Raw genomic sequence first — 144,179 nt, forward strand, 5'->3', positions numbered from 1 at the left:
TCCGGACCAAGGACCGATGCCGGGCGGGTGCCTGAGGAAAGTTTATGTGTTTGTTATTCCGGATCAAGATCCGATGTCGGGGTAAGCCCGAGGAAAGTTGCATGTTAGATTATACTCGTTGTCTGTGTGATACTTGTATGTGTCTGGTAGGGAGGTGAGTGTGGGCGAGGTCCCGTATCTTACCATCAGCAGAGTCTGGACGGGGTTTCGTATCTCATTATCAGTAGGAGTGTGGACGGGGTTCCATGACTCATCAGTAGTAGACAGGGGCGAGGCCCAAGACAGGCGAGGCCTTAGATCAGTCATGCAATAGAGTACTATAGCTTATGTGTTATGCGATATGTTATATGTTTGTATATGCTTAGCGGGCGAGGCCCAGAGACAGGCGAGGCCTAAGTGGGACAGATCTGTATACCGAGCGGGGCTCGATGCCAGGCGAGGCCTGATGTCGGGCGGAACCCGATGCCGGAGCGAGTCCGATGCCGGGCTAGTCCCGACGCAGCAGGGGCGAGGCCCAATATGTGATTATGAGTATGGTATGTGGTAGGTTGGGGAACTAACTAAGCTTCGTGCTTACGGTTTTCAGTTTTGGTTTCAGGTACTTCTGGTAGCGGAGGGAAGAGCTCGGGGTGATCGCATGACACACACCATTGTTAAGTGAGCCTGGGATGTTTTACTCTAATATTAAGAATATGTTTTGAATTACACTCTGATCTTATGTGATGATTTATATTATGGATTGACAAACATGGTTCAAGTAATGTTTTAAAAATGAAACTTTTGGTCATGATTTTTGGGTCGTTACAAGTTGGTATCAGAGCCTTGGTTTGAGGGATTCGGGCACGCTCTCGGGTGTGTCTGGACTCAAACTGAGGAATTGGTATGAAAATTTTCAAAAGGAAAAATCATTTTTGGAAAAAGATCTTTGAGAAAAGAAAGGAATTTCTAGAAAAAGAAAGGAGTTTTGAAAAAGAAGAAAAGAGGTGTGGTACATGCAATCAGTCGAGCTCAAGTAAGTACCCCAAAATACCCATACAAGTTATGTTATGATACGCTTATTAGAACTGCATGCTAGATTAGGACTAAGGATCTAGGAGGATGCCTTATGTGCCTGTTATATGTGTATGAGCCTTATGAATTGCATGCTAGTACAGATTCCTGATTAGAGGATAGAACAGCTTGATTGTATTATGTGGTTATCTTTCCCAATGCTCGAATGCTGCTTGCTTTGTGCTATTAGGAGTTTTAGTTATCTCCAATTAACTAGTAAACGAATATGTTAAGTTACATATCGCAAGGACTAAATAATTTCAGAAGGTTAGGTCTAGCCCTATTTCGCAGCTCTCGTTTGAGTCTAACCGTTGTAGGGTAGGACCTCTCATTCGAAGAATTATCTAGTCTAAGCAATATGTAATGGTATTCGCGAGTTAGTTAAGGGGAGATAACAGGGACTTCTTATGCAGCTGATGGCAGATAGTGAGTTGGAGGTTACCCTAGGGCAAGCCTAGGATGAGAGTAGTGTTGGGAGCAGTGTTAGTAGCAGTGAAAGGGACTTGGTGTAGTCGAGGCAATTCTTGAGGAAAGTACGGATAGATATGGAAGGTAGTAGGGGCCCATACTACTGAAAGCAGAGGATCTGTACTCGATTCAAGAAGGGCAGAGATGAAACCGAAAAACTTGTAGTGGGAGTGTGATCCCTCAGTAGAAGAGTGTATTCTGATGATAGTTATGATTTGTCGCATAATGGTGACACTACGGGGTAGACCAGTTGGCGGATCAGGCGCCGGAGAGGGGTCAGGTTCGGGTTCAGGGACCGAGCAGCTCGAGGAGCGGATGAGGGAGTTTGTATCAGCCGAGGTTACGCGTAGTATTCTAGATCAGACTCCTGTGATCTTTGGCACGGTCAAGGAGGGCATACTAGAGATATTGGATGAGATGCTGGGAGCCTTCCGCACCGAAGTGGTAGTCATGCTGGGAGCGCGCACCCTGACATTTCGAGAGTTTAGAGCTTATGGCGCACCAAATTATCACGGGGCTAGGGACCCCATTGCTAGCGGCAGATGGTTGGCTGATGTCGCCAACGCTTTCCGTACGAGCCGGTGTCCCGAGTAGGACAAGGTCCGACTTGCCTCCTGTCTTCTAAAGGACAGAGCACGAGAATGGTGGGAGGAGGTTGGACATGCCATTGGTGATGATGTCGCGTTTGACGCGATGACATGGAGTGATTTCTCGACCCGGTTCAGGGCCGAGTTTGCACCAATGATTGAGGTGCAACAGTTAGCTCGAGAGTTTCAGGATCTAAGGCAGACCAGTGAGACAGTGGCGGAGATCACCGCCAAGTTCAGAGAAAGGGCTCTTCTTGTTCCGTATTATGTCGCGGATGAGGAAATGAAGAAGGCCCGATATCACGAGATGTTGAGAGCTGACATCAGGGAGTTTGTGAGCAGGTCCAGTTGCAAGACGCTGGAGGACATGATTGCTCGGGCCAGGGAGAGGGAGATTGATCTGGAGCAGATCAGGAAGAGGAAGTCGGATGAGATTCAGGTAGCCACAGGTTCGGGCAAAATGCCCAAGGGGTCATATCCGAGATCGAGGGATTATCAGAGCCGCAGCCGATGCGGGAAGTGTGGCAGGACGCACGAGGGTGCATGTAGGAGTGGTAGTGGTGGGGATTCTGGTTGCTTTAGTTGCGGCCGGACTGGTCATTTTGGCAGAGATTGTACTGCTACCACCGCACATGGATCAGACCTAATATGTTTTCATTGCAGTCAGCGGGGCCACAAGAAGGCCCAGTGTCCGAGTTTACTTTCAGCAGGACAGGTGATAGCACCTGCCCCTGCGACTTTGAGGATCACCGACGGTCGTCAGGGCCGAGCAGAGGCGCCTACGGCAAGGAGCAGGGCTTTTCAGTTAGCTACAGTGGAGCCGCGAGCAGCACCGGATGTTGGAGGTGCGTATCTTTTTACTTCCTTGTCAACTGTGATTCATGATTTTATTGTTATGGTACTGCATCGATGTTAGTAAGTGTATATTTTGGAGTATTATATTGCTTGACTATGAATGAGTTATATGCCATCTGCATGCCATGGATGATAGAGTAGAAGTCCGAAGATGTTTCCCTTTAGGGTAGGTTCTCAGGATGCAGTCACTGTAGCAAGTGTAATTGGGACTTGGAAGGTACTCTGTTAGTTGGCAAGATTGGTTTGGATCTGGCAAAGGGTTAGATGGAGCGCCAGCAGAAGTAAGCGTGGTTGACAGCAGACCGACACTTCAGATGATAGGAAAGAGTTGGAATCCGTTCAAGCAGGGAGCGGTAAGGGATTAGTCGGATCAAAGTGGGGGAGAACCCTCCGAGTATTCAGAGACAATAGCATGCTTAACTTGGAAGAGTTAGTGATCTCCGAGAAGGGGAGGAAAGCAGTCCGAGGGGCTGCATGGATAGAGGGGTGCAGGAGTTGGGAGTCTGGGAAACTTCCCAACATTGAGTTCATGTAATTATGATTAGTAGATGATTGGTTTGGGAAACCAAGCCGGAGATCTTCTCGGCAGGACGCGACTATAGCAAGGATATAAGACTACGAGACAGCCGTAGCATTCACCAGTAGGTAGACAGTGCAGGAAGTATGGTAAGGTTGAGGGAGGGCCGTAGCATTTGTAGTTAAGAAATGGTTTGGAAAAATCAGGTCAGAGGATCGCCAGCAGGACCCGAGTGAGTCAGGATGAAGATTATGTAAACATCCGGCATTAGATGCTTTCGGATTAGTAGTCAGTATAGAGACAGCATGGGAAGTGTGGTAAAACTGCAAGATAGCCGCAACATATGTTAGTAGCCAGTTAGAGGAGAGTGGGCGAGGGCCCGTCTCTCCTAGTTAGCGGAGTGTGGGCAAGGCCAGTATCTCCTACTTAGTATGGTCAAGATCTGGTAGACATAGTTCGTTGAGATTTAGTGTGGAGTCAGGCCTGCATAGCCCTCGATAGGTGAGACCTTAGGGAGAGGCCACTCCAAGATACAGTTGGGTGAGACCCGTGGGCGAGGCCCGTATATTAGTAGCAGTACAGGTGAAACTAGAGGGATGACCGCTCTAGGATATAGTCGGGTGAGACCCGTGGGCGAGGCCCGTGAGATTATAGCAACACAGGTGGGACCTGGTAGGGACCTTAGAGTCAAGATAGGGGATCGAGGATCCCAGGACTTGTAGAGTCAGATTGGCAGTGTAGTTAGAGCAGTTTTAGATAACCGAAGTTCTTCGGAAGTCGCTGAGAGTGACTGATGTGTTTGAGCTAGGGTTTAGTAACCGGTGGGAGTCCGGTGACCCAGTAATGGCAGATTAGTTGGGACAGGGTGGTCTCAATTCATCCGGAAGTTGGATGAGAGACGACAGAACCTCCAGTCAGGACAGTAATGAGAAGAGAAGTTGTTGTGGGACAGCCAGAGACCAAGAAGTGTTACGCTCCTTGCAGCAGGGTTAGATAATCTCAGAGGGAAAGGTATGATCCCGCTGCGCAGCTCTCGTCTGAGTCTAACCGTTGCAGAGATGAATCTTTTACTCGAAGGATTATATGGTCCATTCGTTGGGAAGGGTTCAACACTGAGATATAGTAGAAGGAAGCAGTTAGCAACTAGCAGCGAAGCGGCCAGCACTGGGAGTGGCTGGGAATGTAGACAGCGAAAGGTGTATCCTTCACAGAGGAAGGAAGGGTTTTAGTGGTGTGGGAAGATGCATTGGGAAGGCCAGTGAGCGTGCAAGGAAAGTGGGGATGGAATCCCTAGGATGTTCAGCATGAGTACTCAGGGAGTACCAAGGGGGTTGTCGGTTGGATTAGAGCAGCATTTTCAGGGTTGTTGGTGAGTAGAGTGCACTTGAGGACTATTATTTGCAAGGACTAGTGTTAGTCTGAACGACCGGGCGGAAGGTCAATGAAAGTGGTCAGCAGGAATTAGATTCATCAGGTAGGAAGGTTGAAAGCAGATTGAAGGACAGTTGGCTGTAGCGGACTTCGAGGACGAAGTTTAGTTTAAGTGGGGGAGATTTGTAACACCCGGTATCAGAAAGGCCAAGAAAGGAAGGAAAAACCCTAAGTCAAAAGGGGGTCAACTCGTCGAGTCGAAGGAAGAACTCGACGAGTCGGAGCGGGATCCGTGTGCAAGATTAAGTGACCGACTCGACGAGTCGGCGAGTCAGGTCTGGGTTAGGAAGCCCTAATTCTGGGACTTGGTACCCTATTTAAGCATCTTATTCTCTTCCCTAGGGTTCATTTACAGCCTCTCTCGTCCAGAACCCAAAACCCTAGCCACCCAACTCCATTTCTTGAGCATTGTGAAGATAAAGGTTGTTTTGTGGTACATTTCTTGGAAGATTGGAGGCAAGGAACGAGGAGGAGAGTTTAGATCCAGCATCTACTTCAATTTGACAGTTAATAGAAGGTAACAAGTTGTTACCTTGAGCATTCATTTGATAGATCTCTTCATCTTGAGTTTCATGGCCTTTTCTACCACATTTGTGGCTAGTGCTTGCATGAGGCACGATCCGAAGTTTGCAACTTCGGATCTGGACTCCCCAAGGTCCGTAATGCATTAAAGTCTCAAGCTTTTAAGACTTGAAGCCCTCCTCCATAGTAAAGCACTAAAACCTTTCCTTGTAGCTTAGTTTTGGCCTTTCGGAACTATTCACACGTAAAGGTTGCAACTTTACGTGGAAAGCATGCTCTAGGAGGTTAGATCTACCTTTGGGAGAAGCAGTTTGGCTTAGAAATCGTCTGAATAGAATGGGACATAGAGGGACTCGTCGAGTCACTTATGGGACTCGACGAGTCACTTATGGGACTCGGCGAGTCAGTCTACCTTCTTGCCCTAAAACCCTTTTGTTAAAGGGTATGAGTTGAGTTGGTATGGGACTCAATCAGTCTGGGTCCATGGCGGGCATGAAGATCATAGTACTCGACGAGTTCGAGGAGGAACTCAGCGAGTCCAAGACAATCTCCTTAGTTATGAAGATGAACTCGAAGAGTTGTTCATACAACTCGGCGAGTCATGATCTAGACATTCATACGATGATGATGAACTCGACGAGTTCAAGGATGAACTCGGCGAGTTGGTTGAAGATAGTCCCGAAGTGTTAGATGAAGGAGAACTCGTCGAGTTCTCGCTAGACTCGACGAGTGGAGTCAACTGGAAGGTTGACTTTGACCACGACTTTGACCTTGAGAAGGACCTTGACCAGAGTTGACTTAGTTGACTTCTTGAGGACAGTTAGGCTAAGTGTTACTATTATTGGTGTTGGTAGCTCGGGGAGCTAAAGGAGCAGCAGTTTGGAGAGTTGTTGGATAGCAGCCAAAGGGTTATCAGCAGTTTCAGCAGTACAAGGTGAGTTTCCCTTTGTGTGTATGGGTCTACGGCCACAATGTCGGCCCATGTAGTTATGAGTAGGAAGACCCGGGGGTTAGCCCTAGGCACTGTATGCTAGTATGTTATTCCGGACCAAGGTCTGATGTCGGGCGGGTGCCTGAGGAAGGTTTATATGTTTGTTATTCCGGATCAAGATCCGATGTCGGGGTAAGCCCGAGGAAAGTTGCATGTTAGATTATACTCGTTGTCTGTGTGATACTTGTATGTGCCTGGTAGGGAGGTGAGTGTGGGCGAGGTCCCGTATCTTACCATCAGCAGAGTATGGACGGGGTTCCGTATCTCATTATCAGTAGGAGTGTGGACGGGGTTCCGTGACTCATCAGTAGTAGACAGGGGCGAGGCCCAAGACAGGCGAGGCCTTAGATCAGTCATGCAATAGAGTACTATAGCTTATGTGTTATGCGATATGTTATATGTTTGTATATGCTTAGCGGGTGAGGCCCAGAGACAGGAGAGGCCTAAGTGGGACAGATCTGTATACCGAGCGGGGCTCGATGCCAGGCGAGGCCTGATGTCGGGCGGGGCCCGATGCCGGAGTGAGTCCGATGGCGGGCTAGTCCCGACGCAGCAGGGGCGAGGCCCAGTATGTTATTATGAGTATGGTATGTGGTAGGTTGGGGAACTCACTAAGCTTCGTGCTTACGGTTTTCAGTTTTGGTTTCAGGTACTTCTGGTAGTTGAGGGAAGAGCTCGGGTTGATCGCATGACACACACCATTGTTAAGTCAGCCTGGGATGTTTTACTCTGATATTAAGAATATGTTTTGAATTACACTCTGATCTTATGTGATGATTTATGTTATGGATTGACAAACATGGTTCAAGTAATGTTTTAAAAATGAAATTTTTGGTCATGATTTTTGGGTCGTTACATAAAACCTAATTTTATTTCGTTTTTCATGGTGGAAATTGGTGAATTGTCATTCACCTACCTTCTAATATTCTATAGCTTGGATTGTGGCATCCCTCTTCCAAGTTATAAAATATTGTGTTGGGTCCTAGCCTTAATATTTCATATTGGGTGTTATATTAAGGATTTTAAATCAACTAACTTGAATCTCTCCCATTGTAGATGTCTGGTTCAGACAAGTATGATCTTCCCAAATCTCTTGGAACAAGCGTTCCTCTTGAAGATGATGTCCTACAACATCATGCTTCACTTCCTCCACCTCCTCCAATTATTCTCCCCGACCCACAAGCTCGAAGACTTGAAAAGTTCAAACTCACTCAAGTCCTATTGGATAGTAAACACAAGGATGGAAAGCCAGTGTGTGCACATGTCTTGGAGATGAAGGCACACATTGACAAGCTAAGGATGATGGGTGTCAGGTTCCCAAGGAAGTTGGAAATTGACTGGGTTCTTCAGTCACTTCCTGAGTCATATAGTGAGTTTGTTAAAGACTACTATGTGACAGATCTCGACATGACCCTAATAGATCTTACCTATTTGCTAATTGCTGCTGAATCAGCAATGATTTGGCGCAATGGTCAAGCAACTTTGATTGGAAGGTCTGCCTCCCAAGCTGACATGGACATCCCAGAAATGATTCCTTCTCATAAAGGGAAGGAATTGGCCATGGTCAAAAGTGATGATCATAAGAGAAAGGCCATTTCTGAGACTGCTCTATGTGCTGGCTCAGATGAGCCTATGTGTTTCTATTGTCAAGGAAAGGGACATTGGAATCGAAGTTTCCCTGACTACCTGAGATCTTTAGTCAGAATGTATGGTTCTGCTTCAGGTAATTCCGCTATCTAACTCTCTTAAGCTCCTATTTGAAGATTCTTAATACATTTTGATGTATGGCAGGATCAAGCAAAGGGAAGGAAGCTTAAAAAAAGAGTATGCTGAATCTGATCGCGAAGATGGATTTCAATCGCATGGTTCGAAGATCGGATTCTTGAGCTACTACTTAGGAGTTATGATAGATTGCTAGGAAATATGTAATAGCATAGTTTCCATTTAAAGTTGCATTGTAAGGAAAAAGTTTTTTCCGCATTTTATAAATAAATAAAAATTTTGTTTTATTTTATTTTATATCTCCTTGCAATGGCATTTATGGAAAGTTAATGTTTGTATGTTTCTAGTAATAATGAATTTGATTCTTTCATCTGTGGTAGTGTCTAAATTTACCAAATAAGGAAAGATTCTCTTCACCCAAGTTTCAAGTGGACCGAAACTTGGAATCATGCAGGCTGTATTGCATGATGAATGAGAATTTTCATTTTTGGAAAGTTAAGACTAATTCCTTGACCACATGTATAAGTGAGTCAGGTGAAAGACTAAAGGATCGGGTATACTGGGTGTGTACAGGTCAAAGTCCACCACAAAAAGATCGATAAGACTATTCGTCATGATTTACTAAAGTTTAGTAAATATGGTTATACTTAATAGTTTAAGTATAATTCTGAAACATTGGAAAAGTTTCGATGTATGGCAGAACGAATGGGAAGAATCAAATTTGGCAGAAAGATAAAAGTTTCTCAAATCTGAAAAGATGGGAGAGTACTTTAGTATCATGTTTTATGATCATCTTAATGATTGTGAGACCATATCACACTTCATCCTCTAGGGACATCTTAGTGCATTCTTATGGCTAAGAAGAGGAGTCATGAATTGTTGAAGTGGTTAAAATCGAGAAGATGAGTCATACTTCGTTCCAAAACAAGTCTTAGAGTCATATTCGAAGATTGTAACTTGAGTGACATATCTTATAGAAGGTTTATAACACTTGTCAAATGTAAGAGTAAAATGTTTTCTACTCTTGTACATTTGAAATTGGTAAGTTGTGATGTTTTGGATAAAACAAAGACTAACTAAAGCCAATTGTGTGAAGTGTTTATCTTGATAAGAATCCGCACTGACTCTTGAATATTTGTTTGGTTGTCAAGGAATGGTTCTTGAATTATATGTCAAGAGGACAGTGGGAGTCTTAAAGGTCTTGAAAGTTTCAAGAACTAATCAAGGATAAAACCTATTGTTTATCGCTAGCACACGACTTGAGGTTTGTAACCTATCGTGTTGACATAATTCTTGTTTCTGTGCCTATTCCGGTAAAGTTGACTATGTATGTGAGTTCTGTGAGTTCTCAATTGTGTGCATAACAGCTTGGAAGCAATGGTGGGCCCTTGTGCTACCAAGAGGCAAGAAATCAAGAATGAACAAGTTCAATTCATATGAGTTTGAGTTTGTCACTAACCTTGTCTTGTGATTATGGTTTTGACAAATTCACATGGATAGAAACACATACACCATAAAATCTAAGTGTCATAAGGTTTCTTTCCGATTTATGAAAATGATGGTGAGGAAACGCTTTCACTAAGAATATTTTAAGTAGATAACAATTGTGATATTTGCATTCTCAAAGTCGTTAGTGGAGCGTGTGTGGTTAACCGGCACACTAACATGGACTTGTGAGGCATGGCAAAGATCTAAACGATTGAGACTATGATTACGGCATCCCTTTTCATAGTTCTGAAATTGTTTAGACACACATGTGAGCTATCTAAGGAAAGGTGTATGAGTCTGAGAAACTTAGATAAAGTTTTGTCGAAGCATCTCGTATCAGAAGTCTGAACTTTGGTGATGAAAGTTAATAAAGTATTGATTTCTAGAAGTCGATTTCTGAGTATATGTCAAAGCTAGTGGGAGCATAATTGTTATGCTAAATAATTATTATGTTAGTGGGAGCATAATCAATTATGATAAGTATTGTTAATTATAGAAAACAAAAGTTTCGCTTGGGAAAGGTTGTTTTGCTATAATTAAGGGAGGGGAGATTATACTTCATTTCAATCTTAAAAGTTTAGATTGAGATTTTAATCATCTTTAGTCAAGAATATATATATGAATTTTATGTTGGAATGGTTCAACATGAGGGAATTCTATATATATTGCGTTCTCAAATTTCGATTATGATTACAGCATCCCTCTTCATAGTCGATTTTTGAAAACATGGCAAATAAAATATTGTAGCAAAAAACTGATCTAGTATCATGTCTTTATGTGAGACATCATGAATCGTGTCCCATATGCTTCGGGTATAGGATCGATCACATGTGCTACAATATCTATCCGTTCTAAATTTTCAAAAAATGCCTAGAGCGTTAAGAGGGAAAAAGGAATAGAACCGGATATGACTGAAATGATTAAGCAATTGTCGAGAACAATCTGAGGTTTACCTAAGATTGGTTTCTCATGGACAGTTGGAAGTATGATGCTAAATTTTGGAAATGGTCATATTGACATATTCTGAAAAGAGGTAGCTCTTGTTCAGAAGTGATAGTCAAAATGGGAATATGGAAATGTTTTCCATATTGGGAGTTGGATTTTAAGAATCTATGAGAAAGTTAGAAACTTTTATGCAAGAAGGACATTCAAAGGAATGTACTTTGAATGTGAGACTTCGTTTCCATGGAATTGATCTCCACTAGAATACTTTGTAATGTCTGTTGCCAGGTCTTTGTGACTTTTGTGCATAGTCATTGCAAGAGGATCAATGCATATGAGTTTAAAATCTAACATATTACAGTAAATGACAAGAATTTGATATTCTTACATTTACGGTAAGGATTTGGGATTGTGAAATGAGCATCATTGGAATCATGTTCAATTGATATATTTCACAAAGTAAAGATCATAGACAAACATAGTTTGCATACTTGGAGTATGGCATAACTGTTGTTTAGAAAACATAGTGTACATGCTTGGAGCATGGGACGACTATTGTTTTAATTCAAGTGTTAAGTTGATAAATCGAAACAGAATAATGTGTAATCAATATGGTGATAAATAAAAGGTGTTTTATTTATATTCATAAGTGTTGAGACCATATTGGATTCAATTATTCTTGTGTTTCACTTTGCATGTTTTGACTTCCATAATAACTAGGTTATTCTTTCGAATGACTAAAGTTATTCAAGCTTCCACAGTCGGTCATACGTCGGAAGTAGGTAAGAATTAAGACTGTCATGAATTGGGCTTGTAGATGACTAAAGGTGTTTAGCCATAGCAATGGTTGGTACAACATTCATGAGTGCTCATAAGTTCTGAGTATTGGAATAAACTCACGCTCACTTGCATCACTTCATGGAATTTATCTCGAGTGATCGTGAGACGGTAATATCATATAAGTCTTCAAACCTAGAGATATGAGTTGTTGCCTATGAGTTGGTTATGCATTGATTGCACGAAAACGCATCAGTAACTTGATGTTATAAAACGTGCCTTTGTGTATAATTCAACAAGTAGTAGAAACAAGTATATGAGTCGAATTTTATCTGTTCCTTCTAGTCCTTGGAGGATTAGAAGCGATATCTGGGCCCCTCGATGATTTTGTTTTGACCTATGTACCGGGCCCGTCAGAACCTAATTGATGTGTTCAATTTAGTTCTATGTCAAACAAATCGGAAATCGGGAAACAAACTGCTGGACAATAAGTAAGACATTGTTCCATGTATTTGTCCGGCTGATATCTAGAACAGAGGATTATATGATCACTTATCTAAAATAGCGCTTCATAGTTCAACAGAGTTTTGAGAGCTACGATTGCCGGTTGGTTCCTGAAGTCATATCTGCAAATATAGTTATTAGACTTATCCAAGTGGGAGACTGTTGGATAAGGTGTCTAAGTCCATAACAATATTTGAGATGCACTTGACCCGACCCGGCATGGTCCATTTGGGTTGCACTTCACCCGAACGATTTGGATAACCTTTTGAGAATAATATGTTTATGATTTGTTAATATATTATAAGTTATAATATATTAATATGAAATCATATTATTTAATTAGTATTGATCATAAATTAATTTAGAATTAACTTAGTGATAAAAAAGGTGACTAATTAAATATGGGCTCTTGTATTTTATATAGTGTGGGCTAATACTGATTTGGAATGGGCTAGGCTTGCATGGGAGTCCATGGATGGTCCATGGAGCTTTTAACCCATGGATCCTTGGAAAGGAAGAGTCATGGGTATTAGGGTTTACATGGATGTAAACCTAATCCTCCACACTATATAAAGGAGTCATTGGCACTAGTTGTGTGTGTACAAGAGTGGTGGCCATTTCAAGAGAGTGCATTATTCTCATAAGAGTTTTCCAAAGTTTGTGGTGATTTGTGATTTCCATTTGAGGCATCCACATTATTGGTGCTAGGCTCTCAAACTCCAAGGAATCAACCACTACTAAAAGGTATATCATTCTAATAGTACTTTTATGATACAAGTTCCCCATGCCATGCTAGTTAGGATGTAAACCTTGGAAATTCTTATTTGCATGTATTTTAGAGAAAACATAGATCCAAGGTTTATAGGGTTGCATGTACACCATAGGAGTGTTGGAATGCTCAAAACCCAACTTAAGTACTTCCTAGTTCATGCATGAGACAAATCTACCTATTGGGACACCATTTTTATCACTTATAACCTCTTCTAAGGTCTGAAAGGACAACTTATTTCGTCCAAATCATAGCATGCACCATTTGGGACTTTTGGGACAAGAATGCTTCCATAAAGCTAAAATTACTAGATCTAACTCATACAAGCATAAAGTTCCAAGCTTTTTACCTTCTGGAGCTTCTAGGGCATAAAGCAACTTCAGATCTTCAAGCTTGAACTTCTTCTCGAACTCCTTAATGCAACACCCTTTTCTTAAAACACTCAAGAACACTCAAAAAGCTCAAACACTCAAGGAAAGGGCTAGGGTTTGGGAAAAAAGTCTCTAAGCAGTGGAGGCTGGGGTAAGGGAGGGTCTTGTGCTTATAATGTTGCTTATATAGTCCCCAAACCCTAAATATTAGGGTTTCCTTCTGCCATGAGTACGCCCTACATACACAAGTGTACGCCCAGCGTACTAGGGCGCGCCTAGTACTCTCAACGTACCCTTATGTACGCGCAACGTACTCCTCCTAATCCCAATAATTGAAATTTAGCCCTTAAACTTTCATGGCTTCACCCTTCTATCCCCAGGGACTATAAATAACAAATCTTGGGATGTTACCTATTGTGTTTGATGATTCTATGAGGACCTAAATGTTTAGTTGAGCCAACATATGTTATAATGCATTTGTGGCCCCCTTTATTCTAGTGAAATCATGGAACAAAACACAACCTTGCTTAGTTTGACGGATGCAACATGTTTAACACCGTGTGCCATAAATGTATCTAGGAAAACTTAAGTAGTCATTGCACATATAGACTAATGCCTTTAACTAATAAAGGATGAAGTTAAATCCCCTTGCATAAGCATATGTTTTTCTAGGATTTTTAGTTTGAGTGAAAAAAGTGTGGTAGAAAAAAATAGAAGTTAAAAAAAAAAAAGAGAAAAAAAAAGAGTGATCAAATGTTCGAATAAAGAATCTACAAATCTATGAAGACAAAGAAGAAATTATTGAAGATTCAAGGCAAAAAGTTATCAAGTTATCAAGTCTTTTATTTTTATTTGTAATTTTCTTTTCTAGGTTATTTATCGTATGTGTGCTTAGGGATTTAACCAAAAATGACTTGAGGTTAAGAAATTTTTCTGGGGATGGATTCGGAGGGATGCATAAAATGAGTGATGTTCAAAAGAAGTGGGCAAGTGTTTATGAGGATTGTGAGTATTTAGGGTTAGGAGGGGTCCTTAGGAAAAAAATTAGACACAAATGCATGCGTTGCGGTCTTGGCATAATGGCTGGATTCAATTGGGATTGTCTTATGTGGTACTAGTGTGTTAAAATTCAGTTTTGCTTGGGGGCAAGCAAAAGTCAAGTGTGGGGTATTTTGATATGGGCATATTTAGTTATAAAATTCATGCATTATCTTAATACTTTATGCTGATTTTATCTCATTTAATGAACAAAAGATTCTTAATTAGTTTTAAATTTTCATTTTTAACAATAAAGACAAAAGGAAGTGGAATTGGCGATTAGAAGCTTGGATCTTAGATTTTGAAGAAAGAAGGATGTTGTTGGACAACTTGACCCCTTGTCAATGTTTTGGCCATATCTCATGAACCGTAACTCCGATTGAAGAGATTCAAAATGTCCTGAAAACTATACACAATTTCAGACGAATTTCGTGTTTTGAGAAAATGCTGATTCCAAACAGACTCGATGAGTTGATCAGAAAGTTCACGATTATTGACGCTGACTTGCCGTACACGCGATTTTAACGACCAACTCGATGATTTGGGTCAAAAAACTCATCGAGTTGGCTCTATTTTTAGAATTTATATATAGAAACGCTTTCATTCGAAACCCTAACTAATTCTGGAAGCTTTGGACGATTTTTGGAGGCCAGAAGGGTTCTTAGAGCTGTGGTTTTCGAGAATTCAACCTAGAATTCAATTTTTTAAGAGATCAAAGGCAAACATACATTACTTTTATCTTAATCTTTTGTGTGAACCATGTTTGAATCATTAGATTTTGATTTTAGGATGCTATTTACTGTAGTTATGAGCTAAAAGCTTCATACTTCTGTTTAGACTAGATGATCTTATGAACATGGTGTGATTTTATGGCTTGGATTAATTTGATTTGGTGAATTGTCTTGTTAAGCTTGTTAAAGACCCTTATGTGTTGACAATAATTATTTTCTTTTAATAATCAAGTTTATTAAGTTGCATGAACATCTTCTTAATTGTTTGTACCATATTGTGACAACCGTCAAATTTCGGTCAAGTCAAAGTCAAACAAAGTCAACAAGTCAAACCGGTCAACTCCAATAACCCTTGTATGTTAGGGTTTACGTTATGTAATCACTGTACAATTCGCTATTTTAATGAGAAAACATCATTTCGAAAATTCATGTGTTTGATTTTCCTTAGCCTTAACAGTGCTAAACAACAAACCAAAGCGATAAAACACTATTGCACAATCATCGGGATTGTGTAGGACACTAAATCATGGCTTAACGGGGTTTACGGACCTTGCGTTTCAAAGCCAAACACTCAAAAAGGTCTCAAAAGAACTCTCTCTCAATCTCTTTCACTCAATCTCTCTCTATTAGAAATCTCTCCCAAATCTCTCTCAAAAGTTCCTTTAACTTTTTGTAATCATTCGGGTCATCACGACCCTTAACCGGGTCAAAAACCACTTGAAACGGGGTAAAAACGGGTAAAATAGCCTTAAGGACCCAAAACCGAAGCTTCAGGACCGAAGCCTCGCATCCGAAGTGCTCAGGACCGAAGCCTCGGACCGAAGCCTCAGGTCCGAAGCCTCAGGTCCGAACCTCGGCCCAGGACCGAGCAACTTCGCAGATTCAGCTTTTTCTCCCGGTTTTCGACTACGACTTCGTTTTAACTCCGTTTTTCATTATTTTAACGTGGGGTTTTCACCCAAAACTTTATTTTATAAACTAAGGCCCCAAAATATATAAATCTCCAGGGTTTTTATAAAATATATTAAAAGAATTAGTGGTTGAACTAATTATTGAGGGAATATTTGCTTTTCCTTAATTTATGGCAAAAGCAAACCACCACCACCTCACTCTATGATTAGCCACTCTTTCCCACTACCCCTTGTCTCCTTAGTGGACCTTTACACCCAATTTCCAGCTCTTCCCACGTTCTAAGAGCTGGAGGATTGATCCTCTCTCCTCATTCTCCATAAAATTCTTTCATTCTACATTTAGCAACCAAGAACACTCTCCAAAATTCTCTCATCTTCTCTCTCAACTTCAAGAACTTCAACGCTTTCTCCAGGGATTTCTTTCTTCAATTAGTAAGTATCTTCATCATTCACATAATTATTAAACTCCATTCTACTCAAATCATTGATATCTTACACAAGTTCCATCTTATTCGGTGTTAGATTCTCGAATCATCAAGACATCTTCTTAGTGTTCTTGGGTTGAACACTTCCTCTCTCTCACTTTCATCTACTGAAACCACATAAGGTGAGTTCATACCCCTACATTTACATGTTTTTCTTAAGTTTTAAGGGGGGAATATAAGTAAAATCATCAAGAACACAATTAAACTTTTTCTAACAGATTACATCAGAAAAGATGGACTTTAATCACGGACTGTTTTGGTCAACTTAAATATTTTAGTTTTCAAAACTGTTCCAGGTGCAAGTAGTTCAAACTCTTAGCTTTGAATTGGATACTTGCACATCTCCATATGATTTTTCTACAATTTATGGTGATTTTTACAAAACTGCCTGTCATTTCAGAGGCAAACCCGGACCAGTCTGTGATTATGGACATTTTCACCTCTGTTAGAGATCACTAAAAATCTTGATAAAATTTACAAACAAACTAGACTCATATTCCAAACTCTCAAAATTTGCAGATTTGGATTTGGATCTTTGATGATTTTTCTATAAATTTTCTAAAAACAGTAACAGAAACTGTTTTCAACAAAAAGTTGCTGTCAATTTCATTTCACCTTGTAACATGTTGAGCAAGGTGTATATCTTTATATGATTATATGTTATTGCAATATATGTCATTTTATCTTAATATATGGACACACATCAGTTTACACATACATTTAAAAATGGTACATTTATACAAATGATATTTTCATTAAGCAAGGTACGGCCATACGGTACCAAGTTTTCATAACACGTATTTCCGTTAACGATACATTCAAACATTTAATAAACTATTTTAAATATAGTTTGCATACATTACTACGTACTACCCTTGGTTGATAAACTATAATAGGTATAGTTTATGATACATTACATAACACATACATTTAAAAATGGTACATTTATACAAAGGATATTTTCATTAAGCAAGGTACGGCCATACGGTACCAAGTTTTAATAACACGTATTTCCGTTAACGATACATTCAAACATTTAATAAACTATTTTAAATATAGTTTGCATACATTACTACGTACTACCCTTGGTTGATAAACTATAATAGGTATAGTTTATGATACATTACATAGCACATACATTGAAAAAGGGTACATTTATACAAAGGATATTTTCATTAAGCAAGGTACGGCCATACGGTACCAAGTTTTCATAACACGTAATTCCGTTAATTACTTTGTGAGACATTTACTTCAAATTACCATTAAGTCCTGTATTGTAACCAGAGTCTCCTTGAGGGAGAGCGTGATACTTGTGTATAGATCTATATTGGGTTTGACAAACCCACACCTAAGCTGCATGCAACAGCTAGACCGGCAGGTCTGGGGTGACAAATGTCATAACATTTCCGACGCCTGAAGAACGTCGTTTCAGGCCAACTAGGTCATAGCATGGTTATAATAACTCACATAAAGTATTAATAAACATTGGAATTTACGGGAACTTCATTAAAATTTAACGAGTTTATGTCGATTTAAACTTGCATTGTTTTACTATAAATATGACAAATTACTTGTACATTTCGGTCTTTGGGTTTTAAGACTACATTTACACATTAAGGAAAATATTGGATTTTCTAACACAAATACTACTTTCACAAACGAAAGGCTTTTAATAATACCAAACAAAAGCTTATGAACTCACCAACCTTTGTGTTGACACTTTTTCAAACAACTTGTATTCTCAGGAAATCATTAAACAGGTAATCAAGTGCTTTTGAGGATGGGACGCTAAGGCGTCTACTATTTCATATTTTGTCAACATATTGTAATTGATTCGTAAACATGTAATTCATACAATGATGTAACTTTTTCAATTATATATATGTTGGTTGTGTTTGCTTGAATTACTATTACAATTGTTGTTATGATACTATACATGAAGTCCTCCACCCCCGGACGTTTCCGCCATCCTTGGTTTGGGGGTGTGACAGATTGGTATCAGAGCACAGTTTATAGTGAATTAAGTATATCAAACCACATAAGATATACAAACTATAAACACAATTGGGACTAATAGTCTCTGATTTGTGCATTTTTCAAATAAATATACTTTTAGAAAATAAATGATTTTTTATTAAAAGTATAAATACATGCATACATGCTCATATAGTGTCATAACTAGAAGAACATAAAATAAAAGAAGAGGAGTTGTACATTATGGGTATGCCTTGGTATATGTAAATCAAGTCTGGGAAGGATATAGCCTGATCAACTATATCTGTCCGAGGAGTGGCTTGCATATACTGGGGGATAGTCATAATGGGCAACAAATCTATCAACCTAACTACACCCTACAGAGAATACTTTAAGAATCGAATCTAAACAGCTAAAAATACTATAGGAGTATTTGGTGATACTATAACCAACTTATGTGAAAACTAAAGACCTCTATTAGTAGGCCTATGATAACTGAGTGCATACGCCAAGGTTATACATAATTAAAGATATTATAGACTCAGAATCTATGACTATTGCTCTACTTCCTGTTCCTTGTTTGGTTGTGGACTTAGAGTAGAGTCATTTATTCGAAAGTCTATTCTATCTCAAATTATGTATAACTGATATGCACTACGTGATTATAGACGTAACTAATAAGGATCACCCCTATAAGTAATTATAGGATTAGGCGTCTATTAATTATCTCTTCTACCCCTATTCTCGCAGGAGCAACATGATGTGTAAATTTTAACGCCCGTACAAAACCTACTTCTACCCACTACCATAACTCCATCTCCAAGACGTTAACAGAAACACCAAGAATAGTTCACTAAAGTGCGAAAATATACATGTGTATATAAATGGTAAGGATATTTACTAAAAGGTTTATCAATGAAATAGGCATGCATTTTATTTCATTGAATCTCACTACTTGGTATTACAAACAATTTACAACTGGTAACTCTAAGATTCTTTAGGTGTACCTCGAAGTTATGTGTAATTAAGGAATGATTGACCTAGAAATGGTGAGTCCGCCTTAGGACCTGTTCCTTGTTTGGTTGTGGACTTAGGGTATACTCATTAGGATCAACAGTCTAATAAAATTTTAATTACACATAACTGGGGGCATGTCAAGAGAATCTTAGGAGTGGATCAGACATGGAACAAATCACAAGATTATAATCAAGTTATTCCTACTAAATTCATAAGTCTATTTATATAGACCTCTGGTATAGAGTCGTCGGCGTAGTCGTGTCGGCAATCTAAAATATGGCTAAATACATAATACAAACTATAATACCCAAATTATACAAAATTTTCTGCATTAAAAATCAATAGACAAATACATAAAATGAAACTAAAAAAAAAAGAGTATCAAACTATCAAGAGAAAAACACATACAATGTAGATTAAAATCCATTAATGATAACAAAATGGCTAAGGATTGTTAAGTCCTCTCTTCTTATAAATAGCTTTGAAGCAAGCTTGCCTAAGCTTCTTTGTTCTTTCTGTCAATTCCATACCTGGCAATTTCTCCATCATCTTCTTGTGCCCTTCTAACGTCTCTATCTCCTCGTTTAATCCCAACTCCTAATTTTTTTAAAGGTAGATACAATATATTTTTCATGTGAGTTCACAAAATTTACAATGAGTTAAGTTTATATAAATATAAATCAGGAGATCGTAGTAAATCAATTGATTTGATGTGGCATATGCCTAGGACCTATGTTTAGTTATAAAGAAGCTAACGATTAAAATTTTAGAAAATACCAAAACTACTTTGGTTACCAAGTGCATGAGTAATGTATAGAAGGTTATTATCATAATTTACCTTGGCATTTTCAATGAGGGATTGAAGGCTCTTAAGTTTTCTATGAGGCCATCTGTTTATGTTTAACTCTCTGCATCTTTTCTTCAACACTGTTAAACTTATCCCTAGTTCCTTTGCTGCCATGATTATCGGTATCTCAAAGTACTTCTCTATCTCTTCAAACTCCAATGGTCTCAATCTCTTTGTTACCTTCCGGCCACCGTGATCAGTGGTGACAGCACTAGCACTACATGTAGCCTCACCACCGGATTTATAGTCTTCACTGAAACTAACCAATGATAAATTACCATCCTCCCAACAATCCCATAAGCTTATATCTTCAAGGGGATCAAGATCGTGAAACTCATTTCTAGAAATGATGTTTTGATCCTTGTTAAGTACTGTGGAAACGTTCTGATCGAGCCCTTCATGCAATTTTTCCGACAACTCGTAATCATGATGGTTGAGCATGTCACCACCGCAAAAATCCAAAAAAAAAAAAAAAAAAAAAAAAAAAAAAAAACTCAAGATAATCAAATCCAACACGATGAAATACTCTTTTTGATAACTACAAATCCAAACCATGTTTTGATCAATGTCGACAAAATCACTTTTCTGTGCGTAAGATGGTGTAATGAGTGACGTTTATATATACCTGAAAAGATCTTGATGATCAAAGTACTGAAACCAATCGAGGTCATCTATGGGGTTTTGATGATCTGCAGGTGGATCCATTTGTGAGGGAGAAGTTAAAAGTCGCGGTAAGAATGTGATGATTTATATAAGTAAAGTGGGAGAAGTAATTAATAAGCAAATTGTTGGGAATGCAACAAAACAAGTTAAGCACTTCTGAAAAATTGATAAATGATTTCGGTAACACTCGCGGAATATAAACTAGTGAAAATTACAAATGAAATGGAATATATATATAGTCTATGATGTTATGGTTATTGTGTATCTAACAAATGAAGAGAAAATGAATATATATATATTCTTTGAGCCGTAACCTTCTTCTTCAATTCACACACATATACGGATATGTTGCTGCAAATTATGACTTGTGTGCCTCATGCATTTAATGCATCACATGCCTACTGCATATTCTTGACTTTGAAGCTACGTTCCAGTTTCCAATTTCCCCAGTAGCACAGTTTTCATTAGAAAGTACTCCAAGTCTTCACACATGAACCAGTTAGAAAGTACTCCAAGTCTTCACACATGCAAATTATGACTTGTGTGTCGCTATAGGTATGTCGTTGGCTCTTGTTAAAAACCTATAGCGACAACAAGTCATCGTAATAGATTAAACCTGTGGTGACGACAAGTCGTCGCTATAGGTAACTAATAAAACTTTATTTTTTTTTACCCAAAAAAAAATATGATTAACAAAATCTATCCGACGAGACCCTCGTAATACCACTCGACGAAATCGAAGTTAACAAAAATCTCCACTTCGTGGAGGAACCAGTCAAAATCATGGATCGGGAAATCAAACGAACGAAACAAAGTCGTATTCCCATCGTGAAGGTCCGTTGGAACGCTAAACGAGGGCCTGAGTTCACCTGGGAACGCGAAGATCAAATGAAACAAAAATACCCACATCTTTTCCCAAACTCTTGATGTCCCAGTCAAATGCAAATTTCGGGACGAAATTCCTTCTAACGGGGGGATGATGTGACAACCGTCAAATTTCGGTCAAGTCAAAGTCAAACAAAGTCAACAAGTCAAACCGGTCAACTCCAATAACCCTTGTATGTTAGGGTTTACGTTATGTAATCACTGTACAATTCGCTATTTTAATGAGAAAACATCATTTCGAAAATTCATGTGTTTGATTTTCCTTAGCCTTAACAGTGCTAAACAACAAACCAAAGCGATAAAACACTATTGCACAATCATCGGGATTGTGTAGGACACTAAATCATGGCTTAACGGGGTTTACGGACCTTGCGTTTCAAAGCCAAACACTCAAAAAGGTCTCAAAAGAACTCTCTCTCAATCTCTTTCACTCAATCTCTCTCTATTAGAAATCTCTCCCAAATCTCTCTCAAAAGTTCCTTTAACTTTTTGTAATCATTCGGGTCATCACGACCCTTAACCGGGTCAAAAACCACTTGAAACGGGGTAAAAACGGGTAAAATAGCCTTAAGGACCCAAAACCGAAGCTTCAGGACCGAAGCCTCGCATCCGAAGTGCTCAGGACCGAAGCCTCGGACCGAAGCCTCAGGACCGAAGCCTCGGACCGAAGCCTCAGGTCCGAAGCCTCAGGTCCGAACCTCGGCCCAGGACCGAGCAACTTCGCAGATTCAGCTTTTTCTCCCGGTTTTCGACTACGACTTCGTTTTAACTCCGTTTTTCATTATTTTAACGTGGGGTTTTCACCCAAAACTTTATTTTATAAACTAAGGCCCCAAAATATATAAATCTCCAGGGTTTTTATAAAATATATTAAAAGAATTAGTGGTTGAACTAATTATTGAGGGAATATTTGCTTTTCCTTAATTTATGGCAAAAGCAAACCACCACCACCTCACTCTATGATTAGCCACTCTTTCCCACTACCCCTTGTCTCCTTAGTGGACCTTTACACCCAATTTCCAGCTCTTCCCACGTTCTAAGAGCTGGAGGATTGATCCTCTCTCCTCATTCTCCATAAAATTCTTTCATTCTACATTTAGCAACCAAGAACACTCTCCAAAATTCTCTCATCTTCTCTCTCAACTTCAAGAACTTCAACGCTTTCTCCAGGGATTTCTTTCTTCAATTAGTAAGTATCTTCATCATTCACATAATTATTAAACTCCATTCTACTCAAATCATTGATATCTTACACAAGTTCCATCTTATTCGGTGTTAGATTCTCGAATCATCAAGACATCTTCTTAGTGTTCTTGGGTTGAACACTTCCTCTCTCTCACTTTCATCTACTGAAACCACATAAGGTGAGTTCATACCCCTACATTTACATGTTTTTCTTAAGTTTTAAGGGGGGAATACAAGTAAAATCATCAAGAACACAATTAAACTTTTTCTAACAGATTACATCAGAAAAGATGGACTTTAATCACGGACTGTTTTGGTCAACTTAAATATTTTAGTTTTCAAAACTGTTCCAGGTGCAAGTAGTTCAAACTCTTAGCTTTAAAATGGATACTTGCACATCTCCATATGATTTTTCTACAATTTATGGTGATTTTTACAAAACTGCCTGTCATTTCAGAGGCAAACCCGGACCAGTCTGTGATTATGGACATTTTCACCTCTGTTAGAGATCACTAAAAATCTTGATAAAATTTACAAACAAACTAGACTCATATTCCAAACTCTCAAAATTTGCGGATTTGGATTTGGAGCTTTGATGATTTTTCTATAAATTTTCTAAAAACAGTAACAGAAACTGTTTTCAACAAAAAGTTGCTGTCAATTTCATTTCACCTTGTAACATGTTGAGCAAGGTGTATATCTTTATATGATTATATGTTATTGCAATATATGTCATTTTATCTTAATATATGGACACACATCAGTTTACACATACATTTAAAAATGGTACATTTATACAAATGATATTTTCATTAAGCAAGGTACGGCCATACGGTACCAAGTTTTCATAACACGTATTTCCGTTAACGATACATTCAAACATTTAATAAACTATTTTAAATATAGTTTGCATACATTACTACGTACTACCCTTGGTTGATAAACTATAATAGGTATAGTTTATGATACATTACATAACACATACATTTAAAAATGGTACATTTATACAAAGGATATTTTCATTAAGCAAGGTACGGCCATACGGTACCAAGTTTTAATAACACGTATTTCCGTTAACGATACATTCAAACATTTAATAAACTATTTTAAATATAGTTTGCATACATTACTACGTACTACCCTTGGTTGATAAACTATAATAGGTATAGTTTATGATACATTACATAGCACATACATTGAAAAAGGGTACATTTATACAAAGGATATTTTCATTAAGCAAGGTACGGCCATACGGTACCAAGTTTTCATAACACGTAATTCCGTTAATTACTTTGTGAGACATTTACTTCAAATTACCATTAAGTCCTGTATTGTAACCAGAGTCTCCTTGAGGGAGAGCGTGATACTTGTGTATAGATCTATATTGGGTTTGACAAACCCACACCTAAGCTGCATGCAACAGCTAGACCGGCAGGTCTGGGGTGACAAATGTCATAACATTTCCGACGCCTGAAGAACGTCGTTTCAGGCCAACTAGGTCATAGCATGGTTATAATAACTCACATAAAGTATTAATAAACATTGGAATTTACGGGAACTTCATTAAAATTTAACGAGTTTATGTCGATTTAAACTTGCATTGTTTTACTATAAATATGACAAATTACTTGTACATTTCGGTCTTTGGGTTTTAAGACTACATTTACACATTAAGGAAAATATTGGATTTTCTAACACAAATACTACTTTCACAAACGAAAGGCTTTTAATAATACCAAACAAAAGCTTATGAACTCACCAACCTTTGTGTTGACACTTTTTCAAACAACTTGTATTCTCAGGAAATCATTAAACAGGTAATCAAGTGCTTTTGAGGATGGGACGCTAAGGCGTCTACTATTTCATATTTTGTCAACATATTGTAATTGATTCGTAAACATGTAATTCATATAATGATGTAACTTTTTCAATTATATATATGTTGGTTGTGTTTGCTTGAATTACTATTACAATTGTTGTTATGATACTATACATGAAGTCCTCCACCCCCGGACGTTTCCGCCATCCTTGGTTTGGGGGTGTGACACATATGGTTTTTTTGAAAACAATATTGTATGCCTAGTATTAGTGAACATGAACCTAAGGTTAACTAGAAAATAAGTAAGTTTATGTGTAAGAATGTGTGATGAATAACCACATATGAGTTGATTGAATTGACAAATTTAGTTAACTAATATTACAAGTCTTACTTGATCCGAACTGAATACTAGGAAACTTGTTAGCTTAATCAATTCATCATTGTTTGAATTAATTTGTTTGCTAAGGATTAGTAATAGTGAACATGAACTTAATCACATTAGAAATCGGTAACCATTGATATATTAATCCATTGTACTTGCCATGAAATTAACCATAGGAATAAGTGAATCAAATCTGAACAGAAGTCTCTTTATCTTATTGAATCTAGTTGTCTTTTGTTCCCTTAGTTGTTAATTGTCTTTTGTTTGAGTATTATTTTATTACTAAGTTTCTAGTCTTGCAAAACTAGAGAAAACCCCTTTTCTATTACTTGTTTTATTTATATAATATTAGTATTTATTTTAATTGTGACTGTTCCCTGTGTTCGATACCCTATTTACCTGAACTAAACTGCTAATCGATAGATACACTGCCTTTCGTGTGCTTGTCTTTGTGTTTAAGTTAATAGGATTAAACCTGGTATATTTCACACATATCAGAAGGGTTAATGCTATATAAGGAGGAGATTGTGTGTATATATTGTCGTTAAAAAATGAATAGTAACCGGTCGTTCATTGATTTTCATTATAATGTTTAATTAAATTCCATAGTTAAATAAACTTTCCTAATTGTTTTCCGTAAACACCTAAATCTCTTTAATTGATTTGCCTTTATAAATTCTTTTAACTGTTTAATTGATTGGTTTGTTTATTAATTGGTTTTTAAATAATAGATTTGTACATTGTGTTTTGTATTTTGTATCTCTTAAATTTGAAGAAATGACAAATATGTTATATATATATATATATATATATATATATATATATATATATATATATATATATATATATATATAGAGGAGGGTTCAATTGAAAAAAAAAAAAAAGGTTGAGAATGGGGGAATCATTCTCAGCCACTCATTTATTTTTGCCGCAAAAACCTCCGTCGTACCAGCGGAAATGGGAAAGAAATAGACATGTGTTTTCCAACAAAACATGTTTCCTTAAACTATGCTAAGCATTACCTTAATATATACAAAAACATAGTTTTTTCATTTTTTTTAATTTTTAAGAATCTATTTTTATCGAAAAATGATTTTAAATATACCAAAATTCATGATTTTTTATTCTCTACAAATAGACATCCATATTGATATAGTTTTAAGATAAAATAAAAAATTTATTTTTTTTATATTTTCAGCTATTGTTATTCATAAGTGAATAAAAATGAATCACGTTTTTACTACAGTACATTCGTTATTCACTTATTAATAAAAACTATGATTAATTTTTTTTACAATTTAAGTATCATTCATATATGAATATAGCATATAATAAACATAGTATATTCATATTTAAATATTAGACGATGCATTCACTTGTGAATATTACATAGTATATTCACTTGTGAATATTAGATGATATATTCACTTATGAATATTAGATAATATTTTCATATCTGAATAGTACATAGTATTACATGGTATATCACATGTGAATATTACATAGTATATTCACTTGTGAATATTAGATGATATATTCACTTATGAATATTACACAGTATATTCACATATGAATATTACAAGGTATTTTCACAAATATATATAATTTTTATATGTTATTCACATATGAATAACATACAGACTTGCATATTTGTTTTTTTTTTGTTTTAATAATCATATACTGATTCAGGTGAGAAAACATATTCATATATGAATATAACGTGGTAATTTAGTTTATGCATTTCATCAAACAGTTGGAGTGCATACAATTTAACTTTTTTAAAAATGTTAAAAACATGATACTTTGACTATTTAAATCTTACAAAATAGTAGATTGATAGAGAATTATATGAAATTTTTCAAAAAAAAACGATTTGATCTTTTTCTAACCTCAATTTTGAAGTTTTATTTGATAATCGATGTTGAATGAATGATATAAAGTGTATTTTTTGTTGATTATCGATGATGTTGATCTAATGACGCTGGGAGTATAATTAATCGTAGATGTTGAAGATCTGATCGTATTCAAGCAGAATTGAAGGTTGGATTAAAAGAACCAAAAACGAATTTTTGTTGTTAACTGTTGAATCGTGTTGATAAACATGTTATTGACGAAGATCGATGATTGATTAACACTGGATGATGTTGATGATGGTTTAATTGAAGAAATTTGGATGATTGTTGAAGGTTGGAAGAGAAATTTAGATGATGAACGATCGATTAGAAATTGGTTTGAACTTTTATCTATTTCTATACAGTTACGTATTTGAGATTGAAGGTTATTATCATATTTACAAGTTTGTCATCGTGTCTTTTTATGCTTAGATTAAATGAATGGATGAGAATGATTCCCCAATTCTCAACCTTTTTTATTTTCTCAATTGAACCAACCTCTCTCTCTCTCTCTCTCTCTCTCTCTCTCTCTCTATATATATATATATATATATATATATATATATATATATATATATATATATATATATATATATATATATATATATATATATATATATATCGTAGCCATTTACCCGTGCTAAGCGACGGATGCAAGTAATTTCTTTCAGAAATTAGTTTCTAGAGCCGATTAGTTCTTTTTTGCGCAAATAGTTTATTACATCTAAACAATTATAAATACGAGTTATGCTAATAGAAATGAAATCAATAAGAATTAAAAATGAAAAGTTGGGATTCTTTACAAATGTATATGAACGCATAATTAATTGTGTATTATAATCGTGTAACACTTCTATATACACCACATTTGATGTATAAATTTCACTGTCATTGAAATGTTCGCCAAAATTTCATAATACTTTTGTATTAACATGTAATATCTTTATGGAAAATGTCGCATAAAGTTGGTCATGTAAGAAAACTAATTTTTATAGATAAATACTTACATTTGTTGTTTTTTTTTGATATTTTGTGAACAGTTAAAGTATCATACTATAATAGGAAAAAAAAAACTAAAGATTTGTATATATTTATGCAATTTATTTTTATTCGTTAGTCTTAAATTCTATTCCAAAGATAACAAAAGATATGATATATGATATGTTTTAGATCTCAAGTTTCGTTAAATATATGCAAAATGTTGGATTTCTATATATTTTTAGTTGTAATCTCTATTTGATTTATATCATCATGTTATATTCATGAGATTGCTAATATTTCTTGATTATATTTGTTAATTTAACATCATATTATTTATATGACCTTAATAAAATAAATGTAGTATTTACAAACATTTTTCTTTGGTAAGAAGGTGAAATGTGTTCAAAATTTTTAAGTGTTTTTTTTATTTAATGGAAGACAAAAAATATAACAAACCACACATTGTTTATTCATTTTTTTGAAACTACATGTGAATAAATAATTATCGTTTATATTTATTTATTCATACAATTAAACTCAAAATAAAATTAACGTCCAACAATCTTAAGGACTCTTGAAGGTCGCTTTTCATTTGATTAACTTCTTCTTTTCTTTCTGTAATATAGTTTTCTGCAACTTTAAATCTCATTCAACTTCAAGGACAGTTTTGTATTTTTCGTCACATCATTCAGCTTTTCTGAAAGTTCCATTTCCTTGTCACTAATGACTCTTGCTTTAATCTCCAATTCGTACTCTTTATTCGAATTAAATCATCCCTTTGACTAAGCTCTGTCGAGATCGAGGTTTTGGTCCCTATTCCCATGGCCCTCCTTTTACTTTCACTCCATACGCTCTCCAATCGCAACAGGTAACCGTGGATTGTGTACTACTCATAACTAATGAAAATACCCTAATCAGGATTTTCTAATTCATGATCTCAAACCCCCATTTGATTTGAAAATTCAGGGTTTAGCATTTCGTTTCTTTTTCAAATTTTGAAACTTTAGGTTAACGTGCTGCTGACTTATTTGAAGTTACTGTTAGATTCTTATTGTTTGCTCGTGTTAGTAACAATACCAATTGATATAAACTAGATTGCTCTTAAAGATCGATCTAAAATGCAATTTTTAAATGAGGATTAAGAGTTTTTGCTTGGATGTTTATTTTTTTTTGTAACTTGTGGTAACTATTTTTACATTTGTTGTGATGATGTTTGTGATGGGTTTTGAACATTCTAACACTTCCTAAGTGTACATGCAACCCTAATAACCTTGGATCTATGTTTGTCTAATAATCATGCAAAGTTGAATTCCAAGGTTATATTCCTATCTAGCATACATGGGGAACATTTTTAACTTGAATGAAAGATAGAATAACTTACCTTGTTGTTGATTATGATCCTTGAAACCTTGTGAGCCTAGCACCCCAAGTGTGATGCCTCAAATGCTTCACACAACACCAAATGCAAAGGAGTAAACTTTGAGAGAATCTTACACTTGCAAAATCGGCTCTAGCCCTCTTATTTCTTAGTGTCGCCGATTTTGGTGGAGAACATGTTGCTTATATAGTGTGTCACATCTAGGGTTACACCATGTAAACCCTAATGTGGCATGACTCTTCATTTCCATGACCCATGGGTTTGTAACTCCCATGGAGCCTCCATGGAGCATCCTATGGGTGGAACCCAACTTGATAATCCATGGAGCCTCTTAGCCCACTATATAAGATATGGAAGATTTACATAATCTACCAATATATTTAATTAGTTATCTTTTGATCACTTAAACCCTAATGTGGCATGACTCTTCATTTAGGGTTACACCATGTAAACCCTAATGTGGCATGACTCTTCATTTCCATGACCCATGGGTTTGTAACTCCCATGGAGCCTCCATGGAGCATCCTATGGGTGGAACCCAACTTGATAATCCATGGAGCCTCTTAGCCCACTATATAAGATATGGAAGATTTACATAATCTACCAATATATTTAATTAGTTATCTTTTGATCACTTAATTAATTCTAAATTAATTCTTGATCAAACTAATTAAATAATATTATTAATATATTAGAACTTATAATATATTAATAAACCATAAGTGTTATTTCTCTCATTTTAGTTTATCCAATTGCATGGTGCCATGCAACCCAAATGGACCATGTCGGGTCGGGTCAAGTACATACCAGAAATAGTTATGGACTTATACACCTTATCCAACAGTCTCCCACTTGGATAAGTCTAATAACTATAACTGCAATACTTCAGGAACCGATCGGCAATCGTATCTCTTTCAAGGTCTCTCGGAACTGAGAAGATGATGATACGCCATTTAAGATAAGTGATCATATAATCCTCTGTTCTAGATATCAGCCGGACAAATACTTGGAACAATGTCTTACTTATTGTCCAGCAGTTTGTTTCCCGATTTCCGATTTGTTTGACAAAGAACTTAATTGAACACATCAACTTAGTTCTGACCGGGCCCGGTACATAGGTCAAAACAAAATCATCAAGGGGCCCAGATATCAGCTTCTAATCCAAGAAGGAACAGATAAACTTCGACTCATATGTTTGTTCTACCACTCATTGAATTATACACAAAAGCACGTTTTATAACATCGAGTTACCAATGCGTTAACGTACAATCAATGCATAACCAACTCATAAGTAACAAATCATATCTCTAGGTTTGAAGACTTATATGATATTACCGTCTCACGATCACTCGAGATAAATTCCATGAAGTGATTCCAGTGAGCGTGGGTTGAGTCCAATGCTCAGAACTTATGAGCACTCATGAGTGTTGTAGCCATGTCCAACAACTTAGACCTCTGCAACCAATCATGACAGTCTTGATTCATACCTACTTCCGACATATGACCGACTGTGGAGGTTCGAATAATATGATATACCAAACATAATTATTCTGGAAGTCAAAACATGCAAAAGAAATATAGTAAACGATCGACAAGAGATAGCAACACTTTACTCATAAATAAAACACCTTTTATTCATCATCTAATGTCAATTACACTTTACAAATTTCAAGGTTATCTAACGACTAAATCTAATATCATCCTTCAGCCCTATGCTCCGAGCATGCTGGAGATGCTTAACCCGAGTCAGTCCTTTCGTGAGGGGATCTGCTGGATTCTCATCCGATGATACCCTCTTTGCCACGAGGAGTCCTTCTTCTATTCGATGTCTGATGAAATGGTATTTTCTGTCGATGTGTCTGGATCTCCCATGATCCCTTGGTTCCTTGGCTAAGGCAACTGCACTTTCACTATCACAGAAAATTTCCATTGGCTCTTTAATAGCTGGTACAACTCCAAGGTCTCCAATGAAGTTCTTCAGCCATATCGCCTCCTTTGTTGCCTCGCTAGCTGCTATATACTCTGATTCGCAAGTTGAATCAGCTACTGTCTCTTGCTTGGAACTCTTCCAAGAAATTGCTCCTCCATTTAAGGTAAAGACCCAGCCTGACTGAGAGCGGAAATTATCCCTATCAGTCTGAAAGCTAGCATCACTATACCCTACAACTCTCAAGTCTTCACTCCCACCGAGGGTAAGGACCCAATCCTTAGTCCTCCGTAGGTACTTGAGGATATTCTTTACCGCAGTCCAGTGTGCCTTGCCAGGGTTCCCCTGATACCTGCTAACCATGCTCAAAGCAAAGGCTACATCAGGTCGAGTACACGTCATAGCATACATGATCGATCCTACAGCCGAAGCATAAGGTATTCGACTCATTTCTGCTATCTCAGCCTCAGTACTAGGGCTTTGTGTCTTACTCAATCTGGCATTACTCTGGATGGGTAACTCTCCTTTCTTGGAGTCCTGCATGCCGAATCTCTTCAACACCTTATCCAAGTAAGTACTCTGACTAAGTCCAATTAGTCTTTTACTCCGGTCTCTCAAGATCCTTATCCCTAGAATATAGGCAGCTTCTCCTAGGTCCTTCATAGAGAAACACTTCCCAAGCCAGGACTTAACTTCCTGCAGAGTTGGGATGTCATTTCCTATGAGTAGTATGTCATCCACATACAATACCAAAAAGCTAACTATACTCCCACTAGCCTTGACATATACACAAGATTCATCTTCACTCCTAGAAAAGCCAAATTCCTAGACTTTCTCATCAAAGCAAAGATTCCATCTGCGAGGTGCTTGCTTTAACCCATAAATGGATTTCTCAAGCTTACACACTCTATTAGGGTACTCTGTGTTGACAAAACCCTCTGGCTGACTCATGTAAACATCCTCAGCCAACTTTCCATTAAGGAAAGCGGTTTTGACATCCATTTGCCATATTTCATAGTCATGAAATGCGGCTATGGCTAACAGAACCCTAATAGACTTAATCTTGGCCACTGGAGAAAAGGTCTCATCATAATCAACTCCCGGAGTTTGTGAGAAACCCTTTGCAACCAGTCGTGCCTTATAAGTGTGTACATTACCATCCATGTCGGTCTTCTTCTTGAAGATCCATTTGCACCCTACAGTCTTACGACCTGGTACATTCTCAACCAAGTTCCAAACTTGATTGTCATACATGGACTGTATCTCGCTGTCCATTGCCTCTTTCCACTTGGCTGACTCAGGGCCTGCCATGGCTTCCGCGTAACTGTTAGGTTCATCCAGACCTATCAGTGTCTCATCACTGATAAGTGTATCACCTTCCGCAGTAATATGGAATCCATAGTAATGCTCAGGTGCATTCCTAACCCTTGTGGAACGCCTCAGAGGTACAAACTTGTCAATTGGCTCAACAGAAGTTTCCTCCTCAAGTTGAGTGCTAGGGTTTGAAGTTCCTTCACCACTTGACTCTTGAATTTCTTCAAGGTCAACTTGCCTCCCACTGTCTCCTTGGCTTATGAACTCTCTCTCTCGAAAGAAATCCCTCCTAGCTACAAAGACCACATTCTCACTAGGTCTGTAGAAGAGGTAACCAAAGGATTTATGTGGGTAGCCGATGAAAATACACCTCTCACTTCGAGGTTCGAGCTTATCATGAGTCTCGAGTCTCACGAAAGCCTCGCAACCCCAAATCTTAATGTGGTCTAGTTTGGGTACTTTACCGGTCCACATCTCATGAGGAGTTTTTGCAACTTTCTTTGTGGGAACTAGATTAAGGATATGGGCGGCAGTCTCTAAGGCATACCCCCAAAATGAGATTGGTAGCGAAGCTCGACTCATCATGGAATGAACCATATCCAACAAGGTTCGATTACGCCTCTCAGCTACACCATTCAACTGCGGTGTCCTGGGAGATGTCAATTGTGAGACAATCCCACATTCCCTAAGATAGTCGAGGAACTCTGAACTAAGATACTCACCACCTCGATCGGATCGAAGCATCTTAATGTTCCTGCCTAATTGATTCTCGACTTCCTGTTTAAACTCTTTAAACCTCTCAAAAGTCTCTGACTTATGCTCGATTAAGTAGACATATCCATATCTACTGTAATCATCAGTAAAAGTCAAATAATAACGATTAGCATCCCTTGTGGCATGTTTGAAGGGCCCACACACATCCGTGTGTATAAGATCCAACAAACCTTCACCCCTCTCACAAGAACCTGTGAAGGGTGACTTTGTCATTTTTCCAAGTAAGCATGATTCGCAACTATCATCTGACTTTAGGTCAAATGACTCCAATACTCCATCCTTTTGGAGTTGGCCTATGCGTTTCTTGCTTATATGTCCAAGACGACAATGCCATAATGATGCTTTATCCAAGTTATTATCATTAACATAATCAATACACAATACATTATTTCCTAAGTTATCAACCACAGATACAGTTTCATACACACCATCACAAGGTAATGCTTTAAAATAAAGAACATTATTAAAGAAAGCATTAATCGAACCAACTTCATTATCAAATGAAAAGGTGAAACCTTGTTTATACAATGCATGAAAGGAAATAATATTTCTTGCCATTTCTGGCGAATAACAACATTTATTCAAATCTAAACTAAACCCACTACTTAGCGATAAAGTATAAACTCCAATCTTGGTGACAGGTAAAGCTTTCCTATTCCCCATGATTAAGTTTATTCTTCCATGCTCCACATTATCACTTCTTCTTAGTCCCTACAAATCAGAACAGATATGAATACCACAACCGGTATCAAGGACCCAAGAGTTAGAATGGGGTGAGTTATTAGATAAGATAGTGTAAATACTTGCATGGTTGGGTTTAACTTTCCCATCCTTCACATCTTGCTGGTACTTTGGGCAGTTCCGCTTCCAATGTGACTTTTTATGGCAATAGAAGCATTCAGCCTCTTTAGGGTCAGAAGAAGGAGTGACAAAACCTTTCTTGGTTCCACTTGAAGAAGAACCATCAAGGGTTCTAGCCTTGGTACCCTTCGAAGAGCTCTTCCTCTTCTTCCCTCTACCTTTCCCGATTTCCAAAACCGGGGCGGAGTTTGGAGTAGGAGTGTTAACAACCGACTTACCCTTAAGACCTGTTTCTGCGGTCTTAAGGAGTCCTTGAAGTTTGCTGAGTGTGACCTCTTCCTTATTCATGTGATATGTCATGCAGAATTGATCATAGCACGATGGTAAGGAGTGCAAAATGATATCTATTGCAAGCTCCTCAGGGAAGTTCACATTAAGCTTCAGCAACCGATCCACATACCTTTGCATTTTCTGCATGTGGCTAGTGACGGATTCCCCGTCCTTCATCATGGTTGTTATGATAGAGCATATGATTTCATACCTCTCTTGTCGTGCACTTTGATGGTATCTTTCCATCAGATCTTGGTGCATTTCAAAAGGGTAGAAGTCCTCATAGGACTTTTGGAGTTCCGCTGTCATGGTGGCCAACATGATGCATGCCACTTTTGTAGCATCCCTTTCATGTGCCCGGAAGTCAGCGATCTCCTGGGGAGTTGCAGTGGTCTCATCAATCTCCTTAAGCTCCTTGTCAAGGACATATTCTTTGTCCTCGTAGCGGGTAATCATCCTGATGTTTCTGATCCATTCATTGAAGTTGGATCCATCAAAAGTGACTTTCCCACACAAGTTCATAAGGGTAAAGGAGCCATTAGGATTAGAGCCAGAAGCAGCATTGTTTGAAGACATCTGAAAGAAGAGAACAAGATTAGTTTAGATATTAAGAGAGTCCTTAATAAAACACCAAAATGTAATATTAAGGCTAGGATCCAATCACAATATATTATAACTTAGAAGAGGTATGCCGTAATCCAAACTATAACATATTTGAAAGGTAGGTGAATGACGATTCACCAATTTCCACCATGAAAAACGAAATATAAATATTAGGTTTTTAATTGGTTCTTAGAAATTCCTAGATTCTTTTGAGATTCAATGAACTTTTCAAAGGCATGTTTCAATCTCGAGTGTGCCCTCCAAGTTTTGTGACTGGGATACCGAGGATCACAAAACGAGGTGTGAAGTAACCATGCAAATCACTTGGTACCCTCAAGGTTTATCACTCAATCGATATGCCGGTAAACCACACACGCTCCACCGATGCTATGGTAAACCTTAAGTCACCCTTTACCTACCTTGTTAAGTCCAAGTTAGTGTGTCGGTTAACCACACACGCTCCACCAACAACTTAAACAAAGTGTAAAGTGTAATTTCATGGATTAGCACCTTATTCACATTTTCCTAAAGTAACTAAGATTGGGAATTTAATAAAAGCATTTAGTTACTTTATAATATTCATCATACTTTTAATGAGAATTTATAAGTCCTTGTCTTACCCGTTCGGCTAACGACCCTCCACCGATCAAGGAAGCGGTGGGTGAGAGTGGACACCCATTAAGTTGCCATTTTATAGGCAACAACCTTATACCCCCCTTATAGACCGGCTTCGTGAATGAGGCGTACTAGCGGTAAGACGACTTGACGTTATACATATATATATTAGTAACTTATAATATTATAAAGTATAAGGGTTGAATTTTAACTTTTAAAATTCTAAGGGTTGGAACTGAAGTTTTAATCAAGACTTTACTTGTTCCAAAACTTGAGGGCAAGTTTTGTAAACTTCCAAAACTTTTCATTTCTTATAACTTATGAATTAATTGAGTAATAAAAATGAAGACTCTTCATTTTTATAACTCTTGTGTTCTTTTAATGGCTTTAATAAAAGTGAGACTTTTGGTTTTCCATAACTTGAGGACAAGTTATGGACTCCATTAAAACACATTATGATCATGAATTAAACTACCATGAAGGTTACAAACAATTCCTATGATCATCTAATCTTCATAAGTTCAAGAACATGAATATGAACACTTTCAAGAATCAAAAATTACACTTAAAAAAAACTTGTAATTTTAATAATTGCCATTGTAAATGGATTAGCATAAACATTACACCATCTAAAACAAGCTTTAAAACATCAAAACAGTTTAGGGTAATGTTTCTAGTCCATTTCCAGCAACAAATGTGCAAACTTTCATACGAGCAGAAAACAGAAAAATGATTTTTTTTCAAGCTGTTTGCACACAAAAAAAAAAAAACAAACGAACCAGGCTCTGATACCACTGATGGGTTTTGAGCATTCTAACACTTCCTAAGTGTACATGCAACCCTAATAACCTTGGATCTATGTTTGTCTAATAATCATGCAAAGTTGAATTCCAAGGTTATATTCCTATCTAGCATACATGGGGAACATTTTTAACTTGAATGAAAGATAGAATAACTTACCTTGTTGTTGATTATGATCCTTGAAACCTTGTGAGCCTAGCACCCCAAGTGTGATGCCTCAAATGCTTCACACAACACCAAATGCAAAGGAGTAAACTTTGAGAGAATCTTACACTTGCAAAATCGGCTCTAGCCCTCTTGTTTCTTAGTGTCGCCGATTTTGGTGGAGAACATGTTGCTTATATAGTGTGTCACATCTAGGGTTACACCATGTAAACCCTAATGTGGCATGACTCTTCATTTCCATGACCCATGGGTTTGTAACTCCCATGGAGCCTCCATGGAGCATCCTATGGGTGGAACCCAACTTGATAATCCATGGAGCCTCTTAGCCCACTATATAAGATATGGAAGATTTACATAATCTACCCATATATTTAATTAGTTATCTTTTGATCACTTAATTAATTCTAAATTAATTCTTGATCAAACTAATTAAATAATATTATTAATATATTAGAACTTATAATATATTAATAAACCATAAGTGTTATTTCTCTCATTTTAGTTTATCCAATTGCATGGTGCCATGCAACCCAAATGGACCATGTCGGGTCGGGTCAAGTACATACCAGAAATAGTTATGGACTTATACACCTTATCCAACAGTTTGCTCCGACAATTTTTTCATCACGGATTCTTACTGTTTGGCCACTTAAAGTTCATATCGCTTTCAAATTAATCATTTGTGCATTTCAGTTTACTAACCATTAAAAAATGAAGAAGTTAAAAAGAAAACAAAACTCAAGATTAGATACTTTATGTTCAATTTTTCTTGTCAACCCATTGTTTACTTGTGACCAAATGTCGTTATCCCACAACAATCCCAATCTTTAAAATTCAACATGTAGGTTTCTAGAATTTGTTTTCTTGATTCACCTTGTAAAGAGTATGTTGCATCACTTTACTTATCATTATAATTGATATTGAAGTCTTATACATTGTGTCCTCATAAGGTTTGAGAGCCAAGGAGGTAGATGAGTTGTTTCCAATTATAAATCTAAAAGCAAAACCGTCTTTAAAACCAAAGATCTTTGTAAACCAAAGTTTGTTTATAATTTTATCTTACTCTTTTTGAGACAATTTTTGAGTCGCGTAGTTGATAGGATCTGGTACCCTATTATATTTATCTTCAAAGGTACAACATGAATTATTAAACTTTAAGTGATATACGTGGTATCATCTATCTCAAATGACTAAGGTTATACATTGTCTAGGAAATCAATTCTCAATATCATGCGATAATTATCCATATACAATATTGTCAAGTCTATGGTGCCTTCCGATTATGTTACCTTAAGGGGTACTTTGTATGAAATGCTAAGGATATGCTTGAATAAATAGTTGATGACTTTAACCAAGCTTGGATTTGTGGTATATTGGATGCCTAACTTCCTAACTTCACATTCATTAAGGAAATTATGAGACGCATCTATATCTACCAATGCCTTGATGTATCCTCCATTCACATTGGCATCTACGAACATTAGTCTTCCTTTAGTCTCATTCTTTTCTATGAAATATAGTGCATCAATATCCCATTCACACTTTATTTCATTTTTGGAAGTTACAGCATTGCTTTCGGTAGACTTGTTCTGTTTCCATAGAAATGGGCTTAACAATCTCATTGGAAATCAGAACAACACCTTTTCTATTCCAATACTCAGTAAGGACATTATAAATCTTCATCTAAACAGAAATAACACTAACATTAGGCTTGCACAAGACCAACCTAGACCTCTATCTCTAAATGGAAATATGGACATTATTAATCAACCAAGGACCACCTTCACTCACATTCATCATCCCTTTTTTTGATTCGAACTTAAGAAGATGAATCCATCATCATTCACCAAAATAACATTTAATCCATAATTTCTACATTTTTCTTGCAAAATGATTTACTGGAAAAAAACGCAATAGAAACTAAGAGAAAGTATAGAGAAGGCGGGTTGGCTTTTCACATAGGAGAAATTACACACGCTAATTCATACAACACTTTTTATAACACTGCTTAAGAAGAAAATACACTTTGAGAGACTACAAACTTGGTTTTTGTTTGATTTTTCCTTATATGGGTTGGAGAAAATGAGCTCTAAACCTATTTATTAGGGTTTCCTAACATGTTACCTCCTCTTTGGAAGGTTTTAGAGCATGTACCAAGTTCTAGAACATTCTACTTGGTTCTAGAGAAGTCTAGAACATATTTGGGTCTTCCACGATCTTCTAGAATTTCTAATAACCTTCCATGGTCTTCAATGATGTTTTGGAATATTCTAGGATCTTTGGGTATGTTCCAGAATCTTTCATCATGTTCCAGAATGTTCCAAAGCATTCTAGAACATTCAAACATATTTTAGCTAAAGGACTCAAATATATTAAGCTAGTGATGACCCTTCAACGTATACATTTAACATTTAACATTTAACCTAGCAACCTGACTAAAAACCAACATAAAATTGGAAAAACAGAAAAAAAAAATTATTTACTAAATCTAAGGTTGTAAAAAGCATTCGATGTTAGCTAATCGGTAGACCGAGGTTAATGGATTAATAGGTTAGACGATAATTAAACAAGGATCCTAAATTGCTAATTCGTTGAATTTTAAAAATTAAATATAATTAATATCATAACAAAATAGGTTAATATGATTAATACAACACTAATTATTCCTCAAATAGTTTGTATTGAGATATAATTTCTTCAAAGTGTTAAAATTCCATCTTTTTCTATTGCTTTGCTTATTGTGTAGGCAATGATTAATCGTTAGACGTTTTCTAGTCAGTTGGGTAGCGCCTAAGGACTAATCAGGAACTAGTCAGAATTTTTACAACAATAAGAAAATCATGCAAAAGCTCATAGCACATCATACCACTTGAGCTTATAGTATTTCGTTTCCAATAGAAACACATAAGTAAATGAGCGGATCATCATTTAATATATGCCTTTAAACAAATAGGAAAATAAAAGAAAAACAAATATTTCTTTTCCAAAGCGTAGACTACGAAAGAAATTAGAGGGAAAAGAATAAGAGAATTGCAAACTATCTAGAATCCTAGATGATGAAGTCTTTGCAAAAATCTATATCAATTACCTTAAATGAGCAAAAATAATGAAAATGTTTTCAACTTAAAAGTTGATTTGCATTGTTGTCATCACTTTATAACATCTTATTTAGACATTTAGACAATTAGGTGTGGACAACATGTTATTATATGTTATCACACCTAAAAGGTGTCACGTCATCCTTCTATTCATACATTGGTGTTATAACACCAAATATGGAAATAAACAACACCAAATAACATGTGATAACACCCCTTATTTTCTTTTTTTATTTTTGAGTTTTTTAATTTCTATTTTTCCAATTTGTTATATTTTCTTTGTTTTTTTATTTGTGCCATAATAATTATAAAAACATATAAATTAATAACGCATATAATTTAGTTAAATCCTAAATTAGAAATAACATTTAAAAACTAATAATGACATTACAAAGGGAAAAAAACATTGAACAAAAACATACGATAGTCCTAAATTAAAAAAAAACATAAAACCGATACACTATTCGTTGCCCAAATATTTCCGTTCGATATTTGCCTTCATTTTTCGGAGCACTTGCACTTGTCTCTATGGCATATTATCCTCGCTGGGGCGAAGAATTGTCAAATCCTTCGTCATACGATCTTCCTCGGCTTCTTTACGTAGGAACTCCAAAATGCTCACGTTGCAAGTCATATCTTTTAATTGTGATGTCGTTGGTGGACGACCAATTTTTGTTTCAGTTCTGCGTGCTCTCGAAGTCTACTTTCGCTTTCATCTGCATGTCGTTGTGCCCGCTTCGTCTTGTCACGCCATATCGGTCGTTAAGGTGGGGAGATCTCTTCGATGTCGTTGAGGTCGTCCGGGAGCTCATCGGTGTCGGTATTGAGGTCGATGTTTATGCATGCATCGGAAATGTCGATCGAACCCGAGCCGTGATACCTCTTTGATTGTTGTTCCGATGATGTTGGTGTTTTAAACCATTTTGGGTCGTCCTTAACAATCTCCCAAAAAATTTCGTGCTCGAAAACGTGATCCGTCTCGACGTGATATTGCTCCCTCGCCGCTCTAAAAACATCGAAATCGGTCGCACCACTTTGCTTGTGCGATGAAAGTTTGTTGTAGATGGAATTGAACTTGCTGTACTTCTTAGTGATTTGAGTCCACTTGCCACTCAACATATCATGATTGCAATATGTGTCATCCTTCTTCAAGATTGCACGAAATTTGTCGATCACAACTTCCCAAAAAGCGGTTTTTCTCATATTGTTTCCTTTAGTTGGGTTTTATTATGTCTCACACTACGGCACCGCCAACGCATATATTCTTCCTCCGTTGTCCACCATGTTGGAGGTTCTTCTTCTGATTGCTTCACCGTGACTGCGACCTCTTTCCCTTTCCTTATTGCTCTCCCTTTCTTGGCCGTTGGTTTCCGACTACCCCTCGCTTGCGTCTCGGGAACTGTTTGTTTCATGGATGGTGGTTGTATGGTTGTTTGTGGTATGGAAGAAAAGGGGTTGAAAAGGTTTTGTGTATGAAATTGTAGTGAGAGTGAGGTGAGATTGAAAAAGTTGTTGGAAAATGGTAGTTGTGGTGAGCTTTGCGAGTTGAGGATGTTTGCGTACGCCTCATATTGTGCAAAACTGAGAGGAGGGGATGTGTTTGTGTTTGGAGGAGTGTTTGGATTTTGATCCATAGTCGGTTGAATGTGAATTGAAATTGAGAGAAATAAATGTATTGTGTAGGTAACCCTTCTCAGTTACATGTGTATTTATAGTAGAGTTAAAATGTAAAAAAGTTTTTATTTATTTATTTATTTATTTTACTTTGTGACTGTTTACCAACGGTCTAAAATGTGACCGTTTCTCCCAAAAATCAAGCCACAAAACGACACTACCTCTTGTTGCGAACTTGCCATGATAATGACGACCACCATAACACCTAATAATACGCCCTGGGACGGTGTTTAAGCCATCATGGCAACGTTTTTTAGGTGCCGATCACGATAACGCATTCGGGCGTTGTGCATACCAAGCAGTCTTGATAAAAATTAATATAAAAAACTTTTAAGCCGATTAACTATTGAAAATGTAATAGTATAATTACTCAGATATTTTCAAACAACATATATTGTCAATACTTTTACCATACACTTTTATTTGCATTATTCTCAACATACATTGTCATGATTTTCACCATACAACTTCATTCGTGTGCAACATACACCTAATAGAAAACAATTCCGAGATTTAATTGCCATATAGTGACATTTTCCACAAAAATAAAATTAGTTAGTTTTTGGAAACATAAAATTCCCAAAAATTTAAGAGTTGAGTGAAGAAGAAAAAAAAATTACAATGTAAGTTTAAAACCCAACCCATTCCTTCAAAAAGCCTTTGCTCATGACATGAAAATCAAGAAAATAAAAACAATAAAAAATTCTCTTTAAATAATAATGCACTCTAATTATATTCCCTATCTCTTAAACACATTTAGTCACTATATTCCATGAGAAGAAACAAACCAAGCTAACACAAGCTACAAGAATGACAATATAAAGAATAAATTATAGTTATTCTTGTAATGTTTTCTTGGATAAAGCATAAGTTAATAATTTAGCACGCCGCTCATTATAAGATGCTGTACAATGAATATCAAATTATTAATAACATAACATAACATAACATATGATTATTATAAGTTAAAGGAGCCAAATAAGAAACTAATTAATTGATTACAGAAGGGACTTACGCTCAGTAGGACGTGACATAAGAGGAACATGAGAAGAAACTTTCTTTTTCGTCTTACTTGTTATACTCACATCTGCACACATGAAAAAATATCACCATCTATATATTCTATTATAGGAAGGAAGGAAGGACCAACAGATGATGAGATGAGGCAGACAAGGAAGGGCATTTATGTCTTTTGCATATAATATAATATAACTCAAAATGTTATGTTAAGAGCACCAATACCATCTTGAATGGTTGAAAGATTAAGCAGAGCCTGATGGAAAATTGCAGCTTGGAGTTTGTATGTCTGGCATTCCTTCTCTAAATGCAACTGCAATGCTCGCCTGGAATCTGCTCTCAAAAGTCAAAATATAATTCAACAAATTTCAATGAAGGGATTTTATTTTATAAACTAAAAAAGTAAGTACCTGAGGAGCACATAAAATTGAGACCTTCAAATTCACAAGATCGAAGAACTAATGGAATCTCTGGAGCCATTTTGTATTGAGGTTTCCTAGGCGTCTTTTCAACATCAAGCAAAGCATCCACAACCTAAACAAGTTTACATATACAAAAAATTAAATTAAATTAATGTCATTCTAAATTAAACAAAATTCAAATCAATAAAAGTTACGCACATCGGGTGATTCAAGACCTTGGCCAATCAAGAACAACACAGCAACCATGCAACGAACCTGGTGCCACAAGAAAGCACTGCCTTTGATTCTCATAAACCACAGCTCATCACTGTAACCCAAAAAGAATAAATAACAATAAACATTTTTTATTTTTTTTTAATAATCTTTTTGGATGTGTTTGAATTCAAACCTTCCATTGCAAGGACATATATCGAATGATGTTATACGGCGCTTGTAATTATGCACATTCGCAGCATCCATCTTACAAAAATTCCTAAAATCATGTTCCCCAATCAGCCTTTTACATGAACTCTCCATTTCCTGATTTTTTTTTTTTTTTTTAGAAAAAATTGTTTCATTATTCCAGCAGCAAGACCAAGACATAAATTACATTTATAAGTTAGCATACCAATATGTTTAAATTTTCCCTCCAAAAGAAGTATCTGTATTCCCTACTCAGACAACTAAACCTGCAAACAACCAAGCCACAATGAATCAATCAGCCTTTTACTTTTACAAATAAACTCATAAAAATTAAAAATCTACTACTAAATAGTAAATACATATATATATAGTTGATTAAAACTCAAAGATACAAATTTGGAAAACAAACCTTGCACTAAAATTATCAGGAGCAGGACACCAGCCCATCACTCGAATATCATTTGGGAGAGCTCCATTCAATATTCTTACATAATCCAGCTCTTCCTCTGAATACACAAAAAAAAAAAAAAAAAAAAAAAAAAAAAAAAAAAAAACAGACTATAAGGTCTAAACTATTTAAATAATTTAGGGTTAAATAGCAACATACTTCTGATTATATGTTAATTTCTTCCCATTAAAACATTATACTTTGAAAAACCTACCTAAATACAAAAAAAAAAAAAAAATAACAATTTTCACTGATATATATTTTCAAAGTACAATGTACTAATAAGAAAAATGCTGTGTAGAAATTTATCACAAAGAAATGTAACTGACCCTCTGCTCTTTTGTCTACAAATTCCTCAGAGGTATTGCCTCCATGTTCCTTAAGCTTTGACCTCAATAGTAAAGCAACAACCTATGCCAAAGCCAAAACAATTATCATAATTGAAAAATTAAAACATGTGAATTTATTTTCTTTCAGCTATAATAATAAATTAAAAAATTGTTATCTACAATACCAAACACTAAAACCTAATTATGATAGCAGTCACATAATGCATCCAAAATCCAAATATAATTAGGTTTTAGTGTTTGGATAAAGTGATTTTGATTTTTTTTATAAAAGAATAATTGAAGCATATGAAACTTACTTCTTTTTTCAACTTACTTGCCCTACAGAAGAAACACCCTTGTCTGTTCTACCACATCTTGAATATTGCAAATCCTTCTTGTCACCAAGTACAAGTCTCGTCTTTTCAAGTGCTTTGAACAATTCAGACTGAAACAAATAATACAAAATCATGTCAAATTAGTTGCACATACTATTTTATCAAAATTCAAGTTAGGTTGATCATTTAGACTTCCAATTTAGGTTGGATCAACACAGGGGTATAATGGTCTTTCTGTATTAAAGTGTGGTGGTTATCATTTACGTTTTTACTTGTACTTTCTCTCTACAGAGAACCTTACCCTAAACAGGGGAGATTGAATATAATTTCTCCTTTTCTCTACCCTAATCCTGTAATTTCTTGATCCAAACTGTATCAAAATCCACATTTAAATACTAACTAAAATACTAACAAGTACATTAAGTCAAAGATCCACAAACCTACCTCCACAGTTGGCTCCATCTGAGCTTCTGATGCAAAACCATAGAACCTGACATGTTAGACATGGCAAGTGTCAACACTCAATAACAACATACATAAAGCCACATATGGCAATTTTAGGCTTTGATATATGAGTACAATAACAAAGTCACTAACTAAATGTCTGTATAGTGTATATAACTGATTGTTTTTAACTTTTTAATACCCTTTGTCATATATATACATACAATTAACCAAAAAACGAATGATGTTACAATTTTAGGGTTAAATGCAGGAAATAAAATGTGTTCTGTTTATCATAGCAATGTCATTTTCTTCCTGTTACATTTTGTAAAAATCTACCCAATTATAGCAATGTCATCCAAATAAGAAAAAGAATAGAAGAAGTATTATGCGATAATTGGGTAGATTTTTCAAAGCATAATGCTTTAAGAAAAAGATTGAAACTACAATGTTGTCTTAGAAAGTAATGGAAGTAGGATGCTATATCACATTAATAAATTGCAGCACATTGTGATTTCTTGCATTTAAAAACATGTTATTTACAACCTTCTATGCAAGTCCTTATTACACATTGTAGAATCATAGCTAGTAAACTACTAAAGAGAACGAGTTACATAAAAGCAACATTTTCATACCTTTGACCAAAATACATAATTTTCAGAGCCACAAGTCTCTGTGAGTGATGATTCATGGGGTTGAAGCTATAACCTGTAGAAAAGAGTGCATTTCATTAACAAAACAGTAGTAGGTTATAGTACATAAATGCTAGTAACAAAATGTCTTCTCAAAAGTCAACAAAAGTCAAAGCAAAGATACACCTGACAGTCTCTTCTTTGGTTTCCTTTTTCCATTTTCAACAGAGTTTCCTTGCTTCAACTTTTCCATTTTTTCAGCCAACATATTTTTGTCTGACAGATGAGAATCAAAATTCTCCTCCACCTGCACAAGGGTGAAAAAGGAACTTTCAATCTGCTGTTCTTACAAATACTTAGTAAGATGGATGGCAATGGCACACGTGTGTAAATATTATATATAAGAAAGGGTGCAAAACGACAATGACACTTTATAAAGTCAAATGGTTATTAAAGGTCAAATTAAGTCGATTGGGTTATTAATTAACCACTTGATCTCACCTATAAATAGAATTCATGATGTACCCCTTGTTTGGTTGTATAAAGCAATAAACTGGAAATGAATTTTCTTACCATGTTTATCTTTCTCAAACATCAATCTTTTACAATAATACCATTATGATTTACATATTTATTTATCATATAATGTATTTTTGGTATTTCTAATATTTCGTTTTCTCAATTATTTTTTTATAATAGTCAATTAACATATATATCTTATTTATATTTTACGAAATAGATCTTGCATTTGGAAACACAATTCTGATATAAAGAAGTAACTTACAAATAGATCCAAATATAAAGAAATCCCAACAGCATATTACTCCAAAACCATGTTCAAGAAACGAGGTGCAAAATATTAAACAAAAGTAAATAAAACATAACCAACAACCAATTAAGCTATTAAGCCATCCCCAATCATTTCTATGTAACACTCCTTTCCCTCTTCATTCAACTGAAAAAACAAATGGGCACGTAATTGATCTCTGCTAATGATGTCAATCGCCTTAAGACAATGTTTAATATTGACATTTTGCAAATAACGCATCTCTTCCAAAACTTTGTCACTCATATCACATGCCTCCTTATTTTCTCTGCTTCCTATATTGTTAATGGTCTCATTAAGTTTATCACCAAACTTTTCCAATTTCTCATTTATGTCTTTTGATGCCTTCAAATAAAAGCTACCAACTTCAACACTTTTGTTTCTTTTACGTTTACTGGTGACACTAGCAGTTGGTCCTTGAGACATAGGAACATTCCCAAACCCTTCAACATCAATAGGTGAAGTTTTTTTTGTCTCTTCAGCAACATCTTCTTCTCCAAGATCAATAGCCTGATTACCACTAGCTTTATCCTTACTGAAGATTGTACAATGTTTGTTGCAATGCATAAATGGTTTGTCGCGAACACAAGCAGCACCTTTATGAGTCTACATGAAAATTACAAAAATAAGTTGGATTTGTTTTCTTAAGGCTATACACTTTGAATGTACTTTTTCGCTCTACCAACATGGAGAATGGAAATGCTGGAAATTGAAATCATTTTTTTTTTGTATTTCTTCATTCTTGGTGTTAAACAAACAAGTGAAATGGAATGAATTACATTTCTCTCACTCCATTTCTCTGTACCAAACGCACCCTAACATTAGAAATCACTTGGAGGTCGTTTGGGAGATCAATCACAAGTGAAATTCATGAAGAATTTAAGAACTAATGGAGGGTTTTGGGTAGTTTTTTTTCCATACTTAGGATTCTTGGTAAAAATGGGATTAATAGGATGATTAATGGATGGTTATAATGTTAAAACATTGTAATACTCGTTTATGAACAAGTATTGGTTCCCTAATCAAGAAAATGGGTAATTAGGATCATACTTATTGATGTTATGGAGGATATCACGAACTGGGGAAGAAGGTGATATGCTGGTGTTGCATAGCTTTACATTTGTAACATGGAAAGTCGTGTAGATTAAACTTGGTCATGGGGTGATGAACAGTAGAAGTAGGAAGGAGATATACTTGAATTCATTGTACAAGAACGAGGTGAGTACATGTTATTTCTAAAACGGATCACACATCAAATGAATCATTTAACAAATGAGCACACATGTCATAGATTGCATCCATATGTTTGCATGAGTTCCATTTTCTTGAGTCTTATATGAGCATTGTTGTATTTACAAGTTGTATCTTGATGGGCATTGAAGATATATGTATTGCATGTTGCATATGTAGAGAGCAACTGTGAGATAAAAACAAGTCCCTGAAGCTCAACTAAATAAGAAATTCCCAGAAACTCGTTCCTAGTCCTACGCCTACCATCACCAAGATTCTTATTCTTACTGCCTCAACTTAGATTAGAGATAAACTTGTTTTGAGTAACTTGAAAGATCCCAGAATTCCAAACTATCTTGTGCTTGTTTTATATTGTGCATACCCAAAATTATGCAAAAGCACTAGTTGTAAAAGAGTTACCATTCTTTAATATAAAACTAATACATTCATATCAATTTATGAACTCAAGGTTTTTGCAAAGTAGCTTCACACTTTATACTGATGGAATACTTGCAATTTATATGCTAGGAATCCTAAGATGTGTCTACACATCTTTTACTTTGAGAAAAACTAATTATGACAGCCACAACTTGTTACTTGTTTGCCATTGCAAAGAGCAAGCAAAACCTGATCATATTGTTTAAAATGCCTATACCAAATTAAATCCTTCAAACACCTTTAAATTGAACTACTTTGCAATTAAAAAAAAAAAAAAAAAAATGAAAACTTGTTTCGCCTCCAGTGGCAAGGATTTTTCCCTTTTCGGTTGTCCTAAAAGAACTACGACTTGCAGATAGAACAAACAAACAAAAAGGAAAGAGAAAACGGTCGTAACGAAACCGAGGGCTAACCTTGTGGCAGATACAACTAGAAACAAGTGATGCTAATTTCGCATGCGCTGCTTCCAGTTCCTGGCGATGAATCAAAAAAATTAAAAACGAATACAGGTAAAAAAAACTAAAATAATACATCGAAATACTAAATCAATGTACCTTTACTCTGTTTTCACTAGAAGACAACTTAGACCTTAACTCTATGATGAGCTCACTTTGGTTCTCCATGGGAAGGATGCTCGGAGGCTCGTTTTCTCCCTATTTTCCTTCCCTCTCTTTTTGCAGCTCAAGTGTTTGACAAAATGCGAGAGCGAGGCTTAAATGAATAAATGGGTACTTGTAAAAGTTTCGCAATTCCAAATTCGATTAAATTACATATTTGATCCTTTCACTTTGAAAAAAGTATATATTAGCTTAAATTACATCTTTTATCCTTTCACTTTTGAATTACAAAAGTTTTATTTCTTCCCACAAATTTATTTTCCTTTTCATTTAATTCTTTGTTTTTTTTTTCAGGATAGAAGTCGTATTTTTTAAAACTGTAAAAAATATAGTCATTTTGTTAATTACATGGTTTAAAATGGTTAGTTTTGTTAATATCTCTTTAATAAATTAATAATACATGTGGTCACATGCATCATATAAAAAACAAACATATCCATATCCGTAATTATATTGATAAATATTGATAGATACTCACACATCGTAAAAGTCTCAACTCCTTAAAGATGATTTTTCGAGTATTATCGAATTATTGTTTAAAAAAATCAAATTGGAAGTAGAAGATCTAATATTAGCACATAAAGTCTGGTTTGATCTAAATCATTCTCATTCAATACCAAACTTATTCATTATGAATAAGATAATTAAGTGTTCTTGATTATCATAAATTAATCATAAAAAATATATTGTTCCATGTTTGAGTTGATCTTTGCTTGTGAATCGGTTTTAAAATTATCTAATATAAAATTTTATCCGAATTCGAGATTTGGTGTATTACAATCACGACTTAGAGTATGTGTGTCAAAATTAGTTGTCAGCTAGAAATTGTAGTTTTTATTTATTTAAAATTACTCAACAAAAATAATTGTAAGTTTTTGTAACAGGTCAAATGAAAAATTATAAAAAACTAAAAACTTTAAAAAAATTCTTAAAAGCTACCGGAAGTAGTTTTATAATTATGAATTTATTATTTAAAATAAAACTTTAAAATAATCCTAAAGGAAGTTTTTCCTTTGAATTCGAGTTTTTTCTACAAGAAATTAAAAGATCCTAAAAAATCTCTACAGCTCATTGCCGAACATATCCTTAATTCCACCAATTTTCTATGTTACCGATCATTTTTTATTTTAGCAATTTAATTAAAAAACATAAATCAAATCAACTAAGGAACAGTTAAATTTGTTAAAGAAATGTGTTTGTTTCATATCAAATTCACCTTGCTCATACAGTTACCTACATAACATTTGGAATCCTTTATTCCCGGTTTTTCCAAAACTTTCTGTTCTCAACTAATACTACAAACGATTCAATCATCATCGCTCGGATTCAAGAACGATGCCCATTCTCCAAAACTTTGTTGTTGAAACTAAACGATGAATCCAACCAGCCTTCCACTTTAGCCCTTTCAACAAGCGACCCAAATTGCTTCTTAGCATCGGGCACATCCAAACTCAAATCATCAAGCGATTCCGCCACTCTCCCAAATCCTTTGGTCATCTGAATCGGAGTTATCAATCCGCTGTTAAAACACTCCTCGAGCAACTTCCAAAGCCGATCATTCTTCTTCTCAATAATCGTCACCAACGACTTCTTCACAACCTCATGATGATAGAATGGCATCCCCAATTCCGATATACACCGACATGCTTCCCGTTTATCCCCACCCGATTCAAACTCCTCCAAAAGCTTCCCGATCTGATCCTTCACATCCTCAATCGCCCACCCGTTCGTGTAACTCCCGCCACCTCCCCAACACCGCAAGATCCGCTCCCCGGAAAGCCGCGCGTTCAGAAGAGACCGCGCCATTTTCAACACCTTGTTTCCGACGGAATCCGGCCGTAACGAATCGCCGCCGATCTCCTCCAAATGTAGCGGCGCTAAAACATCATCCACCACCGCGCGGGCCAAAAACATGGCGAGATCCTCCACCACCACCGGAATGTCAAGGGCGATATCGTCTGCGGAGTCAATCAACATCGTGAATCCGTTCACCACGTCATCCGCCGGAAAATATAAAGAAGACAACAAAACCGACGCCATTTCCTTTTCCCGTTTCTTCCGGTCCATCGCCAACATAATCAACCGCTTCACGAAAACCGCTTTCAACTCCGGAATCGAAGAAAGGTTTTCCGATTCCAAACAACTATTTACCTCCAACACATCCCCCGTCAAAAAATACTCTTTAATTATCGATTGTGCTTTCGCTTTAAACGCTTTCACAATACTGTCTTCCACCAATTTCTTTTCGGGGTGAAACGAGACCGCTTTTAATGACGACGCGCACAACCACCCTTCAGAAGCCGCCTTCGAGATCAACGACTGTAAAAGTTCCTTCGCGTTCGGTATATCAAGCGACAAATCATCAACCGTGTCAATAATTCGTGTGAAACCTTTTGAAATTTGGCTCGAATTTATCAAACATTCTTCCGAAGCGGTTTTCAACAAATCTAGAAGCTTCCCCTCAGCTTTTTTCCGTTCCATCGCCATAATAATCACGCGTTTCACAATCTCATGATGAAAAAAGGGGACTTTCAAATCGTTAATACATCGGATTGCTTCTTTTTTGTCCCCACTCACCGCGTACTCAACCAACAAATTATCGATTTTCGCTTTCACATCCTCCACGGTTTTATTCCGACTGCCACCCCACCGCCGCTCGATAATTTCCGCGTGAAGTGGGGCCGACAAATACCCTTTGTCGGCTCGTTTAATTATGTCTATGCCCTTGGACCCGCCCGGCAAAGCCTCCATTTCCTTTTTCAAGAATGCGGGCGGGAGTATGTCGTCTACGACTGCCCGAGCTACAAACAACGCGAGAACATCGACCGTGTCTGGAATATCAACGATCAGATCGTCTGCAGATTCTACAAGCTTCCGGAAACCTTTGTAGACTTGACGCGGATCGATGACGTCAGCATAGAGAGAGGATAAAAGAACAGCCGCCATTTCTTTTTCTTTATCGTGTCGATCCATAGCCATGGAAATGAGTTTCTTTACAAAATAGTAGCTGTAACTTGGCATTTCAAGGTCTTTTAATTCGTTTGCAGTTGAGATCACATCGTCAGTGGCAAAATATTCTTCCACTATGATTGCAGCCTTTTTCTTGTACCCCTCAAATCTCGGACACACTTTTTTAATACCTGTTTTATCCTTCTCCTGAAAAGATTATTGAAACTATGTTGCTATTATGGGTAAAGAAATGTAAGTATGTTGCTATTATGGGTGAAAGAAGACGATAGACGTACCTCACTACTACTATAGTTTGGGTCGTTACTATCAACAAAGTGATTATCATCCATATCGAGTATTCCTCCCCATGTTCCCTTCCCGCCACAACCACCTGTCGTTTTTGGAAGAAAAGAATACATCAAAATTTATTTATAAAAAGGAAGAATGGAATTTCCACCCTCGCATGGAATTCAAAGGATTCCAAGCGTCCGTTTGGCAATCAAATATGAGATGGAATGGAATTGTGAATTCCAATTCCGCCGGGTTCCGTTAAACGTGGTACCTTTCTTGGGACGGCCATCAGTTCCGGAATGCGAATGGCGGTCGTTTTTCCTCGGGCTAATTCCTTTGACCGCGCTCCCTTTGGTTGGGCTATCTTTTCCATGACGAATCTTTGGGGATCTTGGTGATTTTGGAGATGTGGAAATCCTCAATGAAGGATCCCCACTTTCTGAAGCAGTGTGAAGTTGTTCCTTATGCTCACTCGACTTGTACCCTTCGCTCATATCCATTTCTATTTCTTAAATCATAATAAGGGAATAAATTTTTTTGGAAATGGCTGAAAATTGGAACCTCCCCTCAAGAATCTTCAGCCACACCTACACCGAGTTCCTGCAGAATAAAAACGTTTAGACAGAGGGTTCACATATCCCTCTAAATTGTTCAAAAATTAAACCACATATTGTTAAGCCAGTTAACTAAATGCAGGTTTTGCACAAAAATAAATAAATAATAAAAGAATGTTGTAAATCACGATTTCCTATCAAAAATCAAGAATGAAACAAGACACGATTCCGATTTTGATTTTTTGATCATTCATAGTAAAATATTTAGAGAACCAATAGAGGTGGTGATAGAGAACTGATTATAGACATAAATGTAAATTTATCTAACTATTTCTAACTTTTAATCAACTATTAATCTGGTTATCAGATTATGATTCATCAATTTGAAAACGCATACCCAAACACTACTCTAATCGTTCAAAATCAAACGACAGATTGTTACGCCATTGAAAAAAAAATACAGGTTTGTACATAAATATAAGAAAAGAATGTTATAAATCAAGATTCCCTATAAGAAAAATAGAGAGGTATTTAAGCAAGCATCGAGATTACGATCGAAACAATAACTCCACTGAAATTCTTTCGAGTTATACAACGGTGAACATCTTATCAATAACTACAGGTTTGTGTGAACTCTCGATTCGCCCAAAATAACTTTGCATCAGCACTAGATGATTCAAGTCAAGAATCCGATTTTGAAACCATATACTACGATTAATCAAACCGCAGATAGAAAATCACATAAAAATCCAAGGTGTTGAGACCTGAATTACCTGCTTATCGACGATAATCGATCAGAAATTTCTTGAAATAGAACACGGGTGTGGCAGATTATTTGTTGATACGATCGATTAACCCCTTAGAATCAGATAACTGATGTCAAAAACAGATCTCAACTAAATTTGTCCGCATAAAAGAGAAAAGAAATTGAGAGGGGAAGTTGGAGCGTAGGAAGAGATAAAGAAAAAGGTGAATTACATTTTCAAACAAGTAAGAGAAAATACCGGGCATTGGAAAGGGGAGAGAATTTGAGACACGAATTTTCCCCAAAGATTAAGGAAGGTAAAATTTGTGGCAAAATTTAGCTACTTTCCCCGACTAACAAGAAAATTATATTAATTGGATACTTTATATATCCGGTCATGAACAACAACATTGTAATTGCAATGAGTTTAAAAGTTGAAACGAATCAATCTTTTAACAAATTTAAAAAAATGATTCGTTTTGGTTTTGAATAATCAAATTCTTACATATGATTCGTTTTGTTTTTTTACCATGGGAACATGATGATATTGAGGGTCTTGTAAAGACTTTAGTTGCTGAACTACTCAGGCTTTATGAGGCGACTAAAGAGTGTATGGCTTCGACCTATAATTTGCCATATTCGAAGTATATGTGAATTAGATTATGATCCCGATGAACCAATCGTCATATATGAAGATAACATTGTTGTTATTGATCAAATAAAACATGATTACATCAAAGAGGATACTAGTAAACACATCTCACCAAAATTGTTCTTTACTAATGAACAACAAACATTTCAAAAGATTAAAGTGCAACATAATGGATTAGAGAATAATCATGTAGATTTGTTCACCAAGTCACTATCAAAGTATTCATTCAAAAAACATGTCATAGCAATTGGACATAAGAAGCTTTATAAGCTACCTAAACGACATGTCATGCACAAAGTTGTGTGGAAGTAAGGATTATATCATCATGTATACTTAGCACCCTGTCGAGTGCATGTAAGGGGGGCATTCCGACGAATGTTTGTGTACTATTTTTATCTTTAGTTCAAGGATTTTGTCTCATGGGGTTTACCTTGAAAAGGTTATTTTTAATGAGACAGAAAGTGTATCTCATTTTTACTAAGGATTGATGAAATAAGAGGGAATATTCGGTTGAATATCTTTAACCATTGTAACCATTGTGTACTCATTTGTCCTTTGTTTAGAGTTTTTGTTTCACTAGGTTTTATTTAATAAGGTTTTAAGGAGTCATAGGTTATTTTTCTTCGCTCAACACATCCATATCGTATTCTTTTATCAGTCAACGATAGTTTTTGTCTCAAAGGGTTTTCTCCGGCAAGATTTTTAACGAGGCAAATGTTTGATGTATTGTTTGAAGATACGAGAGGGAGAAGTACAGATGTGATTTAGTGTATATCTAAGCACCCAATAGGGAAGTGTTGTAGCTCATAGTATACCAATGGTTACTTATATTTAAGTCTTTCATAAGTTAGAGTTATGTATAAAAATCATACAACCTTTGGTTCATCTAACCTATGTCATATATATAGCGGGGGATTCTTATATATTTTTGTAAACACTTATATGATGAATGAAAATATTAGAATCAATCATTGAGTTGAGCTTGTATACACACACAAATATATATATATATATATATATATATATATATATATATATATATATATATATATATATAAAAGTTGAAAAAATGAAAAGAATCATTGAAAATGACACAGATGTAATTTAATAATAAAAATAATTGTTATATTATGTTAATTTAATATAATATATATACAAGGACTGCTTTTGTTCACCATTTTCTTTTTTAAACTAGCCTAATGCGTCAATTTTTTGTTAAATCAGTTTCTTTCAAACCGGTGTGGGAGGAACCGAACCGGTTTGCAAAGGTTCACATAATTTTATTGAAGAATCGGTTTGAAACCGAACCGATTTAACCTTGAACCGGTGTTGACCATTTTGACTAGAAGCGAACCGGATCGAGAAGAAAACCGGTTTGTGTGCGTCTAGGTAATCGCCACTTACCTTTCGGATACATACTAAAAAAGTAACATTTGCATTTTTAGAAGTCGACTTAAAAGGTAGTTAGGTTTGTTTTCAAAGTAAATATGTCTATTATTATATTCAGTTATTCTAAAGTTATAAATATAAGTTGCTATAACAAAATAATCAATATTAAAATAGTTTGATCTTTTATTTAAAGAACGCAACATTTCTTGTTGCAACTCGTTATTTGCCTTTAAATCCAATAGATAAAATTTCACCAATGGTAATAATGTTTTTTAATTTTTCTATAAGATAGTTCTTATGAAACATTTTTATATGGATAGTCCATTTGAAACAAACCTGACACACTAGTGGTCTCTTTCGACAAAACTTAGCACATCAACGGTTCTTATGTTGGATGTTCGTTTGACATTGTTAAAAAAAATAAGGGTTGGGGCCATATAAAATTACCAATATATCATTAATTATTATTTTTTTCAAAAATGATATATAATTAAAGAGAAAAAGATAATTGGGGACAAGTTTTCCCCACCCGCCATCAACACATTCTCCCTATCTACCAGGATACCGGTCTAACAGATCACAACAGTAATAAAGCAGGATAACAATCCAAAGGGCCGACCTTGGTGCATTCGAACCTTGAGTATAGTGAGGAAAACCCACCTCACAATGTCGAACTGAACTGAAAACCTCCGATTGTTGACTCACCGAAAATCCCGAACTATCACAATAAATGAACACTAATCAACCGTTGGAATATTAATCTTGTCTAAGGGCCCAAACATAGGGTAATAGTCCATTTTACCCTTTCCCTAATTTGGCCCAAGGCCCAACTCTAAATCCTTGATCCAAAGGTCCAAATATACAATGCTCATAATTGGCCCAATTTTCCAAATTGGGCCTAACTCTTTAATTGGGCCTCGTCCTAAGGTCCATTTCCATAATTGGCCCAAGACACTTCTATTCAGAAAGTCCAGCAAGGGCCCAAGTCAAACTGTCCCAAAGGTGGCCTAAATTCGAAGCCCAACTCGCAAAAACCCATCATAGGGCGTACGTTGGGCGTACCCCGAAGCTACGTGGGGCGTACGCGAGCCTTGCGTTGATTGGAAAATGGGGACGTTAACTACGTACGCGGGGCATACTGCTCTCTACGTAGGGCTTACCCTCGTTGTATTCAAAACTCCAATAAAGTGCTTAATGGCTTAAGCACTTAAGCCCAAATTCCAGATCCATTGACCAAATGTGTCTCAGAACCATAAAGTCTCAAACTTTAAGACTTTGGACATCCAAAAAGTCCTTAATACATGGTCTCAATCCATTAAGACCTTCCTACCAATTGCATGGGACATTTCTAGCCATTGGGACTTCATTTTTATCACTTAGAATGGGACTTTATGGGACAAAAGAATGCAAATAAGCTACCAAGGATAGATCTAGAAGAGTGATGCAAAAATTAATAAGCAGTAGTTAATCCTACTAACGTGACTAATTATTTCCTAAGGTAGTGTACCTTGTTGAAGATAGTATAGCACACTAGACAGGTATCGAACACAGGGAACGGTGTTTTAGCTAATTTTTATCTACTACTAATTAATTACTAATAAAATGGAAAAGTGTTTTTCTCTAGTTTTGCAAGACTATAAATTTGATTTACCAAATTAACTAAATATTAACTAATTAAGCTAACACTAAAACTAAGCAAGGAACACGAAGATTAATTAACCAAGGTAATTAAGATACTTTCGTTTAGCTTCAGATTTATTTGTTATTATGGTTGATTCGTGGAAGTGCAATGTATTATAGTTTAATTGGTTACCGATTCCTATAATGACCAAATTCGCGTTCACTCCTTTAATCCTTTAGCAAACAAGCTCATTTATACGGTGATCAAGAGGACAAATTAATTAGTTTACTAGTGTTCGGTTCGAGTTGATTAGACTTATAATTAATTGATCAGATTGGTCGTTTGAATCAATTATATATATGATTTATCGCCATATATTAGCTCATACACTTTTTACCCACTTTCCTACTTAACCCTAGGTTTCGTTCAAAACTCTAGTCCTACAATTTTGTTGGTCACAAGATTATAAGATTCAAATTTAACTAAGAAAGATGGTCATTCAAACTTAATTTAATTCAGCCATAAGTAAAGAGAAGTAGTTATCAAAAGTATGTGACTTTCTTTAATAAGCTAGATCAACAAATAACCAATATAAACTAAATCCGATCCATAAATCAACTCATAATTTAGCAAATAATCCTAGGCTAAACGAAAGTCATGAGATTTAGCTCATGATTTCAGCAAGTAAAGAAATAAAAACGAAATTCAATAGCATAGTCATGATTAAACTAAAGAGAAAATCGTAATGAGAAGTATTATTGCCTTGATGTCTTCAATTCCCAAGCTTCGATTAGTATCTTCACTTCCAAGCCTTAGTTCTGCACCTTAGTCTTCGAAATTTGTCAGAAACTTCAGCCAAAAAGTCTTTCATTCGTAAAAGAATGAGTTGTATTTATACTTTTCCCGAAATCAAAGCACCACGACGTGGTGAGGCCACCACGACGTGGCCGTCGTGTTTATCCCATGTTCCACAGGTCTTCAAAATCAATCGGGAATCTTCGAGTCACCACGCCTTGTTAGGACCACCACGACGTGTTGAGTGTATTTTTTTTCTTCATTTTAAACATTGGTTCAAACTCCTAGCTTCCGGCATCCAGCTTCCAGCTTCCTTTTTGCTCCAAGCTTATCTTTTATCCCTACAACACAATTCATAACAAATTAAGTACCTTTTGTTCTATTAAGGGTATAAAAGTAATTAAAAGTATTAAGATATGATGTATAATTATGTGTATAGATATGCACAATCAAAGAGATAGACACAAAGGTAGAAACTTTGTACCTTCTGGAGCTCCCAAAACAAATGATGAACCAAGATCTACAAGCCAATCTTGCCTCCTTGACTCCTTGATGTACAAGCTTCTCCTTTAAGGCACACAAAACACACTTTATGTAACGTCCGTGTTTTTAGGCTAGGCATTAATATTGACATAATGGTCTAGGTTAACCTTTGTAACTCATTTAGAAGAAATGAAAAGGAATTATGTGAATATTATGTGAATTATGTGTTTTATGCTTAATTATTAGGGTTTAATTAATTAAGAATAAAAATGAGCGTCAAAAATTAAATTTTAGATAAAGCCGATATCTATTAAGAAACTTGTAGTGGGCGTGACAAGGATTAGGATATATAAAGAATGCCGAAATCCGAGTTATAACGAAGAAGTTATGACCTGTCGAAGTTTCACGATAAACCGGCACGGTGTCGAATGTCGTAAAAGTGAGTTTTTGATAAACTACTTTTTAGCCTTAGTGATCTAAACGAAACTCGTAGTGCTCATTAAACCGAGAGTAAGTATAAAAAGAACGCCCAAATCTGACTTCGTATGAGGAAGTTATGATTTTTCGAAGTTTCAGCTTAGCAGTAGACAACTAAAAACTCGAATTTTAGATCGAGTGATTTTTAGCTGACACGACCTAAATGAGAATCGAAGGTCTCGTCATTAGTAGCACAACGGTAAAAAGTCTGACGAAAACGGACGTCGGATGAAGAAGTTATGAATTTTTAACGGATTTCCTGTCCCGGTCTGTTAAAAATAATAATATAAAAATTAAAATCAAAATTAGCCGACGAAGTCTAAACGAAAGTTGTAGGGCGTAATTTTACCTACGCGTGCATATAAAGAACGTCAAAAACGGAGCTCATATGCGAAAGTTATGGATTTTAGAAGTTTTGGCGCGAAAATCGAGAAAAATCCCCAAAACCGAGGATTTTCGCATACGTGGACTTCGGCCACGTCACCTTCTCTTAGAATGTGCCACGTGTCCGAAATTCTGCTGAGTCATCGAAGTCGTGGAAGCATCCGAGGAGTGATGCGTGTGCAGCCGAGAGTCCGACGCGTGCCAGGTGACTCCTCCATCCGAAGCTGCCTTACCTCGCACCGACGCGTGTCGCACCAGCTGTCCGAGCCTCGCAGGTGCCACGAACCCTCCCTACTTCAGACTAGACCACGGTCCAATCAGGAGCTGCCAACGAAGCCTCGCATGCGCAACCCACGTGAGCTCCTCTTCGGATCTGCTGACGCGTGGCTTATTCTCAACCGTTGGATCAGGAGGCTCGCACCTATAAATAGGAGGGTGCGAGACCTCCCGGGTATATTTTGGAAAAGTGTCAATTTTAGCCCTTTTTTCAATATTTCTTTCATTTCAACTTCCCTCGAAGCCCCGGTATCAATTATAACCCTCGGAATACGCCACGAAGTGCCCGAGAAGCCCGGAAAATTTATCTTTTCGGTTTTGAAGCCCGACCCTTCGCAGAGCCCGATTTCTCAATAAAACTCCCGGTTTTATTAGAAACGATCGTTTTTAGGAAACGAATTGCTGCCCGATTTTCATTAATCAAGTGAGTGTGTAGTTACTTTCACCTTACACATATATATGAAGTATTTTCTTTAAAATACGTGCTATGTGTAATTATATTGATTGTTTAATTAAGGTGACTATTGAATAGATGTTTTATATAAGTTTTAAACTGTATATATATTTTTATCTACAAATATGTTGGGTAAAACATGGGTAGATGAATTAGATGATGTGTGATGAAATAAAAGTGATGAGAGGTATCGATGTTTAAGATGATCTAGTCATCTAGCAGAGTATAGACAACGGCCACAGACTATTTTAGATAGTCCAGTGGAACGTTAGTAGACTTGTAATCGGTACGTATGTTTGAACTATATGTTCATAAAGTGTTCTTGAACTATATGTTCATTAGGTGTTTTTGAACTATGTGTTCATCCATTAGTTCTTCCTTTTGACACTATTACGTGTCGGGGTACGGGAGCGTACGAGAGTACTTTATCAGTATTTTCCCTATACTTTTATTTGGAAGAGCTTTGGAGTCTTTGTTCTTTTATGAAGTGATCGGACTAGCTTCATGAGTTAGTGATATAGATCATGAGTTAAATAGTGGGTGTGTGATGAAAGGTGAGTTGGATAGATGAGATGATCAGTGATATAGATCATGAGTTGAGAGTGAGTGGTGAAATATGGGAAAAGCTTTTACCCAAACGTTGGCGTGAGTGGTGCAATATGAGAAAAGCCCTTACCCAAACGTTGACCCCCGTCATTTAGCAGAGTATGGATGACAACCATGGACTGTTCTAGACGGTCTGTGGAACACTAGCAGGCTCGCAACCTGTAGGTGTTAATGGACTAGAGTGCTCATTCGTTGTACTCTATTCCCCTTCGTGAGTGGTGCAATATGAGAAAAGCCCTTACCCAAACGTTGACCCCCGTCATTCAGCAGAGTATGGATGACAACCATGGACTGTTTTAGATGGTCTGTGGAACACTAGCATGCTCGTAACATGTAGGTGTTAATGGACTAGAGTGTTCTTTCGCTGTACTCTATTCCCCTCATGAGTGCATTTAGGGCATGTATGGCTGGGGAAACCCCTTAGTATGTTCATCAGCTATATGGAAAACCCATTGACATGTATTGCGGGGGGAACACCCGTGGGAAATACTGTCGATGAATAAGAGCTATGGACTTAGCATATGGAAAACCCACTGACATGTATTGCGGGGGGGGGGGGGGGGAGACTCCCGTGGGAAATACTGTCGATAAATAAGAGCTATGGGCTTAGCACATGGCAACGATGTGACTTCATGTCTTATTTGACATAAATTGCAGAGGTAATCAATGTCGTCACTTTATAGGTTGTTTTATGTTAGGATGTCTTGTTTGACATAACTTGCTGAGGGAAAAGCAATGTTGTCACCCCGATGTTTGTTTTATTTGACATAACTTGCTGAGGAACCCCCAAAGCAATGTTGTCACCCCTAGTGATAATCCTTAGGCTAGGTCCCTTGTGATAGTTGTTTTAGGGACGTAAAGTAAGGATAATGGGAATGGGTAATTAGGGTTATTTTGGTTGATGAAATTAATAAATTTATTGATTGAGAACTTAATAAGTTTATTATTTATTGTGGGTTGAAAACCCTATATGCTCACCAGGCTCCCAAGCCTGACCCACTCAGTTTAATTGTATCATAGGTATCGATACGAAGTTGCTTTACACTGAGAGATTAAAAGAGAAGTAGATCACTAGTGTAAATGAATGTAAGTTTTGTTTATGCTTATGTTTTTGTATTGACAATGACATCCCAATGGTTTAAGTGAATAAAATACATTTCTTCGGAAATGATTTGATAACATATTTATCATGTTTTTTTCTGGGAACAAATTCCGCAACACTTTTAATCAAATGATTACTCTGAAATTATTTTAAAAGCATAAATTAAATCGGTCTTTTCTGACCGTGAAATTGGGGATGTCACACTTTATAAGCTCAAAATACTCACTATGACGCTAGGGTTCTCTCAAGACGGCTAAGGGAGGTTTGGAGGCTGAACGAGTGCGCCACAATGCCCCATAATGATGCTTAAACACCCCACAAACCCTAAAAATTAGGGTCTTATCCGGACACACGTACGCCCAGTGTACTAGGGCGTGCCCTAATACGCACGACGTTCTCAAATGTTCACCCAACGTACTACTCAACTTCCTAAAAATTACTAATATGCCCCTAGGGCTAGGTCCAAACCAATATCAAGGGCCAAAATTGACTTATTACCAAGGAAGGATTTGAAGAATACCTGAAATCTGGAATGTTACAGACTCATTGGAAGTGCACATCGACAACGATGTAGATACCCATGGTTGAAGCAAAAAAATGGAGGAAGGAAATGGATGGAGTAGACGAGGAGATGACGAAGTGTTGTTGGTATCTCATTAAAAACTCTAACATCATTTACCGTAAACATTTTAAATGTAGTGGCAAAGAAGTTACCGGGTGACCCCTTCATTTCTTCCGGAATGACCAATTAGATCCGACAAAAACAACTTTGTTCTCTCATAAAACACAAGAAAAAACTTATGGGACTCACTAAGCAAATACATAGTATTAAAATATAGGGATGAGCATTTGGACCGGGGAACCGGCCGGAACCGGTCGGACCGGGACCAGGACGATATTCTTGTGGATTTTTGGAACCGGAACCAGTACAACCGGCAAAAACCAGAACCGTATGTTGCTATTTCTCGATGATCGGTTCCAACACTTAAGACACGACAAGAACCGGTAGAACCGGCAGTCCGGTTCGGTTCTTAATTTCGGCCGACTTCGGTTCCCGGGCCGGGTCCGATTCGAACCGGTTCCAACTGGATTGGTTCCTTTGATCATCCCTATTAAAATATGTTACCTCTAAAATCAATAAAAATATAAAAAAATTTAGGGTGAAGCCTTATTCGATATTCTCCTTGAAAATGATATGAACCTCTTTTTGGTAGATGTACTTCCATGCCGTTAACGGTTTCCATCTAAACTTCCATCTCTGCCCTTCTCTTCAGTACCTTCGCTCCGGCTCCGGCTCCGCTGTCGCCACCGCCGCGGCTGCCCTCAACCGGTTCGAATTGGGGATATACAGGTATAAACTCTTCCGAATTGCACAAATCAGTTCTTAGTTCCTACACACACACTCTCGGCTAAACCCCGATAAGAGTTTACTCGTGCTTGATTTTTTTCGTTTTACATGTGTATCATATACTCCTATTATACAAGTGAATGCTTATTTTCGAATATTTTCATGGAATTAAGGAAAGTTCAAAGTTTGAACGCATTGCGTTTGCTTCCGTGAAATCTTAATTTGGTAATCCGTTCGTTACGCGATTCGAATCTACTTTTCAAAACTTGCACAGAGTAAGGAAACATGTTATCATGTTATCATGAATCATGGAATTTATGAAAATTATGTCATTTTACGTTATATTTTGGGAACAATAAAAGTTCACAAGTAAGATTCCAGTGGTGGAGTAAGCAAGCAATCGTAATTAGACATACATAAACCCCAATCTGCTGGATCGAGTGTTTCAATCTTTTTGAATAGTGCATCTATATGGTAATCGTGTGAAAATACGAAGTTAGAAGGTTATGGAATTATCTGACCAATCAAACCCTAGAATTGAAAACTGAAAACACAACTGGCTTTCAATCCTGAATATTTTAAGAATCGTTGGTCACTGATATCTCATTTCTAGATTATGTGCAGAAACTTCAACATCTTACATCTGTGTTTGGGCATTAATGCAGGATTTAGAGAGTAAGGTGAGCTCTGAATCATGCAAACAGCTGCACATCATTCCATAACCTGTTACTTACCTAGCAGGTATCATTCCACAAAAACATGGATGAAAATTAGAAACCCAAATCAAATTCAAACCCAACTTTCCGAAAGACCTAATTTGATTATTGGAGTTCAAAATGGTCAGAAGTTCGGATCTTTTATCCGACCCACATTGTTTCTTGACCCAAAAACCAAGATTTTTGCTATCCCAGATGATGGCCACCTGTCATCTGTCTGTGTGTCAGAAGATAACAAAAACCCAAACCCAAACCAAGAATCCGACCCGGAACCATTATTCAGCAAATGGTCACCTCCAAGATACCTATGGAGAGGACTATCCGTTTTCATCTTAGCGGGTCAAGTAATAATCCGTATCCTGAAAGGCAAAATCCACTGGATAAACACCCTCCAACAGCTAGAAAGAGTGGGTCCAAAATCAGTAGGTGTGTGTCTGTTAACCTCAGCATTTGTAGGCATGGCCTTCACAATCCAATTTGTTCGTGAGTTCACCCGGTTAGGACTCAACCGGGCCGTGGGTGGGGTCCTAGCCCTAGCCTTCACCCGGGAGTTATCCCCTGTGATCACCTCCATCATAGTGGCGGGCCGTATCGGGTCCGCATTTGCTGCTGAATTAGGAACAATGCAAGTTTCTGAACAGATTGATACATTAAGGGTTTTAGACACTGACCCTGTTGACTATTTGGTTACCCCCCGAGTGATTGCTTCTTGTGTGGCTTTACCCTTTTTGACCCTCATTTGTTTCACTGTTGGGATGGCTTCTAGTGCGATTTTGGCTGATGGGGTTTATGGGATTAGTATTAATATTATATTGGATTCGGCTCAAAGGGCACTTAGGTCATGGGATATAATTAGTGCCATGATTAAGAGTCAGGTTTTTGGAGGGATTATATCAATTGTCAGCTGTGCTTGGGGGGTTACTACTTTGGGTGGTGCTAAAGGTGTTGGTGAATCCACTACTTCTGCTGTTGTTATTTCGCTTGTTGGGATTTTTATAGCCGATTTTCTGCTTTCTTATTGGTTTTTTCAAGGAGCCGGTGATTCTCTCAAGAATTTGTAATCTTTATATCTTTGTTTATGTAATGGATTCAGTTGAGATATCACTTAATCTGATAAGGTGTATACGGGTATTTCTTTTTTACTTGGAGCATTTGCAATGCATGAAAGACTGTTTGATAACCTATCGGTCAACATCCAACACTGTTTGAATTGGAAAAAGAGAGGACCAATATAATGATATGAATAAATATGTCTTTTTTTTCCTAATGTAATGAGTTTGGGTTTGAAGTGTTAATGAAATTTAGATTATGTATTTGAGTTTAATAAGAAAGTTTAAAACAAGTAGATGAAGCTTAGAATCCAACCTAGGAAGCATGGCCACATGAGGAAAGTTTGTGTCAAAGAGCGTTTGAGGGATCACTTTGAACATTAATGTAAAGATATAAGTTTGTATGATTTAGGATTTTAATTATCAAGCAACATTTTTACATAAGAAAATTTTGTTATAGATTATAATTCCAGCTTATTATCTCACATTTGTCTATGTATATTTACAAATTATGTGACACGTCACATGTCTACCATACCATTAATGAAATTTGAACTTTAAATCCATGAAACATGTCACTAAATATAACCCATTTTCACATATGTTTTACAAAGGTCGTTCAGCTTTTTACATGTTTAAAATTTTTTCGTTGTTATGAAATTTTGATTTATTAATCAGAAGTCAAAACGTTGAGAAAATATTCTTGAATAATAATCAAATTTTCCAAATATTCATCTACTCAACTTAAACTTCTTTAAAGGAGTTTAAGCAATTAAATTATAACTTTGTTCCTATTTTATAAATATTTTGATCTTTTTAACCAGACACCAGTATACCTGATGATATAAATTAATTTTATCTAAAAACTAGATATTTATCTTAATAATAATTCTTATAAAAAAGTATTTGATACATTATTTTTTTTCTTTCAAAATTAAAAGGCAACAATGGACATGGACCATTTTTAGTTTTTAACTATGGCTAATGCTATAAATATAATTTTTTTTCAATTCCATCCCTCTTGTGATTTTTTGTTTTTTTTTCCGTTTTTTTTCCCTATTTTGGTTTTATGTTCTTTTTAATTCTTTTTTATATTATTATTATTATTATTATTATTATTTTGATAACTGTATAAAATTCGGATGACATTTTAAAATTCAGACGACATTATAAAATTCAAATGACTATATAAAATAAAACAAAAGCAAATGTTGTATTTATTTATCATGGATATTAATTGGTTCGGTATTACAATTGTGTGGTGTGTTATGCGGATTGAAATCATTTAGTCGACCTACACAATGTTTCACATGCAGCCGGATGTTCTGATCTGTATGTACAGAGAAGTCTGGACAAAACATCTGACATTGGATAGAGAAGTCTGGACAAAACATCTGACATTGGATACTTACTTTCTTTATATGATTTTTTTTCTTCACTTTTGTGTTGTGTATCTACCCTAATAAATGAGAATGATTTTGACACATGTCCTTCTCTCATTCAATTGGCCACATGTCATCTTGTTATAATTTTGAGATATATTTATTTTCCACTTGTCATTTAATTCATTTTTCATTTCTAATATATCATTAATTTAGTTTCTATAAATAAAACCTACCATAATGACTATTAATTTCAAATTTCAAATAAATTTATAATTTAAACCTTTGTATTTAACATTTTGTTATAATTAATCCGTTTAGCCACGGGTGTGACAACTAAACACATAATTTTATTTATTTATTTTTCGCACATTTTTTTTCTCACAATTTTCATTTATTTCATATTTCAAATTCAAATAAACTTCCCATTTAATCATTCATATTTAGCATTTTGTTTTAATCAACCCGTATAATATACGGGTCTCACAACTAGTATAGTATTAATGGACGAGTAGTGAGTTGTCTCTTTCTACTTTTATGAATATATTTTTGAAAGAGAGATTGTTTATGAATGAATGTGATGGATCAATAGATTGATAAACGAAAAATAAGTTTTTTTATCCAATATAAAATGGGGAAAATACAAAACTAGCCATTTTTCCTAATTACTTATCAAAAAATAGCCAAAAAAACTCACTTAGCCAAAAATAGCCCACAAAAGAGTAGTCAACATTCGGTTGACTACGGTCAACGCCCGTTGACTACGGTCAACGCCCGTTGACTACTCTTTTCCCCTAATGGGCTACTGTTTCAAGGGGTCGTCTACTTTTTCGTGGCCCATTAGCCCAAAGTATATAATGAATTTTTTTTCAGATTAGGTCATTTTTCTATTGTTTTTTTATTGTTAGGCTATGTTTTTCTCTCAATGGAGCACCCGAAGAACAATCAGGTTTGTCTACTTTTCTTAAAATTTTTATCGTGTTTGTGATGAGGAGTAGGTTTTGTTTATGGGGATAAATTTTTTTTTGAAAAAAAAAATATAAAACCGTAGGTTTCATATGAAACCTACGGTGTACAAGTACCGAATGCACTGTTTGTGCAGTTTCGACTTGTACACCGTAGGTTTCATATGAAACCGTACGGACGTTTTTTCTTTCGTTTTTTTAAAAAAAAAATGGTATCAATAGAATAGGAATTGGATGCATTTTGTTGTGGTATAATTTATTAGAAACCTACGGTGTACAAGTATTTACTGCACAGTTTGTGCAGTAAACACTTGTACACCGTAGGTTTCACAAAAATACGGTTTTTTTTTATTATTAAAAAAAAATTTAATAGCCAATAAACATTTGTATCCCCTTGTATGTATTTTATGATTTTTTTTGGAAAAAAAAATTGTAGGTTTCCTAAAATGTATGGTTTTATATATATATTTTTATTTTCAATTTTATTAAAAAAAATTGTTTAAACGTATTTGTAACGATTGTATCCCTTTGTATGTATCTTATGATTCACTTTTTTGCATGTTGTTAAAAATGATGTTATTTTCTATGTCTTAATTATAGCATACAATAGCAATGTAGTATCTATTTGAAGAAGTTTTTATGTGTATAATGTGTAGATACTTTGTATTATACTGTATTGTTAAAATAACATTGTGTTTTGGTAGTTTCGGGTTTGTTATAAAATATGTTATTGTCACACCATTTTTAAAGTACAATACTATTTTTTGTATACAAGTAGTATAGAAAAGACAAAATTTTGTGTACAATTATTTTATTTTGGTATTTTATAGAAAGTAAATAGATTATATGAAATGCTTAACTGTTTTATTGTGTGATACTCCAACACTGTTTTTTTTATTTATAAAACCTTATTTAACTTTATTTTTTATTTATTTTGTAGCTTCCTAACAAAAAGATGACATGCAATATATCTGTGAAAGCTTCATGTCACAAGTTGCATGAAGTTTTGAGTCAGTTGAATGGGTCGGTTCGAGAGATATTTTCAAGGACTAGCTTTGGTTACCTCTTGGATCTATCGGCTCAGTCCGGAGACGGGCTACTTATTCATGGCCTACTACTTCACATGTTGCGTCCTACCCCTGAAAGTGATGCAGCTGAGCGTCTACATTTCATGTTTTCTAGACGTTCTTTATCATTTGGTCCGGAAGAGTTTTGTATTGTCTCGGGACTTTACATGGGCCGTTTTCCTACTTCAAGGATTGAATTTTCAACCATGTATAATCACGGATACGGTGATAATACATTTCGGTCCAGAGTCTTCCCGTATCGCACGGACACTACGTTACTTGTAGAAGATTTAGAGCTACTTATCTTGAACCGACGGTTCAATGAGATATCGGCTGACGATGCTGTCCGTGCGATTTTGCTATATATCCTCAATCAAAGTTTTTTGGGAAAAGAACCCAAAGACAAAGTCACGAAGGAATTTATGTGGGTGGTGGAGAACTTGGATGAATGGAACAGGTATTTATCAATTTAATATTATAAAAAAATACTATTTTTTATATGTTTAACTAATAGTTTTGTATATAATATAGGTTCTCGTGGGGGAGTTACCTATGGAGTAAAACATACCCTAGATTGTCGGGTATGTTTAAGAAATTTGAGGATCATATGTCCAAACATCCCACAAAACCTTGTGTGTATACACTATCCGGTTTTGCTATTCCGTTGAAGGTAAAAATATAATTTTAAATTTTTTGGTTTTTATTTTTTCATAATCCCTGTTAGTTATTGCTAACTGTTATATATTAATGTATATTTATTACAAGATATGGATATGGGAGATGTTCCCACTAGCTCGGGGGAATGCTGCGATACGACGAAACAATTTATATCCTTGTATGTTGCGGTGGTTTCACCTTAGGAGGTTAACATGGGAGAAAGTTTGCGATCTTTTCGATGTTGACCAGGACGAGGCACATCAACCGAAAAGAAAGATGATTGCCTCAGATGTCGAGTCATCTACTCCACATTACTTGACATATATTTCTAGTCTGAATCCTGAATCGCCAGAAGTCCCTTCTTCTGTACGCTACAACTTTAGAAAAGATGTAAGTAAAATACTAAAAGTAGTATGTAGTATATTAAAAATTTTCAACTATTATTGATATATTAAAAAATATATGTAGGGAGCATCTTCATCTTATCCATCCTGTGGAAACAGCCGATCTACCCAGTCCACCGGAGAAACTCATACGGTGGGAATTAATAGGAAAACAACCCGAGAAATAATGGCAAGACTTCAAAGCTTGAAGGAAGAAATCCGAGGAATAAAATGTAAAGAGGGATTTGAAAAACGGGATGACAATAATGAATTTTTTGACGCAGCGTTTGGGGTAAAATATTTCATTTTATAAATTTACTATTAATTCTTAACAAAGGTTTCGAGGTAAAATAATTATTTGTTAAATTATTTTTCGTTTAAATGTAGGGGAATGAAGATGTGGGAGGTAGTTATCGGATGACAAGCCCGGTGAACGAACAATTCGGTAGTCCACCGAATTCAAATCGAGTAAACGAGAATGATGATGTTGGTCGTAGAAAACAAAAAAAAACCTGTGAAGGAGGTTATAATTTTTTTTTTGTATATTAATTTTTATATTTTTTCAGAGTATATTAAATAAATTAATATGTATTTTGTAGAAGAAGAAAAAGAAGATTGTTGCCAGCAACATCGTGGATGCGGAAAATCATATACCCGTGCCTCCTGTTGCAAAACCAGTTCGTCCGGTTAGGGTATTGAAACCTTCTCGATATCTTAACTCTCCATATGTTTCTGTAAGTTTCTTTAAAATTTTATTTACTATAAATTTTTTTTAAGTATATGGATACTTATTGACTACGTGTATACTGTAGGTTCAAAATGCTCCCCGATATCGTCCGGGTGGGGTAATACGCAATGAACCACCACCCCCCGTTTCTTCTAGCGATCCCCCGGCACTTTTATTGGAGTCGTATGTCATTCCTGGATGTGCCGCCCCTTCATTATACATGGGAAACAAACCTGCTGTTTATTTGAAACATCGGTTATACAATGAAAGAATCGAAGCAAGGTTTTGGGATCTCCTTTTTTATTCAATTGACTTGGGATATTTAGATGAAGCGGTATGAAGACATTTGTTTATATTTAAAATTTAAATAATTGATAAGGGCCGTATGTTTAAATTAGATTTAAATGCAGCATGTTGACTTATGGGGAAGACTTTTGAATGAGCGGAGACCGAACGATGCTCGATGGACAATCATGTCATCTTCATTTTTTGCTGCATTTGAGACGTTCGAGTGGGTAGGAAGTGCATTGGGACATCCGTTTGACCCGTTAGATGGATGTAAATCTTGGTTAGAAGTTGACCGTGTAAGTAAACAAATATTATTGATTAATCACTTATTTTGATATTACACTAATTAAACGTTGTAACTAATTCCAACGGTTGTGTGGTAAAACATGTTTATTTTCCAATTTGTATAAACCCACATCATTGGGTACTTGGGGAGTTATGGATGGACACGCTGTCGTTGAATTTGTACGACAGCTTGCGATCTTTTCGCGCCGTCACCATGATTGATTTTGTGCGGTTTGAAGATCTTGTAGACCGCATTCTTGTTGACATTGATTATTGGAATCACATGGGTTTGCCTGTTCAGAAAGCATCCAGTACTGTTACGGATGTTACGGACGTGCCCCAACAGGAAGGGATGTTTGGAGAGTGCGGTGTGTTTATGCTGATGTTCATGGAGCAGCTTGTTTCTGGACGGGCGATTGGTATATCGACGGCACCTGTTTTTGCGGCTACTAACTTTCGCAATAGGATGGGCATGATATACTATGGATCAGTTGCAAAGGCGATTTTGTAGTTAGTTTGATTAGTAATTTTTTAGTAACAAATTATGTGTAATGTTTCATGTCGAAAGATAAAGTTGTATTTTGGTTTATGTTATCAAAATGTCCCGTTATTATGAAAGATAAAGAAAGTATCATATCGAGAGAAAATTACATATTATATAGATTAATCATAATAAACAAGCAAATATAATACAATACATATTACATACATAAACTCATAAATAATGCATAAACTTACTAGTTGATTAATCAAGAATTATCAAATTCAAACATTTTGAAAATCATTTGGAAAATTTTCTTTTTCTTGAATCACCCAGTCGTATTTTTTTTGTATGTTTTTGAGAATATTTTCCATCTTAACCTCTTCTTTGTTGGCGTAGTCTGTTGCATCTTGTACCCAAACCCGTGCAGTTTTAATGTCGCGTTCTTTGTCTTGGATCGACCTCATTTTAGACCAGATATCGGCTTGTAACTTATCCAATCATTTCCTATCTTCTTCAATGCCTTTAATCTCGTTCTTGATCTCTTTTTCTTTTATTAATAGTTGTGATCGCTTCTCTTGTGGCATCAACCACCATTTTTCTTGAGAGGTGGACATTAGTTTATGTGATTGAGGTTTATAGAATACATATAAGTCTCTATATATAATTGACAATTTAACCACTTTTTTTATAGGTGTTGACTACTGTAAAATAGCTTATGACTACTATATTATGTGTTGTCACATCCTACAAAAACATTATTGTACTTTGACTACTGTCTTATAGGATTTGACTACTGTCTACTAGCCATTGACTACTATGTTATGTTTAGTCTTATCGAACAGTGAATATTCGACACATGATTGTTATTTGACTACTTTTTTATAGGTTTTGACTACTATCTAATAGCATTTGACTATTAGTTGATTTGATTGACTACTTTTTATAGGTTATGACTACTATCTTCTAGCCGTTGACTGTTATCTTGTGTTATATTTAATGTGGATTTGTTATCAATTCAGAAATGAAAGAAACAATAAAAAAAATTGAAGTGTGAAAATGACAGAAAGATCAGAGGAGATGAAAAGGATCTTGGCAAAATTTAATTGGTCATCAACGTCCAACAATAAGCCTCCTTTGGGGACAAGTTCCCATAACGTGTCAACCAATCCCCCTCCCAACGTTGATCCTCCTATAGTAGGAGAGAAGATGGATGAGGAAGTGAAAAAATTGTTGTTGCAAAGAGAAGCTGAAGTGGATAAGACTTTTAAAGATTATCGTCTCCAAAGAGACCTTCTAGACATCTATTGTGATGACATTGATCGTAAAAAGAATTGGATTATAAGTACCAGGCAAGAAATCCAATCGACCGAGAGTTCGATCCGTTCCAGTGAAGAAAATTTGCGAAAGCTTAAGAGTGAATTAGCACTTCGTGAGTACTATTTGGAGAAAAAAAAAGGAAGTCATTGCTATGAAAAAAGAGTATCCGTATGAGCTTCCGATGTGGGAAGAAGATGAGTAGTATTTTAATAATGTTTTTGCTTGTTGTAGTAATATAAAGGTAGTATATGTCCAAGTATGTCTTTCATTTTTAATTTTAAGGTAGTATATCTGCAACTATGTTTTTTTATTAGTGGTTGGTTAGGAGCTGCAAAATCTGTAATAGTTCCTGGTTTACGTATGTTTAGTAATCTAATTATGTTAATGTCAACTTTGTTTTATTAATTACTCAACGAAATGGTTATGTCTGCTATTTTTGAATTTTTTATTTGTAAACAACATGTGTTGTATAGTCGAATGAATTAAGAATAAATATATATATTACAACATGTATAGTACACAAGCAATATAGAAAATTAAGACAACAAATTCACATACATGGAAACACAAACCATTACAATTAAGAACATACATTACTACATCTTACGTACTTCTACTACTTAGTGGTACATACAGCCTGCATAATCGAGATTTAGACTACAACTTATACACAACAACACCAAAAAAGAAAATCCAACTACAAAGTAACGCTATCTTCAAGTGTAGTACTTTGCTTTGAAGCTTCTTCTTTGATCGAGTTAAGTTAGCAACTATCAACGAATTATTGTCTTTCGCTTCATCCAGCCAACAAATAAACCCAGACTGTGGTGGCTGATAAATAAATATCAAAAACATTATGTGTATTCTCTAAATATTCAATCATAAATAACAATATATATATATATATATATATATATATATATATATATATATATATATATATATATATATATATATATAATTAAGTGATAACGCAAATACCTCTTTAGGACAAGCATAGAATAGCCGTCCAGGGTTGTTTGAAGTCCTTGATGTCCTTATAATACCTTGAGCCCCACAACTGCAATTTGCCATTTTCATTGGTTACTGGGATGAAATTTTTATTAGTGTGGCCAGGTAAATATCTTCATTTATATAGTGCCATTAAGCAACATTACGTTTCTGAAAACTCCATTGTTGCATCGTTGCACGAAAATACTCAATCAACATCAATATTGGCATCTTTCTTGCAAATCGTGACATTGAATTTATCGACTCCACACTATTTGATGTCATAAGAAAATACCGATTCCCAGGAAAATGTGCCATGGCCCATCTTTCTGGGTTGATGTTTTGTAGGTATTCCCATACACGAATATTTACATTTTTTATTTTTTTCATCCCATTATCGAATTTTTTAATGGTATAGGTTTTGCATGTCTCCCAAAATAATGCGTGAATTGTATCACTGCTTCCAAATTTTGCTGAAATGTTGAAATACAAATGGATACCACATATTCCATGATAGGCGTGAGGAAATATATTTGCAATTGACGTCGCTATGGATGGAGCCCTATCAGATATGATTGTAAGGTCTTCCAAGTTGCCTATACATTCACGTAGCTTTCGAAGGAACCAGGACCACGTCTCAGTACATTCACTTTTGCAAATGGCATAAGCAACATGCATGATTTGGTTTTGACCGTCCATTGTCACTGCAAGCAACACCGTGCCTTTGAATTCACCCTTTAGGTGACCACCATCAATTATTAGGGTCGGCCTACAATATTTGATGAACGCTCGTACCTACAATTATTTTTTATTGCATTAACAAATACCAATTAGGATTCATATGTTATATTTGTTATAAAAATTAACACTGCTTACCGAGCAACCCAACGCGATAAACACGAACTCAAACCGATCATCATCGTCTACTCTTATCTGAGTAACAGTTCCTGGATTGTGCTTGACCAAGTTGTGCAGATACACTGGTAGTTTGGTGAATGAATCCTCTTTGGTACCTCTTAACATCAACAACGCATACTGTTTTGCACGCCATGCCTGTTGGTATGAGATATTGATTGGAAATTTCGAATTGATGTCCCTAACAATTTCATTGCCCCGATAAACTCTATTATAGTCTCCGGCCAATACTTCAGCGATAAAGTGGCCGAGTACCTTTTTCTTTGATTGTCGATGATTAGACTCCAAATTTGTCGCACAACATGTGTGTTGGTCAACAACTTTTGTGACTTGGAAAGCAGTAGTCGATTGGATTCCCCTTGCCCTAACCATCCATGAGCAATTTTTAACCAAACAAACAACCTCGAACCTTCCTTTGCTCGATCTGGTAGTCTTATACTGCTTACCTTGTTCCATGCATTGTCTTCCGATTGCAAGCTTGAGCAACTCTTTGTCATCAAAAATGTCTAAAACCTTAATCTCTTCACTTATATCCACCCTCTGACATGGAATGTTCACATCAGCGTTTACAGGACACAAAGGCAAAGGGGGCATACCATGAAACATGGTATCTGAATAAATAAGCTTAGATTCGTCATCTAATTCTTCTCCGTTAGAATCACTATCTAGGCCAGATATATCCAACTTGTCACAATCCGCAAACTCGCCATATCCTTTTAGTTCACCATCATGCAAAAACGGAACTTCCTGTTTTCCAAATTCATTACCGACCTTATTCACCACGGCTACTGCTTTTTTTTTGTCAAATGATTCATTTACACCAACATCATTAACATATGCACCAACATCATTATCACCGACATACTTATAATTCTCCGGTGTAACATACATAATCGGTTATGACACTACATTTACATTTTCAGCAACACTATGATATTGACTTTTACTTGGACTTTTAAAATTACCTATTGGGTTGTTGCTCCCTTTTCCACTTGATAAATTTGCTGCAGATGCCTTTCCTCTATCATCCATTTCGTTCGGACAAACGCCTTCTTCAACCACCACATACACAGACACATATTTATCTCCAACGCCATTTATTACCTTTATCAGCTTTCTAATATCACGATCATCAACAATACCACAATAATAGAGTTGTTCTGGATGTTGATAGGCCAAACTAACTTTTGATTCTTCGGGAAGACCCATCTTGCACTTGACCAACTGAACAAATTCGGTGAACGTTGTGTTTTCGTAAAATTCAACACCTAAATAAAACATTCTCGGATTGTATCCCAGTGGCCAAACATATGATAATTGGGAATTAACAAACTCCCATCTTCCATCCGTAATGAGCAATACAAAATACTCGTTACAACTCATTATCTTAATTTTGAGGATTAAGAAGCTAGAGAGAATAAACTTTCCAAAAATATAAAATACTTAATATATATAAGATAGGTTGAAAACAGTAGTCAACTCTGACGAAAAAGTAGTCAAGTTTAACAAAAAATAGTCAAATTTAGCAACAAAGTAGTCAACTTTACCCAAAAAGTAGTCTACTATTTTCGTCAGAGTTGACTACTGTTAAAATTAAAACAAAATAATTCAAACCAAATAATTGTTAAAATTTAAACAAAATAATTGTTAAAGTTATTGTACATATTAAAAACACTCTTTTTTATACTCTATATTACAAAAAAAATAATAAATTTTTTTTTTTAAAAAAAAAAAATTAAAAAATTAAAACCGTAGTTTTTTGGCCAAAATAGTAGATAAAACCCCTAAAAAAAAAGTAGTTTTTTTTTGCGAAAACCGTAGCCTACGGTTTTGAATGTTAAAAATGAATTTTTTTTTATACAAAACGCGAAATAGTAGACGAAATGGCAAAACAGTAGGCGAATTTTGAAACCTACGGTTTCGTGGGCTATTTTTGGCCATTTGCTAATTTTTAGCTAAAAATTGTTAATTACCCCCTTAATTTGGCTAGATTAGTAATTATCCCAATATATAAAATTGCATTTGCATTTGTAGTCTAATTTCATTATAAAAAATAAGTTTTTTTTATCAATAATAATAATAATTTTTAATTTTTTTAATTAATAAGAATAATTTAATAAATAAAAGAAAAGAAAAAATAAAAAATAAAAAAATAATATCAAATCAAAGAATAAATAGTTGATTAGATTGAAGTTAGAGAATAAAAGAAAAAATACTTATACCACAACCCGTCACTATTTTGACACACACTTGAGTCTTGAGTTAATTACTTGGTTTACAATCGGATTACACGCTGGAAATTAGGATAACTGGTACGACGTCGTTTTAAGCAGCAGGCTTTACTCGCATAATTTGCTTGTGATTTATTTCACAGGCGTCAGATCGCGTTTAAGCCCTAGCAGTAACCAAGCGGAGCAGCTGCGTATCATCCTTGAAATCGTTTCAATCCACCCTTCGGCCGTCGCTCTTATGGCTCGATTTCTATCGAGATCCACTCGCCAGGTATTCATTTCTCCCGATGTTCATTAAATTATTAGTAGACTTTCGTTTCGCACATCATCGATCGGCATTTTTCTTATATACTTGGACGATTCTTTAGATTTATGATAGTATCTATTATTCGGATGAACCATCGGAATGTAGATGTAATTTTACTGTCTATATGCCTACATAGATTTCTACAGATAAGAGTTTTGCTTACGGATTCCTTATCATCGTGGTTGGATTCGGTATAAGACTTTGGAAATAAATATAAGAATAAAATTAGATGGTTGGCTAGAAACATCTAGCCACAGGAGGATACATAGAGTACGTAGGATATTTGGTTTCTTTCAGTATTGGAATTATTGCTCCATTTATATGACTAAAAATATAGTAGGTTTTGGTTTTGGATGTCTGTTGGATGTTTTTAAGCGTTTTTTGTTATATAGGTGAATCGATACACACATATGCCCATCTATATGTTCTGATTCTACTTTCACTAGCATAGTAACATGATGAAATTGGGATGAAGATTGTGAGATATATAATGTTGCAAATTAGATTATACGTGTCAGGTTTCTGATTCTACTTTCACTGGCATATTAACATGATGAAATTGGGATGAAGATTGTGAGATATATAATGTTGCAAATTAGATTATACGTGTCAGGTGGCGTGCCTAAAAAAGAAATAATTGGTGTTTATAACGGGCTGTTAATATATAGAGTATAGGGTTACCAAATTCATATGCCACTTTATGCAGTGAGATATTAATTTTGTGCAGGGCATGTTACAAGTGTCCAAGATGTGTTTTGTGGTCTAGTTTAGGGTCTAAAGTTAATCTATCTGGACATTGGTTTAAAGATCAAATGTGATTAATATTTACAAGATGACATATTCACATGATGATCCCATCTAAGAATAGTGATCCTCTAAAGCCGAAAGTCAACTGACTTAACAAAATTGTTCCACTCAGGTTGTTGACAAGAAAATTGGTGTGGGCTCTTTGTTTTTCCATTAGACTTGTTATTGGATTTTAGAAAATGCAATTCCTCGTTTACCCAAATCCTCCCATCCCCTCGTTTTCAAACTCGCATGAACACAATGTCAAACAGATGGAGTCAGGGTGACTAGGTTAATTTTTCTTTAAACTATATTGTGAGGAGTTGAAATATTTATACTGTATGATAGGTGAATTCTTGAATGTTTGAATCATGTGGTAGTTACTAGTTAGCAAATAAATTTAATAGTAATTTATTCCCATCTAGACCCCTGCTTGCACTAATACTCTTTTAGGAAATTAAAAAGAAATTGTTATCTAATATTCAACCTATAAACTCAGAATTGTGCATAACTTATGGATTTTTGGCATTATGCAGCTAATTGGCAGCCAATACCTCCTGCAACCACAACAACATGTAGTCCCAGCTCGCTTCTTTGCCAAAGAGGCTTCCCCTAAAGCTCTTAAGGGTGATGGTAAGTTGACTTATGAATGTATATTTTTGTTTTCCAGGCTTTCTTATATCAATCCTAGTTCCTTTAGCTCATACTAAACTAACTCATTTATGTTACATAAAGATCTTAACTTATGCCTTTGTTATGATGCTAATGGCAAGATTTGTTGTGCATGCATCTGTAGAAATGTTGAAGGGTATATTTCTTGATGTGAAGAAGAAATTTGAAACAGCTGTTGGAGTTCTTCGCAAAGAGAAAATTACTATTGATCCTGAAGATCCTGCTGCTGTTGATCAGTATGCCAAAGTCATGAAGACTGTAAGGGAAAAGTAAGTAGTCATAAGTTATCATGCCTTTTTCCTGGCAACATTTTCTTCATGCTTTTCATGCATATGCAGTTGATGTTTCTTTTTAAAAAAAAAAAAAATACTGTTGATTGATTGCATGTCGCGATTGATCTGATAGTCTAAATTTGACTTTTATGCGAACAGGGCAGATCTGTTTTCAGAGTCACAGAGGATCCAATTCACCATCAAGTCAAGAACTGATGGAATCCAGGATGCTAGGTCTTATCTGTTGGTTTTGAAGGATATTCGTCTCAAGTATGTTCTATTTTTTTTTATTGATTTTTGTACTTGTTGAAAGCATTTTGAGTTTTGGATGCCACATCGCATGTATGTTAAATAGTTTGGAATGAAAATGTATGTTTTTTTGCAGGAGAGGGCTTAGTGATGAACTAGGTGCAGAGGCAATGATGATGGATGCACTTGAGAAAGTGGAGAAGGAAATTAAGAAGCCACTTATGAGGAATGACAAGAAGGGAATGGCTCTCCTCACTGAAGAATTCAACAAGATCAACCAAAAGTAAAACCCCTTTCTTTCATCATTACTTCGCAAAATATCTAGTCTTTCTTTTGTAAAAAACTAAAGGAAAAAACGTTAAATGCAAGAAATAGCAATGTACTCTCATGTACTTGTTTATCTACCAAGTTATAGCAATGTCATCCAGATACAAACTAAAGCAATATTCATTGCTATGATTGGTTAGAATTTTCAACCTACAATGGTATAAACAAAGAAATAAATAAAAGTTTGTTGTTATTATGTAAAGTAGCTGATTTTTTTAATTTTTGTAGGCTTGGCATACGGAAGGAAGACTTGCCAAAATACGAGGAACAATTGGAGAAAAAGATTGCCAAGGCACAACTGGAAGAGCTGAAGAAGGAAGCTCTTGAAGCTATGGAAACACAGAAGAAAAGGTATCCATCCCCATTTTATAAAATTAACAACTGAAAAAAAAACAATGGCTGAGGGCAATTTTGTAAAAAAAAAACAATCTGTGTTTGGGTTGCAGGGAGGAGTTTGCTGATGAGGAAATGCCAGACGTGAAGTCTCTGGACATCCGAAACATGCTTTGAATTGACAAGCATTCATTTGGGTATTGGTTTTTTAATAATATAAGCTGCTCATTTTGATTTGAGGCATTCAAGTTTAATGAAGATGGTGATGATGATGATGATGATTATATCCTCTGCTGTTGTGTCTACCCTATCAAAAGTAGTTGCCTCCAATCATGAATAAATGTTTGATTTTTGGAACTCAAAATTCTTGTCCTCAACTTATTTAAATGTTTTTTTTTTCAATGTAAAACTCAACGGCTTCAAGATATTTCTTCTAATCAGTTTTATGGACCTCATATATATTGAGGCATGGAAATATGATTATTGAAAAGGGCGTGTGACATTTTACTTTGGGTGTCGGGTGTCCTAATCAATTGGTTTTAGGGTTGATACTTAATATATGGAAAGGTAAATCATAGTGTTACTGTCTATGTCCGATAATGGCGTTAATGATTCTTCTCACTTTTTTTTATCATCATACTTTTAGCTTGTTCACCTAAGCAAGAATCGATATATAGAACAAATGGGGGAGGGAGTCAGACCTTTTCAATCCACATGTCAGCCATATTTTTTTATTTTTTTTCTCACTTCTACCCTGGCTGTGACCCATGAAAATCTCTCTTAACGCACACAATTTTTTTTTCTTCAAATAATATTTTTCTAAAATTAAATAAATAAAACTAGAAAAAAATAGGGGTGAGCATGGTGCGGTTTGGTGCGGTTTTTGGACCAAACCGAACCGCAAACCGCAAGTTGCGGTTTTTTATAGGGAAAAACCGATAGTTGTGGTTTTAATTCGGTGCGGTTTTGCGGTTATTTCGGTACGGTTTCGGTTTTTAACTGAAAAATAAGTTGATGCGGTTTTGCGGTTAAAATAGTGCAGTTTTTTAGATTTGTTTTTCCGTTTTTATTTTTTTTTATTTTTTTTTATTTTCAGAAATTATTAAAACTTATTCAAAAGTAGCTCAAACTCAATCAAAAATAAAACCAACTTAGTTCGAAGTCCAACCAAATTGGACCAACTTAAACAAAATAAGCCTATATAACTAGCAACTTAAATGAACCGATTCTAAATAAACCAACTCAACACCCAAAAAATGAGGCACCAAAAAAGGAAGGAAGCTATGAGCACCCAAAAAAAAAGGCACAAAGAACTCTTTTCCTTAGTGTCACGGATGTCTCGATCACCGTGTGCCACATAGTGTAACCTCGACTAAGTCAGGCTACAACACTTCCTTGAGATGTATTAACGACTAAGTAAACAAGAGAATAAGGCTTTCGAGTTTCTACAAACGAAAGATAACTTTTATTATAAGAGCTTGAGAGAATACAAAGAAGTTTTCTGATGGTTTGGAGATAATGAGCTCCTCCCTATTTATACTTGTCCTTCCTCCTCTAGGAAGTTTCTAGATATTACTACATTAGTCCTATATTCATGACTAATCTAGATTATTCTACTAAGCTACATATATTTACAAGTCTTCATGAAATGTGCTAAATCATTCTTTGATATCCTAGAGAAATCTAGGACGTTCCAGGGTCTATTGTGCTATACTTGTAAGTTCTCCCATTTTCTTGAGTACTCCGGAAGAGTCTAGAATCTCGATCGTGACACCCTCCCCCACCTAAGCTCTTGACGACCTCGTCAAGTCTTAGATATGTACTCCTCGATTTTGCTTCGGAACTGCTACATATCTTGTTCTCGTTTCCAACTGGACTCACTATCGGGTAGTCCCTTCCATCGAACATAATATTCTGTCCAATTAGGCGAGCCTCGTTTACGAACCGTTCTATCTGCTAAGATTTCGTTCACCTCCTTGTCATAGGAGACTATGTTTGCTATTGGGGCTCTATGTGATTTGTTTCTCGATGGATCTTCTTCATCGCGATTGTAAGCTTTGAGGAGACTTACATGGAATACTGGATGAATTTTTAAGTGGGATGGTAATTCTAGCTAGGGATGTTATTCGGGTCGGAACCGAACCGAACCGACCCGACCCGAACCCGAAGAAACCGAAAACCGAATAAGGGTAATTGTATGAACCGAAAACCGAACCAAATAAGCAATACGGGTTCGGTTCGATTCGGGTATTATTCGGTTCGGTTCGGTTCCGGCCCGAATAACCCAAATAACATGTACAAGATGATTAAGGAGCCGAATAACCCAAATAACCCAAATAACATTTACAATGTGATTATAAATATTGTATTTTGTATGACTTTTGTAGCTTATGATAAACACGAATAACACGGATTAACTATTCTTGATATATAAAATGTAAAATCCAACCACCACAATCTTAAGATATAGTTATTAAGCAACATATTAAACACTAAACATTAAACATCCAAAACACCAAAAAATCTATCTATAAATATATAAGTTAAACATTAAACATTCCACACCCAAATTAAAATATGAATCTTAAGTTTTTATCCATATCCAAAATAATATTTTTCAAACACGAATTAATTATTCGGGAATATTAATTGGTTGTTCCCTTTCCATCTCCGTTCTTTATCGCCTCTTCTAAAGCTTTCGCGACCCCATTGTCTTTGAAAATTTCATCAATGTTGTCCACAATTGGCTTTCTTGATTTCCTTACCCAATCTTGAGTGCAAACCAAAGCCTCTACTATATTTGCAGACAAATTTGTTCGATATGGATCCAATATACGCCCGCTTGTATTAAACGCCGCCTCTGACGCCACGGTAGTGATTTGCAGTCCCAAAATATCTATCAACATAAACATAGAAAATGTTAAAATATAATTATAAAAAAAAGTAAACAAATAATAAAGTTATACCTTTTACCATACGGGATACAATAGGGTAATGTCGTCGATTTGGTGTAATACGCTACTCTCAATCGATTTCGTTGATTTTTTCTGGTGTATTACGTGGGTATTTTGGGTAACGATCGATAGAACACAAGACCGATTAAGCAATTGTGCAAGGGGAAAATGTGACTTTTCATATTTGGTTCGGTCCTTTTGGACCGAATAAGCCCTTATTCGGGTAACCCGGACCGAATAACCCGAAACCCGAATAAGCCTTATATAGATAACCGAAAACCGAATCGAATTGCTTATTTGGGTATAATTCGGTTCGGTTCGGGTTTTCGGGCCAAATTCTCATCCCTAATTCTAGCTTGTATGATCGGGTCCTAACCTTTTCGAGAACTTTGTAGGGCCCCTCGTATCTTCGTGTTAAGCCTTTGTGTACATGTCTAGTAGATTTAAACATCCTTTGTGGGAGCTTTACCATCACCTTGTCCCCTACCATGAGCTCTCTTGGCTGCCTCTTCTCGTCCGCCCATTTCTTCATTCGCTTGGTTGCCTTATGCAACTAAGACTTTGCTATGTCAAGTTCTTCATTCCATCCTTTGACAAACTTGTATGCAGGTGGGCTTGATCCTTTGTAGCCATTTGTTAGCTCTTGGGGCGTCAATGGTTGTTGATCCGTTACAATCTCGAAAGGGCTCTTCCCCGTAGCCTCGCTCTGCTGTAAGTTATATGAAAATTGGGTCACATCCATCAGCTTGGGCCAATCTCGTTGGTTTGCACTGACAAAGTGCCTCAAATAAATCTCGAGCAAGTGATTCACCCTCTCAGTTTGGCTATCGGTTTGAGGGTGGAAACTAGTCGAGAAGTGGAGTTCTGATCCCATTAGCTTAAATAGCTCTCTCCAAAACTTCCCTGTAAAGCGGGGATCTCTATCACTTATAATGTTTCGGGGAAGTCCCCAATATTTCACGACATGCTTGAAGAATAGCCGTCCTACTTCTTCAGTTGTGCAATCCCGAGGGGCTGGAATAAATGTTCCATATTTGATGAACCGATCTACAATCACCATTATAGATCCGTACCCTTCAGACTTGGGTAATGCTGAAATAAAATCCATCGATATGCTCTCCCATGGTCGTTCGGAGATCGGTAGTGGTTCCAATAAACCTGCCGGTTTGGCTTGTTCGACCTTATCTTGTTGACAAATAAGACAAAGCCTCACGTAGGCGTCTATGTCACTTCGGATATTGGGCCAATAATAGGATCGTTCTATGATTGCTTTCGTACGATGAGTACCTGGATGTCCAACCTATTTGGAATAATGACATTCTTTTAAGACTTCTCTTCTCAAGTTGTTCCATCTTCGGACATACATTCTATTACCGACCGTGAATAATAGTCCGTCTTCGACCCAAAATTTTCTTCTCTTGCCTTTTTTCGCCATTTCCATCAAGTTCTTTGTTAATGGATCATGGCTTAGCCCTTCTTTAATTCGGTCAGCAAGAGCACATGTTACTTGAGTGAGGGTCGCTAGTTCAACCTTTCGACTCAGAGCGTCGGCAGTTACATTGGTTTTTCCTGGCTTATACTCCATGACATAATCAAATTTTGCCAAGAAATCTTGCCAACGAGCTTGTTTAGGGCTTAGTTTCTTCTGATTTTGGAAGTAACTAGTCGCCACATTGTCGGTTTGGATAACGAACCTACTCCCAAGCAAATAGTGTCTCCATACTCGAAGGCAATGTATGATTGCTATCATTTCCTTGTCGTGTACTGGGTATCTCCGTTCCGTAGCATTTAGTTTCCGGCTTTCGTAGGCCACTAGATGGTCATCTTGTAATAACACTCCTCCAATCGCGAAGTCTGACACAACAATTTGTACTTGGAATGGTTTCGTGTAGTCTGGTAGCTTCAAGATTGGTTCCTCCGTGACAGCTTTCTTTAGATGATCAAACGTCGTTTGACACTTCTCAGTCCATTCCCACATAACTTTCTTTTTTAGAAGGTCGGTGAGGGGAGTGGCTTTAGCTGAATAGCCAGATATAAATCTTCGATAGTAGTTTATAAGGCCTAAGAATGATCATAGTTCAGAAACGTTCTTTGGTGGCTCCCATTCTTGGATTGCTCGTATCTTGTTGCTATCCACGTGGATCTTCCCATCAACGATCTTATGCCCTAGGAATGTTACTTCTGGTTGGGCAAAGGAACACTTTTCTTCCTTTATGTATAATTGGTTTTCCCTGAGTACTTGGAAGACTAACCGCAAGTGTTCAACATGCTCTTCTAACGACTCTAAGTAAACTACTATGTCGTCCAAGTATACCACCACGAATTTGTCCAAGAATGGGTGGAATATCTTATTCTTTAAAGTGCAGAATGTGGCAGGGGCATTGGTCAATCCAAAAGGCATGACTAAGAATTCGTAGGAGCCATACCTTGTCACACACGTCGTCTTCCGTTCGTCCCCTGCTGCTATGCGTACTTGCCAGTGACCCGACCTTAAGTCCAACTTTGTGAACCATCGTGCACCCCCGAGTCGGTCGAATAGATCAGTGACCAGTGGGATAGGGTATTTGTTCTTTATCGTTACTTTTTTCAGTGCCCGATAGTCTATGTACATTCATAGACTTCCATCATGCTTCTTTTGGAACAATACTGGGGCACCAAATGGGGCCTTTGAAGGGCGGATAAATCCAGAATCTAGTAGTTCTTTCAATTGCCTTCTTAGCTCTTCCAACTCAGGTGGAGCCATTCTATAAGGACACATTGCTGGTGGCTTAGCTCCGGGCTCGAGTTTTATCTCGTGATCCACTTCCCTTCTCGGTGGTAACTTCTTTGGAAACTCTGGCGGCATCATGTCCTTGAATTCTTTTAGTACTTTTTTCACTGTCTTTGGTATTTATGCGTTAAGATGGATGGTTTCTTCTTTCAACGTTGCTAAGTACTGATGGGTTTTAGGTAAAACAAATAAACTAGAAAAACAATTCCTAAGTTCACATGCAACCTACTTTGGATCTATGTTTTAACTATTGAACATATAACTTTGAATTGCAAACAAGAACCCTAGAGGAGAGAGGCTAATTTCGAAATTAACAAACTAGGATTTCAGAATTACATACCTTTCAATTGTTATAGCAAACAATTGTTAATCCTCTTGAACTTGATCTTCTTGGAAGCCTAGCACCACAAATGTAATGCCTCTAATGGAATCACACCCAAGAACTAGCAAGAAGGAAACTTGAAGGAGAGAGAGGCTAGGGTATGCAAAATTCGGCCTAGGGTTTCTTCCAAGGTAGGAGTGGCCGAATTTAGGAGCTGGGAGGCTCCTTATATAGCTGAGGGATCTAGGGTTTAGGGAAAACCCTAATACTCCTTTGCTTGGGGCCTAAGCTAATCCAAAGGCCTTATCCAAAGCCCCTTGGACGAAATCCTTAGGGTTTCCCCTACAGATTTCGTCCACCTCCTTCCAAGGAGGTTCTGGAGCCTTCCACTCAACTATTAGATAATTGCAAACTAGTCCCTGCACTTTATAATTAATACTTTTAACCCCAAAATTAATTCTGATTAATTTCTGGCTAACTATTAATTAAACATAATGATTTCTAATTAATATATTAATCTTTTAACATATTAATAAATCATTTATATTAATTTATTAATCTTATAAATTAATATCTCTCCTTTCATAATTTCCTTGTCCAGTTGCTAGGTTGAGGGCAACCCAAAAGGACTGTGCTGCTATCAATTCAAGTACATACCAATTATAGTTATGGGCTTAGACACCTAATCCAACAGTCTCCCAGTTGGATAAGTCTGTAACTATAATTGCTAGTATGCCTTCTAAATTTGACCAGCAAATTGTAGCTTCCAAAAGCTGCTGCTGAACTCTGACCCAGTCAGTTACATGTCCTGAGATAAGTGATCATATAATCCTTCGTTCTGCAAGATATCCCCAGATATAAGACATGGAATGTAATCAATCTCTTTGTCCAGAATCTATGTTTCTCGATTTCTGATTTGTGATGATGTAGGACTTCTAATTGAACACATCAATTTAGTCCTGGCTGGGCCCAGCACATAAGTCAACACCAAATCATCGTGGGGCCCACATATATCGCTTTTCCGGTTAGGGCAAAAGGAACGAATAAACATTGACTCATATGCTTGTATCTTTTACTCATCAAATTATACATGACAATACGTTTTATAACACCAAGTTACTGATGCGTTTTCATATCACCAATGTATAACCGACTTTGTAAATTACAACTCATATATCTTCGTTTCAAGATTATAAGATATTATCGTCTCAGTATTACTCGTGATGAATTCCATGAAGTGATACTCTGAGCGAGGGTTTATCCAATACTCAAATCTCAATTTCTGAGTACTCATGAACATTGCAGCAATTCTATTGCCATGTCTATCCTCAGACAATCTGCAATCCAATTCATGACAGTCTTAATTCACTACTTACTTCCAAAAGTACGAGCGACTGTGGAGTTTGAATAATCTTATTATTCGGGAAGTAAAACATGCAAAAATGAAACACAATAAACAATTGACAAAAGGCAGCAAACAAACTCATAAATAATACTTTATTATTTAATCACCAAAAGTCAATTACATTTACTTTGTTACAAGTTTCAGAACTAATCTAACTACTAAAACTAATATCATCTTTCAGTCCTATGCTCCGAGCATGCTGAATATGCTTAGCCCTACTCAGACCCTTTGTGAAGGGGTCTGCTGGGTTATCTTCAGATGACACCCTCTTTACTACAAGATGGCCTTCTTCTACTCCATGTCTGATAAAATGGTACTTTCTGTCGATATGTCTGGTTTTACCATGATCTCTCGGTTCCTTTGTTAAGGCAATCGCTCCCTCATTATCGCATAACAGTTCCATAGGCTCCTGGATGGTTGGAACAACTCCGAGATCTCTGATGAAGTTCCTTAACCAAGCTGCTTCCTTAGACGTTTCACTTGCTGCTATGTACTCTGATTCACAAGTAGAATCAGCCACTGTATCTTGCTTGGAACTTTTCCAAATAACCGCTCCTCCATTTAGTAAAAATACACAACCAGATTGAGAACGGAAGTTATCTCTATCCGTTTGAAAACTGGCATCACTGTAACCATCTACTCTCAAAGTATCATTGCCACCAAGCACAAGGACCCAGTCCTTTGTCTTTCGCAAATACTTGAGTATATTCTTAACCGCTATCCAATGAGCTCTACCCGGGTTTCCCTGATAGCGACTGACCATGCTCAAATCAAATGCCACATCAGGGCGAGTACATGTCATAGCGTACATGATCGATCCGACAACGGAAGCATAAGGTACACGACTCATGTCTGCTATTTCCTCATCTGTACTCGGGCATTGAGTCTTACTCAATTTGGTATTGCTTTGGATAGGTAGCTCTCCCTTCTTGGATTTTTCCATACTAAACCTCTTTAGTACCTTATCCAAGTATGTGCTCTGACTAAGTCCAATTAGTCTCTTCTTTCTATCTCTCAATATTCTAATCCCAAGAATATAGGCAGCTTCTCCAAGGTCTTTCATGGCAAAACACTTTCCAAGCCAAGACTTAACATCTTCAAGGTTGGAACGTCGTTACCAATGAGTAATATGTCATCGACATATAACACCAGAAAAGTTACTATACTCCCACTAGCCTTGATATACACACAAAACTCATCTTCACTTCTATAGAAACCAAACTCTTTGACTTTCTCATGAAAGCAAAGATTCCAGCTGCGAGATGCTTGTTTCAATCCATAAATGGATTTCTCAAGCTTGCACACTCTATTGGGAAACTTTGCATCAACAAAACCCTCTGGCTGATTCATGTAAACATCCTCAGCCAACTTCCCATTAAGGAAAGCAGTCTTGACATCTATCTGCCAGATTTCATAGTCATGAAAGGCAGCTATGGCGAGCAATATCCTAATAGATTTAATCTTAGCTACTGGCGAAAAGGTCTCATCATAGTTAACCCCTGGGGTTTGAGTGAAACCTTTTGCAACCAGTCGAGCCTTGAATGTGTGCACATTTCCATCCATGTCTGTCTTCTTCTTGAAGATCCATTTGCACCCAACTGTCTTACGACCTGGTGCACTATCAACCAAATTCCAAACTTGGTTGTCATACATGGACTTAATCTCGCTTTCCATTGCCTCTTTCCAGTTGGAAGCCTCTGGGCCTGCCATTGCTTCCTTATAAGTGACTGGTTCATCTAAATTTACCAGTGTCCTATCACTGATGAATGTGTCACCGTCTGAAGTAATATGAAAACCATACAACTCAGGTGACACACTCACCCTAGTGGATCTTCGAAGAGGTAATGAGTTATCAACTGGTTCAATAGGAACTGTTTCCTCTGGTTGAGTGCTAGTGTCATCTAAGGTTCTTTCATTGGCTAACTCTTGAATTTCTTCAAGGTCAATGGTGCTCCCACTGTCCTCTTTGAATATGAGCTCTCTTTCTAGAAAGACTCCTCTTCGTGCTACAAAGACCACGTTTTCACTAGGTCTGTAGAACAAATATCCAAAAGACTATTTTGGGTAACCAATGAAAACACATTTCTCACTTCTAGCTGCTAGCTTGTCGTGAGTCTCCCGTCTTACGAAAGCTTCACAACCCCAGACTTTAATATGTGCTAACGAGGGAACTTTCCCCGTCCACATTTCGTGAGGTGTTTTGGCAACCTTCTTTGTAGGGACAAGATTGAGGATGTGGGCGGCTGTCTCTAAGGCATACTCGCAGAAGTGAATAGGAAACGAAGCACGACTCATCATAGAACGAACCATGTCTAACAAGGTTCGATTACGCCTCTCAGCTACACCATTTAACTGTGGTGTCTTAGGAGGAGTTAATTGTGAGACTATCCCACATTCTTTCAGATAGTCGTTGAACTCGATACTAAGATACTCCCCGCCTCTATCGGATCTAAGTACCTTTATCTTCCTGCCCAATTGATTTTCGACCTCATGCTTAAACTCTTTGAACTTTTCAAAGGTTTCTGACTTATGTTTGATTAAGTAGATATAGCCATATCTGCTATAATCATCAGTGAAAGTCACATAGAATCGATTAGCATCCCTTGTAGTTGATCTGAAGGGCCCATACACATCTGTGTGTATGAGATCCAACAGACCTTCACCTCTTTCACAAGACCCTGTGAATGGTGATTTTGTCATCTTTCCCAAAAGACAAGATTCACACATATCATCTGATTTTAGGTCAAATGATTCCAACACTCCATCCTTTTGGAGTTGGGCTATGCGTTTCTTGTTAATGTGTCCAAGACGACAATGCCACAAGCATGCCTTGTCTACACTATTAGACAAGTCAATATTAAATACACTATTTTCTAAGCTATCAACACAAGTCACTGTTTCATACACACCATCACAAGACAAAGCTTCAAACACAAAAACACCATTCTTATAAACAGAAATTGAACCATTCAAATCATTAAAAGAATATTTAAAACCTTGTCTGAACAATGCATGAAATGAAATAATGTTTCTCGTCATCTCAGACGAATAGCAACAATTTAATAAATCTAATCTAACATCATTACTAAGAAAAAGTTGATAAACTCCGATCTTGGTCACTGGTGAAGACTTCTTGTTTCCCATGATCAAGTTTATCCTTCCTCGCTCTATCTCCTCACTTTCTTTTAGCCCCTGTAAATCAGAACAGATGTGAAACCACATCATGTATCAAGGACCCATGAACGAGAAGATAATGAGTTATTAGAAGAAATAGTGTAAATACCTGCTGAAGATGGCTTCACTTTGCCATATTTGATATCCTGCAGATATTTTGGGCAGCTTCTCTTCTAGTGCCCTTTGTCATTGAAATAAAAGCAATCTACATCTTTTGGATCAGAAACATGGGGAATGGTAGCATTGGGCTTAGCCTTTGGGCCATTACTAGATGACCCAGCTTGAGCCTTGTTCTTCCAGTTTTGCTTAGGAGGACCTTTCCTCTTTTTCCCCTTTCCCTGTCCTATAGCCAAGACAGGGGCACTTGCAGGAGTGGAGGCTATACTTTTACCCTTCATCCCTGCTTCAGCTGTCTGCAACAAGTTGTGCAATTGGGCCAGTGTCTGCTCAGTGTTGTTCAAATGGTAAGTTAGAATAAACTGACCATAACAATCAGGTAATGAGTTCAAGACCATGTCAATGGCCAATTACTCATCAAAGTGAATGTTGAGCTTGACCAAACGCTCTATGTAGCGTTGCATTCTTTGCACATGAGACACAACCGACTCCCCTTCTTTCATCTTGCAAGCCATGAGTGACTTGACTACTTCAAACTTTTCTTGACAAGCTCGCTTATGGTACTTTTCCATAAGGTCCTTGTTCATCTCAAAGGGCCAGTAGTCCTCATAGTACCTCTGCAGTTCTGGGGACATGGTTGCGACCATGATGCATGCCACTTTAGTAGCATCATCATAATATTTCTTGTAAGCAGCATATTCTTCAGGAGTAGCTTTAGACTCATCAAGCTCTTTGAGCTCCTTTTCAAGGACATATTCTTTGTCCTCAAAACGAAGCGCCATCTTGATGTTGCGCATCCAATCGTTATAGTTAGAGCCATCCATAACGACTTTGGAGCAAATGTTGAGCAAAGAGAAGTTGTGGTTGGAGGATGATGAAGCAGAAGTGTTTCCAGGAGTAGACATCTGAAAAGAAAGAAAGTTTTAGTTAGATCTCAAGATACCTCAATATAATAACCCAAAGATATAATATTAAGGTTAGGATCCAACTATGAAGATTCACAACTTAGAAATGGGATGCCGAGATCCAAGTGTAAATTTCATAAAGGTAGGTGAATGACGATTCACCAATTCCACCATTAGACGAAATAAACGAAGTGAAATTCCTACTTCTTTTGAGATACATTGAAACTATTCAATAGCATGTTTTAATCTCAGATTATGCTCTTCTATTTGTGACTGGGATGCCGAGGATCACAAACAAGATGTGAATAACCATGCAAATGTGCTTGGTAACCTCATTGTCTTTATCATTAACTATTGATGTGCTGGTAAACCACACACACTCCATCAAAATGACAATTATGAGATACCCATTACTACTCTTTATTGGTGCCTTTTAGTGTGTTGGTTAACCACACATGCTCCACTAACGACCAATAAAGCATGATGTGCAATTTCATGGATTAGCATACTTTTCACATTTTTCCTAAAGTAACTAGAGCTGGGATTTTGTAAAATAATGTTCTAGTACTTTCTTTAATAACATTATACTTTTAATGAGATGTAGTTGTCCTATCAAACCCGTTCTGCTAACGACCCTCCACTAATCAAGGAAGCGGTGGGTGAGAGTGGACACTCATTCAACTACCATTTTATAGGCAGTTTCCTTATACCCCCTTATAGACTAGCTTCGTGAATGAGGCATACTAGCGATTTGACTGACCATATTCTTATACATATATAATATTAAAATTTTAATTATAATACATATATAAGGTGTGTTTTAAACTTTTTAAAACTTTAAGGTTTATATATAAATTTCGAAAAATTAAACTATTAATTTAAATTTAAAATAAACCAAATAACTAGATTTAATAATTATCTATTAATTAACTTTTAATTAATCTATTAAATCTTGTAAGGATTATCTAATCAAATTAAACAATTAATTTAATCCTAATCCTTATCCCTCTAGATTTCGAAAATTAGGGTAAAGGATAATTTCCTTATTTTTCTCAATTATCCAATTAGGCAATAATTATCCAATCAAGTAATAATTATCCAAAATAAGATAAAACCCTAAAATAACAAGCAAATTTCGATATTCAAGGGAGGAGGCTAGGGTTTTCCAAAACCCTAACCCTAATTTCGATTAGGGTTCATGGAGGCTAGGTTTTTTCGAAAAACCCTTTGAACCAAAAACCCTAAAAACGAAAATTTTGGCCTTTAGGGTTTAATAGCTATAAACCCTAATTTGCAATTCAACTATTATAGCAATTGAATTTAAAACAAACAATGGCTCTGATACCACTGATGGGTTTTAGGTAAAACAAATAAACTAGAAAAACAATTCCTAAGTTCACATGCAACCTACTTTGGATCTATGTTTTAACTATTGAACATATAACTTTGAATTGCAAACAAGAACCCTAGAGGAGAGAGGCTAATTTCGAAATTAACAAACTAGGGTTTCAGAATTACATACCTTTCAATTGTTATAGCAAATAATTGTTAATCCTCTTGAACTTGATCTTCTTGGAAGCCTAGCACCACAAATGTAATGCCTCTAATGGAATCACACCCAAGAACTAGCAAGAAGGAAACTTGAAGGAGAGAGAGGCTAGGGTATGCAAAATTCGGCCTAGGGTTTCTTCCAAGGTAGGAGTGGCCGAATTTAGGAGCTGGGAGGCTCCTTATATAGCTGAGGGATCTAGGGTTTAGGGAAAACCCTAATACTCCTTTGCTTGGGGCCTAAGCTAATCCAAAGGCCTTATCCAAAGCCCCTTGGACGAAATTCTTAGGGTTTCCCCTATAGATTTCGTCCACCTCCTTCCAAGGAGGTTCTGGAGCCTTCCACTCAACTATTAGATAATTGCAAACTAGTCCATGCACTTTATAATTAATACTTTTAACCCCAAAATTAATTCTGATTAATTTCTGGCTAACTATTAATTAAACATAATGATTTCTAATTAATATATTAATCTTTTAACATATTAATAAATCATTTATATTAATTTATTAATCTTATAAATTAATATCTCTCCTTTCATAATTTCCTTGTCCAGTTGCTAGGTTGAGGGCAACCCAAAAGGACTGTGCTGCTATCAATTCAAGTACATACCAATTATAGTTATGAGCTTAGACACCTAATCCAACAAGTACGTCATTTCTCCCCTCTTTAGTCCCTTGTTGTAACACCGTAAATTTTCAAACAAAATTTTCATCTTAAAATCATATAATTCTCATAACACATTTCACAAAAATCCCATTTATTTAATTTACAAAACGCATCTCCATAATTGTTTGATTAAAAATCCAGGATCGTCAAAACATAACTCTTTCTCTGGTGTGTACAATCAAGCCGGCGCCTTCCCGTGACCCTGAGAAGAACCTGAAACACATATCACATAACACGGTAAGCACGAAGCTTAGTGAGTTCCCCAAAATACCACACATATCTCATTAGCCCTGCATGGCTATACTCAGATAAGACCCTCCGATCAATGTGTCTCAGTGGGACCCTCTGGTCCCACAACTCGAGTGGACCCTCCGGTCCTAACTCAGTAAGCTCAGAATAGTACAAAACATAAATCACAAAGACATAATGCAGGATATCACAATACTCAATATAAGCACATAAGACCCTCCGGTCACACAAATGTTACCACACTAGGTAAGTATAGTGAGAAGACTCACCTCGGATGATGAACAACTCCTATAAATGTTGCTGCTGCACACCGGTCTCTAACACTGGACCAAGATCCACAATTACCCAATTAAGATCTAAGTCCAAACCCTCACTCTTTAGGTCTAAAGGTAGTCCACTAACTAGCCCATCAATAACCTAAAACTCATTTGGCCCACCAAAGCCCAATAATGAATGGGCTCTCCCGAGGCCCAACTCTCAAGTCCAAGTGACAAGCCCAACTTAAGGGCCCAAGGCACAAACACACACACACACACACATACACACACACACACACACACACACACATATATATATATATATATATATATATATATATATATATATATATATATATATATATATATATATATATATATATATATATTCCTCTGGTCCAAAACTCCAGTGCAACAAGCCCAAACTCCAGGTCCAACACTCAAGGCCCAAAATGAGACTTAGCCCAAAAGTCCACAGTGAGGTTACGCGGGGCGTACCTCCCTTGGTACGCTCAGCGTACGCACGAATCCAGATTGAGGGCAAAATTATAACTTTTAATCAAATTTTAAATTCCAAAAATTTGAGGGCAAATTGTGAAACTTTTCAAAACCTTCTAGATCAAATTTTAAAATAATTAAAATAATCATATAATTTTATCTTTATCAAAAATTTGACCTAATCCTTTTTCTTTGGTAAGATAAACTCAAATCAAATTTTACAAATAATTAATTTATCACATAATCTTGTAATTATATTAAAATTTGACATTTATCTTTCATTTAGATGAGGATATTCATTACTTATAAGAAAAAACGATTTTAATGAGTTAAAACAACTTATGGTAATTATCCTTATCTAATTTAGGCTGGAAATCCGAAAAATCTGCCAACAGACGATCCAACTCATCGAGTCAGTGCATGGACTCGTCGAGTTGCCCCAATTCGTCAAGTCCTGCTATGGACTTGTCGAGTTCATCTGGCAGAGTCCAGATTTCGACTTCTTAAGCTTTGAATAAACAGTCATGGCATCAAATATAACATAAAAACACCCTAAGCTCTGATGCCACTTATGGGTTTTGAGCACCACAACATTCCTATGGTGCACATGCAACCCTAATGCTTTGGATCTAGGTTTTTCTCAAGTTATACATGCAAATCAAATTATCCAAAGCATGAACCCTAGCTAGCATACAATTTTCGGAATTTGTAACATAAAACAAAGTTAGAATAATACCTTTTCCTTGTAGCTTGTAGATCTTGACCTTCAAGAGCTTAGCGCCTCAATTGTTGCACCTCCAGTGAGTCACAAACACCAAATAAAGTTGGAAGAATATGAGAGAGGTTAGGAGGATTAAAATCGGCTAGGGAATTCTCTAGGAAGCAAGTGTCCGATTTCAAGGTATCATGGGGTCTTTATATAGCTGTGCAATTAGGGTATTTGACTGAAACCCTAATTCTCTGCTTAGGCCTTAAGCAATCCAATAGATCCTTCCAGAAGGCCTCTTATGGACGAAATCTATGTGGGCTATACATAGGATTTCGTTCATCCCTTCTTAGGGATCCACAAGCCTAACTTTCAATTATCATATAATTATAATATCATTCCCCTTAATTTAATCAGTCTCTTTTGATCACCAAATTAATTTCAAATTAATTTCTGATCAATACTAATTAAATAATATGATTTCTCAATTAATATATTATTCTTATAATATATTAATAAATCATAATTAACCTCTTCCTCTATAATTAGTCCTATCAAATTGCTATGGTAAAGGCAACCCAAAAGGACCATGCTACTATCGGGTCAAGTACATACCAATCATAGTTATGGGCCTAGACACCTAATCCAACATTAAGGAGGTCGAATCTAGGGTTTTCAAGAGGCTAGAGAGTGAGAGAGGCTGATGATGGGCAACCCTAGATCTTTCATTCCATTAAATACTCGAAAATTAGGGTTTTGGGTCATCAGGCCTTGCTCACATCGTGAGACCTCATGCCTCACCTCGTGAGTCTTCAAGAATGCGGGTCAAATGGTCAATGGTCACGCACGTCGTGACCACTATGGCACATGTCGTGACCCTCCACCCAAATGTAAGGATTCAATAAATTAAGTACCTCAAATTTCAAATGCTATAATTCTCCCCCACTTGAATCAAACTTCGTCCTCGAAGTCCACCGCTTCAAATAACTCTGGATAATGCTCCCTCATCTAATACTCAGGCTCCTATGTCCATTATGAACCCTTATAGTGCTGCCATTGCACCTTCACCAATTCCACGACCTTGTTCCTCAAGGCCTTCGTCCTCTTATCGAGGATCGTCACTAGTCTCTCTATATAATTCAGGCGATCATCCACCTGAATGTCCTCCAATGGAACCAGTGCGGAATCATCAACCAAACACTTTCGAGGCTGAGAGACATGAAAAGTTCTATGGATCTGACTAAGCTCCTTAGGTAGATCCAAACGATAAGCAACCCTGCCCACCCGGGCCTAAACCCTGAAAGGACCGATATACCTGGGGCCCAGCTTGTCCCGCTTCCTGAATCGGATGATACCTTTCCAAGGTGACACCTTCAGGAGTACCATATCCCTAAACTGAAACTCCAAGTCTGACCGACGTCTAACTGCGTAGCTCTTTTTTCGGCTCTTTGCCGTCTGAAGTCTGGCGCAAACCTGCTGAATCAATTTCTTCTTCTTAAGTACCACCTCAACACTCCCCATTACCCACTGACCGACCTAACCCCAACATATTCGGGTCCTACACTTCCTCCCGTAGAGCATCTCAAAAGGAATTCGATCAATGTTGTACGGAAATTCTGCCAAAGGAAGATACGTGAAACATCCCAAAATTTTAATCCAAAAAATTTTCGTTTTTAAATAAGTAATTATAAAACCAATAATCTGAAAACATTGATAGTGCTATCCCATATCATAATCAAACCAATGTGTGTCAATTATCAAAACATGTCATAAAAAGATAATATCAGAGTACAACTCCCAAAGATCTCATAACGCGGAAAATCATAGTGTGATGCGCTACGATCATGCCGACTCCTTTCCTCTGGAAGAAGAAGTAACTGAAACCAAAACTAAAAACCGTAAGCACGAAGCTTATTGAGTTCCCGCATCATACCACATACCATACAACAAACATACTGCCAAACATATCTGGGTGCTGGCCTCCCCTTTGGTCTATCTCAACCGGATACCGCCGAGCATATCTGGGTGCTGGCCTCCCCTTCGGTCTATTTCAACTGGATACTGCCAAACATATCTGGGTGCTGGCCTCCCCTTCGGTCTATTTCAATCGGAAACTGCTGAGCATATCTGGGTGCTGGCCTCCCATTCGGTCTATTTCAACCGGAAACTGCCGAGCATATCTGGGTGTTGGCCTCCTTTCGGTCTATTTCAACCGGAAACTACTGAACATATCTGGGTCCTGGCCTCCACTTCGGTCTATTTCAATCGAAAACTGGGTCTATTTCACCCCTACCACTACCACATAATATCATAGCACATAAGCACATAAATCGCAACAGATAGTGGCATTCCAGACAATTATCACAAAGACAATCATCTCTACTATAAACAACTATTAGTGGGCCGACATTGGTGCCTTCGACCCACTGACACAGGGTAGGTAACTCACCTCACAATCGAAAGTCAAATACTGCTGCTCACGTTGTCAGCTGCACCGGACTACTGCACACCTAAGAAATCATGCAATGAAACCCTTAGACTTACCCTCCTCATCAATAGTTGACAAAAGTCAACTTAGGTCAAAAGTCAACGCCTCGGGTCAATGGTAAACTTTCCTTAACATTCTGTCCTCACGTCGTGACCTTCCTTGGCTCACGTCGTGAGAGTCAACTCGACTTGGGTCGACGCAGTGAGTCAACTCGGTTCACTCGTCTTAGGGTTTCAGATCGGGGCAATCACCATGCTTATGTCGTGAGACTATACTTCTCACGTCGTGAGAAGTGTTCTGTGAGCATTAAGCTCTTAATCCTTTATGATGCGCGTAGAACTTTCCAGAATACCATATCTAGTCTAAAGGACCATAAATATCATATATTTTCAGTCATGCATGTCCAACGCATGACTTAAACACTAGTTAGGTCAAAATATGGGTGTAAACTGTAACGACCCAAATTTTCAAAAGAAAATTTTCATTTTGAAGTAATCAAACATATTTCCATAAACCATGAAATCCCAAAACAATTGTTTTGAAATCCACATTCATTACAACTTTATTTAAAAACATCAGAGCGTCCCATTACAATATCGATGAGAGAGTGCACGCCGCGCCATCAAGCCTTGCCCTTGCCCTTGGGCTGAGATGTACCTGAAACAAATCCACAAACTGTAAGCTAATGCTTAGTGAGTTCCCCAGAGCATACCCCACACAATCCACATAAATCACATATACCATATTAGCTATAAAGCTACATAAACCGCATAAGCCATGCATACAATCATATAGGGAAGCCGTGGAAACCTTCCAAGCTATGGAGGAGAAGAACGAACTAAGGCTATGGAGGCTCTCTAGGGTTAAGTCCAACGGGCTTAAGGACGTTTAAATAGGCCTCAAGTCCGGAATTTAGGGTTTGGACATCCGGCACGTACGCCCAACGTACGTGCTGCCCCTCCGCGATCATCCTTGCATAGTACGCTAAGCGTACTCATAAGTACGCCCAACGTACTTAAGGGGCTATTATGCTAAAACTAGATTTCTTCAAGGGTTTCAAAGTAATACCTGATTTGGAGGGTTACAACTCTCCCCCACTTGAACTAGACTTCGTTCTCGAAGTCCGTAGGTATGAATAGATCGGGATAATGCTCCCGCATCTCTTCCTCTGGTTCCCAAGTCCATTCGGAGCCTCTTCGGTGCTGCCATTGCACCTTTACCAGCTTCACCTCCTTGTTTCGAAGACCCTTTGTCTTCCTATCTAAGATGACAAACGACCTCTCGACGTAGTTCAGACTCTCATCCACCTGAATATCGTCCAACAAAATGACTGCGGAATCGTCAGTGACACACTTCCGAAGCTGAGACACGTGGAAGGTGTTGTGAATCTGGCTAAGCTCCTCCAGCAGATCCAAGCGATATGCCACCTTGCCCACCCGGCTATGATCCTGAACGGGCCTATGAACCGAGGCCCCAACTTGCTCCTCTTCCGAAACCTGATAATCCCCTTCCAGGGCGACACCTTCAGCAACACAAAATCCCCCACCCGCAACACAAGATCCGGTCGCCGTCGGTCAGCATAACTTTTCTGACGGCTCTGTGTGACCCGTAGCCAGTCGCGCACCTGCTGAATCAGCCCGGTAGTCTTTAGCACTACTTCAGTGCTCCCCATGACCCGATGCCTAATCTCATCCCAACAAACCGGGGTCCTGCACCTCCGACCATATAACATCTCGAATGGAGCTCGGTCGATACTGGCATGATAACTGTTATTATACGAAAACTCTGCCAATGGGAGGTACGTATCCCAACTCCCTCCAAAATCCAACACACATGCTCTAAGCATGTCCTCCAGTGTCTGGATCGTCCTCTCGCTCCGGCCATCGGTCTGGGGGTGGTACGCCGTGCTAAAATGTAGCTGAGTGCTCAGTTCCTCGTGGAACTTCTTCCAGAACTTAGATGTAAACCGAACGTCCCTGTCAGAGACTACCGACACTGGCACCTCGTGTCTAGCCACCACCTCTCGCACATAAATATCCGCCAACTTCTCAACGGATATACTCTCAGAAATCGGAATGAAGTGGGCACTCTTCGTCAGTCTGTCCACAATCACCCATATGGTGTCCACACTCATTGCCGTCCTCGGTAACTTCGTGATGAAGTCCATAGTGATCTCTTCCCATTTACAGATGGTAATGGGTAGCGGATAAACCTTGCCATGAGGCTGCTGATGCTCGGCCTTGACCTTCCTGTAGGTCAAGCACCGCTCCACAAACCAGGCGATCTCCCGCTTCATGCAGGGCCACCAACAACTCAGTCTCAAGTCCCTATACATTTTTGTAGCCCCGGGATGTATAGAGAACTTGGACTTATGTGCCTCCTCTAATATCCTCTATCTCACTCCCACAGTCACCGGTACCCACACCCGTCCACATTGTGTCAAAAGGCCACGACTATCCTTAACGAACAAAGGACACTGTCCCCGAATTCGCTCTATCTTCCAATTTTCTTTCTTCTCTCCCTCGACCTGGGCCTCCTTGATCATGTCCAACAATGGAGAGATCACCGTCATCCTCATACAAATTTTCCCAATCGGGGACCCCGCCGTCTTGCGGCTCAAAGCATCGGACACCACGTTGGCCTTCCCTGGATGGTATAGGATCTCACAATCGTAATCCTTCATCACATCCAACCACCTCCTTTGTCGCATGTTGAGATTCTGCTGATCCGTCAAATACTTCAAACTTTTGTGATCAGTATAGATGGTGCACCGCACTCCATACAAGTAGTGCCTCCAAATCTTGAGGGAAAACATCACTGCCCCCAGTTCCAGGTCGTGGGTGGGGAAATTCACCTTGTGAGGCTTCAACTGCCTCGAGGCGTAAGCTATCACATGCCCTCTCTGCATCAGTACCACACCTAACCCCAAAATCAATGCGTCATAGTACACCACCAAATCGTCTAACCCCTCAGGTAGTACTAGGATCGGAGCCTCGCATAACCTCTGTCTCAAGGTCTCAAAGGCCAACTGCTGGTCCGGGCCCCATTGAAATGTCACATTCTTCTTGGTCAAGTGGGTCAATGACACATCTATCTTGGAGAAATACTAGATAAATCTCCGATAATAGCCCGCTAAACCCAAGAAGCTACGAATCTCAGACGCATTCTTCGGTACTTCCCATCGCATCACTGCCTCAGCCTTGGCCGGATCAACCGAAATACCCTCCTGGTTGATGATGTGCCCCAAAAATTGTACCTCTCGCAGCCAAAAATCACACTTGGAGAACTTGGCATACATCCTCTCCGCTCTCAAGGTCTCCAATACCTCCCTCAGATGCTGCTCTTGCTGCTCCCTAGTCTTAGAATAGACCAGAATATTATCAATAAAAACCATCATCGACCGATCTAGCATCGGTCTACATACCCTGTTCATGAAATCTATGAACGCTGCTGGGACATTGGTGAGCCCAAACGGCATCACCACAAACTCATAATGCCCATACCGAGTCCTGAAAGCTGTCTTCGGTATATCCTCATCCCGAATCCTCATCTGATGGTACCCCGACCGAAGATCAATCTTGGAAAACCAAGACACACCTTGCAGCTGATCGAACAAATCATCGATCCTCGACAATGGATAACGGTTCCTCACCGTTAGTTTGTTCAGCTCCCGGTAATCAATGCACATCCTGTGTGATCCATCCTTCTTTTTCACAAACAGGATCGGTGCTCCCCACGGGGAACTGCTTGGACGGATGAACCCTCGGTCTAGCAGCTCCTGAAGCTGCGTAGATAACTCCTGCATCTCGGGCGGTGCCAACCGGTATGATGCCTTCGCTATCAGAGCGGAACCCAACACCAAGTCTATGTGAAACTCCACCTGCCTCTCCGGAGGCACCCCTAGCAGCTCTTCGGAAAGACATCCCGAAATTCCTGTACAACTGGCACATTGCTCACATCCGTCGCGGTCTCAACCCTTGTATCTAAGATATAAGCCAGAAATCTCGTACATCCCTGCTGCAGAAATCTCCTAGCCCTCGAAGCCGAACAGATAGTTGGCCCCTGCGAGGCCCTCTCACCATGTATAACCAGTTCTCCCCCACTTGGGGTTCGAACCCTCACCAACTGGCGCTCACAATCAATCATGGCCCCATTCGCCCCCAACCAGTCCATCCCGACAATCATCTTCAACCCTCGAAACGGTATCGGGACTAGATCAACGCGAAACCTCTCGCCAAGCACATTCAGGACACAATCTCGATACACCCTCACAGCACTCACAGTGCGGTGATCTGCAATCTCTACCTCGAGCGGGGAATCCAAAGTTCTTGGCGCGTCCCGGAACTTCTTGCTAAGCGCAAGAGAAACGAACGATCGGGAAGCACCCGAATCAAACAAGACATGAGCATACATACCATTGACCAAAAAGGTCCCTATACCAGCATAAAGTACACATAAGTCATACAAATAATAAGAATAGAGAATAATAGACACGTACCAGCCACGACGTCTGGCGCTGCCTGAGCCTCCTCGGTAGTCAGCCAGAATGCACGACTCTTCACTGCTGGAGTCTCCGCCTTAACAGGGCGGCCATCAGTAATCCTCAAGGTCGCAGGCACAGGCGCCACCAATGCTCCTCCTCCCTGCAACCTCGGACAATCGACCTTTTTATGGCCAGCCTGGTTGAAGTGAAAATATATCAAGCCCTTCTTGGGGCAATCCCTGCTCGTGTGGCCCGGCTGTCCACAAGTATAGCATACCGGGCCCGAACCCCGATAGCTCCCACTGTGCGGTTTCCCGCATTTGGCACATCGGCCACGTCCCTTGTAACATCCCAAAAATTCAAGCCAATTTAAAACTTTTTACAACATTTAAAACCATTAAGTTATTACAGTTTATTTTCAAAATAGTTTAATCATCAGAGTATCCCCAAAATCAAATCATAAAATAATGAGATGTGAGGAGCTGTACGATCATGCCTTCGCCTTCCCACGATCATCAGAAGTACCTAAAACATAATCAACAACTGTAAGCCCGAAGCTTAGTGAGTTTCCCCAAGATACCAACTCCATACAAATATAATCATATCATATAACAAATACAGAACAACATACATACTGAGCCTTCAGCCTGACTGGACCGCCTCGTAGGCCTTCAGTCTATCTGGACCGCTCGTCGGGCCTTCGGTCTGACTGAATCCCTTTGCAGGGCCTTCAGTTTATCCGGACCGCCCTGGGTATGTTGGCCTACAGCACAAAGCAGGACCGCCTCAACCCAACCCCCAACCAAACAAACATGTGCACATAAATATCATACACTAGCTCATTTCATATAACAGTCAAACCGATCTAACAGATCACCAATCATAGCAACATCCTAATAACCGGGATACAGACCTAACCGGTCACTAACATAGCATCATCCTATAACCAGGACAATCATGTGCACATAGATATCATATAACACTAGCATGTATATATATAACAATCAAACCGATCTAACAGATCAAAAAGCATAGCAACAATCCTATAACCATGATATCGACCTAACAGGTCACTAACATAGCATCATCCTATATACCAGGATACCGACCCAACCGGGTCACTAAAGCATAACATATCACCATCCTACTACCAGGATGTAAATCAGTAAGCATAACATGCAATAATCCGAATACAATCCATAAAGGGTCGGCCTTGGTGCCTTAGACCCTGTTGATATAGTGAGGAGAACTCACCTCAAAATGCTGAAGTCCCGTAGACACAATCCCAGCTGCTGGATGACAGATTCCCGAACTGTCAATATCAAAACATCACCCAATTAATAATTGGGTCCCCACACATAACCATAAGTTCATGGAGTAATAGGCTACATTACCCCACCTTGGCTTGATTCAAGCCCAAGCCCCAATCCAAAGACTCAAAAGTCAAACTAGGAATCAAAGCCCAACATATGGCCCAATTTTCCAAATTGGGCCCAAACCTTTTCATGGTCATAATTAAAGGCCCAACTAATTAGTCCAGTCCAAACATTTGGCATTCCCAATGGCCCAGTATCATATAATCATCAGGGCCCAAACTATGGCCCATCTACGACCCAATTTTCCAAATTCGGCCCACACCCTCATATGGGCCTTACCCTAAGCCCATCAACATATTCCAGTCCATATGATTTTTCTTGGATGTCCCATTAATAATCCAATTACCAAAGCCCAAAAGTAAGGCCCAACTCAAGGCCCCAGTGAAATAGGATTTTCACATGAAATGACGATTAGGGTTAAGTGTTTCTCACTTAACCCATTAAGGACTTAATCCATTAAGTCCATTACTCTACTAGATAAATCATATGGTGTGATTAGGTGTAATTCACAATTCCATTCCAATGACCCAAATGTGGGTCCCGATAAGTCCAAGCCCAAAATCCCAAAATTAGGGTTTTCACATGAAATGATGAATTAGGGTTAAGTGTTTCTTACTTAACCCATTAAGAACTTAATCCGTTAAGGAATTAATCCATTAAGTCCATTATTTCCTTGAGTTAGTTTGCCAATGATTATTATTTAATATTTCAAGTTTATTAAATAATCCCCGCGTGTGAGTCCCGATCAATTTCCACAAGTTAGGGTTTTCCAAACCCTAATTAGGGTTTTTCAACCTGATGTTAGTTCATTAATCCATTGGTTGGGCTTTTAGGTTACATTGGGCCTTATTGGCCCATTAGGGTTCCATTGGGCCCACATTGTCCAAACATCCCCCAAACGAGGTCCAAACGCAATCAAATCACACCGCCACCCGACACGGCGGCCGGTGGCGGCAGGAGGCGGCAACCATCACTTAACGGTGGTGGTGACAGATTTTCTTTACTATCCCGATGATTACAATATTACAACATGATATTCAAATAAACACACACACTCACGGAACACGTACACACACACACCCGACCAGCCTTGTGGCGGCGGGCGGTGGTTGGATGGTGGCAGCCACCATGGCTAGCGGCCATGGTGATCCCTTTACATTTTTGGCCAACAAAATCATACACATCACACACTAATAACAGAAAACACACTCACACACACGCTTCTGCTTGTAGAAGGATTTCGGCCACCCACCTGGTGGTGTGAGGCAGCGACAACGGCGAGGAAAGTGGGCAGCACAGCGGCTAAGGGCGGAAACGGACGTTCATATCGATAACCCACGTCAACAGGTCCAACCGGTCCCTCCCATGACCACAAAACTGGTTCAAACTCCCGTCACAAGGTCTCCGGCGTCCCACATGGAGTTCCTCCCCATTCCCGACGTCCGGTCGTGCGGTGGCATACAGCGACTCGCGAGCAACAACAGCGGCGGCATGAGTAATCACTTCCCGATTGAACGCCGCCCAAACGGTGGCTTCGCTCTCAGCCATAACAAGAACGAAGACTGGGCTCTTCGACCTCCACAATGAAGACAACAGCGGCGGCGAACATTAAGAAGAAGGGACGAAGAAGGAGAAGGTTAGCGACTCGGGTTGTAGTAGCAGCAATGGTTAGCGTCGTCGGCCGATATCATGTATGAAAGGGGGGTCGTGCGGCGCCGGAGATCGAAGGAGCATCAGGTGATGGCGGCTGGATGCTAAGGTGACGACCGCTCCTTAGGGTTAGGTTTGGAGATGTGATGCAACAGTTTATACCCGATCCATTTTAAACGGGATGTTACATCCCTGCTGGCCCCTACCCGAAGAATCAGTGGTCTTAGGCTTTTTAGCCCGACCCCCAGATGTCTGAACCTGCTCTGAATTCCGCTTGCCACAGAAGTCCAACTCCATCTCCCGCTCACGGGCCTTCTCCACCATCTCATTCAGGGTTTTGCACCCTGTGAAACTCACGAACTCCCGGATATCATCCCTCAACATGGAATGATATCTCGTCTTCCTCATATCCTCATCCCTAGCGTACTGCGGAATCAACAAAGCTTATTCTCGAAACTTGGCGGTGATCTCCGCCACAGTCTCGGTGGTCTGTTGAAGGTCATGAAATTCCCTCACAAGCCGTTGCACCTCAATAGGTGGTGCAAACTCCGCATCGAATCGCCGAACAAACTCTGACCATGTCATCTCAGCCACATCGGCTGCTCCCACCTGGCTGGTCACCTCTCCCCACCAATCTCGGGCACTGTCCGTCAGCATACACGAAGCAAAACCCACCTTGGCCGCATCAGGGCAAGAACTCGTGCGCTGGGTGTTCTCAATATCCGCCACCCAACATCGGCTAACAATGGGGTCCCAGACCCTGAAAACTCCGGTGCTCCGCACACCTTGAACTCCCGGAATGAGGGAGTTCGGGCCCCAACCTGTCCTGCAGCAATCTCGGCTCTGAATGCCCTGAGCCTCTCCTCCATAATCTCCATCATACCCTCCTTGACCGTCCCAAAGATGACTGGGGTAGTGTCAAGGATGCCCCTCGTAACCTCGGTTGCAATAAGCTCACGCATCCTCTTGTGACATCGGTAGTGTTGCCTGATCCAGCCCTGGATACAGATCTCGATCCTAATCCCCCAGCCTCATGTCGTGTCACCACCATACTATACTGCAATACCATAAAACATAATGATCAGGATATCCATACAGGGGTCTTCCTACACTGGTCCTCCTTAGAGCTCCCAGGTCTAACATTGGTTTGGGTACAGGTCATGTGCTTTCAGTAGTACGGGCCCAATACTACCTTCCACACCTACTTGTACCTTTCCCCAAAGCTCTACCTGATAACTCCAATTCGTCCCAAAATAAACCATATCCCACAGGTTACCACATAACTCAAATCCTAGGTTGTCCTAAGATTTGCTCTACTCACATCAATCAGACCAATCATCACAAGTTGCCTTCATGCATGCAAATTATACACAAAAAATGATCAAATAGACTGTAACACCAGTCAAATTTAGGTCAAAAATAAATTGATCAATAATCGTAATTGGGATGAACAAAGTGGTAGAGACTGTAACAAGGTTTCCAAAAATATAAAGAACACTAAAATCCGAGTTATAACGAAGAAGTTATGACCAATCGAAGATCCGCGACAAAACCGGCAAAACACTGTTCAGTGTAAAATGTGAATTTTCGATAAAAGGATTTTTAGCCTTAACAATCTAAATGAAAGTTGTAGAATATGTTAAACCGAGAACTTTCATAAAAAGAACGTAAAAATCTGACTTCGTATGAGGAAGTTATGATTTTTCTAAGTTTCGGTTTAGCAGTAGACAGCTAAAAACTCGAAATAAAGATCAAATGATTTTTAGCCGACACAACTTAAACGAGAATCGAAGGTATCATCAAAAGTAGTACAACGGTAAAAAGACAGACGAAAACGGACGTCGGATAAAGAAGTTATGAATTTTTAACGGATTTCCTGTCCCGATCTGTTAAAAATAATAATATTAAAAATAAATTTAAAATTAGCCGACGAAGTCTAAACGAAAGTCGTAGAGTATGATTTTACCTACGCGTGCATATAAAGAACGTCGAAAACGGAGCTCGTATGCGAAAGTTATGAATTTCGCAAGTTTGGGCACAAAAACCGAGAATTAGTGGATAACCGGGAAAAATCGCATGGCCACAATCCGGACACGTCAGCTCGGATGCGAGGGTTCCTCGTGTCCGCCCCGTTTTGTCTGCTGATTCGTCCGAAACCGAGGTCCAATGGTGTGACAACCCGAAACTTTTTCCGTTTCCATTATGCAATTTCCGTTAATGAAATTTGAAATTTTATTAATCTTCCGTCGAACCTTTGATTTAGAAAATCATCTGGTATTATATAATTAAACTTATGTATGCAAGTCGGAACCAAAACCGGGCGAAACTCGAATTATCCTCGAAAAAACATCATGTTCACGGCCTGACTGGAGTTCATGGCCGTAAACTCGTTTGCGGCCAGCGTCGGGTGGACCCCACCCACCGACCACAAAACCCCTATATATATGAGACCCCCACCCTCATTTGAACACGGATGGCCGAAAACTCTCTCTTTCTCTCTCTAAAACTCGTGACCGTAAACACCTGGGAGGCCTTCAATCTTCGAGAAAACACCGAGAAACACCGTTTAGAGTTATTTCGGGGCATCTGGAACGCATTCTCTTCGAAATCAGCACCCTTGTTCTTGAGTTTACGGCCCATCTTCAAAGACTGTAAACCCGTTTACGGCCCATCTTCAAAGACCGTAAACCCGTTTATGGCCCATCTTCAAAGACCGTAAACCCAGTTCACGACCGTAAACTCTTCACAGCCGCAAACTCTTCCTAAGTGGTGAAAGCTCGTTTTCTCGATTCAAGCAGGTTCCGGTAACATTCCTTAACCGAAAGCAAGTGTTTCTCTAACACTTTACATCACGGAATCGCTAATTTAGATACATATATGTATTTATTTGATAATAGGATTGCGTTAAGTGCCACGTACAACAACTCGAGGATCTTCATTTCAATCGACGTTTTCACACAACAACAGTGAGTTCATACCCCTACACTTTTACTGGTTTTAAAACGTTTTCAGGGGGAGAATACAAGCTAAACCATAAATGCTTTTGTAAGTTAATACAAAGAGCTTTCAACAATATAAAACTCATGCAATTCTCATACTTTAACCCTTTTGTATTATGTTGAGCATAAGGGAAGTTTTTCAACTTATCACTAAATTGCATAGTTTTCCGGACTCGATATTCACTACGCTATACATGCAAACTATAATCGGTATAGTTTGGAAATTTCGAAACATAACAAGTATAGAAACTGTCACTACTAAACATATATGACGGATTTAGTTATAGTTTACATCACAACATGAATATGGCATTCATAACTGTAATTGTCACTACATATGGTATACACACGGATTTCACTACTGTATAATGCTAGAACACTACATGTAAACTAGATTGTACGATACTGTGAGGCTCTACTTCAACACTGTACCCTTAGGGTACAGGGATAAATCCTATCATAGTATAACCAGAGTCTCCTGGAGGGAGAGCGTGAGATTTGTGAATAGATCTATTCGGGACTGACAATCCCACACCTGAACTGCTAGCTACAGTTAGGCGTGCATGCCTGGGGTGAACAAATTTCATTTAGCTTAACGCCTGAAGAACGTTATAAAGGTCTCTAGTCATTCAAGTATGGTTATACGACTCACAATATGTATAAATCACCTTTAGTTTGCAAGTTGGCACTCTTCAACAGTTTTATTTATACTAAATAGAACTACTACACACTACAACTGGAGAATTTCCAGGGTTTTCAAACAGAATCGATCATACAATGGTTTCACGTACAAAATACTTATACATCATGATTAGCATTCGCTAGTCACATGAAGTATTATTTACGCATATCACTACAGTTTTTCAGTAACGAATATTCTTGGTTTTATACAGGATTTAAAACACTACATTTTCACTAAAGAAATTATCGGATTTTCTTAAGACTATACGAACACCTTTACAAGCTCATCAACAAGTTTTCATTACAAAATATCACTTATGAACTCACCATCGTTATGTTGATATTCTTTCAAAACTGCTTGTATTCTCAGGAAATTAGTAGATATGTACCTGCTGGATTTGAGAAGCTGGAGCAATAAGAGTCCTAAGTTTATATTTTACATACTTTTGATGTACCTAAAACAAGTTTCAAACTGATGTAAACATTTTTCTTATATATGTATCCACTGTACTGGTTGTGTTGCTATGTTTCCTATTATTCATTGGTTGTGATGCTAAACATGACGTCCTCCACCCCGAAACGTTTCCGCCATTCTGGTTTCGGGGTGTGACAGATTGGTATCAGAGCCCTTGTTTATAGCGAACTAAGTATACCGAACCTTACATGGTATACAACTATAAACACTAAGGGGCCTAAGTGCTCTAAACCAAAAGTATATTTTCGAAATATAAAGTATTTTGTAACAAGTATACTAGTATGCATACATAACAGAACCAGAGTTATAGATAGAACGAAACAAAAGTATTTGGATGTTGGGACACTGCGGTTAAACCCGGGCAGTTATGTAATCATGTCTAGGGTTAATATAGCCTTATCAACTATATTCATTCGAGACATGACCAATATGTGCTTGGGAGTGACTGTGGTGTTACAGCAAGACTAAAACTTACCAAGAACAAAAACATCCGACATAAAATATTATTGGAGTATTTTAGCTAGAGCCAAATTCAGTATACAGATTCATTCCAAGTGTTGATACCACTTTCTTCTTAAGCGATAACTTGCGTTAATAACCTTTCTGTGCTTATCGCTCGGTAGTATACTTTTATTATCAGGATGAGATATATCTTGTTTTATATATCTCGAGGACTTACCATCCTCTTCTTCATGGTTGTTTCTAGAACAAGATGCCTCCCCGACCAAGACCCATCAGAAGAAACGACAACACTCCACCACCACCACCGCCCCCTCAGTTCGACCCTGTCATGTTCCAGGCAGCAGTTACCGCTGTTGTAACCGCAGCAATGGCACAAGTGAACTCTGGTGGGGCTGGAAGTGGAACCGACCCCCAGCGGCAAGACGGAAGTTAGGGACATCAAAAGGAGTGTTTCTACAAGGACTTCATGACCGCAAAACCCAAGCCCTTCGACGGGAATGGAGGTGTTATCGCTCTAACTCGATGGTTCGAGAAGATCGAATCCATCTTCGAAATTTGCCCCTGTTCCGAAGCCAACAAGGTGAAGTTCGCTGCCTGCACCTTCACCGACAGAGCCTTGACCTGGTGGAATGGTCGAGTCAAAACCCTAACCCTGCCAGTGGTTAATGTCATGGGTTGGGAAAGACTGAAGGAACTCATGCTTGCGGATACTGCCCGAGGGGCGAAGTGAAAAAGTTGGAGCACGAACTCTGGAACTTGAAGATGAAGGGTTCCGACATCGCTGCCTACACCGCTAGATTCTGTGATCTGGCTCTCCTCTGTCCGGGAATGGTCACCCTGGAAAGTAAGAAAATCGAGAGGTACATCTGGGGACTGACACAACCAACCAAAGGAAATGTCTTGGCTGCTAGGTCGGCCACGTTTGAGAGCGCCAAGGATCTGGCACAGACTCTGATCGATCATGGGATCGATCTGGATGAGGCATCAACGGTCGCCGAGCCACAAAAAGAGAGTGGCGATAAGAAGAAGAAATTTTGGAACAAACGCAAGGGCCAGTCTCCTCAGGAACCCTCCAAGAAGCAACAAACAGTGGCAGTCCATGCTGCTACTACTCCTGCTGCTACTCCAGCTGCCGTTCCAACCACACAGGCTCCTACCGGTGGTTATGCAGGGAAGCTACCTCTATGCAACAAGTGTAACTTTCATCATCACGGGCCCTGCCATGAGTTGAGTTGCAATAGTTGTGGAAGGAAGGGACACACAGCTCGATACTGCAAGGTTCCAACCCAACCAACCAACCAGGCTCCGGGAACGGGTGCTGGTCAAGCTTATTATGGATGTGGAGAGGCTGGGCACTTCAGGAGAAACTGCCCAAAGGCAACAACTGGTGGCAATACAGGAAAGGTTCTGGCGATGGGCCAGGAGGAAGCGGTCGCTGATCCTACCGTTGTTACGGGTACGTTCCTCCTTGACAACTCTTATGCATGCATTCTTTTCGATTCTGGTGTGGAGAGGAGTTTTGTTAGTCATGCATTCAAACATCTAATCAAATGTAAATCCCAACCTCTAACCGAAACATTTATCGTCGAGATGGCTAACGAAAAAAAGGAGAGCACTAACGATATATTCATAGGCTGTACTCTTACCCTAGACGGTCATTCCTTTCCCATCGACCTTATGCCTGTATCCATCAAGAGCTTCGATATCATTATCGGCATGGACTGGTTGAGCCCCAATCGTGCTGATATCCTTTGCTACGAGAAGGCTATCCGTCTCAATCTTCCCTCTGGAGAAGCCCTCACTATTTTCGGTGATAAACTCAGTTCGAGCCTTTGTATCATTTCATGCATCAAGGCCCATAAGTATCTGCGGAAGGAGTGCCATGCATTCCTAGCTCATGTTGTCGACGAGACGCAAAAAGTTAAAGACCTCGAGAGCATCCCCGAAGTCTGTAACTTTCCTGATGTCTTCCCCTAAAATCTTCCAGGAATTCCTCCTGAGCATCAAGTCGAGTTTCGCATCGACTTAATCCCCGGAGCTACTCCTGTAGCTAAATCTCCTTATTGCTTAGCGCCGGCAGAAATGCAAGAGTTATCCAGCCAACTCAATGAGCTGATCAGCAAAGGATTCATAAGACCGAGTTCCTCACCCTGGGGAGCCCCGATTTTATTCGTAAAGAAGAAAGATGGATCCTTCCGGATGTGCATCGACTACCGAGAGCTGAACAAGCTTACCATCAAGAACCGTTATCCCCTATCCAGAATCGACGACCTCTTCGATCAACTTCAGGGAGCCAGTTACTTTTCGAAGATAGATCTAAGATCACGGTACCATCAGTTGCGAGTTCACTAGAATGATGTGCCCAAGACAGCATTTCGAACTCGTTACAGACACTACGAGTTTGTAGTAATGCCCTTTGGTCTAACCAACGCACCGGCAGTATTCATGGACCTAATGAATCGGGTGTGCCGCCCTTTCCTATACAAGTTCGTGATCGTGTTCATTGACGACATACTTGTCTATTCGTAGAGCGAGGATGATCATAGACAACACTTGAGGCAGGTACTCGAAACACTAAGGGCGGAGAAACTATATGCAAAATTCTCAAAGTGTGAGTTTTGGATCAGGAAGGTAACTTTCCTTGGTCACGTGGTTAGCAAGGAAGGCATACACGTGGACCCTTCCAAAATCAAAGCGATTGAGAATTGGTCTGCACCAAAGATACCCACAGAAATCCGACAATTCTTGGGTCTCGCAGGCTATTATCGCAGGTTCATCCAGAACTTCTTCAAAATCGCTAAGCCTTTAACTACCCTGGCACAGAAAGGTGTAACCTTTAGTTGGGGAGTCAAGCAAGACATTGCGTTTCAAACATTGAAGCAGGCCCTATGCAGCGTACCTATCTTGTCCCTGCCCGAAGGGACGGAAGACTTCGCTGTCTACTGTGATGCATCCAATCAGGGCCTAGGCTGTGTGCTCATGCAACGAGGAAAGGTTATCGCCTATGCCTCGAAGCAGCTGAAAACACACGAGGTCAATTACACAGCTCACGATCTAGAGTTGGGAGCAGTGGTCTTTGCATTAAAGATCTGGAGACACTATCTCTACGGAACCAAGTGCACTATCTTCACCGACCATAAGAGCCTGCAACACATCCTTGATCAGAAGGAGTTAAACATGAGACAGCGGCGATGGGTTGAGCTACTCAGTGACTACGAGTGCGACATTCGCTACCATCCCGGCAAGGCCAATGTGGTAGCAGATGCCCTCAGCCGAAAGGAGTATTCAGGGCGAAAGGTGAAAGTATTAACAATGACCATTCATTCCCATCTATCCGCACAAATCAGAGAGGCTCAGCTGGAAGCCTTGAAACCAGAGAAAGTGGCGGATGAAGCATTGCAGGGAATGGATAAGAACTTAGAGGTCAAGGGAGACAGAGTGTACTATTTCATGAACCGGATCTGGACCCCAAAGTTCGGCGGGTACATAGAGGTTGTCATGAATGAGGCTCACAAGACGAAATACTCCATTCACCCAGGTTCATATAAGATGTACCTGGATCTCAAACAACTCTACTGGTGGCCAAACATGAAATCGGAAATTGCAACCTTCGTGGGCAAGTGCTTGACTTGCGCCAAGGTGAAGGTGGAATATCAAAAGCCCTCAGGTTTACTTCAGCAGCCAGAAATACCTGAGTGGAAGTGGGAAGGGATAACAATGGATTTTATCACTAAGTTACCCAGATCTCCGAGTGGGCACGACGCCATATGGGTAATTGTCGATCGACTGACTAAATCCGCCCACTTCCTGCCAATCAAAGAAAATTTCAAGATGGAGAGACTCACACGAATCTACATTCGAGAGATAGTCCGCCTTCATGGGGTACCTGTATCCATTATCTCCGACCGAGATAGCAGGTTCACCTCGAGATTTTGGCAATCGCTACAGAAGGCTCTTGGAACTAAGCTGGATATGAGCACGACTTATCATCCACAGACAGATGGCCAGAGTGAGAGAACAATTCAAACATTGGAAGATATGTTGAGAGCCTGCGTCATAGATTTCGGCATGTCATGGGACATCCATTTACCCTTGGTTGAATTTTCCTACAACAACAGCTACCATACCAGCATCAAGGTTGCGCCATTTGAAGCCCTCTTTGGCCGTAAGTGCAGATTCTCTCTGTGCTGGGCTGAAGTGGGTGACTCGCAGCTAGCCAAGGGTCAAGTCCCTGACAACACTCTCACTGGTCCTGAGATCATCCGAGAGACGACTGAAAAGATCGTATAAATCCGAGAACGACTGAAAGCTTCAAGAGATAGACAAAAGAGCTACGCTGATAAGAGATGAAAACCCTTGGAATTCCAGGTTGGTGACCGTGTTCTTTTGAAGGTCTCACCCTGGAAGGGCATGATACGCTTCGGAAAGCGTGGAAAGCTGAATCCAAGATACATCGGACCATTCGAGATCCTCGCTAGGATCGGTCCCGTAGCATACAAACTCCAGTTACCTCGAGAACTTAGCAACGTACATCCTGTATTTCACATCTCGAACCTAAAGAAGTGTCTGTCCGATGAGACACTTGTCATTCCCCTCGATGAAATCGAGCTAGACGAAAGTCTACACTTCGTGGAAGAACCCGTGGAAATCATGGACCGGGAAGTCTAACGAACGAAACAAAGTCGCATCCCGATAGTGAAGGTTCGCTGGAATGCCAAGCGAGGACCTGAATTCACTTGGGAGCGTGAGGATTCAATGAAACGGAAGTACCCTCATCTTTTTCCAAGTCCATAATTTGTATCTCTATTCTTGAATTTCGGGACGAAATTCCCTCTAATGGGGGGATGATGTGACAACCCGAAACTTTTTCCGTTTCTATTATGCAATTTCTGTTAATGAAATTTGAAATTTTATTAATCTTCCGTCGAACCTTTGATTTAGAAAATCATCTGGTATTATATAATTAAACTTATGTATGCAAGTCGGAACCAAAACCGTGCGAAACTCGAATTATCCTCGAAAAAACATCATGTTCACAGCCTGACTGGAGTTCATGGCCGTAAACCTCTTTACGGCCGTAAACTCGTTTGCGGCCAGCGTCGAGTGGACCCCACCCTCCGACCACAAAACCCCTATATATATGAGACCCCCACCCTCATTTCAACACGGCTGGCCAAAAAACTCTCTCTTTATCTCTCTAAAACTCGTGACCTTAAACACCTGGGAGGCCTTCAATCTTAGAGAAAACACCGAGAAACACCGTTTAGAGTTATTTCGGGGCATCTGGAACGCATTCTCTTCGAAATCAGCACCCTTCTTCTTGAATTTACGACCCATCTTCAAAGACCGTAAACCCGTTTACGGCCCATCTTCAAGGACCGTAAACCCAGTTGATGCCCGTAAACTCTTCACAGCCGCAAACTCTTCCTAAGTGGTGAAAGCTCGTTTTCTCGATTCAAGCAGGTTCCGATAACATTCCTTAACCGAAAGCAAGTGTTTCTCTAACACTTTACATCACGAAATCGCTAATTTAGATACATATATGTATTTATTTGATAATAGGATTGCGTTAAGTGCCACGTACAACAACTCGAGGATCTTCATTTCAATCGACGTTTTCACACAACAACAGTGAGTTCATACCCCTACACTTTTACTGGTTTCAAAACGTTTTCAGGGGGAGAATACAAGCTAAACCATAAATGCTTTTGTAAGTTAATATTAAGAGCTTTCAACAATAAACTCATGCAATTCTCATACTTTAACCCTTTTGTACTATGTTGAGCATAAGGGAAGTTTTTCAACTTATCACTAAATTGCATAGTTTTCCAGACTCGATATTCACTACGCTATACATGCAAACTATAATCGGTATAGTTTGGAAATTTCGAAACATAACAAGTACAAAAACTGTCACTATTAAACTTATATGACGGATTTAGTTATAGTTTACATCACAACATGAATATGGCATTCATAACTGTAATTGCCACTACATGTGGTATACACACGGATTTCACTACTGTATAATGCTACAACACTACATGTAAACTAGATTGTACGATACTGTGAGGCTCTACTTCAACACTGTACCCTTAGGGTACAGGGATAAATCCTATCATAGTATAACCAGAGTCTCCTGGAGGGAGAGCGTGAGATTTGTGAATAGATCTATTCGGGACTGACAATCCCACACCTGAACTGCTAGCTACAGTTAGGCGGGCACGCCTGGGGTGAACAAATGTCATTTAGCTTAACGCCTGAAGAACGCTATAAAGGTCTCTAGTCATTCAAGTATGGTTATACGACTCACAATATGTATAAATCACCTTTAGTTTGCAAGTTGGCACTCTTCAACAGTTTTATTTATACTAAATAGAACTACTACACACTACAACCGGAGAATTTCCAGGGTTTTCAAACAGAATCGATCATACAATGGTTTCACGTACAAAATACTTATACATCATGATTAGCATTCGCTAGTCACATGAAGTATTATTTACGCATATCACTACAGTTTTCAGTAACGAATATTCTTGGCTTTATACAGGATTTAAAACACTACATTTTCACTAAAGAAAATATCGGATTTTCTTGAAACTATACGAACACCTTTACAAGCTCATCAACAAGTTTTCATTACAAAATATCACTTATGAACTCACCAGCTTTATGCTGATATTCTTTCAAAACTGCTTGTATTCTCAGGAAATCTATAGACAGGTACCTGCTGGATTTGAGAAGCTGGAGCAATAAGAGTCCTAAGTTTATATTTTACATACTTTTGATGTACCTAAAACAAGTTTCAAACTGATGTAAACATTTTTCTTATATATGTATCCACTGTATTGGTTGTGTTGCTATGTTTCCTATTATTCATTGGTTGTGATACTAAACATGACGTCCTCCACCCCAGAACGTTTCCGCCATTCTGGTTTCGGGGTGTGACAAATGGGTATCCGACGCGCCTCGCACAGGTGGCGCCTTCCGAGCCTCACACCGCTGCTTCCGACTTCGGCCTTGTGGCCTTCACTGCTGATGCCGCGTGTCCTGCTGACTCACCCTTCGGACCGCACCCTCGCAACCTATATAAGGGCTGCGAGATTTCTCAGATTTTACACATTTCCTTCACCATTTTTACCCCAAATTTCACCATTTTTCACATTTCTCACCCCTTTAAACTTTCTTACAACCCCCCGAAGCCCCGATATCATATCTAAAACCCGAAGCAAGCCCCGAAGCCCTGAAATTCTCGAGAAGCTAACCTCTTTCCAGTCGAAGTGCTGCCCGCGTAAAGCCCGGTTTTTAATCAAAAACTCGCGGTTTCTTCGAGAAAGATCATCTATAGAAACGAAACGCTGCCCAAATCACCACTTATCAAGTGAGTTCATACCGCTATAATCTACCTTTTTAATGGTTTTTAAATGCTTTTTAGGGGGGGAATACAAGTTGAACACAATCTAAATTGTGTTAGTAATTGTATGTGATAATAATCACACAAAGGGTTTCCTTATGCTTTTAAGGATTACCAAATACTTCCAAAATGACTTAAAGCCATGTTAAATCTTTAAAGTCATGTAAACTCTTTTAATACTGTTAAATTCTTTGAAAAAGGTTTTATAAACTATTTCAAATTATAATTGCCAAAATCATGTTTATATATGTATAAATATATAAATAAGATTTGAAGAGCTTAGGACTAATGAATTATCTTATTTCCTTTTCCTTGTTTGGATGTGGAATTAAGGTGGTGTTATTTGTCCGAAGATCGTTTCCTTCTTAATTATATATATATATATATATATATATATATATATATATATATATATATATATATATATATATATGAATATAAAAGGTTACTTCAGTCGGTATCATTACCTTTGTATCATGCTGAGCAAAGGGGTACATTCAGGAGAGATCATGCTAATCACATAGAACGTATAAATTATAATAGGTATAATTTATGATTCAAAACTAAATATACAAGTATGATTCACGATTGTATACTTTTTAAGGAAATTACTAACAATTCATTTATCTATACCAGAATACATATAATACTTTTAGCATATGGATAATATATTAAAGAAGTAATAATATATCATACCGAGTTTGCATTAACAAGGGTACAAATACAACGTACCATGGTTAGCAATCACGGGGTAATAATACATCATACCGGGTTTGCATTAACAGGGGTACAAATACAACGTACCAGGGTTAGCAGTCACGAGGTAATAATACATCATACCGGGTTTGCATTAACAAGGGTACAAATACAACGTACCAGGGTTAGCAATCACGGGGTAATAATACATCGTAATCTCGTTGAAACAATAAATTTGTGAGACACTTCATGGTGTACTTATCTAAGTACGACCTTAAGTCCTGACTTATTAACCAGAATCTCCTGGAGGGAGAGTGTGAATTTGTGTATAGATCTATACGGGACTGACAATCCCGCACCTTCACTGTTCGCTACAGTTTGGCCGGCAGGCCTAGGGTGACAAATGTCATATCGTTTCCGACGCCTGAAGAACGTCGCATCAGGCACATCAGTCATATTAGTATGGTTAATAGAACTCACATGGATAAAACAACGAGTAAATTACTTAGTAATATACTTCTCTTAAAACAATAAGAAAAGATAATTACATCCTATCTATTTTACTGACCAAATATACCTTCTGTTAGTTTTTACTTATAGTAAAAACTACGTATCATGAAATCAAGTATGTCAAATATACTTGTACTTTTGGTTTTGGAACCACAAATCAGTATTATGGATAATATAATATCTTCCAGGATTAATACCAATGTTTTACTGTAGAACGGATATAACTAAGAATACTTTTACAAATGAAACGGTTTATGGGATTAAACTACTTTTACAAATAGAACGGTTTTATGGGGATTTAAAACTACTATTCAGAAACGGTTTTATGGGGATATAAAACTACTATTCAGAAACAGTTTTATGGAAATTTAAAACTACTTATCAGATGGAACTTAGTCATTCACTCTCTTTAAACTAGTATAACATAAAGGACCTTTAGTGGCTAATTCTATAATTCCTTAGTTTATACATCAGAGTTATATATAAGTAATATCTGATTGACAGTGAAATGTGTGACTTCCGCCTTACTTCATGTTCCTTGTTTGGTTGTGGGCTTAGGGAAGATACACCCATTTAACTGTCCATTCGATATTAGGTTATATATAACTAGTATCAACTAAGTAATTGCAGATGGAACTATTGAGGTTATCATTTTATCACATCAGGAAATATAGGATTTTCTGGAGGAACCAGCAAACGTTTCCAAGGAACTTAGAGTATACTTTATAGAACTAAAATACTTATGAACTCACCAGCTTAAATGCTGATCTACTCTTTCAAAATAACTTGTATTCTCAGGAATCCAGTAGACAGGTACACTCCCGAAGCTTTTGAGAAGACTACCTAGTACCGTACGACGACTCTTGTCTTCTACTGTATCTACTTTGGTGTTTGAATATGTAATGTTTAAACACTTATGTAAAACTTATACTTATTAATGCAATGGTTGTTTGTACTTTGATTACTATATTGCATGTGTTGTGATACTTACATGAAGTCCTCCGCCCCCGAACGTTTGCGCCGTTCTGGTTTGGGGGTGTGACATAGACTTTCGAATAAAAGATTCTACCCTAGGACCACAACCAAACAAAGAACAAGAAATAAGGCCAAATCAATCATTTTAAGGCTATAAGCTCCTAATCGTATACAATTTTAAAAGCATAGACATAGCACGTTCCATATGATTATCAAAGCTCAAATATCTGTATAACATGGCTAACACCTTGGGGAACTACTTACTTGGCTCGGCTGATCACGCGCGTTGCACTCTCATCTTTTCCTTTCTTTAAAAGCCTTTTATTTTATTTTTTGAAAACAATTTTACCATTTCCTTAGTTTGAGTCCTGACACAACCGAGAGTGTGCCTGAATCCCTCAAACCAAGGCTCTGATACCAACTTGTAACGACCCAATTTTTCAAAAGAAATTTTTCATTTTGAAGTAATCAAACATGTTTCCATAAACGATGAAATCCCAAAACAATTGTTTTCAAATCCACATTCATTACAACTTTATTTAAAAACATCAGAGCACCCCATTACAATATCGATGAGAGAGTGCATGCCGTGCCATCAAGCCTTGCCCTTGCCCTTGGGCTCAGATGTACCTGAAACAAATCCACAAACTGTAAGTTAATGCTTAGTGAGTTCCCCAGAGCATACCCCACACGATCCACATAAATCACATATACCATATTAGCTATAAAGCTACATAAACCGCATAACCCATGCATACAATCATATAGGAAAGCCGTGGAAACCTTCCAAGGTCTTACACCAAACGCCACGGGAAACCCCCACGTGGTCTTGACTAGCCGCCACTGGAACCCCCACGTGGTCACGGCTAATTGCTGCGGGAAGCCCCACGCAGTCTACACAAGTCATGTAAATACCATACGAGCTAAACAAATAAACATACAAAGAATCCATGGAAACCCTCCAAGGACTGATACTAGCTGCCATGGGAACCTCCTCATGGTCTTAATATACTGCCATGGGAACCTCCCGGGGTCTTTCATATAAATGTCCTAGCGACATATCACATAACCAACTATCAATCCGTATAACATTAAATGGGCCGACCTTGGTGCCTTAGACCCATTGGTATGGTGAGAAGGCTCACCTCTGTCCGAAGAATGCAAAAGCTGCTCTCCTAACTGTCCGTAACCTCCCGTGCTGAACCATGATAACATTTCTCAATGTTAGAACTTCACACAATCAATGGAAAACCCAAACTTCAAGTCCCTCCATAAGGCCCAAATATTCTTCCTTTGATAATGGGCCCAAAGTCTATGTCCATAAATCATTAATGGGCCTCATGGCCCACTAAAGCCCAACCATATCATCAATGGCCCAAAACAGATAAACTGGCCCACCATCCCCAAAATACAACCAGGCCCAATGCCCAATTGAGGCCCAACAGTTCAAAGGCCCAAAACAGATCCAAGCCCATCTCCCATGCGCACGCTTAACGTACCACCATGGTACGCGCATCGTACTGAGTCTGTCACAACTAGCATTTTTTGCTAGGAAATTCTATATATGTATGATCAACCCTTGACGTATCTTGAAACTTTAAGATTGATACTATACATGTTAGTCATTTCAAAAATAACTATTCGGATCAGAACTCACTCATGAAGCCCAAAAATCTAACACAATACATTTCATACACTAAACTTTGGGTTGTAGCCCTAATTTTTCCCGGTTCAAACCCCTTTTGGGCTAGGAATCATTTATTGGGCGTAATGGGCCAATAAGCTCACAACTTGATTATTTTGGGCTAAGAATCCTTATATGGGCCCTAATTGGACCCACATTCATTAAACTATAACATTTTGGGTCATAAGACTTTTTATGGGCCTTATTGGACCTAAAATGTCTCATTTTGTTTCATGGGCCTTATTGGGCCGTAAACAACTTTCTTGAATCTTATTGGGCCGTAAACCCAATTCCGTTATCATTTTGGGCCGTAAACCCATAAAGAGGGCCCAATGGGCCGAAAACTTCCATTTTGGGCCTTATAATTTCGAATATGTTCAATATTAGCCCAAACTTTCCATTTCTCTTGTTCCTACCTCTCATTCTCTGCATATATATATATATATATATATATATATATATATATATATATATATATATATATATATATATATATATATATATATATATATATATAAACTTATTTGAACAAAAACTTGACACCTCACCATTAACTAGAGGATTTCTATGCCATAATACATTACATAATTTTAGGATTATTACACTAATCCTCCATGTCTTACCCAAAAACTAACCCACCCCTTTCCTCCTTAAACTCTCGGCCGAGACCACCACCCCATCACCATCATTTTTACTCTCAAACTCACCCAAGATTTCTCTCTGGAGCTCTTAAGAAAAGCTCATTTCCCTCTCCAAATTCGTGTGGTATTCAAGAACACTTTTTCAAAGATCATCACTTTTGGGTAAGGTACTCTCTAAACAAGATGGTTCACTTAATTTTATGATAAATCCTTCACTCCTTAACACTCCATTTCATGATCCATGTTCCTTAGAAACCCCATAAGTTCGAGATCTACTCAAGGGAGCTTGCTAGGGCCGAAATCTCTCTCATATCTCTTCACCAAAACTGATCCAAACCCCAAGGTGAGTTCGTACCGCCTATTTTCGGGTTTTACTTGGTTTTGGGGGAGAATACAAGTTGCTTTGTGTAGATATATGTGTATATGCATGTATATGTGTGTTTTTCATGATTTGTGTTGTGATTATGTGTTGAAATCTTCATAAACTCGAACAATATGCTAACACATGATGGTATTTGTGAAACAAACTACTAGATGCAACATAATATGAAAATGAAAGGATTAAATCATTTCAAGGATGTTTGAACCTAAGAAAAATCGTGTAAAGGGCCAAAAATTGACAAAGTAAACAAAAACTGAGGATCTTTTGTCAACTCACAGTTTTAAGAGGACTAAAAGAGTCATTTTTAAACAAAAAGGGGTCTTTATGATATTCATGGTTTTAAAAGGGCCAAAAGTGTAGATTTTCACAAAATGGGCCTCAAATTGGGCCTTGACGGTTTTATGGGCTAAACTTGTAAATTTTTGGCTTTTATGTTTTAAATTATCATTTTAGACAAAATTGAGCCAAAAATGTAAATTTTTGGTTAAAAGGGCTGAAAATGTAAATTTATTTAAACTTGGACCGAAAATGTCAATTTTTATAAAGATTGGGCCAAAAGTGTCAATTGTAATAAAAGAGGGCTAGAAATGCTATTTTGTTTAAAACAAGCCCTAAAATATAAACTTTTGGTCTTAAGGGACCTAAAGTATCATTTTTACCCAAAATGTGCCTTAATTGTAAATTTTCGGTTTTAAGGACAAAAAATGTCTTTTTACAAAAAGTGGGCCATTTATGTCATTTTGGTAAATAATTGAACAAGAACGAACAATACAATAACAAACGAGTTAATTACGACAAACTCACTTCTATTGGGCCTTAGTGGCCCACTTACATGCATATTGGACCTGGAATATACATTACATGTCTATTGGGCCTTAGTGGTCCATTTACATACTTATTGGGCCCGAAATATACATTACATGTTTATTGGGCTTTTGTAGCCCATATACATGCTTGTTGGGCCTGGAATATACATTACATGTTTATTGGGCTTTTGTAGCCCATATACATGCTTGTTGGGCCTGAAATATACACTTACATGTTTATTGGGCCTTTTTGGTCCATTTATATACTCGTTGGGCCTTGTAACCTTATAACACAGTCGAAAGTATTAATTACTACATTAAAAAATGTGATACAATACTCGCATGAATATAGTTAAGGTTCTTGTGAGACACGTTCATTCATTCGTACCTACCTAGTGTACAACCATTAGCCTGCAGTTATAACCAGAGTCTCCTGGTGGGAGAGCGAGAGTTTGTGTATAGATCTATACGGGGTTGACACCCCACACTTGAGCTATTCGCTACAGTTAGACTAGGCCGGTCTAGGGTGACAAACTTTACCTTAAACAAGTCGGCGTCTGAAAAACGTCATGACGGGTGAATCAGTCATTATCAAGTATGGTTATAACGACTCACAAAGATATTAACTCCACTGTAAATTTACGGAATACATAAACAATTCTACCATTACAACTTTATACAAACACCAACTTACGATATTTGAGTATTAATACTACAATACTCTTGCAAGCAGGAGATATCAGATTTTTTGGGAAAAACTTATACTATACATCATCTTTTACTTACACTAGAAAACATGGGATTTTCTGGAATACTTTCCTTATACATTTTCAAAACACAAATGCATTAGCACAAGATTTGATACAAAGCGTCCAAACCATTTACTTCATTTACAGAAAATATCAGATTTTCTGGTGTTTACAAAGTGATACAAATTGTTCATACAAATACACTTATGAATTCACAAACATTATATATGTTGACCGTTTTCAAAATAACTTGTATTCTCAGGAAATCATTAAACAGGTGGACATCAGGATCATGTGGAAATTTGTTGCATCTTGTTGCTATTTTAAACATTGATATTTTGGAATGTAACTCTTGTAAACAATTACAATGATGTAAACTCCGCATTGTTGTATTATTCTCGTGTGATGATGGTGCATGCTTTGTTTCAGTTATATTCACTTTGATGATATTACAAGATGAAGTCACTCAACCCCCGGACGGTTCCGCCGTCTGGTTTTGGGGTGTGACAGATTGGTATCAGAGCATTGTTTATAGTGAACAGGCATATCTAATCATACAAGATATGCAACTATAAATTCAGTGGGACTAAACTACTCTGAAAAAAATAATTATACATACCTATGTGTGCATCATTATAATAACAATAAGAGTCTTTGGAGGAATTGAACATCGTGGTTAAACCCGGACAGTTATGTAGTCGTATTGGGGATAAATATAACCTGATCAACTATATTTGTTCAAAATACGATCAACATGTGTTTGGGAGTAATCATGGTGGGCAATGAATCTAGAAACTTACCAACCTCGTATCCAAAAAGTTTTAAGGAATCAAACATAAACAATTAAAATACTATAGGAGTATTTAGAAATGCTACCAATACACACTCCCCTTACACACTTTTCATACCTCCATTTCTCGCACAGACATCATGGCCGAGCAATAGCAAGGTGACCTCTATTATCAGGCCCTGGTGGCCCCTGGCTGGATCGAGGAGGAACCTGAAATGGTTCAGGAGGCAGGTCCAGGTATAGGACCTGAGGAGTACCTAGAGACGGACTACAGGGACGAGGGATCCAACGAGGAGGCTGGAGAAGAGAGGGCGTTGAGGAAGTCTGTAGTGAATCCCACCCTTTAGGGATGATATCAAATGCACACGCAGCACCAGAGGACCCCACAGATCGGACGCGCTCCTTGGAGGAGGAAGTTTCCATTCTCAGGCAACAACTTTTCGCAGCAGAAGCGAGAGCAGTTCGAGCGGAGCAGGAGAGAGACGACATCACTCGGGAGATGAGTGAGTTAGCCGACCGTTTAGTACGATATTTCGGCATCTGAGCACCACCACCAGACACTTCCCGTCGCGATTAGGAACCACTCCACCTCTCATCACTACTGTTATGTTTCTCTTCTACATACTATTATATGTAATATCGACTTTATGATTAAGTGACTACACTACTCATAAAGCCGTTATGCTGTCGGATTATATATGTCTCTATGTACTGTACGCCTTCCAAGGCGAATTTTCAAGCATTGTACTACCAAGTTTATCATTAATGAAATGATTCTATGTTTTGTTTGTGATGTTGTTATCTGTTATGTGTTCTATTTTCCCCATTTTCATGATATTGCATGAATTCACTTATGTACACAACCGAACCACCAAAACCACTATATGCCAATGGAATTCGAAACCACGAACTACTATGTACTCATCATCTTTCTATTCCATGACTGAAGATGCCTCAAAGACCGAATCGCAGAAACAGCAACACGACACCACCACCACCACCTCCACCAGAGGTGAACTCTGCTGCTTTCCAAGCAGCAGTCTCAGCTGTAGTCACAACAGCCTTGGCGCACATTCAAACTGGGAACAATGGTGGCGGTAACGGACAAGGGACTGGAAGCTCGAGCCAAGGAATGAAACAAGGTCCTACAAAAGTCTGTACCTACAAGGACTTCTCAAGTGCCAAACCTCGAACGTTCAATGGGACTGGAGGTGTAATAACTTTAAAGCGATGGATGGAAAAGATCGAATTAGTATTTGAGATCTGCGGATGCCATGGAGAGTGCAAGGTGAAGTTTGCAGCTTGCACGTTTGTCGACCAAGTACTTTCATGGTGGAATGATCACGTGGAAGCTAAGACACTCCCAGTGGCAAATGCCATGCCATGGGAGGAGCTAAAAGAAATGTTGATGGCGGAGTATTGTCCTCGAGGGGAAATTCAGAAATTGGAGCAGGAGTTATGGAACCTCACAGTACAAAACTCGGACATCGAGACTTACATCTCAAGGTTCAGTGAACTAGCACTTATGTGCTCGGGGAAGATCACATCTAAAGGGAAGAAGATCGAGCGGTTTATTTGGGGATTAACTTCTCCAATTCAAGGAAATGTGATTGCGGCGAATCAGGAAACTTTTGATAGTGCAAAAAGATTAGCTCAGAAGCTCTACGATCATGGCAACAAGAAAGGAGCCAAAACCGCTGAGACCGAGACCAAAAAGGAAGGAGATAACAAGAAAAACAAGGACAACAAACGAAAGGGACGACATAATCAGGGATCCTCCAAGAAGCAGCAGACCGTAGCAGTTCACGCCGCTACTGCTCAAGTCACACCAGCTGCTCCAGCCTCAACTACACAAACCACTACCAGGAAATAGTTAGGAACCTTACCCAAGTGTAACAAATACAGCTTTCACCACCATGGAGAGTGCAGGGAAATGCAGTGTACCAACTGCAACCGCAAGGGGCACACCGCCCGGTACTGCAGATCTCAACCCCAACAGAACCAACAGCCAAACAACAACCACAACAACAAGAACAACAACAACAACAACAACGTCGGGGCCAGCCATACTTGTTATGAATGTGGAGGAACTGGCCATTTCAGGAGAAACTGCCCCAAGGCCAACAACCAAGGAGCAGGAGGATCAGGCAGGGTCCTGACTTTGGGTCAAGGAGAGGCAGTTCAAGACCCGACGGTTGTTACTGGTACGTTTCTTCTCAACAACACTTACACATGCATTTTAGTCGATAGTGGAGCTGAGCGGAGTTTCGTTAGTAACAAATTTAAACACTTACTAAACCAACAACCCTAGAAGCTAAGCGAAGCCTTCACGGTGGAGATGGCTAATGGGAAAACCGAAACAACCAAAGATGTTTACGTAGGGTGCACATTAACACTAAACAACCATTCGTTTCAAATAGATTTGATGCCAATAAATATTAGGAGTTTTGATGTGATAATCCGCATGGATTGGTTAAGCCCCCACCATGCTGACATTATGTGCCACGAGAAGGCCGTTCGCCTTCACGTCCCCAATCACGAAACCCTAATAATATATGGTGATAAACCTGGCGCCAATCTTCCTCTGATCTCGTGCATCAAGGCACAAAAGTGCCTGCACAGGAGAAACCATGCTTTCCTCGCCCACGTTGTAGATAAAGCAAAAGAGGAATCCCAGTGGCGTGCGACTTTTCGGACGTGTTTCCTGAGGATCTTCCGGGAATACCCCCAGAAAGACAGGTCAAATTTCGCATCGACCTAATACCGGGAGCAACATCAATTGCCAAATCACCCTACAGGTTAGCTCCCGCTAAAATGCAGGAGTTATCCAGTCAATTAAGCGAACTTCTGAACAAAGGATTCATCAGGCCGAGCTTCTCGCCCTGGGGAGCTCCGGTCTTGTTTGTCAAGAAGAAGGACGGATCCTTCAGAATGTGCATCGACTATCGGGAGTTGAACAAACTCACTGTCAAAAACCGATATCCACTCCCTCGGATTGATGATCTATTTGACCAGCTTCAAGGAGCTAGTTATTTCTCAAAAATAGATCTAAGATTTGGTTATCATCAGCTTCGAGTCCGAGAAGAGGATATTCCAAAAATTGCTTTCCGAACCCGATACGACCATTTCGAATTCGTTGTCATGCCCTTCGGTTTGACAAATGCCCCCGCAACATTTATGGACCTCATGAATCGAGTCTGCCGCCCATTCCTTGATAATTTCGTAATCGTCTTCATTGATGATATACTCGTATACTCTCGAATCAAGGAGGAGCACGGTCAGCACCTCCGTCAAATCTTGGAAACTCTAAGAGCTGAAAACTATATGCAAAACTCTCCAAATGCGAGTTCTGGATTCGCAGTTTAAACTTCTTGGGTCATGTAGTCAGTGAGGAGGGAATCCATGTGGATCCTTCCAAGATCAAGGCTATTGAAGGCTGGGCGATTCCGAAAACACCAACAGAAATCTGACAATTCTTGGGTCTCGCAGGCTACTACCGAAGATTTATTCAGCACTTCTCCAAGATAGCCAAGCCCCTCACCACCCTAACACAAAAGGGCGTACCCTTCAACTGGATGGTCAAACAAGAAGCTGCTTTTCAAACCTTGAAGCGAGCCCTCTGTAGTGCTCTAGTGCTATCCTTACCAGAGGGAACCGAAGACTTCGTAGTATATTACGATGCTTCGAACCAAGGGTTAGCATGTGTCCTTATGCAGCGTGGAAAGGTGATAGCTTACGCGTCCAGACAATTGAAGACACATGAAGTGAATTATACCACCCATGATCTCGAGCTGGGAGCCGTGGTCTTCGCCCTAAAGATTTTGAGGCACTACCTCTATGGTACAAAGTGCACCATCTTCATGGACCACAAAAGCCTCCAGCACATTCTAAATCAAAAGGAGTTGAACATGAGGCAACGAAGGTGGGTTGAGTTGCTAAATAATTATGAATGCGAGATCAAGTACCACCCAGGCAAGGCTAACGTGGTAGCCGATGCCCTAAGCAGGAAAGAATACTCAGGTCGTCGGGTGAAAACATTATCGATAAGCATCCACTCTCACCTAACTTCACAAATCAAGGAAGCTCAATTGGAGGCACTGAAGCCGGAGAATGCCGCTAATGAAACACTGTTGGGAATGGATAAGAATCTAGAAGTCAAAGGAGACGGAGCCTACTACTTCATGACACGTATCTGGGTCCCAAAATTTGGTGGATTCAGGGATGTATTCATGAACGAAGCGCACAAATCACGATACTCCTTCCATCCGGGTTTCGATAAGATGTACCTCGACATAAAATAACATTATTGGTGGCTGAACATGAAAGCAGAGATTGCCACTTACGTGGGCAAGTGTCTCACTTATGCCAAAGTAAAAGTGGAATATCAGAAGCCCTCGGGGTTGTTACAACAGCCAGTGATACCCGAGTGGAAATGGGAAAGGATTACCATGGATTTCATAACCAAATTACCTAAGACAGTGGACAAATTAGATACTATCTGGGTAATTGTCGATAGGTTAACTAAATCCGTCATTTCCTACCAATAAAGGAAAGGTACAAAATGGAGAGGTTAACACGAATCTATATAAAAGACATTGTGAGACTCCATGGAGTGCCAATATCTATTATCTCGGATAGAGATAGTAGATTTACTTCATAATTTTGGCAGTCGCTCCAGAAGGCAATGGGAACACAACTGGAGATGAGCACTGCTTACCACCCTCAAACTGACGGCCAAAGCGTGCGAACCATTCAAACACTTGAAGAGATGCTTTGAGCCTGTGTGATCGATTTTGGCAAGACATGGGATACCCACTTGCCCTTAATTGATTCTCGTACAATAACAACTACCACACTAGCATTAAGGTTGCTCCTTTTGAGGCCTTGTATGGTCGCAAATGCAGATCGCCTCTTTGCTAGGCTGAGGTGGGAGACACCCAGTTGGCGAGAGGTCAAACACAGAAGAACACTCTTACATGACCCGATATCATTCGGGAAACGACGGAGAAAATTGTTCAAATCAAGGCACGACTCCAAGCATCACGAGACCGACAAAAGAGATATGCTGATAAACGGCGAAAACCTCTGGAATTTCAAGTCGGGGATCGGGCACTATTGAAGGTCTCCCCCTGGAAAGGGATGATCCGTTTTGGAAAGCGAGGAAAACTAAACCCTCGATACATCGGACCGTTCGAGATTCTTGCCCGGATTGGTCCAGTGGCTTACAAGCTGCAGCTACCTGCGGAGCTCAGTAACGTACACCCCGTGTTCCACATGTCGAATCTGAAAAAGTGCTTATCATATGAAACCCTCGTCGTTCCTCCAGATGAGATCGAAGTAAACGAGAATCTCTTGTTCATCGAAGAGCCGGTTGAGATAATGGACAGGGAAGGTTCGGTGGAACGTTAAGCGTACACCCCGTGTTCCACATGTCGAATATGAAAAAGTGCTTATCAGATGAAACCCTCGTCGTTCCTCCAGATGAGATCGAAGTAAACGAGAATCTCCTGTTCGTCGAAGAGCCGGTTGAGATAATGGACAGGGAAGGTTCGGTGGAACGCTAAGCGTGGACCGGAATTCACATGGGAACGCGAAGACCAAATGATGCAAAAGTACCCTCACCTATTCTCTAGTTCCTAAGTATATCTTTCAAAAGAATTTCGGGACAAAATTCCCTCTAACGGGGGGATGAAGTCACAACTAGCATTTTTGGCTAGGAAATTCTATCTATGTATGATTAAACCTTGAGGTATCTTGAAACTTTAAGATTGATACTATACATGTTAGTCATTTCAAAAACAACTATTCGGACCAGAACACACTCATGAAGCCCAAAAATCTAACACAATACATTTCATACACTCAACTTTGGGTTGTAACCCTAATTCTTCCCGGTTCAAACCCCTTTTGGGCTAGGGAATCATTTATTGGGCCTAATGGGCCAATAAGCTCACAACTTGATTATTTTGGGCTAAGAATCCTTATATGGGCCCTAATTGGACCCACATTCATTAAACTATAACATTTTAGGTCATAAGACTTTTTATGGGCCTTATTGGACCTAAAATGTCTCATTTTGTTTCATGGGCCTTATTGGGCCGTAAACAACTTTCTTGAATCTTATTGGGCCGTACACCCAATTCCTTTATCATTTTGGGTCGTAAACCCATAAAGAGGGCCCAATGGGACGAAAACTTCCATACTGGGCCTTATAATTTCGAATATGTTCAATATTAGCCCAAACTTCCCTTTTCTCTTGTTCCTACCTCTCATTCTTGGCCTATATATATATATATATATATATATATATATATATATATATATATATATATATATATATATATATATATATAAATTTAAAAAAAACTTATTTGAACAAAAACTTGACACCTCACCATTAACTAGAGGATTTCTATGCCATATTACATCACATACTTCTAGGATTATTACACTAATCCTCCATGTCTTACCCAAAAACTAACCCACTCCTTTCCTCCTTAAACTCTCGGCCGAGACCACCACCCCATCACCATCATTTTTACTCTCAAACTCACCCAAATATTTCTCTCTAGAGCTCTCAAGAAAATCTCATTTCCCTCTCCAAATTCGTGTGTACTTGTGTGGTATTCAAGAACACTTCCTCAAAGATCATCACTTTTGAGTAAGATACTCTCTAAACAAGATGGTTAACTTCATTTTATGATAAATCCTTCACTCCTTAACACTCCATTTCGTGATCCATGTTCCTTAGAAACCCCATAAGTTCGAGATCTACTCAAGGGACCTTGCTAGGGCCGAAATCTCTCTCATATCTCTTCACCAAAACTGATCCAAACCCCAAGGTGAGTTCATACCCCCTATTTTCGGTTCTTACTTGGTTTTGGGGGAGAATACAAGTTGCTTTGTGTAGATCTATGTGTATATGTGTGTTTTTCATGATTTGTGTTGGGATTATGTGTTGAAATCTTCATAAACTCGAAAAATATGCTAACACATGATGGTATTTGTGAAACAAACTACTAGATGCAACATAATATGAAAATGAAAGGATTAAATCATTTCAAGGATGTTTGAAACTAAGAAAAATCGTGTAAAGGGCCAAAAATTGACAAAGTAAACAAAAACTGAGGATCTTTTGTCAACTCACGGTTTTAATAGGACTAATAGAGTCATTTTTAAACAAAAGGGGTCTTTATGATATTCATGGTTTTAAAAGGGCCAAAAGGGTAGATTTTCACAAAATGGGCCTCAAATTAGGCCTTGACGGTTTTATGGGCTAAACTTGTAAATTTTTGGCTTTTATGATTTAAATTGTCATTTTAGACAAAATTGAGCCAAAAATGTAAATTTTTGGTTAAAAGGGCTGAAAATGTAAATTTATTTAAACATGGGCTGAAAATGTCAATTTTTATAAAGATTGTGCCAAAAGTGTCAATTCTAATAAAAGAGGGCTAGAAATGCTATTTCGTTTAAAACAAGCCCTAAAATATAAACTTTTGGTCTTAAGGGACCTAAAGTATCATTTTTACCCAAAATGTGCCTTAATTGTAACTTTTCGGTTTTAAGGACCAAAAATGTCTTTTTACAAAAAGTGGGTCTTTTATGTCATTTTGGTAAATAACTGAACAAGAACGAACAATACAATAACAAACGAGTTAATTACGACAAACTCACTTCTATTGGGCCTTAGTGGCCCACTTACATGCATATTGGGCCTGGAATATACATTACATGTCTATTGGGCCTTAGTGGTCCATTTACATATTTATTGGGCCCGGAATATACATTACATGTTTATTGGGATTTTGTAGCCCATATACATGCTTGTTGGGCCTGTAATATACATTACATGTTTTATTGGGCTTTTGTAGCCCATATACATGTTTGTTGGGCCTGAAATATACACTTACATGTTTATTGGGCCTTTGTGGTCCATTTATATACTCGTTGGGCCTTGTAACCTTATAACACAGTCGAAAGTATTAATTACTACATTAAACAATGTGATACAATACTCGCATGAATATAGTTAAGGTTCTTGTGAGACACGTTCATTCATTCGTACCTACCTAGTGTACAACCATTAGCCTGTAGTTATAACCAGAGTCTCCTGGAGGGAGAGCGAGAGTTTGTGTATAGATCTATACGGGGTTGACACCCCACACCTGAGCTATTCGCTACAGTTAGACTAGGCCAGTCTAGGGTGACAAACCTTACCTTAAACAAGTCGGCGTCTGAAAAACGTCATGACGGGCGGATTAGTCATTATCAAGTATGGTTATAATGACTTACAAAGAAATTAACTCCACTGTAAATTTACGTAACAATTCTACCATTACAACTTTATACAAACACCAACTTACGGTATTTGAGTATTAATACTACAATACTTTTGCAAGCAGAAAAATATCAGATTTTCTGGGAAAAACTTATACTATACATCATCTTTTACTTACACAGAAAACATGGGATTTTCTGGAATACTTTTCTTATACATTTTCAAAACACACATGCATTAGCACAAGATTTGATACAAAGCGTCCAAACCATTTACTTCATTTTACAGAAAATATCGGATTTTCTGGTGTTTACAAAGTGATACAAATTTTTCATACAAATACACTTATGAACTCACCAACATTATATATGTTCACCGTTTTCAAAATAACTTGTATTCTCAGGAAATCGTTAAGCAGGTGGACATCAGGATCATGTGGAAATTTGTTGCATCTTTTTTCTATTATAAACATTGATATTTTGGGATGTAACTCTTGTAAACAATTACAATGATGTAAACTCCATATTGTTGTATTATTCTCGTGTGATGATGGTGCATTCTCTGTTTCAATTATATTCACTGTGATGATATTACAAGATGAAGTCACTCAACCCCCGGACGTTTCTGCCGTCTGGTTCGAGGGTGTGACAGAGTCTCTGGGCCTTGCGCGTTGCGTACGCCAGGTTACGCCCAACATACTAACAAATTAAGCACTTTCTCCATTAAATGCTTAGTACTCGATTCTATCACGTCCAAAAGTCAAATCTATGCTTATTAAGACGACCTAGGGCATAAAGTTGGCAACCTTATGCCTTTGCATGTCTCATATGTTCCTAACACCCCCACTAAAATGGACCAAAGGACCTCAGATCTAACATTTCCATCCTCTCGAGTTGCCCAACTCAGAAGAGGAGATCCAAAACCAACAAAGGGAACAAAACTAGAAAACCCTAGCTAAATCTAATGATTAAGGTAGAAAGGTCCAAGCTTTATACCTCCAGAAGCTCCTCAAGGTGAACTAGATGCAGATTCTTGAAGCCCAATGTCACTCCAAGCTTCCTTGACAACTTCTCCTTCTTGAATGACACTAAAAATGGCCACCAACACCCTTTCTAAGCTCAAAATGGTCTCACAAGCTCTCTCTGGAGTAGAAGAACGAACTAAGGCTATGGAGGCTCTATAGGGTTAAGTCCAACGGGATTAAGGACGTTTAAATAGGCCTCAAATCCAGAATTTAGGGTTTGGACATCCGACACGTACGCCCAACATACTTCTGGTACGCCCAGCGTACGTGCTGCCCCTCCGCGATCATCCTTGCATAGTACGCTAAGCGTACTCATAAGTATGCCCAACGTACTTAAGGGGCTATTATGCTAAAATTAAATTTCTTCAAGGGTTTCAAAGTAATACCTGATTTGGAGTGTTACATAAACATCAAGATTCAAACTTGGATTCCATAACTTGCACCAAAATCCAGATCCAAGGGTTCTAACACAACAAATGACTCAATGGTCCATAAAGTTGCCAACTTTATGGACTTCATGCATGGTAATCCAAACTCCCATGCAAAGAAGGCAACCATAACATAGATCTAGTAAACTTAACTGAAAAAGATAGGGTCTTTATAACTTACCGAAGCTCACAAGCATAGCAAGTCCACAAGGAAGTGCTTATCTCGCCAAAAGGAGCCACCACAAGAGCTTCTTCTTCTTCTTCAAATAAATCAAAACACCAATAACACACCAATACCGCCAACAATGGCCCAAGGGCTCAAGAGGGCCGAATGTAGGGTTTTTTAGTGACTTGAGAGTGAAAGAGGCTGATGATGGGCGATCGTAGCCTCCTCATTCTGTTTATACTCAATTTTTAGGGTTTGTGACCATCAGGCCTGACTCACATCGTGAGAACTTATGTATCACGTCGTGAGGTTCGAGAACACAGGTCAAACGGCCAATGGTCCTACTCACGACGTGACCACTATGGCTCACGTTGTGAGCCTATTCCAAGTGCAAAAACTAAGATTTTATACCTCATGGTTCGGATGCTACAATACGTATCCCAACTACCTCCAAAATCCAGAACACACGCTCGAAGCATGTCTTCCAATGTCTGGATAGTCCGCTCACTCTGTCTATCAGTCTGCGGGTGGAAAGTCGTGCTAAAATGCAGAAGTGTAACAGCCCAAAATTTCAAGTAAATTTTTTATTTAAATAATAAAATTTCCCATAATATTTAGGAAATTCAATCACATTTATTTCCACGTTTCAAATACATAATCATACTATTCAAAAAGGTCAGAGTGTCCATGACAACCAGTGGGGGAAAATAATGGAGAGTGCACGCTGCACCATCACGTCGGGCCCTTGCCCTTAGATCCCAAAGTAACTGATGATGGGTTTTGAGCATTACATCAGTCCTATGGTGCAAATGCAACCCTAAAGCTTTGGATCTAGGTTTTCTCTAATTGTACATGCAACAAAATTTATCCAAAGCTATAACCCTAAACTCGCATACATAATTCGAAAATTGTATCTAATACAAAGTTAGAATGTTACCTTTCAATTTTAGCTTGTAGAATCTTCAACTCTTGAGAGCTTAGTATAACAAGTGTAATACCTCTAATCGATCACAAACACCAAGGCAAGTTGGAGGAATATGAGAGAGAGGAGGGATACTAATTTCGACTCTAAGATCTTTCTAGGGTTCAAGTCGTCGAAAATTAGATGCCCAATGGTTCCTTATATAGCTGAGGTATCAGGGTTACGGTCAAATACCTAATCTGGTTGCTTAAGCCTTAAGCAGCCCATTAGATCCTTCCAGAACCCTGCTATGGACGATTTCTATATGAGTTATCCATAAGATTTCGTCCATCCCTATCTTTAAGGATCCACAGCCCATATTGCAATTATCTTATAATTACAATATCAGTCCCCTTAATTTAATTAATCTCTTTTGAGCATTAATTAATTCTAAATTAATTATTGACCAATATTAATTAAATAATATGATTTCTCTTTTAATATATTATTCTCATAATATATTAATAAATCACAATTATCCTCTTTCTCCATTATTCATCCAGTTAAGTTGCTTTGGTGAAGGTAACCCAAAAGGACCATGCTACTATCGGGTCAAGTACATACCAATTATAGTTATGGGCTTAGACACCTAATCCAACACCTGGAACAACCAATAAACTATAAGCTAATGCTTAGTGAGTTCCCCAAAGCATACCCGACCATATATCCAAACAATGCCATGCAAACATACACATAACGATGCCATGAACTCCCTCAATGGTCTTCATCCGGAATGTCATGGGCTACCTCCGTGGTCTTACACCCGTGATCCATGGGCTCCCCCATGGTCTTAACCATTTTCCGTGGGCTCCCCCCGCGGTCTTTACATAAACACATAACACAACAAATAACATATTCACTGCACATACAACTATTAAAGCTTCATAATAAATATGGGCCAGCCTTGGTGTCTTCGACCTATTGGTATGGTGAGGAGACTCACCCCAGTCTGCTGAACACAATGTTGCTCGACTGCTAGCCCAAAATCTCACACTAAATAAATATACAAAACATCCTAATTAGAATTGAGTCACAACTTGAACAAAGGCCCAACATCATAATCTAAGGCCCACCAATCAAGCCCAAATATCAATCCTACATTAATGGCCCAAGATCAAAGCCCAAAATATAATGGGCCACATGACCCATTAAGGCCCAGACAAAACATCGAAAACCCAAGGCAATTCTCAGAGTCCAACATCACCTAACGGTCCAGGCCCAAAGTCAAGTGAAGTCCAAATGGCCCACAAAGTCCACTGAAGCCCAAATCTTATAGCTGAGCGTATGCCCGACGTTCATCAGAAGTACACTAAGCGTACTGGGTCCCTCGGTTGTACGCGCAGCGTACCGGCTGGTACGCCCAACGTACAATGGGTCCCTCAGTTGTACGCGCAACGTACCGGCTGGTACGCCTAACGTACAAACAGACAAAGCACATTCTTCATTAAGTGCTTAATGAATGAAGACTTTACGTTCCAAACTCAGAGTTAGGTCGTTTAATGAGTCCTAAGGCATAAAGTTGGCAACTTTATGCCTTTGCATGCCAAATATGCTCCCAACAACACATTCAAAGCCATTAAGAATTTTCCAAAGGTCTTAACCCATGCATGGAGTCAAAACAACCCATAAGTCTGCATTTGATGACATGAACCAGCTAAAGGACCTCAGTTCTATCCTTCCTCACCTCTGGAGTTGCCCAAACTCCCAAGATATGGTTTATGAACTCAAAAGAGGACTACATAGAAAACCCTAGCTCCATAAACAACAAGGATAAGCAAGGAGAAAGCTTTTTACCTCCACAAGCTTCCTAAGCTGCTCAAAATGCAAGATCCAACAGCCTTTCCCACGTTCAAGCTCGATTCCCTTCCTCCTCTATGCCAAAACACCAAAAATGAGATATTTAAAGCAGCTACAAGCTCAAGAAGCACATACAAAGGGTTTTAGGGATGTTTGAGAGTGATGTAGGATGGTTAGGGTAAGGTCCAAATGACTTAAGGGTGTTTAAATATGTCACAAGTCTGAATATTAGGGTTTTAGCCATCTGTCGCGTACGCCCCGCGTACCCGCTCGTACGCCCAACGTATGAGCCTCAGCCTCTCGATGCTTCCACACGCGTACGCTAAGCGTACCCAAATGTACGCCCAACGTACGGAAGGACCATTTTTACCAAAAATAAAATAATTGAGGGTTAGCAAGGACTACCTGAATTGGAGTGTTACAACTCTCCCCTACTTGAACTAGACTTCGTCCTCGAAGTCCACTATCGAAAATAAATCCGGGTAGTGCTCTCACATCTCGTCCTCCGGCTCCTAAATCCATTTGGAGCCCTTCCGGTGTTGCCATTGCACGTTTACTAGCTTCACCACCTTGTTACGAAGAGCTTTATTTTTTCTTTCCATAATTGCAATGGGCTTTTCCACATAATTCAGACTCCTATCCACCTGAATATCATCCAAGGAAATAACTGTGGCCTCATCTGCAATACACTTCCGGAGCTGAGACACATGGAAGGTGTTATGGATCTGACTAAGCTCATCCAGAATATCCAACCGATAAGCAACCCTGCCAACTCGGGCAGAAATCCTGAATGGACCAATGAATCGGGGCCCCAGCTTGCCCCTCTTCCAAAAACGAATGACGCCCTTCCAAGGTGACACCTTTAACAACACATAATCACCCACTTGGAACTCGAGATCATATCGACGCCGATCTGCATAGCTCTTCTGACAGCTTTGCACAAACCTCGGTTTGTCACGTACCTACTGTATCAACTCGGTGGTTTTAAGCACCACTTCGGTGCTTCCCATATCTCGATGGCGAACCTCACCCCAACAAACTGGAGTCCTACACCTCCGACCATACAACATCTCAAACGGGGGTCGGTCAATACTAGCATGATAACTATTGTTGTATGAGAATTCCGCTAGTGGAAGGTAAGTATCCCAACTCCCTCCGAAATTCAATACACATGCACGAAGCATATACTCGAGCGTCTGGATTGTCCGCTCGCTCTGACCATTAGTCTGGGGATGGTAAGCAGTGCTAAAAAGCAACTGAGTACCCAACTCCTCATGAAACTTTCTCTAGAATCTGGAGGTGAAACGAACATCGCAGTCTGAGACCACAAATACCGGCACTCCGCGCCTGACCACCACCTCCCGAACATAAATATCTGCTAATTTTTCGGCATAAATACATTCGGAAATCGAAATAAAATGCACACTCTTGGTCAACCTGTTAACAATAGCCCAAATGGAATCCACACCCCGCGTCGTCCTAGGTAATTTTGTGATAAAATCCATGATGATCTCTTCCCATTTCCACATGGGAATAGGTAATGGCTGAACCTTTCCGTGAGGCCTCTAATGTTCGACTTTGACCTTCCTTCAGGTCAAACACCACTCAACAAACCATTCAACCTCCCGCTTCATCCAGGGCCACCAATAGCTCAATCTCAGGTCTCGGTACATCTTTGTGCCCCCCGAATGAATAGAAAACTTAGAGTTGTGCGCCTCCTCTAATATCCTTTGCCTCACTCCCTCGAAGGCCGGAACCCACACTCTGCCACACCGAGTCAATAACCCCCGGCTGTCTCGAACAAACAATGGAATTTGTCCCCGAATCTGCTCAATCTTCCAATTCTCCTTTTTCAAACCCTCCACCTGTGCCTCCTTGATAATATCCAATAAAGGTCAAATCACCATCATCCTCGTGCAGACATCTCAAATCGGAGCACTTGCCGTATTACGGCTCAAAGCATCGGTCACCACATTGGCCTTCCTGGGATGGCACAAAATCTCAGAGTCGTAATCTTTTACCACATCTAACCATCTCCTCTGTCTCATATTCAAATTCTGCTAATCCATCAAATATTTCAAACTTTTGTGATCGGTGAAAATGGTGCATCAGACCCTATACAAATAATGCCTCCAAATCTTAAGGGCAAACACCACCGCCCCCAATTCCAAATCGTGAGTGGGGTAATTCACGTCATGAGGCTTCAGCTGCCTCCAGGCATAAGCAATCACATGGCCCCTCTGCATCAGAACAACTCCTAAACCCGAAATAGAAGCATCACAATATACTACAAAATCATCCAATCCCTCAGGCAGCTCTAAAATCGGGGCCTCACATAATTTCTGTCTCAAGGTTTCGAAAGCCAATTGCTGATCTGGACTCCACCGAAATGTCATGCTTTTCTTGGTCAAATGGGTCAAAGGTACGACAATCTTGGAGAAATCTTGGATGAACCTCCGATAGTACCTTGTTAGACCCAAGAAACTTCGGATCTTGGATGCGTTCTTCGGAACCTCCCAACGCATTACCGCCTCAATCTTGGTCAGGTCTACCAGAATACCCTGTTGGTTGATGATGTTCCCCAGGAACTGCATCTAACGCAACCAAAACTCGCATTTGGAGAATTTGGCTTAAAGCCTCTCCCTCCTCAAGGTCTCCATCACCACCCTCAAATGCTGCTCATGCAGATCCTTGGTCTTAGAATATACCAAGATTTCATTAATGAAAATGATCATAGAACGATCCAACATCGGTCTGCAAACCCGATTCATGATATCCATGAACGCTGCTGGAGCACCGGTGAGCCCAAATGGCATCACCACAAATTCGTAATGACCATAACGAGTTCTTAATGTTGTCTTCGGTATATCTTCATCCCTGATTCTCATCTGATGATACCCTGACCGAAGATCAATCTTGGAAAACCAAGATGCACCCTGAAGCTGATCGAACAAATCATTAATCCTCAGAAGCGGATGACGGTTTTTTACTGTTAGCTTGTTCAGATCCCGATAATCAATACACATCCTATGTGACCCATCCTTCTTTTTCACAAACAGGATCGGTGCTCCCCACGGGGAACTGCTCGAACGAATGAATCCCCGGTCTAGCAGCTCCTGAAGCTGTGTAGATAGCTCCTGCATCTCAGGCGGAGCTAGACAATACGACGCCTTGGCTATCAGAGACGCACCAGGCATCAAATCAATACGAAACTCCACTTGCCTCTCAGGAGGCACCCCAGGCAACTCCTCTAGAAATACATCTGGAAAATCCCGCACAGTGGGTACACTGCTCATCTCTGACGTGACCTTCACCCTCGTATCTGAGACATAATCCATGAATCCAGAACAACCCTGTTGAAGAAGTCTCCTAGCCCTCGCGGCCGAGCAGAGAGTTGGCCCATGCGAGGCTCTCTCCCCATGGATAACCAGTTCTCCCCCACTTAGGGTTCGAACCTTCACTAATTGACGCTCACAATCTATCATGGCCCCATTGGGCCCTAACTAATCCATCCCGATGATCACCTTCAATCCTCTCAAAGGAATCGACACCAAATCGATAGGGAATCTCTCACCAAACATATTTAGGATACTCCTCCAAAATACTCTCGCAGCACACACGGTGCGGTCATCCGTAATCTCCACCTCGAGCGGGGAATCCAAAGTCCGCGAAGCATCTTGAAACTTCTTGCTGAGCGTATGAGATACAAATGATCGGGTAGCCCCCGAGTCAAAAACAACATGAGCCGACAGCCCATTGACCAAAAAGGTCCCTATACAAGATCATAACATCATGAGCATGACAATAAAATAATAAAAGATAGAAATAGGTCACATATCAGTCACGACGTCTGGTGCTGCTCGGACCTCCTCTGTAGTCAACTGAAACGCATGACTCTTCACCGCAAGGGGCCTCTGCCTTGGCCGGACGGCCATCAGTAATCCTCATTGTAGCGGGCGCAGACGCCGTCACTGCTCCTCCTTCCCCAGACAACCTTGGACAAATCGACATTTTTATGACTGGTTTGGTTGCAGTGGAAACAAATCAACCCCTTCTTGGGGCAATCCCTGCTCATGTGGCCCAGCTGGCCACAAGCATAACATGCCGATCCTGCTACCCGACAGGCTCCACCGTGCGGCTCGCCGCACTTGGCACATCGGCCCCGACCCTGTTGGCCCCTACTAGGTGGATCGGAGGTCATAGGTTTCTTAGCCTGACCCACTGGTGTCTGCACCTGCTCCGGCTTCCGCTTCGTCCGGAGCTCTAACTCAATTTCCTGTTCCCGGGTGTTCTCCACCATATCATTCAGGGTCTTACACCCTGAAAAGCTTACAAACTCCCAAATATCATCCCTCAACATGGAATGATACCTCGTCTTCTTCATCTCCTCATTTGTCGTGTACTGCGGAACCAATAATGCCCTCTCCCGAAACTTGTTGGTGATCTCCGCTACAATCTCTGTAGTCTGCTGCAAATCCTAAAACTCCCTCACTAAATGCTGCACCTCAATGGCTGGTGCAAAATCCCGATCAAACCTCCTCACAAACTCCTCCCAGGTCATCTCAGCCACACCCGCTGATCCCACTTCGCGGGTCACCTCCTCCAACCAATCTCATGCTCGGTCCCTCAACATACAAGATACGAACACCACCTTTGCCACCTCGGGGAAAAAGCTCGTGCGCTGGGCGTTCTCCATGTCTACCACCCAACATCGACTAGTAATGAGGTCCCTGACCCCATAGAACTTAGGTGCACCGCACACCTTGAACTCCCGGAACGATGGAGCTCAGACCCTAATTTGGCCTGCAGCAGTCTCGGCTCGAAAAGACCTGAGCCACTCCTCCATGATCTCCATGATACCCTCCTTGACGGTACCAAAAATCATCGGGGCAGCGTCAAGGATAGCACGAGTAACCTCGGTCGCGATAAGGTCACGCGACCTCTCATCAATGGGCTAGATACCCGAGCCTGAACCTGATCCTGATCCTGATCCTGAACCTCGCGTGATCATCACCATCCTCAACTGAAATGTCACAAATAAAAATGATAAGGAATTCGAAAGGAATTCTTCCTCACCGGACTCCTAAGAGCTATCAGGTCTGTCATTGATTCGGGTACAGGTCCTGTGATTCCAGTAGTACGACCCCAGTACTACCTTCCACACCTACCTGTACCTTCCCCAAGGCCAAACCTGATATCCCTAATTCATCCAACCACAAATCATTAACCTCAAGCATAACACTAACTCAGATCCTAGTTTATTCTAGGATTTCTCAATCCTCATTGGACCAGAAACTCAAATCAATCATAGCAGGTTGCCCTATGCATGCAAGTTATACACAAAGAGAATCACATAGACTGTCAAATAAAGCTTCTACACTAAACCACAACCAGACAAGGAACATGAATAAGGCAGATTCCCTCATTGTAGGGCTATGCAATCCTAGGCATGTACAACTTTGAAAACATACACTTAGCAGATAATCCATTCAACATCAATTTCCATATATACTATAGCATGACTAAACATTGGGAACACTTAGTTAAGCTCGACCGATTACGCGTATTGCACTCTCCCATTTTACTTACAAAAAAAAATCGTTCTCAAGAAAATTTTAGCTTTTAGGTTTCTTTAAAAAAAACAATTTTACCATCTCCCCAGTTTGAGTTCTGACACACCCAAGAGTGTGGCCGAATCTCTCAAACCATGACTCGGATCCCAACTTGTAACAGCCCAAAATTTCAAGTAAATTTTTTTATTTAAATAATAAAAGTTCCCATATTATTTAGAAGATTCAATCACATTTATTTCCATGTTTCAAATACATAATCATACTATCCAAAAAGGTCAGAGTGTCCATGACAACTAGTGAGGAAAAATATTGGAGAGTGCACGCTGCGCCATCACGCCGGGCCTATACCCTTAGATCCTGAAGTACCTGAAACAACCAATAAACTATAAGCTAATGCTTAGTGAGTTCCCCAAAGCATACCCGACCATATATCGAAACAATTCCATGCAAACATACACATAAGGATGCCATGGACTCCCTCTATGGTCTTCATCCAGAATGCCATGGGCTACTTCCATGGTCTTACACCCGTGAGCCATGGGCTCCCCCCTATGGTCTTAACCATTTTCCGTGGGCTACCCCTGCGGTCTTTACATAAACACATAACGCAACAAATAACACATTCACTGCACATACAACTATTAAAGCTTCATAATAAATATGTACCGACCATGGATCGATTCCACCAAGGTAGTGGGATGCTTCCATGTTTGAGCCTATTTAACCATCTTTCTGAGTTTGGACCTTTGATATTGACTTAAATATTAGGATCGATGCATATTGCATTTAGTATTATTTGTTGTTGGAAATTATTCCATTTATTTTGTTGAAATTGTTAGAAGTTTGTTGATCTTATTTAGCTATCCATTTATGGCTTATTTATTGTTGGAAACTATTCCATTATGTTTTGTCGCCTTTGTTGGAATTTGTTGATTTTATTATCTAACCATTGTTGGATTATTTGCTTATATTGTACTTAGTGGGTTATTAGGTGATTAAACCCTTAATTTTGTAATGGTCGTTTAGTACAACCATTTTTTGTCTTAATTTGGGTCTATATTACCGTTAACTTTGGTTTACTAATGATGAGTTTTCTAGGTTACAAACAAAAATAATTACGCAATGGATTCATAATCAAATTGTGGGTGCATGCAACCTATAAGTCAGTGGTTTTTTCTCAAGTTAAAGAAACCTACCTATGAAATAAACTTCTAACCTACGTAAATCGAAAATTACAAAGTTAGAACATATACCTTTTGCTAAATCGAAGAATGCAAACAAGTCTCTGGAAAAACCTCATTGGAAAGCAAACACCAATAGTGTGGATGCCCCTAATGGTTCATATCTAAAACCCTAGAAACTCTAGGATCGAAATATAGGAGAGAGGAGGAAGAGGAAAATTGATTTCTCTATTGTGAGTATGTAGTGATCGGTTTTGCTAGGGATATGGATCCTATTTATAGTTGGTGAAACCCTAATTTGAATAATAAAATAATAATATTTTAAACCAATTTAAATTCGTTTCCTTATCAGCTTCAGGAGGCTTCCTGAACACTTCTAGTTCCTCCTTAAAATCGTCTAAGGCATGGGAGGTTCTAGAATTGCCTCCCTTGAACAATTGCAATTCAACATTTACACCCTTAATTAATTCTAATTATGTAACATACATGTTAATAACCATGTATAATTATCGTGTTTTGTAAGCTTGATAGCTTTAAAGTGAATATTATTATATAATATATGATTTTGAGCGTTGAGTTCTAACAAGATAGTTTTATGAGATTTGAAGTAAAACTATGTTTAGAATCATTCGAAAAGTGATGGGAAGTCTTATGAGATTCCAATCAAAGGTCAAATATTGAAATTAACGAAAATGTAAAATTTATGTTGGAAATAAGTAAAACTAATGTTATTGAAAGTTGTAAATTATCTCGTTAGAAACATTTAGGCGAAAACCTCACTGAAATCCGAGTTATAACGAAGAAGTTATGACTTATTGAAGTTTCGCGACAGAACCGGCACGACGCCGTATGACGTAAAAGTGAGTTTACAATAAACTACTTTTTAGCTTTAGTGATCTAAATGAAAGTCGTAGTATTCGTTAAACCGAGAACTTTCATAAAAAGAACGTCTAAATTTGACTTCGTATGAGAAAGTTATG

General features: G+C 38.4%; 5 protein-coding genes across 6 annotated transcripts; 2 read left to right on the top strand and 3 right to left on the bottom strand.

Moving 5' to 3' along the window:
* Positions 1–41,912: 41,912 nt before the first annotated feature.
* On the bottom strand, positions 41,913–48,524 carry LOC145132613 (Pseudouridine synthase family protein). 2 transcript variants are annotated; one of them, XM_079067465.1, is made up of 16 exons: positions 48,362–48,524; positions 48,221–48,280; positions 45,500–45,620; positions 45,317–45,389; positions 44,682–44,727; positions 44,539–44,607; positions 44,237–44,347; positions 43,903–43,984; positions 43,535–43,631; positions 43,331–43,391; positions 43,112–43,242; positions 42,922–43,030; positions 42,712–42,835; positions 42,527–42,634; positions 42,300–42,371; positions 41,913–42,188 (listed from the first exon to the last, which is right to left on the bottom strand). In XM_079067465.1, exons 1-16 carry the CDS (start codon positions 48,428–48,430, stop codon positions 42,121–42,123), a joined length of 1,401 nt encoding a protein of 466 aa, XP_078923591.1. In that variant the 5' UTR covers positions 48,431–48,524; the 3' UTR covers positions 41,913–42,120. The 2 variants fall into 2 exon arrangements, with proteins under 2 accessions (XP_078923591.1, XP_078923598.1); XM_079067472.1 differs by lacking the exon at positions 44,539–44,607.
* A 1,078-nt stretch (positions 48,525–49,602) lies between these two features.
* LOC145132621 (MA3 domain-containing protein) lies at positions 49,603–53,272 on the bottom strand. Its single transcript, XM_079067483.1, has 4 exons — positions 52,992–53,272; positions 51,936–52,264; positions 51,670–51,764; positions 49,603–51,580 (listed from the first exon to the last, which is right to left on the bottom strand). Exons 2-4 carry the CDS (start codon positions 52,162–52,164, stop codon positions 49,751–49,753), a joined length of 2,154 nt encoding a protein of 717 aa, XP_078923609.1. The 5' UTR covers positions 52,165–52,264; positions 52,992–53,272; the 3' UTR covers positions 49,603–49,750.
* A 9,109-nt stretch (positions 53,273–62,381) lies between these two features.
* ABCI14 (trigalactosyldiacylglycerol 1) lies at positions 62,382–64,408 on the top strand. Its single transcript, XM_079067496.1, has 2 exons — positions 62,382–62,553; positions 63,216–64,408. Exon 2 carries the CDS (start codon positions 63,245–63,247, stop codon positions 64,325–64,327), a length of 1,083 nt encoding a protein of 360 aa, XP_078923622.1. The 5' UTR covers positions 62,382–62,553; positions 63,216–63,244; the 3' UTR covers positions 64,328–64,408.
* Positions 64,409–73,013: 8,605 nt separating this feature from the next.
* Positions 73,014–74,666, bottom strand: LOC145111359 (uncharacterized). Its single transcript, XM_079047646.1, has 2 exons — positions 73,737–74,666; positions 73,014–73,655 (listed from the first exon to the last, which is right to left on the bottom strand). The coding sequence occupies exons 1-2, from the start codon at positions 74,664–74,666 to the stop codon at positions 73,014–73,016; spliced, it is 1,572 nt and encodes a 523-aa protein (XP_078903772.1).
* Positions 74,667–76,117: 1,451 nt separating this feature from the next.
* On the top strand, positions 76,118–79,316 carry LOC145132638 (putative ATP synthase 24 kDa subunit, mitochondrial). Its single transcript, XM_079067506.1, has 7 exons — positions 76,118–76,277; positions 77,636–77,732; positions 77,896–78,040; positions 78,203–78,313; positions 78,429–78,575; positions 78,848–78,970; positions 79,066–79,316. Exons 1-7 carry the CDS (start codon positions 76,245–76,247, stop codon positions 79,127–79,129), a joined length of 720 nt encoding a protein of 239 aa, XP_078923632.1. The 5' UTR covers positions 76,118–76,244; the 3' UTR covers positions 79,130–79,316.
* The last annotated feature ends 64,863 nt before the right edge of the window (positions 79,317–144,179 follow it).

This window comes from Lactuca virosa, chromosome 1, assembly GCF_052849685.1.
Source record: "Lactuca virosa cultivar CGN04683 chromosome 1, Lactuca_virosa_CGN04683_v6, whole genome shotgun sequence".
NCBI classification, from domain to species: Eukaryota; Viridiplantae; Streptophyta; class Magnoliopsida; order Asterales; family Asteraceae; genus Lactuca; species Lactuca virosa.

Excerpts from the sequence above, each read along its gene's own strand:
- LOC145132613 (XM_079067465.1), bottom strand. The coding sequence starts at position 48,430 with ATGGAGAACCAAAGTGAGCTCATCATAGAGTTAAGGTCTAAGTTGTCT. Across the intron at positions 45,621-48,220 it reads CTAGTTGTATCTGCCACAAG|GTGGAGGAGAATTTTGATTC; the intron begins GTTAGCCCTCGG and ends ACCCTTGTGCAG. Across the intron at positions 43,031-43,111 it reads ATATGTCCTTGCAATGGAAG|TGATGAGCTGTGGTTTATGA; the intron begins GTTTGAATTCAA and ends TTTGGGTTACAG.
- LOC145132621 (XM_079067483.1), bottom strand. The coding sequence starts at position 52,164 with ATGGATATGAGCGAAGGGTACAAGTCGAGTGAGCATAAGGAACAACTT. Across the intron at positions 51,765-51,935 it reads TGATGGCCGTCCCAAGAAAG|GTGGTTGTGGCGGGAAGGGA; the intron begins GTACCACGTTTA and ends CAAAAACGACAG. Across the intron at positions 51,581-51,669 it reads CAAACTATAGTAGTAGTGAG|GAGAAGGATAAAACAGGTAT; the intron begins GTACGTCTATCG and ends TAATCTTTTCAG.
- ABCI14 (XM_079067496.1), top strand. The coding sequence starts at position 63,245 with ATGCAAACAGCTGCACATCATTCCATAACCTGTTACTTACCTAGCAGG.
- LOC145111359 (XM_079047646.1), bottom strand. The coding sequence starts at position 74,666 with ATGTATGTTACACCGGAGAATTATAAGTATGTCGGTGATAATGATGTT. Across the intron at positions 73,656-73,736 it reads TTATCGCGTTGGGTTGCTCG|GTACGAGCGTTCATCAAATA; the intron begins GTAAGCAGTGTT and ends AAATAATTGTAG.
- LOC145132638 (XM_079067506.1), top strand. The coding sequence starts at position 76,245 with ATGGCTCGATTTCTATCGAGATCCACTCGCCAG. Across the intron at positions 77,733-77,895 it reads TAAAGCTCTTAAGGGTGATG|AAATGTTGAAGGGTATATTT; the intron begins GTAAGTTGACTT and ends ATGCATCTGTAG. Across the intron at positions 78,576-78,847 it reads TTCAACAAGATCAACCAAAA|GCTTGGCATACGGAAGGAAG; the intron begins GTAAAACCCCTT and ends TAATTTTTGTAG.